The following is a 141,406-nucleotide window of genomic DNA, read 5'->3' on the forward strand; positions in this document are numbered from 1 at the left end:
GCTCCTGCCCCCCTTGCCCTCCCTGGGCTGGTCCGAGAGGGCTGAAGGATGGACACGCCGCCGTGCCCAGCCTGGTGTTGTGTAACTGGACAGGAGACAGGCTTAGGCTGCATTTGGCAGGTGGGTGTCCCTTCCTTATTAAGCCATCCCCTGGGTAATTACTGGGCTAAGGCCTGATGAGATAATGCTCCATTATTTTTGTGCTATTGGGGGATTAGGAGCAATGGGATTTCTCAAAGGTTTTATCTCTGCTGAGGTCTTTGGGCTGCGAGGCACGTTTGCAGGTGGGTAAGAGGACCTGGGCTCTGCCAAGCCCCCCATCACCGCTTGCTGTCCCCTGGGGGTTCATCCCAGAGCCTGGGGGTGCTGGGTGGGGGTGCAGCGGCTCCGGGCGTGGGGGACCCCGGCGTGGGGAGGATGCTCATCCCCGGGGCTCTGCCGGGAGGGATCTCCTTTTGATGCTGTTGCAGCCCCATTCATCACCGCGTTCCCGCGACGGGCTACGCGCCAGCGGGAGGGAGGAGGTGACACTTACAAATAAACAGGGAGGTGGGTGGTACGCGCCGAGGCAGGGAGCGGAGGGTGTCCCCCGGGTCGGGGGGGGCTTCTCCTGTGATTTATGGCCGAGCTGACGTGGAGCTATCAGCATGGCCTTTGGAAGCTGTTTACTAACAGTGTCGTCTCCGGGCTGTTGACGCCGGCGTGGGATGCTCGCAGGGTTTGTAAGGGAAAGCATCCCCTGTGCATCGCTCTGGTGCCACCACCAGCTCCCAGACTGGAGCCCGGCCAGGGACAGCCTCAGGGTGCTGATGGGACCCCTCTGTGAGAGTCCCAGAGATGCTTTTATGAAGGGGTTTGGGTTGTTGGATGCGGGAATAGAGTAAAACGTGCTTAATGGAAGAGGCCTGGCTCGGCGGGGGCTCCCCTCCTCCCTGCCACCCCTGCGCAGCCAGCCCTGGAGCTGGAGGGATGGAGCTGGCACCGGAGCGGGGAAGCAGGCAGGGCTGGACGCGGGCCAGGCTGCGCACTTGATCCAAACACAGCTGGAGCTGATCTGATGAAGTGAGAGGTTAAGAAGAGAGCATCTGTTATCTAAAGGGGACACACAGTGGGAAACTGTAAGCTCTTTATTCCCCCCACCCCACCCCCTCTGTTCAGTGCATCATCCCTGACTTTATTTCTTTGATTTATTAAGGAAGCCTGCGCTTCCGGGGCTGTAATTAAGTGCCACTGTGTGAGCTTTTGATAGTGAGTGAATGATATAATGGCTTGCACATTCGCCGTCTGCTCAAGTGCTTTAGGATCTAGATAACACGAGGAGGGATTTCTCCTGCCCACCGGGGAACCGCAGCGGAGCCGGGGCTGAGTCACGGCGGGGTTTAGCTGAGACGGAGGAAGCGGGGAAGGATGCGGGAGCCACTCAGCACCGCGGTGGAATCATCACAGAATCCCAGAATGGTTTGGGTTGGAAGGGACCTTAAAGATCATCTAGTTCCAACCCCCTGCCCTGGGCAGGGACACCTCCCACCAGACCAGGTTGCTCAAAGCCCCGTCCAACCTGACCTTGATCCCCTCCAGGGATGGGGCAGCCACAGCTTCTCTGGGCAACCTGGGCCAGTGTCTCACCACCCTCACAGCAAAGAATTTCTTCTTAATACTGTGATTCCGAAGGGTACCCATGACCCAGGCTGAGAAGGGAGTTCACATCCTCTTGCAAAAGACTATCACAGCATCTTTACAGGCTGCTGGAGACTAAATCGGGTGTCGACCATCCCAGACGCCCTTCTTCCATCCCAACCCCACGTGGTCTGGAGGTGGAGAGGGGACCATAACCACTCAGCCAAGGCTCCTGGCTGTACCGTGGTGTCATCCCGGCCCCAGGGTGTTTTTAGGGAAGAGAGGGCTCGACCATCTGTAGCCTGGAAGAACAGTGAGTGTCAGCAGCTGGCAGCATCCTGCCTGATGTGCAGGTTTCCCTCGGTGGCCGGAGGTGTTTGCTGGCAGGTTTTGCCCCGCATCTCCAGGCACAAGCAAAGGCTGTCAGGCAGGGGTGGCATTTCTAGGCTGATGTGCAGGGTATTACTGTAATGCCAAGGAAAAGGTCTTCTTTAAATCAGGAGCCTCAGGCAAGTGGTCTGGTTTGCGTTCCCACGGGGCATCTCCATGTGCCACGCTCCGGGGTCTCTGACGCTGCTGACAGCCCTGTCCCTGTGGTGTCCCACGCTGGGACTTGGGGGTCACTGCTGGTGTCTTCGGCTTTCCCCCAGGACGTAATTCTGCCCTTGGTGCCTGGGATGGCTGCTGAGCCTCCCTCTGTGCCCCTGCAGCGCTGCTCTGACACCCCATTCACCCACGCCTTGTTTTTAGGCAGAAATAAATTTCTTCTTACTGTAAGGACCATTTTTGATACATAAACAGGATTATTTTAGTGGCTTGGCGAAAGGCCATAGGAGGAGTGAGCTCAGGGTTTCAGCTGTGTGCACGTTCAACTCTTTTGCTGCCGGCTGGGGGGGTGGCAGGAGGAGGAGGAGGAGGAATGGGTAAAAAAAACCTAACCCTACGTGTAAATAAACTTAAAAATAAAAAGTGACAGAGATTATTTGCCGCTTAATGAACTAAAATGTCCAACCTCCCACTAAGCGCCAACGTTGTTTATAAACTACAGAAAGGGCTTTATTTTAATGGGCAGTAAATCTCATTCATCCCCGGCCCTGGCAGTCAGGAGCGGGCGGGATGAATAGGCTGGTGCTGAACCCCCCTCACTCCTGCGCTCCCTCTGAACAGCTTCTCCGCTGGGTATTTCCCCCCACCACCCCTTGCTCACATTTGCTGTTTTCTTTCCTTCCTCATCTCCTTCCTAATCCCCTCCACCGGGCCGATAACGGGGTTATCTGACCGGGAAGAAAGGAGGAATCTGTCCCTGTGCCTCGGCATGTCACATCCGCTCGGTTTTGTTTATTCACTTGAAAATTCCCTCCCCGCCCCCCCCCCCCCCCCCTTCTGTCTCTGGGTGGCAGCTGGAGAGTGGCCTGAGATAATCACAGCCTTATTTTTTATTTATTCCTCTTAAATAAAGCCTCCTGTAGCCTGCAGGCAGATTTTGTCCGGTGGCCCCCATCCTGCTCCTGTGCTCCTTGCTCTGCAAACAGGGCGTGAGAGTGATGGTGGTGGGAGCAGAACCCCGCTGCCACAGGGGGGGATCCCCAGGATCCCCCTCACAGGGGAGACGGTGGCTCTTGTGCAGGGACGGTCCCTCCAAGCGACCGCAGGTGCAAAATACCTGTATATATTCTGTCTCTGGACATTAAAAATATATGGAAAATAAATACATGGTCTGAGCGTCCATGGAAAGGAGAGCATCCAAGCTGGGGGTCGAGATGCTTGGGAGAGGTTTCGCTGCTTTGGGTTGAAAAGACAGGTGAAAACAGGTTTGGAGGTGGTCAGGCCTTACGTGACACCTGGCTGTTAGTGGCTGAGTGCGTTGCTGAGATTTGAGCTGGGGTCTCTCAAGCCGCCGGGAAGCGTTGGGAGCTGGTACCCACCATGGGAGAGGGACCGTGGTTGGGTCAGGTGGGAATTTCGGATGTGCCTGACTTTCCCCCTGGACAAATCGGGCACCTTGAAAACTTCTGACCATCACTCATTGGGTGACGTGCTCCTAAGACAAGAAAGAAAATAGTAAGTTATCTATTCCTGTTTGAGCTTAATATCCATAATCTGCCATTAATCAAACTAGGACTATAAGATCCTTACTTAGGCCTAATCAGTGCATAATGGATTATCTACAGGAACTAATAAAAGGTAATTATCTATGCTTTGCAAGTTCCAATTACTGTACTTATATGATCAATTAATTCTTGTAACAGTTTCACAGGTGCAATTTGTGTGACAACATTACGCTGACTCCAGGCAGAGGCTCAGCGCCTGCCTGGCAGGGCAGCAGGGATGCTGGTAGGGATGCAGGCAGGGATACTGGTAAGGATGATGGCAGGGATGCTGGTAGGGATGATGGCAGGGATGCCGGCAGGGATACTTACAGGGATACAGGGTGGTGCGGGGGGCAGTGGGGATGCCACCCTGCTAGCACAACCACCCTGGTGCATCCCAGGCTTTTCCAGATGCTGCACTGGCAAAAACCACCTCCATGCAAGGAGCTGCTGGACAGCATGGAGCTGGTGTTTGCAGGTCCTGTCCCCAGCAAAAGCGCTTCTGCCCTGTGCTTTTTCCCTCCCCAAAGAAGCTGGAGTGTGGGTTTGGCAGCCCCTCAGCCCCGTCCGTCACTGTGTGTCCCAGGGGACGTTGCCCCTGTCTCAGCATCACCTCGGGGAGCCCCGCTGCTCCCTTCCCATGCCCCAGCCTGGCCGGCACAGCAAGCAAAGCCCCGTGCAAAGGCAGCTGGTTCCAGTCATCTCCTTCTCCCGCCTGTCCTCGAGTCCCTCTCGCTGGCTTGCGGAGTCATCGGAGGGTCTTAAAGGAGGAGGAAATATTCCAGCAATGTCTGTGCAGTTTTAGGGATGGCTTAAAATTACAATAAATTTGAGACACTTTACATGTCCACTTGGGGCCCAGCATTGTTATGGTAATTTGAAGCAGATTGAGTCAGCGCTTGTGGCAAATGGCAGATCTAAGGGCTGGAGCAGGAACCCAGGGATGGAGGAGGAGAGGTGGCAGGGAGCGAAGGAAAACACCATTTCTCCCATGCCAGTTGGAGCTGCAGAGCCGAACCCTCCCAGGCTGCCCCTGGGCACCTCTCTGCAATGGGGCAGCCCTGACTCACGGCTCAGCCTGTGGTTCTTCCTTCTCTTTTGGGGGATTTTTTTAAATCTTCTGGAGCTCAGTAATCCAGGGTCACCTTCTGGTGTCCCTCTGTCAGAGTGTGTATTGGGGGCAGTTGTTCACTTGGACCTGGGGTCCTAGAGCTAGGTCCTGCCCCTGAGGTGGCCCTACTGGGACATGGGGATGTGTCACCTCTTCCCTGTCCACAGGGTTTGGATGGTGAACCAACCCCTCCTTATGAGGGCAGATCCACAGCCCTTGGGACCCCAGGCCTGAAGGTGTTTGGGGGAAGTATTTGATGGGTCGAATGAAGTTCTCTCAAGCTCTTCTTTGGCACCGTGAGGTTGGGCAGAGGTTTGGTAGCAGGAACCTCGCCTGTGCCCTGCCAAGTGTGAGCCGCCGGCGGGTTGGGTTGGTGGAGGGAGCAGAGCTGTGCTTCCGGAGAGGATGGGACAGTCAGTCACCGTCCTTGCTCTTACCTGGCTTCTTCTCGATGCAAAAAGGGGAAAGCAAAGGATAAGGAGGACTAGGGCTGGGTGGGAGAATGGTTTTCTCCTTGGGGACCCTGGGGCTTGGAAACATCTCTGAGTCGGGAGCATCACACAGACCAGAGACCCAGAAAGGACCACTTGGAACAGTTTGGTTTGATTTCAGCCTTTGCAGAGAGTTTCATGTCACTGCAAAGGGGCAGAAACAAGAATTTGTTTCAATACAAAACTTGTTTTTAAAAAGCTATTGACATGGGATCTTTTGAGGATTCCCATTGTTATTTCCCCCCTTCCCCCCAAACATGAAGTTAATTCATCTCTTCAAGTCCTTTTTCTGGGAACAGTCTTTGTTTTGTTGACATTTTTGGTTAACAAGGGAAAAAGCAAACCCACAAAAATAAAAGCCCCAAAACAACAACCCCCCCAAGCCCTTCGACTTAAAAAAGAAACTCCCCTCCCAGCTCTCCCAGTGATCATGATACAACCAGTGCTTTGTTCCCAGCACGGCTGATGTTGTTCCCAGCTTGCTCCGAGCTGCTCCGCCAGCCCGGGAGCCCGAGGGGAAGGGGCTGTGTCCTCCTCTCTGCTGTGGCCTGAGCTCTGGGACACGGTGGCCACGCAAGAGGGATGTTTGCTGGGGGAGAGCATCTCAGTGTGGTGGCCACAGCTGCCTGGCTTGGTGCGAGCGCTGTGTTTTGGTGGCTTTGGGCATGGCAGCAGCTTTGCTGAGTCAAGGGATGGGGAGATGGACACGGGCAAGGCAATGCTTCACCTCTCCATCACATGCGGGGGAAACTGAGGCACGCAGGCAACTGAAATACCACACGCAAAATGATGCTAAGGACAGGAACCGGCTCACAGTGCAGCCCAGATGCCCCAGCACAGCCCCCTCCTCTCCCCATTGCTGTGTGTCACCCCCCCCCCCCCCCCCCCCAGCAGGACCATCCTCATCCTCCTGCTGTCCTTCTGCGCTGATCCCCAGTGGCCTGCGCTTCCCTGAGCCCAGCAGCCACCGCTCGGCTCCTGGCTTCATCCAAAGCTGCCTTTGGTTTTGTTTTCCAAGTCTTGGCCACCACATCCAGCCCCACCAGCGCACCGCGGGGAGGATGGGCTCTTCGTGCTGCTGAGAGATGCAGCCACACGCAGCCCTGGCAGCGCCTGACCACAGCACCCAGCCACTTCCAGAGCTGCTTCTTTCTTCCTTTTTGCTTTCTTTTGTTTTTGTTTCTCCTTTTTTTTTTTTTTTTTTTTTTTTCCCCCAAGCAAGCCACCACAGGCTCTTCCGAACATTCCCCTGAAGATTATTCTCCCACTTGCCTGCAGCGTGTTTGCAACGCTGGAACTCCCGTTGCCCCATCCCAACCTTTCCGCGCCTGCTTTCTTTGCTTGGCTCAGCTTCTGGATCGTAGGGACCAAGTCTGGGCACGCCAGTTCCAACTCAAGTGCATTTTCATACCTTTGATTCCACCTTTCCCCTGGCAACCCCAGGGGTCTGGGATCCCGGAGGCCGCGCAGACGTGACTCACTGCCCCGCGGAGGTGCGGGCACGGTGCACAGCATCCAGGTTTGCTGGAGAGAGGTGGGATTTGGAGCTTGACACCCACCCTCTGGCTGCTCCCGGCTGATTTACGCCTTTCTGGGACAACTCGTCTTGCACTAAACTCCAAAATCAGCTTGATGGCGAGGTAGCAGGGTCAGGAGGGTGACGCTGGCCAAGGGGCTCGGGCTCCTGACGTGGGCGATGGGGTCACCATGGGGTTCCTGGGTGCTGGAGGGCAGGGATGCCGTGTCCCAGCCTGGCTGGCTGGCTGTGACACCTATGGGTAGACGGTCACAGTGAACAGAGTTGGTGCATTTGTGTCATCAGGTGATGGTCAGCATTAATTAATCTAATACTTCAGATTGCACTAATCATAGGTCTTGTCTGACAAAAAAAAAACCCTAATCAACCCTATTTGATAGGATTTGCAAAGTGGTCTCATGGGGTCGATGGCTGCAGCAGGCGCAGAATAAGACTGATAACGGAGCTCATTCAAAAAATACCACCCTTGGTGACGTAGAATTCCTGCTAAATAGCTGTTTGGCAGCGGGAAAAGGCCAATAACTGTTTGTCCGGATTGTGAAGCGTGCGGTTTGGCAAAGCCCGGCTTAGCAAGGGTCGAGTGCAGATTGACACATGTTACGGACCGTCTTTGCATTTGTTTGCCGGCTTTGTTTTAATTTGAAACTCAAGCCTCTTCCCTGTGGTTAGATCCTCCCAGGCTGAGCAAGTTTTAGCAGAGAGAAGTTGCTCAAGGAAGAGAAAGGATGCTGGACGCGGCATAAAGTGAGAGCAACCGCTGTTACCACAAACACTTCCCGACCTCTCTCGACAAAACCATCGCCGCTCTTTGCTCGCTTCTCTCCATTCGGCCCCTTTTCCTGTGCAGTTATTTCCTAAGCCAACGTTGCAAGTTTTTCATTACCGCTGCTTATTATTCAAATAGTGCCAGAGGTGTACACAGGGCTTTGCAAACACAGGGGAGGAAAAGGTCCTTACTCAGAGGAGTTTTTATTATAATTTAGACGGTTGTAGTAGAAGTAATTAAGGCTGAGAAGGGGCAGGCAGCGCTGCAGACCTTCAGCGAGGCAGAAGGAGTGGCTTTGAGCGAGGTCCTCATGAGATCTTTCGGCTGGGAGCAGGGATGCTGATCTTTGGCGAGGTGGGTGATGAGGAGAAGCATCGGCTCTACCACACCAGGTTAAGCCATTGCTCCCTCGGATACAGCTCTGCTGACAGCGGAGAGGTCGCAGGGCTTCGAAAAAGAAAGGGAAAAACAATCAAGGACTTGTGCCACCCGATAATGCACTGACCCAATTGTGCACTGCTGTGTGAGGGGAGAGAAATTCCTTCCTGACCCTTGTACTCGTCAGCCCATGCCCTGAAGCATGAGATTTGATTTTCTTTATCTGGCTTTCCATAATTGCAGATGTCGTGTTTGGTACTCCCCGTATCCCACCCCTCGGAAACAACATATGCTGCATTTAACTCAATGGACCTTCTCCTCTGGGAGCTCGATCCTGACTCTTTTCTTGGAAGTGCCTGGAACCAGGGACCCGGGGCTTTCTGGGAGATGCAGCCATCGGGTGTCTTCTCTCCTTGGCATCGGTTTCTCTGGGGCTTTGCTGCCCCTGAAGAAGGGCATAGCATGGCGGCACGGGATCTGCTGGCCAGGAGGGCCAGTTGGGCCAGGGAAGTCCCTGTGACTCCCAAGGTGATGGATAGACACGTGGATGGCTTGGTTTGCCGACCCCGTGGGTGCATGTCAGAGGTTGGATGCTCACCGGTGCTGGCAGGCAAACCTTAGATTTGCACCCTGGGCAGGCTGCATGGGGGTGCAGCTCACCTCCAAACCGGTGGTTTTGGGTAAGAGTAATGGGTGGAAAGTCCATTTTTTCCCCCCAACCTCTCTACTGCCAGCAGTGAGCATCACTCAGCCCCACTCAGGACCATCTGCCTTTCTGCTCCAGCCGTTTCGGGTTCAGAGAGAGGAATGAGAGGGTGCTCAAAACCCACCGCAGCCCCGATGGACCCTCATCGAGGTGCTGCCTGCTCCTCAGCCCGGTCCTGCCCGCTCCCCTGCCCAACACCGGGGGTCCTGCCCGTGCCCCGCCGGCAGGGAGCGAGTCGGCAGAGCCCGTCCTGAAAGAGTTAAAAGGCTCTCGCCCCTTCCAGCCTGGGGAAGTGGAATTAGTCACGGCCTTCAGGAGAAGTGCTGGCCAGGTTATAAAAATGACAAACGAGCACAAATCAATAACGAAGTTAGTGTTTTCTGGGAATGCCAGACACGAACGGAAAAGTCCATCAACATGGGTGGTGGGCGCCGTGATGTATAGGATGAGCTGCCCCCACGCACGCATCCCTCCACGGACCCCTGCGAGGTGGCACCGTCCCTCCCCAGACGTTTGACTCCCCTGGCACCGTCGCTGCCGTGGGAAGCCAGGATGGCTCTGGAGACGGGCAATTCCCTGGGATTTTCAGTGCCTTTTGGAGCAGAGCGATGCCGGCTGGATGCTCGTTCGGCTCCGGGATATGGGAGGTCAGGGATTGCAAACGGTGCCCTTGGGGAAATTGAGCGTTTGATTAATCTTCAGGACACAGGGCAGCCTTTCCACGGCACCGAGGTGGTGTTGGAGGCCACGTTTCCTTTTCCAAAGGGAATCGGGCATGTCTGGAAAGGAAACGGCCTTCTAATTAGATGGCTTGAAAATCTTTACCATCGCTCGTTACAAATACATTAATCAGCCCATATTGAAAGAACTGCACTGCAAAAATGACATTATTATTATTATTTATTGTTTAGATATGAATGAGTTTAATCCCTTCCAAGCCTGGGCCATGTTCAGAAAGTGACCCAACATCCCAGTGCTGCTTCTTGTCCCCAGTGTCACCTCGTTCCTGGGACGTCTGGGGGATTTTCAGCAGTGCTTTAAAATGGGCAGCTTTGAAATGTATAAGGGGGGGGGGGGGGGGAAATATGGCCCAGGGATGATAAAAGGAGGAAGTGGGAGTGAGGGGGCTGAGACTTGGCAGAGATGGAGAGATGCTGGGGTGGAGTGGGGCTGAGAGGTGCTGGGTGCCGGCATGCGGAGGGGACAATGGCTTCGGAAGAGCAGTGCTGTGTTTGCACAACGTTTCAGGGTTGATGGCTTTCCCAGGGTATTAGCACATTTCTGTAATTAGTATAAACTTCCTTAATCGGCCTTCCAAATGTCCTGGATTCCGGTTGACCTCTGGGTGCCTGGGCTGGGCGTCCCCCTCTCTCTTTTTGAATGCGGTTTCTCAGGGGCAATGCCTGCTGCCTGGAGCCCTGTCACCAGCCTGGCCCTGTCCCCTCACTGTCCCAACTCCTTCCCAGCCACGGACGCTGTGCAGAGCCTGAAGGCTGGGTGTGAAAATGCAGATACCAATGGGTCGTGGTTCTTCCCCGCCTGTGGTGATGGTTCTTCCCCATCAAGGTGATGCCAGCAGGTCCTGGGAGCGCAGGAGGACCTGTTCACGCTTTGTCTCAGTGGGACCGGGGATGCAGGCACTTTTTTCACTGCCATTAGTGTTTGCGTGGCCAGTGTGCCATCTTTTAATGTACCCAGACTTCAGGTGCCACCCTTGTCTTCAGAAACCTCCTTAGATGTGCCAGCCACTTTCTGTCATGGCAAGTCACCCTTCAGACCTTGAGGAGAGCTTGATTTCAGAGAGCAAGTGCAGGGGGTTAATGGAGGCTGAGGGTGATGGATACCTGGGAAGAGCTCATCAGGGAGAAGCACATTCCTTCAAGGAAATCGATAATCTGGGATGCTTATGCTGCTCGTTTTCAAAGTGTTGTCTTCATCACTTCATCACTGATTTCCAACTGGAAATAATGGTGCTGGTGTGGGCAAGCTTGGTCTTCCTCCCCCCACCTTGGTTGACCTTATGGTGTAGGTAAGGTCTTACCGAGCTTCAGGCCACCTCTGTACAATGCTGCAGGATGGTGAAGCCACAGCACAATCCAAAGAGGACCCAAAGCCGAAGCTCCAACTCCAAACACCCCAAGAACTCAGCAGAGTTAAAAAGCAACCCAGAGCAAACCAACCCCATCCCCTGGGGCGCATCTCGGCGTGGTACCGCGTGTCCGTGGGTGCCGGCAGAGCCGGGCTCTTGCTGTGACCGCGGCTCCATCGCTGCCGCAGCTGCACCGGTGCGACGGTGGAAGGCAACCTTCCTGCCTTGGGTCCTTGCCAGCGCCGAGAGTTCTGCCCCACGTCCCCAAGCATGCGGTGGCACGGGTCCAGCCCCTGCGCTAATGAGATGGCTTCCAATAAGAGTTAATCATTTGCCAGCCAAATGCTGCCGGGGTGTATCCGAATTCCTTGCTCCTATAGACAACGCTGTCGTGTACTCGGTTGCCGTGCTCTCGCCCAAAGCTGCTGCACCAAATGTTTTGCAACAAAAACCCCAAACCACATGAAAGTAGTCAAGTTTCATATTTCATTATAACCCCAAATTCAGGTTTGCCAAGAGTTTCAGTAGTTTTATGAACCTTTCCCATGAACCTTCAGCAGGGGCTGTAGCTTAACCTGGGTTCGATGAAAAACCCTGGTGCGACTCAGTCGCTTTTGAGCCACTTTGGAGGTTTGTGCAAACGTGAAACTCGAAGAAGGGAAGGAAGAAAAGAACCCGACAGCACGTCAGAGCTGATGACGGTGTTTGCAGGGAGCCCTGCGCATATTTGGGACCAAGCTGTAATTCCCTGGGGACCGTGGACCCGGGACACAGGCACCCCTGCTGCCGGGCTGGCGCTGGGTGATGTTCTCGGTGATGCTTTGAACCCGCTTGGCAGCATCACCACCGAACCAGCCCCTACGGCTGGGTAAGTGCTGGTGCTCTGAGCGTTGCGGCTCCCGGGGCCGAGCCATGGTCCTCATGGTGGCACCTCCCAGCATCTGCCACCTCAAGGGCCACTTTGCTTTGGGGCGGCAGTGGGTGAGCCCAGACTTTGCTCTCAGCGTTGCTTTAGGAATGACTGAGAAGGTCGGTGGTGTTCAAAAAAGATCCCGAGCCAAAAAATAGAAGGCGGGTGCCGTGCAGGGTGGGGATGGGGCTCCTTCCGAACCACGCCTGGCGCACACCGAGTCCTGCCTCTGGATTATGTGTGTTATTATATCCACACGCGGATTGCTTTTTCGGCAGCGCCGTCTTTCCTTTCTCCAGCAATTTCCTGAAATAACGTTAGGGAAATGTGAAAATCTTGAACTTTTGAACCTCCCCGGAGGACGGCGTGCAGGGGGGTGGCGGCAGGAGGAGGGGGACGCCCGCCTTCTGCCTGCCGTTTATTTTGGCTACAGGGCCCTGGGATGGGGAGGAGGGGGCTCTCGCCAGCCCCCCGGCCGGCCGAGGAGCTGGATCAGCACTGCCCCTTATTAATTAATGGCTTTCTCGTCAGTGGGTCACGGAGGCGAGGAAGCCAGAGGAAGTTTTCTTTTGCTCGCAGATGCTGGGGAGAGGGGGAGTGCCTGGGCTGGGTGGCGAGGGCAGGGGGTGACACGCGGGGGTGATGGATGGGGCCTCGGGTTTTCGGCCGGGCTCGGGACAGGGGCAGCTTGCGCCAGTGAGGAAGAGAGAGGGGAAGGGGGATATGCTGTGCCTGGAAAGTACTTTTCCCTCTGATGAACTTCAGAGGCGTATAAATCACTGCCAGGCTGCAGCTGCGAAGCATGTGACGCTGGCAAATTAATGGTCCTTCGGAAAACGCCGGCCATCCCGCTCCCCTCCTCGCCTCTTAAAGGCGCAGCCGGTGGCCGGGCCAGCCCCAGGCGTGGGAATCAGGGGGTCAGGGCTGGGCTGGGGGAGCCTTGTGTGCCCACCAGTCCCCAGGTAGCCTGGGGCTGGGTGTGCCTGCGGAGGGGAGCCAGCACGAGGGGCTCCTGCAGCACCCTCCATGGTGCAACACAAGTCATGGTACAAAGCTCTCCATAGTGCAAAGCTCTCCGTGGTTCCAAGCTCTCTGTGGTGCAAAGCTTTCCACTGTGCGTAGCTTTCCATCGTGCAAAGCTCTCTGGTACAAAGCTCTCCATAGTGCAAAGCTCTCCGTGGTTCCAAGCTCTCCGTGGTGCAACACTCTCCGTGGTTGGCTCCTGCTCTGCTCTTCCCTGTACAAACAGGACCAAGATGCTCCTGGGGATGTTATTTTTTCCAGGGTGCCTTGGGTGCAGGGTGGGTGCCTGGTGGGAGCTCCTGGTCTCTGTGTTGTGGTGCGTCTGCTGTGCTCTCATCCACCTGGGCTCTTCGCAAAGCAGTTACCAGGGGAGGATGGAGACACGTGGGTGGGATCCAGAGCACACCAAAACCTTACAGTGACTGGGGTGTTGAATTTGCAGTTGAGATGGACATCGCGCTGGGGGCTGACCACCCACCAGATGCAGCGAGTCGTCAAGCAGAGGACTATGGGGCATCTTTCTCATGGTGGCATCGAGAGGCCACCACGTGCCAGGGCTGGGTGTCCCCACTCGCAAGGCACAGTCATCCCGTGCAAACCCTGCAGGGAAACTGCTGCAGGGCTGGGGGGCAGTTGGAGGCTCCGTGGCTCACCCAGGGCCACCACTTGAGTCCCAGCCCTCTGCTTCCCCACCACACCATCTTGCTCCTCTTCCTTGCTCTTGCTTTTAAAAGCAGTGGTGGAAGAGAAGGGGAATCCATCACTGCACCTTCTGCCCAGCGCTGCTGGTACGCAGGAGGGGGAGGGAGCCGAGCCACCAGCAGAATGGTTAAAAATTACTAAATACTTCCCTAATATAATTAGGTTTCCATGCAAGCAATTGCTTTAATTGCCAGAGGGCGGTGGGGCAGTGGGGAGGGGAGCCAGGCTGGGCTCTCCCTGCGCTGCGGTTCCGGCCGGCGTTCCACAGCCCAGCACAGCGATGCTCCGCTCGGGCTGGACCGAGAACCTGGCGGGGAGATGTCCCCAGTGAAGCCCAAGTAAGGATTTAGCCCAAGATGAGCAAGAAGTAAATAAAAGCGTTTTTATTTACACGGTGGGACTGGAGGCGAGCGCTGGCGGGGGGGCTCGGCAGGACCGATGTCAGCCCCCTCGGATGGGTTTGCTGGGAGGTAAGCTCCGAGGCTACCCGGATACGCTGCAATTTAAATCACTGTTTATTTTCTAACTGCTGTTAGAGCAGGGAAAGTTAGGCAGGCAGAGAGGAAAAAAAAAACCAAAAACCGAACAGAGCCCACTCTGTGATTTACGTAGTAAAGGAGATAAGTGGGGATTTGAAGAGAAGGGAATATATAATTGAGACGAACGTGTAATATGAGCACGGATCCAAACAGAGAGATCGTAATCAGAAGTGTTAGGAGAAGCTGGGGTTTATTAATGAAACGTCTCATCTATTTGTCAGCTGAAGAGGAACAGCCTTTCCCTGGCAGCCGGAGGTGGAGGGGGCGGACGCGGGGATTGCACTCGGCGTTCCTGCTGCCGTGGCGGAGACCGAGGCTGCCATCTTCCTGCCCAGGTGGATGATGCTCAGGCCTGAAGTCAAAGGCTGAGTTAGAGGGGAAAAAGGAAAAATATAGTTAGAATATGGTTTTTAGGAAGCTGGATGTTGTCATTTTCCTCACCGTAATCTAGCGTAGAAGTTGGGATCTGGCAAAGCACTGCATCGGGCTGATAACCGCTTGAGGAAGGGCTGGTTGGAGCCTTCCTCAAAGCCCCTCTTCTCCTCTCTGTTCCTCCACCGAGCTCTCTGTCCTCGGGTGCAGTCGCTTGCGGTCTGCTCTGGCAAGGCACGGCAGATGCTCGGCAACTGGGACTAAATGTGCCTGCGGCCTCGGGGGCAGCCTCAGCTGCTGGGTTCAACTGTGCGTCTGGCCGTGGGTCTGTGCGGGGCTTTTCCACGGCTCCCACCAGCTCTTGGGGGTGAAATGCTCCCATCCAGCTCGTTTCTCACCCTGGTACTCACTACATCTTCCTCCCAGTGCTTGGCTGCCCTGCTGTCCCCCTCCCTGCTCCTCGCCTGACCACAGCCAGGTGGCAATGCCCAGGCACCTCTGGGAACGCTGGTGGCCCTGTGCTGGTGGCCATGTTGGCTCACAGAGCCGTGTTGGCTTGGACAAACCCTACTTGTGTAGAGCGGAGGCTGCAGCCTGGTGTAGACACATCTAAGCCAGCTTTGGCAGAGGTGTTGGTGGCTACGTGGAGAGCATGGAGCATGCAGTGCACCGTGTTAGTCTTGCTGGTTTTTCACTAGCCGCGTGGCTGGGAATTTAGCTGTTCTGCTCTTGCTGTATGGTTTGGTGGGTCTCCTACTTGGGCGATGTGTGGCATGCGTGGCTCACCAAGTGCCTGACACTGAGAGGTGGACACAGAGCATGGTGGACAGCTGCCCTATTTCATCCTCCACTTTTAGCCCTGCTTGTTGCCGTTGGGGCATCTTCATCCGTCGGGGTTCCTCAGGCACGAGGACCATGCTGGTGGTGTCTGAGGGGTTAACCTGGGGCCGTACACAGCTCTGGCAGGGAAAGGCTCTGGCTGTACATGAAGCGAACATTTTTGTGAGGGTCCTTCCCCTTCCCAGGCCCTGGCAGTTATCTGTGGGCTGACAAAACGCCTGGAACGCGGAGACCCGCTGGACATTGACCCGGCCATGCCGAGCTCAATTAGCTGAGGCTATCTGATTGGACTTGGCGCAGCCTAATTAGCTTTGGATTTGAACCAGGAACTCAAACTCAAAGGCAGCTTGCCGACAGACCTTCCTTTGCTGCAGCCTGCCTGGGGAAAGGGGTAGAGGCTCTTCCAAGCTTCTTCTCTGCCCCAGGAAGGGGGAGCAACCCACCGACCCTGCCTGCCCATCCCTCTTGCCCCGCGTGTGTCAAGGGGACTTAGACCTTCCCTCCTGCCCAGCATGTGCTACTGGGCCCAGGGGAGGGTCATGTAAGACCAGAGGCAGCTTCTTTCTCTTGAGAACCAGTGCGTGCCGTCTAGTTTCCAGAGGGAACTTGCTTTTATTGAAGGTGACCTGGCTCTGGCAGCTGCCTTCCCTATCTTGTCAGGCGTCTTCCTGCAGCACGTAGGCATCTAGTTCTCAGGCTCCTTCTCCTGGACCTCCGGCTGCGGTGCACAAAGTGGGTGGTTTGTCCCTGAGGCAACCGGCTCACTCTGGAGTGTGCCCTAGTCATCGGTGGAGATGTGGAGGAAGAGATGAGATGGGAAGGGACGGCTGTTTTGGGACCCCAGGATCCTTTGCCAGTCTGGGTTTCCAGCTCTGTGTGCTGTGTGAGCATTAAAGCACAAAAATGCTGGTGGGAAGGGACCTACAGGGACCTGTTGACCAACCTACTGGTAAGCATGGGCCAGGAAGTGGGCTTTTCTCCAAGGAGACCTGGAAAATGGTGTTTCCATGGGCTGCTCTTGCACAGCTCCCAGTAGCGAAGCCCTTTGGAGGGATGGCTCATCCCACTTGGATGCTCATGAGATGTCTCCTGACCAGATGATGCCTCGTGCCCAAGCCAGGCCTGCTGGGTGTCACCTGGGAGATGGGAAGACCCATGTGGCCTTGCAGTCACTTGCTGTGGTCCAGCATCCTCTAAGGAGAGCTACCGTAAGTGGTTTTCTGGAAAACCAGTTAGCAGTGTTGCCTTCTGCTGGTCATGGTGCAGCTGGTGGCAGCACAGCTTTGGGGTGTTGGGATGCCAGCTGCAGGCTGGTGGCGAGCACCAGCGCCAGCCACGTTGGATCAATTAAAGCCCATTATGCCAAGTGAATGACTGTAATTATCTCAAATCTGGATTAATGCACATGCACAGCACTGTAGTATAATCCGTCTGGCCGGTGGTTTGTAGGCCGTTGTTCCTGGAAGCCAGATGCAGAAGGAGACCTGCAAAACATGGCCGCATCCTGCCCCCCTCACCTCCCGCTGCCGTCTCAGACCCCGAGGATGGAGCTTGTCCCGTCAGATGGATCCTGTACACGCAGCGTGGGATCTTTTAAAGTGATGTGGACTGGTGGTTGCTCTCAACGCTGATGGGAGCAGAAGAACATCTGGGAAGTGTGGAGGTTCCATCACTCCTGCCAGCGCATCAAGTCAATCCCTGTAATTAGCAAAACCAGGGTAGATGGAGCATTTTCCTCGGTGTCCCAGGGCTCTGTTTCTCTAGGACCCATCAGCGAGGGGGGAACAAAGGCTTTAGCCCACAGGGAGACCCACCGGGTCGTTCCTGCTCCTGGATTTGGGTGATGCGGGTTCGCCGGTGGCCTGGCACGTGCCACGTGTGCGGCTCGTTACCGTGAGGTCCTGGGGGAGCTTCGACGTGAGACGAAACTTCTCCTCTTTCTGCTGGAGCGAGCCTAATGCTTTCACACTCCCCTCGCGTCTCGCTGGATCCTGCTTGGTTTTTCATAGCTCAGAGCGCAGCACCCCCTCAAGGGCAATTAGATCGCTTCCAATTTGCCCGTAAGCCCATAAAACTGCAATTGAACGTAATTAAAAGGCCATAATGAGCTTCAGCAACCTGCGGGACCACTGCGCTTTTGCTCTCACCGTGCTGCTTTCGGAGAAGGGGATGGAGTCGGGGAGGCTGCGAAGGTCAGCGTTCGCAGGGAGGATGAGGAGCTCCGAGCAGAGCTCCCCGGTTGCCGGGATGGGATGGGCAGACGTGGGGAAGCACCCAGGTGCCACCACCTCCATGTGACCATCGAGGGAGGCTGAAGGGACCCCCCGGGTGTCACCTTCCGTCTCTGCTGAACAGAGGGAGCATCTTCCCTTTTGTTGGCATCTTTTGCTGCTGTTCTGGCTTCACCGATGCCCTTTGGAGGCTGGAAGGGTGCCAGCAGGTACAGGTCCCTTCTCGGCATGGCCTGGTTTGCTCCTGGCTGTGTTTGGGGAAGGTTAATGGCAGGGGACAATCGCAGTGATGAGGGCTCAGCCCTTGTGCTTTGGCGGTGAGGTCTGGGTCCCCCAAACCTCCCTTTTCGGGGGTGCACGGGGACACCCCAGAAGACGGAGAGGTGCAACCCCAAGCAAGCTTTGCCCACCCTGCAGTGCTTGAGGCAGAGAGCTTGGCTGGGGGCAGCAGCCCCCATCCCACTGTCCTGCTCCCCGAAAAAAACCCGGGGCTTGGAGGGGGCCAGCGAGTCCCCGCTTCGGGCTACTTCTTCCTGCAGATCAGAAGATCCGCGGGGTTGAGTCCCTGGGCAGACGTCTCCCCGTCCCCGCTGCCAGCCCTGGCAGTGTCACTACACTGCACCTATTATTGCCGGTCCCTGCCGCGGGTTCCCAGCCAGTAAATTAGGGGCACTCGCTGAGCCGCTGACAGCAGAACAGAGCGCATTGTGAGAGCCAGGACAGCGCCGGCCCTTGAGGGATGAAATAGGAGCCTGTAATTTCTCAGGGCTGTTGTGACATCTTTGCACAAGCGTGTGATTGAGTCACATTTGCTTTATCAGCAGAATCCTTGTTTGCCTGGGTGCACCCTCCCCCTCCACCCACCCCTGCCTGGCTGGGGGAGAGCCGAGCTCTGCTGCCCGTCCCCCCCCTTCCCTTCCCTCCCCAGCCTTGCCTTCCCCTTCTCTCCAAGGGGCTCCTCACACTTTCCATGTGTCCCCCTCTCACCCTTCCTGCTTTTGCCTTCTCCACCCGCCACCCCAGCTCCTGCCGAGGGGGGGCTCAGAGGCTGCCCCATCTGTTTGGGAGATGCAGACGGAAAAAAACATGGGTGGGGGGTCCTCGGTGGGTGGGGGGAGATGGTTGGCGATGGGGTCTGTGTGGGGCAGGAAGCCGGCGGTGCTGGCGTGCCACCGGCGCGGCGCGGCGGCCGGAGGAAGAGGCGTTCGCAAGCGTTTCCTCCGGTGACACGGCGGCTGGCGGGGAGAGCGGCTTCTGGAAAATTCCTCTTTTTGAGTCCTTCCCCCTCGGAGACGGGAATAACCCCTGCAGGCTTCCGGCTCTGCCAGTGGCGCCGGGAGCAGGCTGTGCTTTTACAGGGCTCTTGGAAGGGCGGGATGGGGTTTTTAAGGCAAAAAAAAAAATGACAAAATGAGCCCCCATGCTGGAGCTAAGCATGGTTGGTGAGCCCCGGTGTGGGGTCTGTGCCTCTCTGGCACATACACGTCCACAGTGGGGCTGCCCCCCCACTGTCCATGCTAGTTCTGAAGCATCAGGCAGAAGCATCCCATCTTCTTGTGTGGGTCCTGTGGCAGGGGGGGGTTCACCAGATCTCTGGGCATCCAGGCTGTAGCAGGCGATGGGGTGGGTAGGGGCTGAGTGCTTCCCAAAGGGGACCCTGTGGTGCTTTAAGCCAGGCTGCCAAAAAATGGGAGCATTGGTGAGTCCGTGGTCACCCACTCAGGTTGCCTGGGGAGAGACCCCCAAATGCCACCCAGCATTTGCCAGCCTGTGTCCGTGGCTGCGACCACACGGTCATCCTTGGTGCTGGGGAGGTCTGATGTTACCTGAAAAGTTACATCCATAGGAGAAAATGAAATAGGATGGAGAGGGAGAAGGGGTGTTGGAGCTGCAGGGTGTCCCAGCTCTGCCCCATGGGGTAGGGATGCTGCCCGCTCCATGGAGCGCTGCTGCAAGGTTTGGGGTGGGTACCACTTTGGAGAGCCTGCATCCGTGCTGTCCCGTGGCCTGGTGGTGGGATGCTTTTGTACTTCATCTTCTGGGAGGAGAGCGGAGGTTTCCCTCGGTGAAACCTAGCGGTGGCAGTGGGTGTAAGGAGAGGTTGGCGTGCAGAGCGCAGTGGAAGAGCTGCTCGTGGGCACCGTCATCTCATGCCACGGCCCATCAACCCTGTAAGGTGACATGATGGCAGGAGGCACCAGCTAATGCCCGGTGATTGCCTGCAAGGCGCCGGGCCACAGCACGCAGAGGGATGCTGCTGAATTTCCTCCAGCTGAGGAGACCCTCGGGAAGGGGACCCCGACACTGGGCTTGAAGACCCAAAACGTGGTTCTTCCCCTCGCTGGGTTTGCCGGTGGCTGTGCCGAGCGGTGCTGCCGGTGGGTTTTGGCTGGCTCGGCAGGAGTGGGGAGCTGGCGGTGAGAAGTTGTGCGGCTTTGAGGTTTTAGTTTGGTCAAAATGAAACCCAGCGAGAGGAGGAACCCACCCGGAGCAGAGAGCAGCCAAAACCGAGTTTCTCACCCTCCCCGAGCGGCTCGAGCCGCCACGGCGTCGCCCGGCACTTCTCGGGGGAAAGTGTCGAGCGCGGCTGAAAAAAACTCTCCCAAATTTGGAGTAGGTTCCCAAAAAGAAACTGCACGTGGTGATTTTTAAACGCCCTCAAAAAGACACATATCTGTGTGCTGTCCCCTGCACAGTCTTTGCCGGGGGGGGTGTGTGTCTGAGAGGGATGTTCTTGGGTTTGTCTTTTTACTCAAGTCCAGAAGAAGAAGAAGAAAAAAAAACAATTCAAGTTATTTTTTGGTGAAATCAGCTACTTGGCACTAATGGGTTTGATTGCTGGTCCGTGATCGTTAGTCCAGTGCTCCTACACCCCTTTGCCTGCATCTTCTGATATCTCAGGGTGTCTGTTCCCAGGGATGCCTCTGCCATGAGCCTGGCGCCCGAGTGGTTTAAGGGCCTTGATTGCTTCTCCTCGCTGGGCAAAGTGCTATAAATGCTGCTTAATGCCCTTGGGCCACGAGGTGATGCTTGTTTCTTGGACCCATGGGTGGTTTTCTGAGGTAAGAGCCGTGCAGGTCGGTTCCCTGCGTTTGCCCACGTTGGACACTGTCGGGTCCACGGCAGCAGCCAGCGCTGGAAAGGGAAGAGGCCGTTCTTGCTCCGTCCTCCCTTCAGTTCTCAGCTGCGCTGCTGTAAATGGAGAGCAAACTGACTCGAGATTGTAGGGCAGGGGCTATTTAAATTCATCCGCTGTAAATACGCTCGCTGTTCACTGGAGTTTTTGATCAGGGACAAAAGTGAGGACCTGACCTCTTGTGGTCACGGTATTCCCACGGCAGTTTTCACGTGAAAACGACGGGTCAAAGCCTGGTGTCCTGCCCGGATTTGGTGCCTTGCGCCTTCCTCTCAGTGTCCTGCTCCGGTGGTGGGCGCAGGCTGGTTGCCCCCCGGCGCCTCCATGGGCTGCGCTGGGGAGGGCGAGAGGAGGGGAGGTGGGATACCTCCATCATTGGAGGTTCCTTGGATAGGAAGCACTCGAGGAGATTTCTGTACTACTTTTGAGGAATGAAAGCAAACGGACAGCGATTTTCACTACCGAGTTTATTTAGGGAAGCTCACCACCCGCAGAGGCACCGAAAGAAGGAAGAGTGCTCTCCTCCGCCCTCGCTGCGCTGCGTTTACATGCAGATTCACGTGCATTCGGGTGTCACGAGTTTTGAACCTGGTCGACACCAAAGCGCCACTTGGGAGCAGGGCAGGAGAGGATGTTTCCAAGAGCCTGATCTCGGGAGCAGAGCAGGAGAGGATGTTTCCAAGAGCTGGTCCCCATCCCCTCCCAACGTGGCCCCACGGCGCTGCAGAGCCCTAACGCGCAGGGCTGGCTTACGGAAGGGAGCGGCAACCCAAATTTAGAATTTCCTGCCGTTTAATACCCAGAATTGATTCTGTGTTCTGATTAAGGAGGAAGAGGTGCTGAGGAAAAAAAAAAAAAAAAAACAAACCAAAAAAAAAAAAAGGCAAAAAAAAAAAAAAAAAGCGGAAGCGGGGGCGTGCGGGCGGGTTTCCAAATCTCGGCTGGCGTCAGGGCTGGGCGCGTGGGGTGCTGGCACCCTGACGGCTCCCCGCAGCCATGGGGTGCCCGCAGACACCCCCCCCACCCCCCCGCCCCGGTCCCGCTCGGACGGGCTGTTCGGTGTCACCCTGGGGTGCAACCCTCCTCGGCTGCAGAAAAGCACGGCTCCGGGAGTCCGTTTGTGCCTTGAGATATGTGTGTGTGTGTGTGTGTGTGTGTGTGTGTGTGTGTGTGTGTTGTTTTTTTTTTTTTAACTTCCCCTCTCTCGGAAGCCGACTGCCGAGCCACCGAGCTGCTGAGTAAACTCCCTGGATACGCGAGAAAAGGTTTTCCAGCAGAGCTGGGTCACTGTAGTTTTACTGGCAAAGCCTCTTAAGCATAAATGAAGATTATACTGGCGAAAGCTTATGCTGGTACAGTTTATTCTGGTACAAATGAGCTATCCTGGGGAAAAAAAAAAAAAAAAAAAAAGCACTCCTGCGCTGTTGTAATTGTTTCTGCTCTGGGACGTTTTGTGGTCTAGAAATGTTAAAATCACAGCCCTTCCTGATATTGCTGCGTCGGCAGAAGCCGTTATTAGCTGTCAGGCTGCTGCAGACGTACCCTGGCCGAGCAGCAGCACTGGAGGAGTCCCGTGCGCTGGGTGATAAAAAAGCAACAGGAAAATATCGCAGGGGCTGGTGGCGTGGTCGGATGCTTTCGGCAACCGCAGCTCCCAGGGGCTCTGACCTGCCCGCCCGGGCCCCATCCAATGGATTTTTGCTGGTCCAGACTGAAAGTTTCGGCTGTTGGCCCCAGGAATGCCAAGGGGATGGAAAATAGCAGTGAAGCTGCCCAGGGACTTTTGGTACCTGTCCACGCCGGTCGGAGTGTCTAATGCAGCCGTATGAGAACGAGGACTAATGCTTTATAAAGATGTTTTCTCTCCTTATTGAAAATTAATAATAGTAAAAAAAGCACTGTCTGTCGTGGAGCTGGGAGGGGCAAAAAAAAAAGAACGTGGAGAAGGTTGATTCAGCAGTGGAGATGCTGGCCTGGGTCTTGCAGTAGCCAGGATCTATTCCCAGCTTTGGCTCCAATTTCCCGTGTGACCTTGGCGAAGGTCACACAAGCCCGTGCCCGTGTCTGCTGCCTCCTCGGGGGCATCGCTCTCCCCGCACCTCCCTTTCCCCACCCGGGAAGCGGGGACGGTGGCATCCGAAAGAGACCTTGCAAAGACAGGGCTCTGCCGAGAGACAGGGCAGCGATGAGCACCCTGCCAGAAAAACAAGGCTCGGGCTCCTTATCTCCAGGCCGGATCAAAACCCGCCGGCTCTCAGGCTCCGTGTGATGGTTTGAGCTGAAGCCTGGTCCTCTGCTACGGCGGAGAGCTGGAAGGAGGCACACGGCTCCACGCAGCCATCGCTGGAGGTGGATCATGCGGCCCTGCCTGCCCTAAATGTCATATTCTTTGGGAAAAATTCCCATCCAAATTCCATGGCTCGCGGGTTTGGAGTTTGGGGGAAAAAAAAAAAAAGGAAGAAGAGCTTCTTTGCAAATTCTTTGGCTGCTGAAGAGCCTCTCGTTTCCGATCTCCCGACTGCCATGGGGCATCTCGTAAGATATATAGAGGTCGTTGTGTTTAGACAAAGGACACACAGAGAAAATAGCTGCAGTTTATGGGTGCGGCAAGAGGGGAAATGCTTTGAGAACTTTTTTATTTTTTTTTTTTTATTTTATTTAGAAACAGGCACAGAGTTTATTTTGGTCCAAAAGATAGTCACACACAACAGCTTTAAATGGCAAAACTACGCAAGAAAAATGAATAGTCTCACACGGCTTGAGCTGAAAATGCGTTTGGGAGAATACCTCCCCCGTTTGCTGCAGTCCAAGCGGTATCCACCAGTCTGGGGATTTATTTGCTTTTATTAAGGATGTTTCCTCAATCTAGGCTTTTTTCCTTTTTAATTTTATTTTTTTTCTAGCGCTCCTTTAGCGTTCAGGGTCCTATGGGATGCTTGTGATGAGCGAGGAAGGTGGACTTCTCATGTCCAGCTCCGGATCCCCGTCTCTCCTCCTGGAGTTGTTATTTTCCCCAAATGCATCTTCCCTCTGGGAAAATTCCCCCTGGAGCCGGGGGCTGGCAGCATCTGTGCTGAGTTGCCTCGGGTGGACCCTTGATTTTGCTTAGGAGAAAAAAAAAAAAAGCAAACCCTTTTCCATATTTGCGGGTCGGATGGAGATAAACATTCCCCATTGCTGCCGCTCTTACAGCGGGGTTTTGGGCTGTGGAGGGGGAAGCGTTTGGATGAGGAGTGGAAACATCCCGGTGTCCAAGGGATTGCTTTGAGTCATGATGCTCTGAAGGAGTTCAGGTCTGGTTCAGATTTCAGCGTGTTTGGCCAAGGATTTTGGGTGAAAACACACCCAAATGTGTCCGTGCCTGCACATGCTTCTTCCCGACGGGCCTGTTCAACGCAAGGTCAGTCCCCTCTTCTCGCCTCCTTTCCTTTTTGTTGTCGTTGCCTGAATTATTTTCTCCGGACCAGCCCTACCACACACGCCCAGTTCCTCACTGGGTGCCGGGGATCGCGTCTGCGGGGAAGGCAAAGCCTGTAAACAGGATGGGTGAGGGGAGCCGGCTCGGAGGCGCGGGATACCCAGGGACGGGGAGCTCCCGTGGTACCCAGGGGATGGGTATTTTGGGAGAGGTGCCAGCCCCCCACGTGCTTTGCTTTCTGATGTGCTCGAGTAGTCACCAGCCGGTCACCGGTAGTGAATTCTCCTGCCTTAAATATTCAGGATCTTTTAAAAGGAAGGGCTGTGCTTTGCTGCCTTCCCTTTGCTGCAGGTCAAGTGCTTGTTTCCCCTGGCCAGAGGATCCAGCGCATCCTTGGAAAGTCTCCATCCCTCGCCTTGGCTAACGGGTGTTTCTGGGGCTCCTTCAGAGTAGGGCTGGCTGGGACACACAGGAATGAGCTCCTGCCTTTCCCCTGGGACCCGGGATGATGGCGGGGGCACAGCCCGCATCCCGGCTCCCTGGAGCACATCTCAGCCCCGCTCCTCCTCGGAGCCATTTAAAGACACCAAAAAGCAGAGAAGCACAATCCTGCTGTGCTAAATCCCAGGAGCAGACCCTGAAGCCTCGAGGAGTTTCCCAGGGGTTCCTGTTGTGCCCCCTGCACATCACTCAGCCACGGGTGACGTGGTGCCTTGTGGTTGTTTCATATCAACATCCTGCGAGAGCTGATACGAGGCCAGTCTCCCCCCGGCCAGGGACAGGGATGCTCACCCCTGCCATGGCCACAGAGACGCCTGCCAGGGCCAGTGGTGCCAGCACACGGGCTCATTTTGATGTGGATGGTGGCACCTGGCTGGTGCACAGGGTCTGGGCACGTGTCCCCTCTGCCTGTCCCAGATGGGACAGGACACCCTTGCAGAGGGAGCTGGCAGCATCCCAGCCCTGAAGACTAATCCCCATTTTTGCATCCAAGCCCCCTCCCCTCCTCTGTGCGCCCCCCCTGCCCCAGGGGTCCCGCTTCTGGCTCTTGTCTGGGAGTTTAAGGAATTATCCTTGCAGGGAGCGAGCCTCTCCCGTGGCGTGTGTAATCCTGTTAATCCTACAGTGGGGAAGGGACATCGGGGGTGTGATGGGGATGGCTGGGCTGCCAGGGGGGGGACATGCCATGGGGGGCTCTGGGTTACAGGACAGCACGGCGGCCTGTGGGTATGGCTCAGTGCAGGGATGCCCTTGGGGGTCTCTGTGCCCCCCCAGCACCCTCAAGAGGCAGGGATGGGGCTGAATGCATCAAGGCTGGAAGGAAGGTGCCAGGGCAGGAGGTGTGACCATGTGGGGTGCAGCGGTGGGATGCTGGGTGCAGTGATGGGATGTTGGGTGCTGTGATGAGACTCTGGGTGCAGGTGACTGAAGACAATATTTCCCAGAATTCGGTTAACTTTGGGGCCTGCAGCCGAAAGCAGCGACTCCCAGATTTCCCGGTGAACAGCCCCTGGCCAAGCATCCATACTGGTGGCCGTGTTTGCTGGTGTGAACTGAGGGTGTGCCAGGGGGTGTTGGGGTGATGCTGGGGGGCTCCTGCCCGTGCTCCCCGCCTGCCCCTGCTGCCTTCCTGCAGCTCCTTCTTGCAGCCTGTCCCGGGGGCCACGAGCCAGCCCCTTCCTCGCACGGGATTGTTTTGCAAGCAGCGTGACAGGATGAGGAGGAAATGTGCCAGGAATGGCTCCATGGCCCCTCTCGGGAGAATCGGAGTCTATTTTTAACCCCCCCCTTCCCGCCCCCCCCCCCCCCCAACTCCTCCTCCCACTCCCCCGGGACGGCGGAGCTGCTGGGGCGCAGGCAGACGCAGCCTACAGAAAGCTGCCCCCCACTACCCGGGGCACGTCCCACCTCGTTGACACATGCAGACTTCCCTGTCACACGCTGGTGCCCTGGACGGACACACAGACCACACGTGCGATGCACAAACACGCTCACACTGGCCCCAAAGCCCTCCCTGCTGCCCTCCGTGCTCCCCACACATGGCCTGGCCCTGCGATGCTGTGATAAATCTGAATTATCCTGGGGCACGGAGGGCATCTGTCCGTTCCCGTGGTGGGGTTGCTTCTGGGCATCAGTTGGAGCAGCGATGCCACCTCTGCATGAGCCGGGGTACAAGGGGTGAGAGGGATGGAGGAGGACGGTGACAACCGGCTCTCGAGGTGATAACGCTCTCAGCACCTGTCCTAACGCCTGTGGGGGCACTCCAGCAGAAGGTGGTTTGGAAAGACGGAGGATGCATTGGGAATTTCGGGGGCAGGTTGAAAAGCAGCCCCCTTGGCAGGGCGAGGAGCAGGGGGGCTGTTGCTGTGGCCATGTGTCCATGCATCAGAGCCCGTCCTAGACTGGAGACTCAGCCCCGTTTCTCTCTTTCCTCTCTTACAGATTTCTCCAACCAAGTCAATTCCACGTCCCTGAACTCTCCCACGAGCCGGGGGCCCATGGCCACCCCGTCCCTCCACCCGTCCATCGGGCCGGGCATCGGCTCCTCGCTGGGCTCCCCGGGCCAGCTCCACTCGCCCATCAGCACCCTGAGCTCGCCCATCAATGGCATGGGACCTCCGTTCTCCGTCATCAGCTCCCCCATGGGCCCACACTCGATGTCCGTCCCCTCCACCCCCAGCCTGGGATTCGGCACCAGCAGCCCGCAGGTAAGGGGAAGGTGGTGGGGACATTACTGCTGCCTCTTCAGCCAAGGAGATGCCACCTCCGAGGGTTCCCAACCCAGACCCGGCTCTGCAACGCAGACGGGCACCCAAGGGTGGCAAAAAGCAGAAGCCCAAGGGGGAAACTAAGCTGAAGGCATCATGCTCCTCTGGCCAGAGATGGGTGGCTGCAGCCGCCTTTGGGGCTGCCCTGGGTGGGCTACGAGGGACCATCACAGCTGGACTACAGCCATCCATCACCTCCCTTCCAGTCCTGCCCTGGACTGGGGGTGAGAGGGGAGCAGTGACAACCCTTTGGTCACCTGCGGGCTGGTGTAGCTCTGGCAAGGGCTGGGGCCACCCTGGGACTGTCTGCACCCCATGCTTCTCACCCAAACGGTCCCATCCCTTCCCTGGGACGCGGCACGTCCCCTCCAGGGCCAGCCCCATGGCACGCACCGAGGGGTCCCCTGCCCGCTGCCCCTTTCTCCTCGCAGGGGAAAGGCTGGCCTTCGCTGGCTGAAGATTATGTAAAAAAGCTTCAACTACAGGGAGATAAGCTCTTTTTAAAAATAGCAGGATCGGGGCACGCTGGCCAGCCTCTGCCACCTGTTGCTGGCTGCTCGCACGGTATATGTTTAGTCAAAGGGCAGATTAAGGAATTGGCCACCACCTGCCACTCGCTGCGGGTTTATTTATTCCAGGCCCTCTTGGGGAGTCAAGCACCTGCCAGCACCTTTATTTTTAAATATTGGCCTGATTTATTTCCAGAGATAACGGGTCTTTCTACCCGGGGCTGGGGAGGGCTGGGCTCTGCTGAATCCCATCCCCAGGGACCCCCAGGCAGTTTCCCCAGGACCCAGCATCCCTGTGCTGGCCAGAGAGGTGACAGCTTTATTTTCCTTTTGATGGGCTTCTCCCATGAAGGATCTGTCCTGTGACCCCCATAGATGTGTGGGGGCTTGCACCCCACGGCCCGGTCCGGCTGGGTCCCGCTCCCGCCGGGAGATGAGTGGGGTGGACATGCCACCTCCCGTCCCGTGGCCGAGGGAAGGGGAACTGAAAGAACCCCTTGGAAACGGCTGGCCAGAGCAAAATTAGCAGCGAGAGCGCCGAGATGGTGGGGAAGGAGGGATGTGAAGCAACGTGGGGGTGAGCCGCAAGCCGGGGGAGGAAACGGGGAGGGGGCGACGCACCCCCAGTGTCGATGATAAGGCGCGGTTTGCTTTAGGGACCGACGAGCCAGAGGAACTGAAATAAAATGCAGCCACGGGGCAGAAAGGGGAATTGAGAGTGTGGTCAGATGGTGCCGGGGAGCGAGCTGGCAGCTCCAGCCCTCTCGGCGCGGTACAAGCGCCCGTCCTTTGCTCGGGGACTTGTCTTAAGTGGTTTTCCCAGAGGTGACAGTTAGGAGGTCTTCAGCCTAATGGCTCCTGCCATCTGTTCCCTGTCTGGGCACATTAGGTCCCTGTCTCCGTCCCCCGTTCCTGCAGTGGGCAGAGGCGCCTACCTGGGCCCGTGGAGGAGCACGGGAGCAGGAGGAGGAGGAGGGTGCGGGCAGGCAGCGGGGCCGATGCTCGGAGGGGAGCGCAGCCCCCCGTGCCGCTGCACCGGTCGGTGAAGCGCCGGGGGTAATGAGGCGTGTGGCCCCCGTCGCCGGGCGGGGATGGCACTGATGGAAGGTGGTTTGAATCAGATGGCAGATGCCACTTGCCATCAGGCCATGCCTCGTCGCCTCTGGAAAGCCAGCAGAGCAGAAGGGCATGGGATGCGGGGGGTGCGGTGGGTCCTGCAGGGTGGGTCCTCTCCATCCCAGCTCCTGCTGGCACCGGGGTGGGAAGGAGCCCTTTTGGGAAGGCTCCCAAAATCTGGGGTGTTTTCCCTTTGCTGTCAGGTCTGGCGGAGGCGAGGAGCCAGCAGCCCTTGGTGCCAGCGCCAAAGGATGCTCAAAGCGCTCTTGATGCCCTCCCTCCAGCACTGTGCACTTTCTGGGACCTTGCACGGCCCCAAAACCAGGCAGGGGTGTCCCAGCACCCAGGGAGCCCCCGAGCCCCCTCAGGGAGGGGATGCTGGCACCAAGCTGGGCAGGGAGTGAGGTGCATGGGGCAGGAGCCGGCTGAAAGCAGGGGTAGTTCATGGCGGTGAGCAAAGTCTCAGCCGGACCAGGAGGCTGGACCCAGCGGCTCTGCTGCATACTGGGATTTAACACAGATTTAAACCCTCTTACCTAAAGATTCTGGGAAAACAGGGGGAAAAAAAAAAAAAGCAGGATTTTCAGTAAGAGCAGAAAGGGAGGGACTTTCCCCACGGTTCGCAGGGCTCTGCGCGCCAGCAGCCGCCCCAGGCATCGCTGGCAGCAGCTCGGGGCGCCCGGGGGCGAGCGGGGAGAGATCAGACGCAGGATTAGGCTTTTCCAGAGCTGCTCTCTGCCTTTGCACGATGCTCTTTGTAAGGGTGCCTGGGGGACCGGAGAAGGGGATTGTTTTTTTCGGATGGGAGGAGGAATAGAAGCTCTGCTTGACAGCAGGGACAGGATTCGCTCCCCGGTGCAATGAACTGAAGAGGGAAGGGAGAGGAGCCGAGGAGTCCCGGCGTCACTGGGGAAGCAGAGCATCGGTTCCTCCCTCGTCCCCACTCGCTGGGCTGGGGTTCTCCTGCCCGGAGCAGAAGTGCTGTGCCAAGGCTGGGGGGGGGCTGCTGCCTCCCCCTCTGCCTCCTCCCTGCCTGCACGTGCTGCCAGTTTCGTTCGGTGGCCGCCAGCGGGAGGGGGGATGGCGCGGGGCAGGCTCCGGGGCGGTGTGGGAACCCCGGGGGTGCACGTGGTGCCTGCGCTGAGGTTTTGGGCTGGTGCTGCGAGAGGAACCCGTGACTTCCCCCCTGCCCAGCCCGGGGCTGACTCAGCTCCCACCGGGGCATCCTGCTGATGCACGGGGGCTACGGAGGGTGGGGGGATCCCACCACCCTCCTGGGCTCCACAGGGGCAGGGTAAAGCACTTGTCCTGTCTTGCTCTGCCCGCTGTCCCCCCCTAGATCCTCTTGGGGGGCTGCTTGGGTGGACTCTGTGGGCTGCTGGGGCTGGGGGAAGTGGTGGCGAAAGACTTATCTTCAGCAGGCAGCCGATGGCCTCTGCCTTCGCTCCCATGTGGCAGTGGCCGGTGACACAGCGTGACATGAGCCATGGCCACCAGCTGCATCTGGGAAATGGCTCCACTTCCCAGAAAATGCACTGGGAGGAATTTTGGGAGCCGGTGACCCTGAAGCCACAGGGGGACATGCCACTGCAGTGCTGGCAGCCCCTACTCGCAGGGTAGCACAGAGGGAGAGAGTCTGTGCCTGGGGACCCACAGATCCCAAAGAGAGTTGCTCCTGCCTGGGGGCCCACTCGTCCCTCGCCTCTCTGCCCTGTCACAGCGTAACGGAGCAGCAGCTAAAGCCCAGGAGTGTGTTCCTTGGCAGCACCGGATCCCGGCTGCCTTTGATTCATCAGCTGGCACGGGCAGGGCAGGAGAGGGAGGCAGATCCATCGCATTTCTTCAGGGTGGGTTTACCTTGCTCTGTTCCATGGTTATTAATCATCTGCCTGCCAAATATTCCCCACCAGCCTGGAGACTTTAAAGCCAGAGGAACGGCTGCGCTGCTTTAATTGACAGATCACAGGCCCTGGGACTTCCCTGAATTAATTTGTGACAAGTGCAATTGCTGATTATCTCTGTTAGGGTAGAGAAACACAGGAAACCAAAGCACAAATCCTGCGTATCCAGCCTGGATTTAGAAGTTGGCAGGGATGGAGGCTCTGCGACAGTCCCTGGCAGGCTGGTCCCCAGGAGGACAGCCACTGTGGTCCCAGCCAGCGCTGCATCCCAAGCTGACCGAGCCCAGCTCCCCATCCAGCCCCAGACCTCCCTGAACCTGCCCTGGGCTGGGCAGGGTTGCTGTGAGCTTGTCTCCCTTATCAGGATGAGTTGGTCTGACATCTCTGTGCCTCAGTTTCTCTGTACACGGGTGGATAACAGCCCTGCCCCGCTGCACAGGGCAACGTGGGAGTCAGCAGGAATCCTTCCCTCAAAACCAGCCCCACAGGGCTACGGCAGCACCCAGCTTCCACCCAATTCTTCACTTTCTTCACCCACTGTCAGGGACCCAAGCTCACCGGGGAGGGAAGGAGAGGGTGTGTGGAGAGGCTGCTGCCAGGATGGAAGTTGCAGAGAAGCGTCCCACCCGAGCCAGCTCTGGAAAGCCAGGCCCTGTTGCATCTGGGATCTATTTATTTGCTGTGCAGCTTTCCTTTGGAGAGATAATGCTAAAAGGATATCTATAAATTGCAGAGCTAAAGCGTGAGTGTCCTGGCCTTCATCATCCCTGCAAGTGCTCGCTCCCAGCCAGCAGCTCTCCCACAAACCGTGGCTGCAAATCATCAGCAAAAAGTCCTGGTGGCTTTGCGAGTGGTGGCTTTGGGAGTGCCTGGCCGTGGGGGCCGTGCCATGGCTGTGCCGTGGGCGAGGGTCTGCTAACGCAGGAGGAACTCACCTTCTCCTTAAATCATGCAGGAACACCCTTTGTGGGGCGGATGGGGTCAGCCCTGTGTGGCTCCTGGTGGTGCATGGGGGACCGGCCACATCCCTGCTCATGTCCCCACTCCTTCCACCCCAGGGCCAGCACTGAGACCCAGTGACATCCTGCTGCCAGCTCAGAGCCTTACCAGCTTTTATGCCAGGGCAGCAGATGAGCCCTTGTGCTTTTATTCTCTGGAAACATGTGCCCAAATCCTCCTGCTTTGTGGGTGGGTGTTTTAAGTGGTGCGTGTCCCCATTGGAAGCTTGTCCCCTGCTAGAAATGCCACCCTGCCTGGCCCTCCTGCCCCATGTCCAAGCACAGGGGAAAGCCCTGCTGGGAAGCTGGCTCAGCACCACACACCCCGTCTCCCCACTGAGCACTCTGCTTCTCTCTCGACAGCTCAACTCACCCATGAACCCCGTCAGCAGCTCAGAGGACATTAAGCCACCCCTGGGGCTCAATGGAGTCCTCAAAGTGCCAGCACATCCCTCAGGAACGATGGCCTCCTTCACCAAGCACATATGTGCCATCTGTGGGGACAGATCTTCAGGTAAGGCTGGTCCCTGCCCTGGATGGGTGCTCACAGCGATGCGGGGTGCCCTGGGAGAGCGTGGTGAGGGTTTCCATGGCTCCTTGGCTCCACTGGAGGCAGGGGCTCTCCATCAGGAGAGGAGCCACCCATGCCCTCAGAGGAGGGGACAAAAAGTCCCTTATTGACCAGCCTCCCCCAGCCCCTCTGGTCTGGGGCAGGCTCTGACCCGAGCCAGGAGACCCCAGGTCTCTGCGTGGCGGTGGTGTGACATCCTCAGCCCTGAGCAGCACAGCCCAGCTGAAGACAAGGCATTAGTGAGTGTCCCTCTCTCTCCCCGTCCTTTGATCTGTAGTGGTCTTGTCACATAGCACCAGATAAAAAGATGTGCTTCATATAGAGTCTCTCTCCACTCATGGGAGATAAAGATGTGCTATTTCCCTTTATTCTTACGCTGTTTTAAAAGCTTTCTGCTCCCTCAGTGTTCCAGTCAACTAGTTTGTGAGGTCCTTAGGGATGTCTCCTGTGCCTGTCAGGCTCCAGGGTTGGAAGAGGAGGGTGGGCATGCGATGCGGGGCTGGGATGTGTGTCTGGTGTGGGGAGTCATGGGGGGACACAGGGAGGCACCCCCTGTTTCACTGCTGCGCTGCCTCTCCCCTGTTGTATGGCTAAGAAATGGCAAGGGCTTTTCCAGGATATAAGGCATGTTATAGCCTATGAAGAGCATCCTGATTTTATGGAAGTCAAGGCGAAGCCGCTGCTCTTTAGCTCCTGCTCACAGCTCCGAGAAACCTCTGCTTTCCACAGACGTGGCGCTGGGGAGAGGGAGGGCAAAGAGGGGAGCTGGGGGCACCTGGGTCACTGGTGGGTCCCTTTAACCCAAGTCTCATCCCTCCTGCAGGTAAACATTACGGGGTTTACAGCTGCGAGGGCTGCAAAGGCTTCTTCAAGCGCACGGTGCGGAAGGACCTCACCTACACCTGCCGCGACAACAAGGACTGCTTGATCGACAAGCGCCAGCGCAACCGCTGCCAGTACTGCCGCTATCAGAAGTGTCTCGCCATGGGGATGAAGCGAGAAGGTAAGGCAGGGAGACCCTGGCCCCAGCACCCTTGGGTGCTGCAGGTACACGTCCTTCGTTAGGAGGCTCCGGCAGGCTCCTGTTGGCAACCGAAGCCAGCATGAGTCTTGCCAAGGGGCACCAAAAATGCACCACGTACTGCTTTTGCGCCACAGACATGGCCTCCAAGACAGCGGTAAGTCCCAGAGTGGTACCCACATGGGTGATGGACGGTTGCATGAGCAGGGGGCGATGAAAACTGGCAGGTCATTTGCCATCCGGGAACTTGCACTCCCCTTTTTGCAGCAGCTGCCATGTGTTGGGAGCAGCGATGGCGAAGACACCGAGCTCTTCCCTCGCCCTCCAGAGCCCCCTCAAACAGAGGTGCGAGAGCTCTCGGGGCTGAGTGTGCTTTGGGTGACAAATGCTGCCACCTGGCTTGGCCATTCTTTCTCTCTGGAGAACCGACGCTGATAAGGGGACATTGGCAAGATAGAGATGATGTTTAATCTGCTGGTTACTAATCACCGTGCTGCTGGGGAGGTGAGGGGCTCCTGCGCCTGTCTGCATGCTGTTTGTGCACACCTTGCTCAGGACGGGCAGGGAAACTCAGTGAATTAATGTCCTTCTCATCAGAGTCCGCTCGGGCATCAGCACCGAGCACCAGCTGCTCTAACTCAGTAGCATTCCCGAGCAGTAGCAATAATGGATTTTTTTTTTTCTCATTGGGAGGAAGAAAGAAATTCAGTCTCGTAAAAAGATATCCCTCCCCTCGCTGGAATTTATATTTAGGATCTAAAACTCCCTGGCAGTGCCTCTTCTAAATGCTCTTTTTAAATGCTGACGCCGTCTGTTTTGAACTGCTGGCAGAACAGGCTTTTACCAGACATGATGTGAAAATGACCCGGTGGTGCTGCTCAGTTCTCTGCTGCCTTCTCCCCTTACATCTTCAGAGCCACACTTGCCTCCCTGACTGGCCAGTAAACCCGTCCCTCTGGGTGCTGGGAGCAGCGCTCCAGCCCGGCTCTCTTTGAAGAGCACTTAGTCTTGTCTGGAGCAGTGATTAAATAGGGCAGCACCGGAGCCGCCCCGAGTGTTGAGCAGACCCTGCCACGCTTGATTTATGGGGTTACCTAAGGACCCACGACACCAACGTCAAAGCCGAGGTGTGGGGGGATTGCAGCGGGCTTGGAGGCACCCAAGGGACCTCCCCAGCCCTTCAGAGCTTAACCCTTTGGTGCTTGGAAACGAAGCCTTCTGGCCCAAGTGAGGATGGGTGGCACAGGAGGCAATGGCTCTGCCAGGGGTGGCTGTGAGCAGAAACTTGGTTGGAGAGAGCACGTGGTTGGAGGGGGTGGAAGAGCTGGTATCGCGTTCCTTTTGATAGAAACACAATGCACAACTGGAACCTCCAAGGAACACCACTGGGCAGAGCTTGGGATGCTCATGGTCCCCTCCCCACACTCACCCAAAGCAATACATGTTTGATAGAGGGTTTCTCTGGGACTAAGAAAAGCTGCTTCTTGGAGCCATCACCAAGTAGTGGTTGCAAGGTCTCCCAACTCCTCGCTCTCTGCCCTTTCCTCACTCCTGTCGTTCTTGTCCTGTTTGCGTCACTTCCAGCTTGGTAGGAAAGAGAAAACCTCTGGTCTTAAATGGAGAGATTAAGATATTCAGAACATGCCTCTAAAGATGAGTGGTGCAGAATTGTGGCTGCTTTGCAGATGGGCAGAGCCATGGGGCCTGCTGGATCCCACGGGAGATGCGTGGCAGGAGGAAGAAATAGAGGGAGGAAGGTCTAATCTCCAGCCCCGGGATACTCAGGTGACTAAAAAGAAGTCAAGAATTCTCCTGTGTGTTCAGCAGCAGCACTTGCTTCTCAGGGGAGAAATGCTGGTGTGGATAGATGTGGAGCATCCCCTTACCCTGGCGTTGTCTTTGGAGCCTTGCACCAGCAGCTGGAGACCCACTTTCCTTTTAGATCCCTAGAACATCTCAGCCAACGTCTGTAGGGAAGGGAGCATCAGCAGTAGTGCTTTTAACACTGACATCCTGTGATCGGGTACCTGCTTCATGCCTACCGTTAACAGTGATTGCATGGGCAGCACCACTAAAATTATAGGCCCATTAATTAATTTCTGAATGGTGGTGGAATTCCCCAGGGAGCGCGTACAGTATGAGGACTCTATTAATTCATCTTGATTAACATTATCACAATGAATACCAAATGAATTCATAAACGATCAGTCAATTATTTAAAAGTGTGACAGATGGGAGCTTTGTAACTCTGGGAGTGCGCTCAGGCAGTGCTGGCTGATCTTCTGATGCTGGTGTTGCATGAGGAGAGCTTCAGAGAAGAGCAGAAGCTGGTCCATCGGCAGTCAGTAGATGTTTGGGGTATAATCCCCATGTAGGGAAAGATGGAATAACCCCCCGATCCCCAAATAAAGCTCTCTCTTGTTATAAACCTAAAAATTCCCAATGTCTCATGGCAGGTTTGGAGATGTCCTAGACCTGAAAGTGAGAAGCTGGGTCTTGCGAAGCTTTTCCTTTGAGCAGCTCTTGAGTTTCACTTGTGATATCCACCTGATTTGTTAAAAAAAAAGGTCTCCTTCCCGTTGCATCCATCCCAAGCTCACTGCTGCTGCCCATCCTCCTCACCGCATCTGTTTTGGGGGAGCAGTTTGGGGCCAAGTCCTACATTGCTACATCCTTTTGCCTAAATACTCACTTCAAACATAGCTGGCTTTTTATCCTCTGGTGTAAACTGTTGCACCTTTTAGGTGACAGAGCCAGGGTAATGGGCCTCATTTCCCTAAAAAATATCTTGCTCTGGAGACCTAATTTATAGCTACGTAAAGGCATAGCAGATTCCTGCTTGGGAAGTCTCTCTTGTAACCCAAAGGTATTTGTATGTCATGGAAGTACAGTAAAACCCCCTAAACTAAGCACTGTGGCTCTGGTGAGAGAATAAGGCATCCTGCATGGTGGTGAGAAGTGCCATGGCCTGCAGAGTGGTGCTGGGAAGAGGGGTGAGGGTCACGTTTGTACCCAAAAACCTGTGCCATAAGGGTAAAAGGAAGGGATCTCTTACATAGCTAAGAAGTTGGCTTAAAGGACTAAAATCAATAGGACCTCTTGGACAGCTGATGGAGCTCTGGAGGGGTTTGATCCCGACACCTGGAGGGTCTCCAGGTGAACAGGCCAAAAGCAGAGTTGGAGGGATGGACCTTGAGCACATGCTTCAGGAGATGAGGTGGTGTATCCACAGAGGAGGGAAGCAGAGGTGGCCGCGGGGTACTGTTGGAAGGAGGGGACGTTGCTTCAGGCTTTGCTTTTGCAGTCAGGTCTCGGAGATCTTGGCTTAAAGAGTTGAAAGGCAGCAGAAGTCAAAGATTCCTTCTGGTGTCCAAGGCCAGGTTAGACAGGGCTTTGAACAACCTGGTCCAATGGGAGTTGTCCCTGCCCAGGACAGGGGGGTGGAACTGGATGATCTTTAAGGTCCCTTCCAACCCAAACCATTCTATGATTCTATGGTACGTGCATCTCTTCTTGCTGCTCCCTGTTAAGAACACGTAAGATAGATAGTGACGCCGTGTTCACACTGAATGAGCCTCATGGACTCTGAGGTATTGCAGCTATAATAAATAAGCAACTGGGAGTGTTTTTCCCCTATGAATTACTGCCAGCTGTGTGAGGCTTTGGTTTTTGTACTCCGTCTCCCACTAAATACCGGATAGTCAACAAAATTAAGATTACCATCAGGGATCTTGACTAATGCAGGGATTATTATTGTGGGGGTGGCTGTTTGCGTCCAGAAGCAGAACTCTCTCTGCTCGATCTGTTGCTCATTAGGGTCTTAAGGTGTCTGTGTATCGGCAGCCTTATATTTTAAAAGGGAAAAAAAAAGTGGAAACTGCCTCTGAGTTAGGGAGGCAGAGGTCTTGTGAAGAGGTGGGAGTGAACACAGAGGGTCTTGGGATAAAGGTGTCTTGCGTGCACCCCATTAGCCGGGGTTAACTTCTGGGGTGAAGGGGGTCGTCGCAGACTACAAACCCCGCGGCCTCGCGTTGCAGCACATCGCTATCTCATGTGAGGAGGTCCCGGCCCCACCATTGCTGGCAAGGCCGGCGGATCGCACAGCGAGCAGGAAATACCAGCGAGGAGCCCTTTCTCATGCTCCCGCCGGCCGCCCTTGGACGGCTCACAGGGAGCAGCCGTTGGGAACCGGCGCAGCCCAGCCCCGCTCCGTCTCCCGCCTCTCCTTCCCCCAGCGCTGCCTCCGGACATGAGCCTGAGCCAGAATGTCTCCGTTGGACCTGCTGGGCTGCCCAGTTTGTTAACTGGGGGCTACCACTTGTGGAGCTGCAGCCTGCAGTGGAGCGCTGACGGCGGCGTTTGATGCTGACCAGGTACAATGGATGTTGATGGATCTCCACCGGGAAGCTCGTAGCCCATCTGGGGACCAGAAGGTTGTCCTCTCCCAGCGGCTGCAGCTCAGGCTGCATAACCAACCCCCAAGATTGTTCCTAAATCCAGGTGCAGATACCGTAACGGTGGTGGCCTGGGTATGGTGCGGCTGCAGCTTGCCTCCATCAGCTGCCGTGACATGATCCAGAGTCATGCTCTGAGGATCCAGGACATCTTCTGTTCGGCTGCATGCCTGATCCCTGGCTCCAAGACTTCATTAAATGTCACAGCCTGAGATAATTATTCTTCTTCCCCTGTGTTTGTGGGTTGGTTTTCCCCCTCTTACTCACGCTGCCGTGAGCTGGGGGATTTAACCTCAGAGGGCTTGGACTTGCAGCGTTGCAGGGAGCTCAGAGACTTCCACATGTCTCTGGGGAGCTGCTCAGATAAATCAATTAGTGCAGAGGGACCGAAGTTTCCCTGTGTTTTGCTGTGTCTGATCCCCCTGCTGCCCCCCTGCACCCCTCAGGGCCATCCCAGCTCCTGGAGCATCTCTCGGGACCAAGAGGAGCAAGAGGAGTCTGGGGAGAAAGAGCAGGAATTCGGGTCTCCAACTCGCTATCCAAGTGAATGTAAAAGCAGGCAAGTGGCCATACCCCAGTGAAGGGGCAGAGTTCAAGAGCATGGTTATTCTTAGTAATAATTTTGGAATGGAAAATGTCTTTCAGCTTAATGAGCTTGTTTCTTATATCCTTTTAAAGTGCTGCTCTTTAAACCAGCTGGTTAAATGATGCTGGGTTTGTTTTCTGTTTTTAAGGATACTCTTAGGTTGAGAAAAAGGGTTTGGTTTTTGGTTTTCTCTCATTGCTTTAGCAATGCTGCTGTTTGCTTATACCTTGCAGTGTCTGGCTTTTGAGTGTGAAGTGAGCTGGTGATTTTTGCTGTTGTTTTCCAAAGCCATTCCCCCTGTGGATTGACTGCAAGCAAAGGTTTCAATCCACTTTTTAACACTCCATTTCACTGAAGTTACGTTTTTTTATCATCACGGCGGTATTTTGCCTATCTTGAAAAAAAATAATGCAGCATTCAACTGAAAATGTTGGAGAAAACACCACCATTTATTTATTGTCTCTCAGCTTTTGAGGTTGTTTGCGGTAGTAGAAAGCTGCGTCTTTGAAAGAAAAGGAGGCACGTGGAAGCAAAGCAGAAGAAACACCGTCTGAATTAGTTTCCTCAGCTATGGGGACATTTTCAGTATAAACGTACTTCAGGCGTAAGCGCTTCAAGATGCCAATGATACACAGCTAAGATGCAGCATCATAAAAAGGCAGCAGAGCCTAATAAATTCCACCGCTAGTGGAACGGAAATCCCCAATAACCCTCCACCCGGCACTTCATAAATAAAGCAGCCACCCATTCCTAGGCCAAGAGGCGACTGAGCAGGTTTGGGTCTTGGAGGCCACCAGAGCCTTTGGGCTCTCCAGGAGGAGGATGGTGTGCCCTCTCGATGCAGGGGCACATCCCCAAAAAATGTCCAGGTTGGAGCGGTCTGGAAAGCATCATCATCATCCCCGTTTGCCCTCTGGATCCCTGCCTCTGTCTGGGAATGGCAAGGAGCAAAGGGAGTGAAGGTGGGAGAGGATCAGAGGATGCTAAGAAGAACAGGAGAGCCAAGACCAAAAAATGCATCTTCTGTTGGCCCATGGCTTTCACGCTGCCCGAGAAGCAGGTTGAGCATCGGTGCCTGTCCCCCACAGAGCTGGGCTCCCCGTGCCCAGGGACTCTGTCCCCCAGAGAAAACCCCATTCAGTCCATTTTTGATGGGAGTGAATTATCCTTCCCCCTCCTCCCCCGTGAAAAGAAACAAACCCCAGCCAGTCATCCACGCTATTGTTCCTGGAAGGATGGATTTTCCTCTTGGAAACAAGCGCTCATCTGTATTAGCGCTGGGTAAGTGGTAATTAGGAGCCGCTGTCGCCTCCAGCTCTCTCCGAGCAAACAAACAAGCCTGCGATGCTCCAGCCCACCGGGGTCTCAGAAGAGCCTCTGCCTCGGTGGAATATCCTGTCCCTTTTGTGCCTCTTCCTCCCCTCGTTAACATTCCTCTGGTGCCCACCGACTGTGGCAGTGGCCCTGGCTGGTGGCCGTGCCACAGCATGGGGGACCCGGCTGTGGGCATCCTCCTGGCATCAAGGACCAGGCTTTAAAAACAGAGCATGCACTTGACGTCTTTCTTTCTTTTTTTTTTTTTTTTTTAAATCTAATTAGTCTGCAAATCACAGCATCAGGTTTCTCTCCACAAGACCAAGGCTTAAAAAGGAAAGAAAACTTGAGCCAGCGGATTGGGATTCAGGGATATTCACATGGCTCAAAGAACAGGGACTTCGCAACGTTCATCACAAGGCGTCGGGGACGCTACAGTGTGTTCTCAGTGGTGTCCTCCAAGTCCTCCCGAGAGCCTCAGCGAGCAGCTTGTTCTTCTTCTGCAGCTGCAAAGTTCATTAGTCAACCACAGCCACCAACCCGGGTTGTTTGGGCACCTGAGCTGGTTTGGTTGCTCATGTTGCAGTGGACTCCAACCCATTTATGTGCACCATGAGCAAAGGCAAGGTGACCAGTGTGGATGTGCACACCAGCAGAAGATGGATCTGGCATTTTTGCACATCAGCCCTCAGACCTGGGCAAGTGAAGCTCATCTGCGATCCACGGGATGAGACATTTTGGTTCCTAAGCAAAGCGAGGTCACCAAGAAGTGGTCTTGACACATGGGGCTCCGTATCTTGCTTTACCACGGCCTGGGGATGTGCAGATGGGCTGGAGAAGCTTGAGATGAAAAATGACAGCAACTGGCCTTAGGCGAGCACAGGCCAAATCAAGCAGAATGACACGAGAGCCTCTTCGTCAGGTGCCACGGAAACACAGGCTTCTCTCCTTGGCTGGGCTGAGACATAGCTGGAGGAGGTGGGGCTGCTTCTCAGAGCTCTTCTACTGCAACATCTTTTTTTCTCCTCAAGTGGATTGCAAGGTTTAAATGCTTCCCTTATGCTGAGAAAATCAGACTAGAAAACCTCTCAACCATATGAGTCTCCTTGAAGGAAAACAAAAGCACTGGCAGGGCCATCAACTCAGAGGAGAGCGTGCAGAAGCTCATCTCTGGAAACACGGCGGGGCAGGTAGGGCTGGTGTAACCACAGCTTGGGACTGCTTTGCTGGGCTGCAGCAAGCAATATAGCTGGCTCACCTCCTGCATTTAAGATGAATAGACCCTCACCATTGATCAAATGCTGCGCCACCCCCATGATGAGAAAAATCAGCGTCGTTGGGAACAGCATGGTCCTATGAGTGGATCTTGTCTAACAGCCGAGCGGTGAGGGGGAAGGACAAGGACACGGGATCCTCTCAATGGCTTCCCTGCATCCATCCCAGACAAGCCCCGTAGTTTGTCCAGACGAGCCCATCTGCTGAGGCAGTAATTGAGCGCGATGGGAGACGGGAGGGTCACGCTGGTCGTGCAGAGCCCTTGCCAGCCCTTCCCTCCTCCTGGTGAGCGGCAGCTCAGCCCCAGCAGTGGGGATGTGTTCTCCAGCCCTTCACCTCATTATCACCATCTTACTGCAGTAAGAACAAGAGAGCCCAGCTGAGGTTTGGAAAGGTCCTTGTAGGTCACGCTGTCAAGTGCCTTGTTATCACAGGCACTCTGTAGTTTAATCCTCTTCCCAGGGTATTCTGGAACAGAAGCTGGATGTCTCCTGACCCACCCAGCCAAGCAGGAGGGCACAGAGCGGAGGGGCATCAATGATGAGCAAGAGAAGGGAGCCAGCAGCAGGACCAGCTCCCCTGAATTGCCATGCTGTGTCCCTGCTAATCTTGCAAAGCATCACATGTGAGACAGGAGGGAGAAGCATCTTGTGGCCTCTCCAGAGTTCAAAATACTTATTGACTTATTTTTTCTTAAATATACATTGATAGTATTTGGGTTGGAGGAGACAGTTGCAGAACTCCTCAGTATTTTTGTCTTTAGCCTGTGACTTTACAACTTACATGAAAGCAAGAGAAAAATCCAACAAAAGCAACAAGAACCAAATTATATAATGATCTTTGTTTCTAAATTTTACTGTGTTACAGGGATGGAGCACCATCCATCCCGGCCCACAAGACTTCTGGGAAGCCGAGAAGAACAAGGTATTCCCATTTCAATATTACCAGTCAAGCTGCCACGCAGCTACCATGTTTGTATTTCTCTTTTTTTAAAAAGATAAATAAAAAACAAAGCCACAAAGAAACCCAGCTCCCAAACCAAATCCATTTGAAAACTCTATTTTTGTCATCTTTACCATGGTTCATTTGACTAATCCCCAGTGGGAGTGGGGAGTGGACTCCAGAGATAAGGTCCTAGGTCTTTATGGTGAGGGGTCTCCTCACTGCTGAAGATTTTCCTTCACACAAACATCCCACACTGTATGATTTTTAAAAAAAAAACAACCTGATTTTCTTGGATACTTGCTCCTTCTTTCCTTCCCCCTACCCCACCTGCTATTTTTTCCTACATCTCAAGAAACACAGTCCCCATTCTTTTCTGAAACGGTGATGTGTCCCTCAGCATCTCTACTAAGAAGGAGCACCAGCTTGTGAGGTCCTCAGCAGGTCTGGGGAAATACTGATTGCAGTAAATTGCAGACCTCTACCGCTGGGTTCATGCCAGTGGAGATCAGAGACATGGAGGTCTCTGCTGAGAAGCTCTGTGACTGGGAGCTCGTAGACACTTTTGCCTGCTCCTTGCGCTTTGGATGTCCTCTCAGTTCTGCGGGGCTTCTGAAGCACAGGCTGCAAGGATGGCTGCATCTGCAGGGAAGCCCAAGCCTTGGAAGCCACAGAGTACAAGAATCTTGGGTGCACCTGCAAATCCCTGCGCTCTTCAGGAGAACGTGCTGGGCTTGCCACCCGTGGAGCTGAACGATGCTTCAGAGTGAATCTGAAACTGGGAAAGTGGAAACACTAGGTTTGAAAGGAATTCAACCTCTGGATCCTGAAGAGGGACTTCGGGAGTGCCACACCTGGAAGAACGAGGTGACAGCAAGATGCCGATAGGAGAGGAGTCCATGTGTGCACTGGGAAGTGTACCCCAGGGCCAGGCACAGAGCTGCTGCAGCAGCAAAACTGTTGCTCACATGAAGGATGAAGCTGTTCCCACGTCATTCCTCGGGCTGCCCGTAAGGAGAGAAAATAACATCTACAGCTGAGTCTAGCATCTAGAGGAGTTGCTGCCTCGCAGGCATCCCCAAAAGCTACATCCAACAACCCAGGCTGGGCAGATGCCCTGCTTTGTTTGCAAGTGAGGAGCAGGCCAGGTTCATAAACACCTGGTAACGTGGGTCCTGTGATCAAGCAGCAACTGAACTTCAGGTAGTAGTCACCTCATCCTGCAGATGCACACCTCGGTGAAGACCTGTGCATGAAGCTGCTGCTTAGAGGGGAGGGGGGATAACGGCATCTCTGAGCTCACCGTGGGGAAACAGGCACTGCTTTCCCACAGCCCAGAGCTCCAGGGACAGGAGGTGGATGGAGTGTGGGCGGGAGGGGATTGCAGAGTGATGCCAGGCTTGTCCTGGCTTTGGAGAAGGGCTGTCTGGTCGTGGAAACACGGGGATGACAGAGCAGGTAACGCTGCTTGGTTTATCTTTGGAGCTGACATCCTCGGTGCGCATACGCCATCTGCTCTGCCCGGCGTGTCACTCCAGCTGGGCAGGGGTGAGGGTCGGGACTTTGTGTGGGGCTGAGCGGGCTGGGATGAGCCAGCTTCCCCCTGGCCAGCTCAGCAGCCAGCAGCAGATCCATAGAAATAACTTCTCCATCTGTCCCGATCGTTGATATCAGCGAGATTCAGCCAAATCACTAGCAAACGCTGTCGCAATGACCTGTGGGATCCACTCTCTTACAACCCTCCAGGTGTATCTGATTCTTCAACTCTAAGAATGTGGCTCTTGTTTTTGATGGGGTTGAAATTTGGAAACTCAAGGCTTTAAGTAGCCACTGTCTCCCCAGACCTCGGCAATGCTTTTCCCAGCATCCAGCCAATTCACTGGTGGCTGAGCAAGAGGATGTGTTTTTTGGACTAACACCCCGTCCCGGTGGTGGAGGTGGTTGATCTCAGAGCAACTATTCTTTGCACCTTTATCCTTGAGACCTGCTGCAACTGTGCGTCAGGTCTTTGGCATTTAAGTCATTTTATAAAATCCCATTTGTTGAGGGTTTACCTTTCTCTTAGGCTTTTCTGTTATTTAGTAGGTGTTTTATCTCTTCTAATGTGCCCAAAGGAGTTCTGGTGCATCTGTGCTGTTGAGGAATGGTTGGCATTAAGCAAAAACTTCTAGCCTTTTGATGATTGAGAAACCAGGAGGCGGGGGGGGGGGGGGGAGGGGGGAGAAATTTAAGCAGGATTTTATGTTAGCCTGAAAAAGCGAAGAGAAGAATCCGTGCCAGACAAGAGCCAGATGGACAAAAGCCACGAGACAAATCTGAGCTCCGGCAGCAGCCGCTCACCTGGCTCCGGCAGAGCAAGCGGAGAGCGCTGCGTGGGCCTGGGGAGCCTCTGCAGCCCATAAAACTTAAAGAGCAGCTTGCATAAAAATAACCTCTTCGCTTTTTGCATAACAGCTTTCACATGGCAGGAGCCTGACGGGCAGCACACGGCACCGGCGGCGGCCGCGGAGAAGGGGGGGCAGCAGTGGAAACCAGCCCCAGGCCTTCGCGTGCTGGGGTGGAGCCGGGTTAATGGGATCACCGTCCCTACAGGACTCTTTTAGCATGTGTCTTAATTTCCTGTTTTTTAAGAAATAAGTTTTATACCCTAGGTTTTATTTTTGTGCTTGGCGTGGAGGCTGGTCCCACTGATTGCCTGGAAAGCCTTGCTGTGTTACAGGCAGCTCTGATTTCCTTAGAATGATACCTGTGCCCCTGCTGCTTTCTCTTAACATCACGTAACCGGCTTCAAATTCAGCAGAGAGGTAAAGTGTTAGGATAAATGTCAATAAATAGCCAGCCTTTTGCATTACTGAGTGCCTCAGTCAGTCCTCAACGAAGAGCTGGATAGGTTCAGGGAGTTGTCTCTCATGACCAGTGATGGAAACTCCAGTTGCCTGAGCTGTTCTCGGCTAGACTGGGCTAAATCGTACTGTGGGAAACAACAGTGCGTGGAAAAGTGGGTGATTTTGGGGTATGTAACGTGATGATTGAGGAGGAGATAGCTACCGGTGTAACTGTCTGCATAAAGCTACTTTCCAGGATTAGGGAAAGCATGTGCGCTGGTTTCAAAGGGAGATCATTAATAGTAATATTGTTATTAGCATCTAATAAGTGTTTTTGATCTCTGCGCTGTTCAGACATTAACCGTCAGCATGTGACATGCTTCTGGCTAGATCACTCCTACCACACAGGATTTGGGACAGGTCTCTCCTGTCTGTTTAGAAGTTGCCCAGAGACAAAGATGGGATGGTGGTTTGCATAGAGCCCCTGGGGCAGATCCCTGCTCCCAGCTCCTGTCCCACGGTCACACCATCCTGCCACGGAGCCTCACGGCAACCCTCAGCATCACTGTTGGACCAGGGAACTAGATGCATGACATGACCTCCAGGGGAATTCAGCACTAACAGGCTCAGAAGATGGTTGAACTCTGGACTTAAGCTTTAAACTGACCAATTTCTCTTTTCTTTAGGATTCCCTTAAGCTATCGCTTCAGCCATCCGTTTCCCTCTCCCGTCGTGACTTGCTGTGTTGCTTCCTTTGCGTTTCATCATTTGTCTTTAACCTTTTTGCTTCCAGGACTGCTCACTCTGCAGAAGGGGGAGTTTCCAAGCAGAGGCCAGGTCGGAGTGGGAGCCTCCCTCCCCGTGCTCCCACGGGAGCAGCTCTCCCAGGCCAGGGCTGGTTGACGGCTTCCCCCAAAACCTCCCACCTCCTTGGACTAACCAAGCCTGAGACCCACTGACCACAGTGGTGGGAGAACCCACATCAGATGTCTGTGTGATCCTACAGGTCTGAGGATGCTTTAAGTTTTCATGGCCAAGTAAAGCTCTGTAGAGCTTCAGGGTCCCACCTCAGCCCATGACACCGTGACCAGGAGCTCTAGAGTGACACTGTCCCTTCTCTGTCCACTTCCAGCCGTCCAGGAGGAGAGGCAGCGGGGGAAGGATCGCAATGAGAATGAGGTGGAGTCGACAAGTAGCGCCAACGAGGACATGCCCGTGGAAAAGATCTTGGAAGCTGAACTCGCAGTGGAGCCAAAGACAGAGACGTACATTGAAGCCAATATGGGCTTGACGCCGAGCTCGGTAAGGGACCCCTTCCCTTGGCCCCATCCCGGACACTCGGGACAGATGGGATGGCTTGTGGAGCCTCAGGGTTGACCTGGCATGAATACGGCAGCGAGCCTAGGTGAGAGAGGGGTTACCTTATGGGAAAAGAAATAAGTAGAGCTCAGAAATGCAGCTTCTTAGCTCTGCTGTAGATGTGTGAGCTTAGATGAAAGCATGAGGAAAGCAAACCCCCTCTGTCCCTCCACAACCACCAGCACTGATAGTCATCTATCTCACAGCCATAGCGAAGGAAAAGATACTGTGAGATGTAATTAGAAGGGCTCACAGAGAAGATTTTGTTTTAGTTAACAGCCCTTCGTGCTAAAAGACAGGAAGACACTCCACACTCTGAAGAGCTCAGAGTCCAATCAAACCAATAAACAGAGCTGTGTGGCTGAAGTGCAAAGAGATAAGAGCTGTAAAATTGGGGTGTGACTTTTCAGATGCAGAATTATACAGCTGCTTGGCCTTAAGCAGAGGAAACCTGGAGAAGTTTGCTTTCAAATTCCTTTCCCATTCAGAAGCTTGCATTATAACTGGGGCTGCTCAAAGCACCTGGGCTCTAACAGCACCTTGTGTAAACAAGGGAGAGCAGACGGGGAAAAAAGTGAGAAGCTGTGATGAGGGAAATTGTCTCGGTGCCTTTCCTAAGAGATTCCCTTATCAGCAGGTTATAGCTTTGCTTAGAGAAAGCCTCCAAATGGGAGAACCAACCTATCATCTGAAATTCTGTTTTTAGGACAGGCCCTACACCAAGCCCTCTTGAAGAGCCCTACTGCAGAGAAAGTTCTTGCAGCATTTAGGATGTGGTCCCCGTTCCTCAATAGCCCCTCTTCCTGTGAAAATAATGGGAATAGGGAACACAACTGCAGTCGAGGCGACTAATATAGCAGTAGGGTCAGGAGTGGGGCTAATTACCCCCACCCCAGGTACGCTGGGGAAGCCCTGGGATAGTGTGGGACTGGGAAGTCTCAAAGCAAAGAGAGGGAGAGGCAAAAAAATAAATTGCCGTGCACCATCGTGTGTGTGGTTTTGGGGCCGGGGTGAGCTGCACATGTTTAATTTCCCATTTGCCTTTCGGCGATGCCTTCTGTGTTTGCGGGAGCGGGCACCACTACTGCCAGGTGTCACCCGGGGGTGTCAGAGGGTATAAATGATCCCAAGAACCTGCTAGCTGTTGCCGGGATTGCTGCTGGAGCGGGGAGCATCTCCTGGCTGCCCAGCAGTCCTTCGGGGGGGCACAGGGGTCAAGCCGGGGCTCTGTGAGCTGCAGGCGGGCTAAGCCAGGAGAGCAGGAACACACACTGAAATATCCCTCTGCGTTTCCTCTTGCTCTCTGCTAGGTGTCTATGAGGCTGAGATGATGAAATGCAGCTATTTCTGGGAAGTGGAAGGTCTCTGCAGTATTTATTTTCTGCTACAATAATACTTTATCTCTTTCTTCATATATGAGGCCGGAGGATTGAGCAGGGAATACCGTATCTGGCAGGGCTTGACAAGAGATCTCGGAGTCAGGCTGCTCCTTGTAGGAGACTTAAGTCTTGACTGCCTCTATGGGATGCTCTTTTTGGCCTTTACCTACAAGGACACTTTATGGCTGGCTTGCTAAGTGAGGCTTTTTGGTGCAGCAGGCTTCCTGCTAAGAACGGAGACGATTCCTAAGGGAAATTCTCCAGAAACAGATCCAGGGCTGTGGTTTGAGAGCCCAGTTGCACCCTGTGGGCAGCGATGCCATCCAGCCGAGGGTCCCATCGCTACGGAGATTCAAGGGGCTTTTTTGGAGGAGGCAGCCCAGCCGTGGTTAGTGTGGGGTTTGGAGAGGCTCTGACGGCTATCAGGATTAAAAATACTTCAGGGGAGTTGTAGCCAGCGTTGTGCTGACTTGAAAACAAACCCCAGAGAGTGAGCTGAAATAAATGGCTTCGTCTGGCACTGCGTCTCCTCAGCCTCTTGTAGCAAATTGAAAGCTGGTTCCTGCATAATTCAACACGCATTACTGTGAACAAGGATGTGTGTTGCATCTAAATAGAAGCAGGAGGCTTGTTGAAATGCCCTATTATTGTCAAGCGGCTTCTGTCGATGAGGTGACATTTGTAGCAGGTTTAGCAGATGTATGAGATCAGCAGCTCACGGTGAGGAGGCCACCGGATGAGGCGAGGGAAGACGGAGGAGCTGCCCTCCTCCTCCTCCCAGCCCTCCCCAGAGAGCCCATGGGATGGAAAGGCAGAGAAATTCAGTCCCTAACAGACACAGGGTAAAACGCAAGCTGTTTCCTATTAGCCTGGTGTGTTGGGTCCTTTTATTTGCACCCCTGCACCTTAGTCCATCTGCGCTGAACACTGCTGGTGAGGACGTTTCCACCAGGCTGGAAGTGTTGGGATGCTGTAGGAGTTCACACCCTCCTCTCCCAGATGCTCTCATGTCTGTGACTGTCGTCTTGTGCCGCGGTCCCCTGGCTGCTCCGAGAGCAGAGATCCCAACCCTGGTTGAGGGAGATCCCTCTGCTTTGCCAGGCTGGCAGTGGCACTGATTTCTTCCACCTAGGACAGTGTGGGACCCAATGGTGGGGCTTCAGCTCAGTCCTCGGAGCTGGTAAAAGGGGAGGGCAGGGGGGCTGCAGCCTGTGGGCTGTTCCGGCCACCCTGGTATCTCACCATGTTGTTGGTGGTGAAGTGTGCTGCTCTGAGCGCATGACCAGGGAAGGGACCCATGGCTCTGTCCTGACACCTGGATTGACACCAGAGAGGATGGGGTGTGTTCATGGTGTCAAGCCCATGATGGGGAAAAGGGAGAACAGTGGAGTGTGATCTTTGTGGGTGGCACGGACAGGACAGGGAAGGACGCTGAGCCAGGCAGAAAGCAGCTGAGCCAGAGGGATGCGCCCCTGCAAATCTGCTCTCCTGCCTTGGGTGGTAGGAGAGTGCCAAGACTAGTGTTTCGATGACCATCACGAAAACACTTACTTGAAGTAATGGCACCGGTGAGCCCCTGATAACTGCTCTTCAGCCACTGCAAATTGCTGCTAATTGCGACAATTGTGTGGCTTCTCACTGTGGCAGAGGGGATACACTCTTCGGGAGGTTCCCACAAGCTGTGAATGAGCATGGCTGTGGGATTCTTCCACACTAGGTGTCCCAGGAAGCCCCCAGACCCCGTGTGGTCCCTGTCCCTTGGGAGCTGGGTTCTGGCCGTACGCCCTCAGCAGGTAACCTATCCCCGGGCAGTACGATGGGACATGAAGATGGGTTTGTCTCTGCCCCTTGTCCCCGGCAGCCGTGAAGCTGGGCTGCTGCAGCGTAAGCACCACCTCGGATGGGCTCCTGGCCACTGAAAGGCAAAGCCTGTAACTGAGAGGTGTCATCCCCATTAGCTCTTAATTGGCCTTTGAGCGGCTGGTTTCAAGTCACCATTTTCTGGAAGATGCCTCCAAGCTCTGGTTTTCCAGAAGGATCAGGTGCCCGCGTGTCCTTTCATTCTGTCACACTCCGGCACTGTGCCCTTGCTATTTACTGCAGGAGGGGATTTGCTTACCACAGGGAGGGTTTCTAACACAGCTTTGCAGATTCCCTCCTGGAGACAAGCAGGACCCTTTTGGCCCTGCAGGGATGATACTTTTAGCCGCCTTTCAAGAAAAGATGATTAAGTTCTGCCAGGAAGCACCGTGGTGGTTCCAGGAACTGCCATCTGAGGTGTAATTAAAGGCTGGGCCCCTCGCTGAGGCTTTTTATGACGCACCGAAGGCTGGGTACAGCTTGTGCTGCCTGCAGAGCAGCGGTGATACAGCCTGGGCTGGGAGACCTGGAGCCCGGCTTGCTGCATCAGGGCGAGTCCTAGAGATGGTGACAGCCTGCCCAGAAGCAACCCCTGGTAAAAGCTTTGGTAAAACCTTCTAATTTTCCTGAAGTCTCCCTTTCATATGGCTGAGCAGGCACTTCTTGCTTCATGGGTCAGGTTCTGCTGGAGGATGGGGTCTCCAGTAAGACGTGTCCCACTCCGAGGTACATGGGGCTCCATCTGCATCCTGCCCCATGGGACCCAGGATGCCTGGGTTCTCCACCTGGCTAATCCAGCTTGCTGGCCGCACTCAGATGACTTGAAGTGGGTGATGTTCTTATAGCCTGGGCCAAAGATGTCCCTTTTCACCCTTCCTGCAAATTCATCTGCCTCTGAATGCTGATGTTCCTTGTGTTTCCAGTGAAACACTTAACCCTGCAAAGCTCCTCCTCACACCCAGTTTAGGGTTTTCCTGTTGTCCAGAGAAAATCCCATCTTTTCTCCCTCTTCCAGGGAAAAGCCCAGTCCCTGCTCATGTCTCCTTCCCCAGGGAAAAGCCTCAGCTCCCCTGGAGCGAGATTCCCCTGCCCTTGCACCCCTCCGGGAGCTGCTGGAGATGGGCAGAGCAAGGAGGGGAAAATGCCCGTAACGATGCTCCCGGCTCCTCAGCTGTGCTGCTGAACGCGAGCCCATTCCCATCCATCTCTGCACGCAACAGGTGAAAATACTTCAAAGGCGGGTGCCCTTGAGCTTGCCAGATGCTGGTTATTTTAAGCCGGGAGAACGGGAGACATTGGCCACCGAGGCACAGAGATTTGCATTTGCTGCCAGGGGACAGCAGGGAGGGGACAGGATTCAGAGCACGGCTCCGGGGGGCAGGAGTGAGACTCAGCAGTGTGGTCCTCATCTGCCCAGCCTGGAAGAGGGGTTTGGCATCGTGCAACCAGCTTGTGGTGAGGAATGGCCTTGTCCTACTGAAACTGAGACTTGCCGGAGGGAGAGGTGGTGCTGGTGGTCGTGTCTGCTCTGCCTCGGCCGCGTTGAGTTCCCACCCCTTCCCCCTGCCATCCGGAGGTGGAGTAAACACTCCTCCTCCGATTTGGAAACTGCTCTTTTAAGGACATGGAAGAAAAATAATCGTACAATCAAAGCTGCTAGATATCAGGAGGGATTACAGCGGGAGATGTGGAGGGGCTCATACATCCCTGTCCAGAGAGGTAAACCCTACATACACACTTGCACTGGTGAGGTGTCTTCGCTGGGGTTAGACAGTCTCTTCCAGTTCCTAATCACAAACCCACTTGAGCTGTTAGCAGTTCCTTTAAACAGGGATTTGGTGTGTTTAGGCTGACTGTCCTCCTTGAGAGCAGATGGTTTTTGTTACTGGATAATATTTCAAAGGAAAGGGTTTTTCTCTTTTTTTTTTTTTTTTCTTTTTTTCTCCCTGTAATGCCCCCTCTGGTGCTGGTTTATCGAGCTGGGAGATGCTGGCACGGGGAACGTGCGTGCTGCACGGGTGTAGGAGCCTCCTAGGCTGGAGCTCATTTAGTTCATCAGTCAGTGTGATGGATACTGGGTCTCAACACTCCTGGTTCCTGTTTTAGGAGCTTGCTAAAAACTACTTAAAACCATGTGGTGGAGAAGCCAGGTCACCTCCTTTCCCTGTGACTGATAACCTTCACTTCTGGGGTGCTCCCAATGTTGAGGTCCTTCCCTGCAGCGGGGAGGCAGCAAACCCCTTCAGCTGCTCCTCCTTTTCTTGCTCTGCCTTCTCCAAACCGTTCAATCTCCTTTTCTTGGCAGCCCAATGACCCGGTGACGAACATATGCCAGGCAGCAGACAAACAGCTCTTCACCCTGGTGGAGTGGGCCAAGAGGATCCCCCACTTCTCCGAGCTGCCCCTGGACGACCAGGTCATCTTGCTCAGAGCAGGTGAGTGGGAACTGTCCCTGCTGGGCTCCAGCACGGGGCCGTGGGAGTGAGTGCCACACTCAACGGTGTGGACTCAACGGTGACAAATACTACACTTAGATTTAGGTCCCGGCGACTTGAAAAGCCGTTAACTGATTCTGAGTAATAGCCTCTGATAATTCAATTGCTAAATAGGATTTAAAAAGCCCCAAGGGATGTGTCGCTGAATGTGATCCAAAATGTTGCACCAGCTGCCAATCAGCTGAAAAATGGCCCCGGCTTCATCTCTTGACGAGCTCGGAGATGTGCGCTGGGCGATTTAAACCAAGGGAGCTGCACGCTGCCTTCCTCCCAAGCTGAGACTTGAAAGAGCAAGTGGGCTTGGGACTCCATGAAATTTCATCAAACTGAAATGTTTGATCATAATTAAAACCAGAAAGGGGAGAAAAATATCTCGCCCTCCCTCTCCCACCCACCAAGATGAAAATAAAATTCTCTGGGCTTATTTTAAATTTCCTTGTGCGGCAGGGGGTCTGGAGGAACGGAGACTTTAGGAGGTGAAAAGCAGTTAGCTGTGAAAAGGATCTTCTTCCATTGAGTAAATTCAAGCCCCTACTGCTGGCAGGTTATGCACAAAGACCAGGGAGGGCAAGAAATCAAGAGCAGAGCTTGACGAGGGTGCATTTTAGGCATGAAGCTCTTTGCATAGCTCCAGTCATCAGATAAGTGATTAAAAAGGCTTTGGCTTGACGCAGCAGAGGGTTTTGCTCCCTTAAACAAAGAGGAAGGCAAGTTGTCAGTGGGACAGATGAAGTGGCTTCCAGCAAATGACAAACTTCAGGGTGAGACCTTGCTGGCTGGCGGTGGCACCCAACTCTCCGCTTGGCAATGAGAGACACAGACCTTGGGTGCTCGAAGTAGTCAAGGGAATTCAGAAGGGAATGATGGAGGAGGCTGGTGCAGAGCAGAGGTGCAGCCTTAGAGCTAGTGAGCTACGAGGAGCAACCAGCCCAGACACCAAACCCAAGCAAGCCAAGGACTCTGAAGTCCCTGGTAGTTTTAAAGTTCCCCTTCTTTCCCCAAAATGCACTTTTGTAGGGAATTCAAGAGGGGAAAACCCTGCAGGGATTTGTGCTCTTCCCTCTGCACTCTTCTGGCCTCTGTAGACAAGACACTGCTGATCCACCTTGATGCCAGCGTTCCTGGCTTCTTACTGTAGAGAGTGTGGGCCCCAAAATAAATGCCCATGAAATTGGGCAGGAAAGCGCTTTAATAACCAAGTGCAAAGTATTCACTTCGACACAAAATGTAGGAACTGCCAGAACTCCTCCGGTCCAAGGTCTGTTCAGGTTGCTTTAGGAGAAGGTGTAAGGGCTCCAGAGTAGGAAGCTGATGGGATTGGTATTTCCCACTTCCCACCACACAAACACTAGCTGTCATTCTGTTTAATAAGGCTGACTGTAGCCCAAATGTATGAATCTTAATACTTTCTGCAATTTTTTATTGACTATCAACCAGTGTAACTTCGTAACTTGGCCCAACATACAAATACCCAGTCCCTCTTGCAACCTCTCTGAAATCTTTGACCTCAGTGGTTTCTGGGTGATTAAGTCACACCATTTACTGGTGTAGGTTTTCTCCTCTTCTTATATTACTGAAAGGAGATTTTTATAGTCACATTTCATCTAGAGGTTACAGCAGTAGCCTGGGAGTGGAGAATTTGGGGGTTTTATTCCTGCTGCAGACTTGGCCAAGTCCCATGCCCTTCCTGGTCGGCTCCTGCTGGCCCTTTGGTGAAGGTGCTCCTCTGATTTTTCCGTGGGTTTGAATATCACCAGCGCTGGCTCACGGCCCTCTCTGGAAAATAGAAAAAGTGTATTTTTGAGGCAGGTCTCTAGAGCCTCTTGTGAGAGTGGATGAGCAGGGGAAGCATCTCTATAGAAATCTTTGAGGGCTTTCTGCAAATATCACAGGGAAGAACTGGATTCAGACAAAACGCTGCCTTTTTCTTTTGTGAAATGGAAACAAAACCCACAACAACAGTTCAAGGTTTTCCTTGCTCTTTAGAAGAAGGCTAATGAAAGCTGAACCAAAGACTTTCTGACCTAATGTTCTCTCCTTTGTGCTGGTGCTTCTTCTGACCAGCTCTGAGCTGGCATCCTGGAGGGGCCACTCCATGGGGCAGGAGGAGAGGGGGCTGCAGACCCCATCGCATCCCAGATTTCGTGGTGGCTCTAACCCCCACGGCCGTGAGGTGGGCTGAGCACCTGGAGCGGCTCTGATGGGTTGCCTGCTCCAGGCGTCTCTGTCGGGGCCTCGGATAACCTCCCCCAAGTCTTTTAAGCAGTGGCTCTATCTATTATTGAGCGGGGAGAGTGGTCTGCTGAGAACAGCTGCCCATGAAATATTTAAGTATTAAAATTTAGCTGAGAGCGTCAGTCAGGTTCAGTCATGCGTCCTCGGAGGCAAAACTAAGTGGAGCACGCATCTTTGGAGGAGCGGTGCTGGATGGGCCGGCAGTAGCTTTCCTCTAATCCTGAATCTTTTAAAAATCTTCCCTCTCCGAGCTTTCTGGAGGAGAAGGAAACTCCGCTTTTTAAGCCTGCTTTCCCTGGGTTTTCTTGTTTCCAAGCTTGCTATGGCTGAGATGGGAATAACCTGATGTTTTCTCTGCGTCGAGGCAGGGCTGGCAGAGGGTGCTGAGCACTACATCTCTGCAGCTGCAGTTCCTTTCATCGGGCTGGTGGGGAAACTTGGTAGTGAGATGGATTAACAGGATGGTCACTGCTCTGCCAGGTGCCTTCCCTACCCCAGAGGAGCCAAAGCATCCCCGGAGCCACCTTGTTTGATGAGAGAGGAGTTGTGAGAGTCAAAGACATCTGCTCTACCTCTCCAGAGCTTGGGCTGAAATGCAGAACTCTTTGGGTAGACTTGTTTGATTTCTAACTCAGATTTGCTGCCTGTGTTTATACCTGAATTTTCCTGCTTCCCTCTTGGTCTTGTCAGTTCTTTGGGGATGTCAGTTCTTTGAAAGCACTGAGTAGAAATAGGTGCCCCATTTCAGCCGAAAGGTCCCAGCTCTAAATGGGAATAATTCAGCTGAAGGATGCTGCCTTCAGCTGAAATTCAGCTGAAGGATTCAGCTGAAGGATCCAGCGCTTCTTAGCTGGACTAAGCCCAGCACAGATGTTGGTGGCACCCCACAGCCTCACCACTTCCATGTATTCTTGGCAAGCCGGAGGCTGGATCGGGCACTGCTGAGGCCGTGTGGAGCCGTGGCTGAGGGGTGTTGGGTGATGGCTGAGAGTCGGGACAGAGCTGTGAAAGCTGGTGCCATGGAGGGACGTTGAGAACCGGCTCTGGTTTCTGTTGGTTGGAGCTGCTTGGAGGGGCTGCGTGTAGAGATGCTGTGGGTCTCCGTGTGATGGCTGGTGGGAGGCACCCACAGCACCTTTCTGTGGGTCTGGCTCTGGGAGGTCCTCTTCAGCCATGGAGCAGGGTTCCTGCAGGCTCCTGGTGCAGTCCCACATCTTCTCCTCCGTCCTCCTTGGGTTTCACAGTGTTGCAATCCCTCTGCGAGTGCCAGACCTCACCCAGTAAATAGCCAAATAAATGTTCCCGTGATTGGGGTGGAAACATCCTGTGGCCACTTAGGAAAGAGTGAACTTTATTCCTTGTCAACATTTCTAATGGCACAGCCCACCTCTGCAACAGTGGGTAAATACAGCTCACGTGGATCTTGTATTTATTCCAATTGGTGAGAAAAGACGTGTTTCTGTGGCAGGAGAGGAGGTGAAGGATATTGTTGTGTTGCTTTTCCAGCCCGGGAGAGAAAAATTAAATCAAATATCCTGACGTTTCTGGACCCTGCCAAGCAGGCCTGTGTTCTGGACACCAGAACGTTTTCAGGCTGGGTAAATCACTCAGATGAGCGTGAGACTCCCCAGGGCTGTAGAAGACCCGTCTTGTCTTATTGAAGACGCCTCTCCTGGCTCAAAATCATCAAAATTTCCACCCTTTAAACTTCACAGCATTTCTTCTTGTTCTGGGTTTGTTTCAGGCATTCTTGAATTCGGGTGGTGGCAGATTTAAGAATTTGCGGACACGTTAAATTAGAGAGGGGAGCTGGAAGGTGGGGAAGGAGGTGGCATCTCCCTTCCCTTCCCCATCTGTAATTAGCTCACGCTGCTCCCGCCGTGTGGGGGCTCAGAGGATGTGTTTTCCTGTCTCCTGAAGGAGCATGTCCAGTAACTAATGAGACAAAAGCTGATTTCCATGCAGCTACAGAAAGCTGTTACTGGAGCAGTCACGGATGGGACATCCCTGAGGAGAGGCCATCCCTTCCAGTATTTATACAGCAGAAGCAACAAACCTGCAAGGGAGAGTTTTCCTGGGCCCGATTTACAGCTGGAAAAGGGTGAATGAACTTTTGTGCCCCATTACGGCCTGAAAATGAGCCCAATTAGCTGATGTAAAGCGTTAATAGGTCTTTAACTGCTCAGAGGCACGGAGTATAAGGTCAGAGAGGGAACGCAGGGCTTCACACCCTCTCGCAGGTTCATGGGGAGAGGAGCAGGGAGAGCTGTTTGCTCTGGTGCCTGCAAGGTTTATAGAGGAAACTGCTTCCCTTATTAACGTTATATTTTTAGTACATTTGTTCCTTAACGATTTTTTTCCTTCCCTGACATCCAAGAAAGGGCTGGCTCCCCCCTCCCTTCCCACGTCCAGCCGTGTTACTCCAGCAAAGGCGGTTCTTGAGCAGTTTCCTCCTCTCTCTTTAGCCCCGGGGAGGTGATGTTGCTGATTCCCGGACCCACTGAGGGCCCCGTGGCTCTAACCTGCAGCTTTGGTTGTTTTCTCCTCCCCAGGCTGGAATGAGCTCCTAATCGCCTCCTTCTCCCACCGCTCCATAGCCGTGAAAGACGGGATCCTCTTAGCCACCGGGCTCCATGTGCACCGGAACAGCGCGCACAGTGCTGGCGTCGGGGCCATCTTTGACAGGTGGGAAGAGGGAGGGAGGGAGGGAGGGATAGATGGATGGATGGATGGTGGTGAGCACATCTCAGGCCACCTTGGCTAGACATCCCCTTCTCTGTCTCTGTTCCCGGCAGTGCAACCTGCTTGAGGGGTCGGATGGAGATGCGTTGGCACCTGGGCTCATGGTCAGAGGAGCCCAGGCTGCGGCGTGTCCATCCCGTGGCGTGTGTGGAGACATCGTGGTCCTTGCTGCAGGCAACAACATTAAATCCCTCCTCTTAAACCTGCACAAACCAACAGCCCCAAGTATTTGGAGGGAGAAGGCTGCCCAGTGCGAATCAAAGCCCCCTTCATGGGGTCCAGATGCCTTCTAATGTTACGAGGAGGCCACTCCTTTATTTCTTTTCATCTTTAATTGGACCAAGACGTGATTTTATTTTCACAACGAAAAAGCACCAGAAATACCCAGCAGGTTCCACATGCGTATCCCGAGGGCTCTTTAATCCCGTTCTTTGGGAAAGTGTTTTAAAGCCAGACTTCCAGGATGTCTGACCCACAGTGTGACTCCAGACGCCGCTTAAGTGGTGGCTGATTTCTCTGCCTGAGACTCATCTTGAGGCGACTTAGTTGAAGCCAAATCACCTTTGCTTCTTTGCTTTGCGAGAAAATTGTGCTTCGGACCTGGGTGACATCATTTGTTTCCTGTGAGGTCATAAGTGCAAGATCATGACTTCAGTGCAGGATCTAACAGGAAAAACTGGGCAATCAGTGGAAAATATTTCAAGACCGGCACCTGCAGCAAGAGCAAAGGGAGTAATAAAAATTACCGGCAGAGGAAATTGCTTTTAGATACCTGTTGGGGTTTTTTTTATATTATTATTTTTTATTTTTAGGCAGCTTTCTCAGGTGCCAAAGCCAGTTTTTGTGGTCTCTGTTGTACCTCACAGGAACTATTGATGTTCCTAATGAGCTATTTTTGATACAGGAAGAAAATGAGGGCATATCCTCAGCTGGTATAAGCGAGCACTGTCCCATGACTTCATTAACCGTGCTCCGGAGGACCTCACTCTGGCTCTGACACCTGCGTGGTTTTTTTCATTTCTTTTTAACGCTGATGCCTGTGATTTCTATGTCCTTTGCAGAGTACTGACAGAACTCGTGTCAAAAATGCGAGACATGCAGATGGACAAGACAGAGCTAGGCTGCCTGCGAGCCATTGTCCTCTTCAACCCCGGTACATGCTGTTACCTTCTCTCCTGTCCTCTCTTGGCTGATGCTGCGTCCTTTTGGCTCCTTTTCTTACCTACAAAGCTCCATTGCAAATAACCGAGGGCACCCAACTCCCGAGGACAGGGCAAGAAGGAAGAGACAAGAATGAAAGTCAAATTAAGTGCTGCCCGTGCATCTGCCACCTTAGAAACATGTCCATCCTTAGAAGGATGGATCTGGGTCCAAGCCCAGGGTGTTTTCCCCTTTGCAGGGGTGTTTTCCCCTTTGCAGGGGTTTTTTCCCCTTTGCAGAAGGCAACACGGTTTCATGGTCCAAAATATCCTCCAGGCAGGACCCAGCCTTGGCTGGGACTCGGCTGTGATCATCCGAGGAGGTGGCGAATGCTGCTTTTGGATGGGCTGAGTTCTCTGCTGAGCTTGAGGGGCTTTGTCTTGATCAGCGTTATGCAGTCCTCCTATTTTCAGTTCTACAGCAACTCTAAAAAGAAAGTTCTGCTGCTTGAGGGAGTTGTCCCCGAATAGGAGCAAAAATGAATCTCGATATCCTTTGAGACAAAAGTATGGGTTAGAGCAAAGTTAGAGCATGGACATTATTGCCCTCTCTTTCCTGATCTCAACATTCAAGGGCGTTTATTAACTGCATTTCTGGAAAATCCCGCTGCAGAGCCTGCAGAGGGTGAAAGGCATGAAACATGCTCATAAAATACACAAGAGCTTTATTTTTCGTCCATAGCTTGCTTAGTTTTACAGACTCTAGGAGGCTGCTCGCTTTTCCCCCTTGGCCCAAGCTGCCCAAGGGAAGAAGAAGGTTGAGGGACAGGGGTTGTCTCTGGTGTTTCAGGGAGCAAAGTCCCTGCTGCCGCAGGACATGGGCTGCCCCCCTTGCAGATACAGCTCTACTGGGGGGGTTCCCTGAATTTTAGAGCAGGTCAATCCAGAGCAAAAGCAGATAGCATCTTGAGGACCAACCTCCACATCTGCGGCCACCCCTTCCCCTCCCTGCCCTCCCAGGAGCATGGTTTGTGCCCAGCCACGGCTCTTTTGCTGGCCTTTCCCACCGAGCCCAGGCCAGGGCATTTCAGCAGGGTTTATTGCTGTTTCTTGGGTTTGTTTTTCTGCTTGACTTTTTTTTTCTTTTTGTCTTTATTTTTTTTTTCCCCTTGTAATCACCAGTAATTTATTGTCTGTAATTTGGGATTAGCCGTATATGGTAAAAGAAGGGGAATCTGGAGAGGTTCCCGTGGTGCTTGTGCTTGGGGATATCGATTGCTTGACTGTCCCTTTCACCCTACTAAAAACAGATCCTCGCTGCGTCGTGGGGGGACCTGCCAGAGCGGGGGCTTTTTGTTTAGCCCTGCCACAGTGCTTTGCGCGGGAGGGAGAAATCCCAGAAACCCAGGACTTGAGGGGGACTTAAACCCTCTCCATGAGGGTCTGTGACCACTGGAATGAGCCAAAACGGTTGGCGTTGGGGTATGAGGTGGAGTAAAACAGATTTGTAGTTACAGGGCAAACCTTTCAGGGTTTGAACACTCCCCAGGAGGTGTTAGGTGCCCCAAATTCCTGGGGTTCAGACCCCGCATCCACACTGGGCCCTGGTCTGGTGGTGCCAGGAGGGATGGAGAAGGCTGGGGGGTGACCAGGGGTCTCCTTGCCTCCTTGGAAAGCCTGGAGGTTTTTGGCTGATGGTCCTTCCGTTGCCTTTCAGACTCGAAAGGTCTCTCCAACCCAGCTGAAGTGGAGGCGTTACGGGAGAAGGTGTACGCGTCGCTAGAGGCATACTGCAAACACAAATACCCCGACCAGCCGGGGAGGTGAGTTGCTGGCCGTGTCCTGTCCCCCCCTGCAGCCTTGTACCCCTATAAAGCCCCCTGCAATGGGTGCTGCAACCGGTGCAAAGGGTCCTGCAGCTCTCGGCAGGGTCCGAGTGCCATCCTTGGGGTCACTGCAGCTTGTGGGTGGCTGGGTCCCTTCCATTTCGGGCTCTCTCTTCCCGTGTCTTCTGGCAGCGAGCAGTTGTCTGCAAAGAAAACCACTCATTTCTACCTACTTCAGCTGTGAGCATCCTTAGAAAAGCGCCCCCCGTGAAGTGCAGAGTGGTCTTTATTCCCAAACACCAGTAAATGCAGCGCAGCCGGGACAAGGTCAGGCAGTCCCAGCGCTGCCGAGACCTGAGGAGCCCCGGCTCCAGCGGCCGCGGGATGAGCACATGGGGGAAGGGGTATCGTTTCCCTTTTGGCAACCACGGAGAGCAAACCACAGCGAAAATAAGACGCACACGGAGTTAATTTTCGGTGGCAGATGAGCATCATTGCTGGGAAGTGAAAGCCTCAATTGATGCTCTTTTCTTCCCTCCCCACCTCCCCCAGTCCAGCTGGGAATGGGAGGGGGAATTAGGAATGCTTTCCTGGACCGCTCTGGAGCTGAGTGGGCGCATTTTCCCAGTTACAGCCTGAAGTTGGCAACTGCCAGTTAAGTTACTGACAGTCATTTGAGAAACCAAGCAAAGCACTGGAAACTGCTGGTGGTGCGTATTGCTGCTGAACCGTGAATATTGGGAAAAACAGCCCAGGCAACTGGGATTTGCATCTCACCTGCATTCCCGGTCTTGCGTGTCTGGATGGTTGAAGAAAAAAAAAAAAAGGGATGCTCTTAGAGCAATGAATGCAGTGGGCAGATCACGCCCTCGGAAGTAATACTGGACTTTTTTCCCCCGTTTGGGTGCCAATGTGCTGGCAAATGAAAAAAGACACGTTGTAAAGGGGCTTCTTGATGTTCATGGTTGGCTTGTGGCGGGGAGTTAGGATGAAGGTACCGTTGGGTGCGTGTGACACTGTGGTGAGGAAGGAATGAGGGATGCGCAGAGCAGGGGTGGCTACCTGTCCTCCGTGGGGTGGTTTGTTTGGACCCCAGGCTCCAAGAAGCGTTAATAAACTGCAGTTCCAAAGCAAAGCCAGACCCAGACCCTGGATTGAGGCTGGTCTGGTGTTTCCGAAGAGCTCTGCCTCCTTTGAGGCTCACAGGGAGCAGCCAGCCGTACCTGGCACAAGGATTGCTGCCTTGGGAATGCTGCCCAGTGGGTCTCCTGGGTTATTCCCCTGGTGGGATGAACTCTTTGCTTCCCACAGGCGTCCAGTGTCCGTAGCTGAGTCATGCTGCCCTCGCACGCCGCTGCTGCAGGCTGGGACGGGGCTGGACAGGGGGCTGGCATGGGGACAGCCCCGCTCTTCATCGACCACAACGCTGCTGTGCATGACTGAGCAAAGTCACTGAGCCACCAGCCAAAATCAGTTCCCCAGGGCTCTACCTCAATCATCAGCCATGTGTAAAGGAGCGTTTTAGGTCCCGGAGCTGCACCAGGAGCTCTGGAGTTTGATCTCTCACTGGCTTTGAATGACATTGAGCTGGAGACCTCCTCGTGTGATCCTCACACCCTTCTTGGGTGACCTTAAAGGTTTTTGCACGATTAGGGCTGTTCTGAGAGACATCTCTGGGCATTGCTGGCCGTGGGGCCTCTCTCGTATGGTGCAGGGCGATGGTGGAATAAACCCAGGTGGCTCGGGAGGGTTAACTCGTGGGCCAGGAGTCCAGAGTTGCACAAGAGCTAAATGAAGCTCTCAAGAGCTCTCTCCATCTTCCTGGTCTCATGGCACAATGTGATCACCATCTGGGGCTGGAAACAAGTTCTTCCTGTGGTTGTTGAGCAAACGCCCGGTCAAGCCGGCGGCGGGCGCCCTCCCCTGCTTCAGGCTGCGGCGAGCCCTTGGCTTCCCCACCGCTTCGGATGCCCTTGGGTGCCGTGACTTCAGCCTGGTCCCCCGCCATCGAGAGCTCGCGAGCGCCGTGTAAACACCAAAAGGGAACTTCTCTGCGACAGTAGGTCGGAGGGAGGCATTCCTAGGAAAAACCTAGCCGTTCTCCCCCCACGCCAGCCCCGGCTCCTCAGCAGGGAGGGCACAGTGTGTACGTGACACTGAGCACCCGCGGGGAATTGGGGCTATTTTCTGCCACCCCCACTCCCCCACCGCCAGCCACAGCGCTGGCATGTTGTGCTGCGGGCTGGTTATCTCACAGTTAAACGTATCCGAGGGCTGGAGCCATCATCTGGTTTGGTTTAAAGTGAAACTTCCTGAATGGGATGGTAGGACTGATTTGTTTTTCCTGGCTCTGCTCCCACCTTTCTCGCCAGCTCAGCAAAAAAAAAAAAAAAAAAAAAAAAAAAAAGAAATAGAAGTGTGCATGCATGTATAATATCTGTATGTTTGTGCACGTCTCTCTCTATGTGTGGGTTTTCTGGAGAGTCCCCTTCTCCCCGGGCTGGTTCCGGCCTTTGCTTATGTTGAAGCCCTGATTGTGTAGCAGTAAAAACAAATAAACGCGCTCCCGGCTGTTAAAGGGGAGGTGACATCCCACGGCGCCTGGGGTTGCTGCCTGCACCCCCGAGACACGGGCAGGCAGGTTGGGAACACCCTGGGTGGCACCGTGGGATGCTCCGGAGCACCCTTGGAGGAGCCGGTGGCTCTCTCCCGCCTCCACAGCCTCCTACCGCCCTCGGAGCCCAACAGACAGCAGCCTTTCCCCAGCATCGCCAGCCCTTGGGCTCGTCTCCTTCATCCCAGCCGGCTCCTGCAGCGCTGTTGGCTCTCCCCAGCCCCCCTGGTTCTCCCCTGCCCGGCTGCGCACCCCTCCTGCTTGTCGGTTCTTGCCGGCATCGAGGGTGTGACCTGACAAGCGTCGGAGAAAGGGCTTTTGTTCGGCTGGGGCTCGTGGGAGCCCCGTGCTGGAGCAGGGAGAAGGGGAGCACCCTGTGTCCCGGCTGATTTGCAGCGCTCCTTCCAGCTTTTGCATCAAAGCCCTTGTCTCCTTCCATTGGCTTCACCCCTGAGGTACCTCCAGCCCGGCTGTCAGCCGCGTTTCTGCTGCTCCAGCAGCCCCCGGGGCTCGGCAGAGGAGTGATGGCTGGCGGAGCTGCCTGCGAGGTGCCCGGAACCTTGAGGGAAGGGGCATGGCCGAGCCAAGTGCCAGCTAACCCCACTCAGCATCTCCTCCATCCCCTCCCCGGCTGCTTGCTCTTTTCCCTGACCAAAGATGGAGCTTCTGAAGCTCCTTGCACCGCTGCCTGGGACACGGCTGGCCCCACGGTGCCTTATCCCCATGGCTGCGGTGTGGGGACCCCACCAGCATCTTGGGGTGCTCACTGTACGGTAACGCACAGAGGTGACACAGGTGCATGGAGCCAGTGGTGCACCCCGGTCCGGGGATGGCCTTTCATTTCTTATCTTACTCTTCCAGCTCAGCTATCAGCAGATGTTTGTTGTGAATTGCCACCGTGGCTGCCTGATCTTCAAGGCTGGGGATGTAATTAATGACTTCTCTGCACAGCTCTGGGTGTAGTCCCATGCCTTTGGTAGCAAAAGATGTTGTGTTCGACTCCTGAGCGGGAGCGGCCCCCGAAGCTTTGGGGGTCGGGGCAGAAACGGGGGGCTACGGTGGGATGTCTGACCATGTCACATCTCCTGTCCCCCAGGTTCGCAAAGCTCCTGCTCCGTCTCCCAGCCCTCCGGTCCATCGGCCTGAAATGCCTGGAGCACCTCTTCTTCTTCAAGCTAATAGGCGACACGCCGATTGACACCTTCTTGATGGAAATGCTGGAAGCGCCCCATCAAATGACTTAGAGAACTGCTGCTGGGTCAGTCCCTCGCCCGGCCGGGGTCTCGCGGGGCCCCTTCCTCCGCTTTCCTCCCCAGCCCGTCCCTCCCTCCTCTCCCCAGCGCTGGAGGCACCGTCTGACCCGGGGCGAGCCCCTGCCGTCCTCGCCTCCTTGTTGCCTTCACCCTTGTCCGTTTTTGCTGTCACTGCTGCATCTCAAGACCTGCTCGCTGGTTCCCTGCACTAGATGTAGAGAAGTGGGAGCGGAGAGAGCTTGCCACCCGCCGCCCCGGCTCTCATCCCCCACCCCAGCCCCCACCGTGCCATGAGTTTCGGGGTGAGCCGCCGGACGGGCTTGGCATCACCCCACGTGCGTGCCGCAGCCGGCGGTGATTCCCACGGGGCAGGAGCGGGGACGGGGATGGTCCCAGCCCTAGGGGCAGTGGGGTTTGGACAAGCCGAGGGGAGTGGTTGAACTCACCGGATTGCAGCTGGCTATTTTCAGAGGATGGAGTTTTTGAAAAAGAGAAGAGAAAAAAAAAAAAGAAAGAAAAAAAAAAAAAAAGGAATTCTATTTTTGGTTTCTAACTATTATTAGTAGTCTCAGTAGTTACTTCACGGAGGGAGAGGCGGGCTGGAGAGGCGGCCCAGCCCATGCCCTGCAAATGAGTCACCCGTGGCTGCGCAGAGCCTTCTCCTTTCAATTAAAAGCAGAGGATTTGGGATTGAGCTTTATCCCCCTTCCTCCCCCCCCTCAAATAACGAGGCAACTGGTGGCGTGGGGAGCCGGGGTACCCTCTACTTCCTCTGTGCAGAGGGTCCCGTGGGTGGCAGCACCTGAAAAAAATCCCTTCTTGCCGTCCTGGAGAGCAGCCGGGCATCACTGCTCTTCCCAAAGACGCCTCTGCTCTCGGTGTGGAGCTGCCTGTGCGGACATGAGCCGGCTGGAGCACCTGCTTTAAGGCTGCCAGGGCCTTGACATCACCCTTCCCCAGCTCGCGGGGTCTTGCCAGACCCCTGCCCTCAGCCCTGTGCCCAGCATCCCAGGATTGCCCCACTGGTGAGACTGGGTCCAGCCTGTCCTGCCAGACCCAGGCTTTATTTCAAGGGCTGTCGCCTTGGAGTGGCAGGAGATGTCGTGCTGGCAATGGCTCCTTCTCAGTGTTTTTGGTCCTGACCTGCTTCAGTGAGGTTGGAGGGGCATTTCCAGCTGATGGGGTGGGCTTGGCAAAACACCCCCTCCGTGCCCCAGCAGCCCCGGGTACCGCAGGCGTGTCCCCATGGCCACCAAGCCCTCGTCTCGCACGGGGGTTTCGGCTCGCCCAAGAAGCTGCTCCTGTTGATTCAGCAGCTGCCGTGCAAAACACGGCAAGACAACAATTAGTGGGAGTGCTTGGCCAGGCTGGTAATTGCGGCTGTTAATTAGTGGTGAAGCAAGAACAGGGCTCCCCCTCCCCTGAATCTCCCCCGTCGGGCAGGGACGCGGGGGTGAGAGGTGGGGGACGTGGGCAGAGCGCCCATCCCCGGCCCCTCCGGGATGCTGAGAGCACCAAAAGCACCTTGGTTTTTGCATGGTCCTTTCCTTGAGCCTTGGTGTGACAGGAGGGGAGATGGATGGGATTTTGGGGATTAGGGACACGGTCCCAGGAACATGCCCACACCCCACAGGACAGGATCTCCCGGCCAGGGAGCGCTTCCACTTCATCTCCCCATTTCACCTTCATCAGGTGTCTCCAGAGCCCCACAGAAAAAATGAGTTAGAGGAAAAAAAACAAACAAACAAACAAAAAACAGAGCAAGCATGAGGGATGTTGGGGAGCGTCTTGTCCCCAGTTGGCAGGACGGGCTGTCCCGAGGGCACCATGGGGCGGGTGTTTAGAGCCAAGAATGAGGTGCTTGTGCTTGGCCAGGGGCCAAGGGCTTCCCCACCGCTTTCATGTCTTCTGTGCTTTAAAATGGCAAAGTACTAGGTCCCAAAGGTATTTATTTCTCCCCCTGGATTGTAGCTGGCTCTTCAAACATCTCCTTTATGCCTGGAGGGGGGATGGAGCAGTGCCCACCAGCTCCCACCTCTGTTTTTGAGGGGACATGGCTGTCACCCGCCTGTCGTCATCCTGCCTGGCAGCTCGAGTCCCCAGCTCCATCCCCTGCAGTTAACCAGGCCATCTCATTGCTAAATAAATACTCAGGATTTCAGGTCACAACTTTCCCTTAGGCTGGCCTGAAGTGGCAAATCCACAGAGGCAGGGAAAGTGTTTTGGCTGTGTTTCTCCAGCAGCCTGCATGCCGCCGAAAATATTATTAAACAGCTTCACCCTGCAAGAATTTGCCAAGAAAACTAGGCAAGAGAAATGAAATATGTAAAGGGTGCCAGTAAACACGAGCAGGCTGTTCCTTGCCAGTGTAAGGCTGCCACAGCCCCACGGGGGGCTTGCAGGGAGGTGTTAGCCCCCAGCCAGCCGGCGCGGAGCTCAGCCTGCAGCCAAACCAGCCCCCGGCAGCCCCCAGCCCCAAACCAGCCCCCAGCCCGGCTCTTGCTGGTGGAAAGGAGCCTGGAGCTCGCTTCCCGGAGAGGATGAGGGTGCTTTGTGAAAGAGTCGGTGGATATTGCACTAGGATAAACCCGCCGTCTTTCTCCGTTGGGTGGAACCACTTTTTTTTTTCCTGATGGTTGGCTTGGAAGGGGCTGTTTGGTGCTGGTGCTGAGCTGTTGGTGGCTTGTGAGGCTGTGCTCTGGCCAGCTGCAGCCCTGGGCACTGCTGGGCTGCAGAGCAGGAGCTCCCATGCCATGCCATGCCATCCCATCCCATCCGATCCAATGCTTTGCCATCCCATCCTTTCCCATGCCGTACCATCCCATGCCATCCTATGCCATCCCATCCCATCCCACCCCATGCCATTCCATCCCATCCTTTCCCATGCCATCCCATCCCATGCTTTGCCATCCCATCTTTTCCCATGCCATGCCATGGCATTCCATCCCATCCCATCCCATCCCATCCCATCCCATCCCATCCCATCCCAGTTAGCATTTGACCCAATGAAAATACACCACGAGCGAGGGGGTGTCCTCAGGAAGTAGCATGGTGCAAAGGGGAAGGCTCTGCAGGCCAGGGGCTCTTGGTCAGGACATGCATCTCCGTGCCTCAGTTTCCTTCCTGGAGCAGCTCACGGCCTCGATTCATGCCCCCAGCTGAGGAGGGTTTTGGGGAAAGGCTGAGCATTGTCCTGGGCTTTTTGTTTTCAGCCAGTGTCAATGGACCCCCCCCTCCCCCCATTGCTGTAACTCACCGTGACTCTCTTGCTTTCAGTAGAGCTCTGATTGCCCCCGGCAGCCACACCGGGCATTTCAGGTTGCCAGCGGGTCCTGAACGCATGTGACCAACCCCCAGAGCTGGGACCCCAGCCCACCCCGTGTCCCCCCCTCCAGCATCACCAGCCCAGCCCTCCCCATCAGAAAGAAAAGCTTTTGTGCATCCAGTAACATCTGCCACAGCAGCCTTAAAGCAACGTGCTTTTGCATGAGTTTGAGTCTTTCATTTGTATTCTTTTTCACTTTTGGCTTTTTTTTTTTTTTTTGTCCTTGTAATAATTATAAATATACTACATGCTTGTTTGAAGAGGTGATACATGGGTAAAAGAAAAAAAAAAAGGCACATTATTCACTAGAGAGGTAGGACTTTCATTTAACCAGATCTTAGTACTCTTGCAAAAATCTGGTTTGATTAGGGTGATCTATTTTTTAATTATTTTTTTCTTAAATTCCTTTTTGTTGGTGGGACAATCTTTAATTTTCTAAAGATAGCACAAACATCAGCTTTTCAGCCACCCGCCTGCCGCCCTGGATGTTCCTCGCTGCATTCTCGCGTGTGCGCATTTCGACCGAGCCCTAACCCAAACCGAGCCCAATCCAGGATGCCCACGGGCCACCCCCTGAGGATGCTGAACCTCCCTGAGATCCATCAGCACCCAAGGGCTGAGCCCGGCTGCTGGATGGGACCCGAGGAGTGGACTTACAGGCAAAGGACCATCATCTCCCCACCACCCGTGGGTGGAAGAAGCCCACCCCGACCCCCTCACACACACCCTGAGCTCACCAGCAGCTTCTCTGCACTTTGGACCCAACGTTCCCCCCCCTCCAAATCCTGGCTGCCCACCCTGCCCCGCAGCCCCCCCGGGGTGGGGGAGCCGTGGTGTTTTTTGGCTGGGCTCAGCCCCTGGTCATACAAAGGGGTGGAGATGGTGGGACCGTGGCTCAAGAGCTGATGCTGTCCCCATCAGTGACGACGTGCATGATCTGGTTTAAGTTGATACATATGTGCGTGTGTATACATGTATGTACTGTAGATATATACACTGTATAAATATCCTCACTCACATATACATATATTATAACCGTAGCAATTACAGACTTTTTGTGGGTTTTTTTGTTTGTTTGTTTTAAGTCGATTCTTTTTTCCTATTTTTTCCTTGCTTTTTTTTTTTTTTTTTTTTTTTTTTTTTGCTTCATGTAAGCGAGTACATTGTATCTGAAGCCCTTTCCGAATTGGCAGATGCCAAATCTGGATCTTTATTCCTCGAGACAAAGGAAATGCATCTATTTTAAGATGCCTTTTTGGTTTTGTTTTTTCTTTTTTTTTTTGTTTCGTTTTGTTTTTCTTTTGAGCAGCAGGTGGTTTTGAGTAAAAATAGCTTTAGCAGTTCCCAATACTTAGTGATGGATGCCTTGGCTATGGGACGCATAGCTAAAAAATAAAATACGTTAAAATTTAGAATGACAAAAAAAAAAAAAAGATAAAAGATAAGGAAAAGTATCTAAAGCATCAATAAAGTTAAAAATCTATTTTTGTACAAATGTAATTTTATCCCTTACATATTCTTGGATATTTTCTTTCTGGATTGTTTTGTTTCCTCTGCAGAGATTGTTATAAACTCTCTCTATTTTTCTCTCTTTCTCTCTCTCTCTTTCTCTCTGTAAATGTTCAACCATAGGGACAGGGATCTGGAGAAGAGGGAGAAACTTTTGACCGTGTTTTAAAGGCTTTATATGAAATCTCTTTCGAAATAATTTTTTTGAATGAACTTTTTATTTTTTTCCCCCACTTCCAAAATCTTTTTCGGGGGGGTGGGAGGGAGCGGGCTGGTCTGGGGGTGTCTTTTGTCACGTATATCCGGCGTTCCCGCAGGTCTGTTTTACTGTGAAATCACTACCGTATATTATTATTCACTTAAAAAAAAAGGAAAAAATTAAAAAAAAAAAAGAATTGCTGCTGGAAACGCCAGTATTTTGATGAACAATTGTATTAGAATTGTGAAAAAAAAAAAAAAGAGAAAAAAAGAAAAAGAAAAAAGGATAAAAAAAATAAGAAAATATATGAGCATTTTAAAATATAACCCAGTCCAAGTCCTCTTTTGTTCTTCACTGGTATGTCTCAAGTTATTCCTTCAGGTCCCCTCATAGAGGGGCTGTTCCCATTGTGGGGGTCCCCATCGCCCCAGAGGGTCCCTGTACTGAGGGACCATCCCTCCTGCTCGCGGCGGGGCTGAGTGTGGGAGTAAATCCAGCCTGGCTGTAGGTGAGGAGCAAGGGCAGAACTTGGTGGGGGACGGAAGAGAGAGACTTTTTCTCTTCCCCTCAGGAATTTCCCATGAATGAATGTTCAGATCTCTGTGATGTCTCCAGCTCAACGTCACCCCCCCGCTGTGTTCCCCTCCTCCTTGACTTCATCCAAACACGGGACAAGTTGCCATTGTGGCCACCGTGGCTGCCAGGATGCCAGACCCTGGGGGGGGGGACATGCCAGGCGTGTGCCTGCAGGTCACCCTGGCCTTTTCCTGGGTGGGTGACAGTGGAAGTGACCAAAGCCACCTTGGGACCATCACAGGGCTACGGGCAGGAATGTCCCTGTGCCATCACGGCACCGGGCAAAGCCCTCCCAGCCGTGCCTGGGGGCTCAGCTTCAGGCGGTTCCCCTGACCCAGGGTATGGTCCTGCGAGCACAGAGCCACGGAGGCTGAGCACCACCTTGGTGACGAGGGGTGACAACAGGCTGTTTTCCAGCCGCCTTCCCTCCTGGAGTCACATCGGTGCCTGCGGAGCGGGAGCGTCGCACAAGGGAGGTGCTGGAGCCCCGGTGAACGGGAGCCGTTAGCGCTGGCCTTAGCTTAACCTGGATTTGTTGCCAGGTACAAACAAGATTGAACTTGCTCTTGGGTTTACAGCGGAGATAAATCCTCCCCCGAAGGCTGCAGAGCCGGTCAGATTGGGAAGGAAAATAAGAGTTTCAATTTGGTTAGTGACGATCCGTGTGTTTCTAACTTGGCTGCAATATTTTTTCATTTGGGAAGCGCTGGGAGGTGGATTGGGGAGGGCAGGGGAAGGGGAACGGGGGATGATCTGCCCTGGCAGCAACCTGCTGGTCCCTGTCCCCACCCCCGGGACACCCCAGGAACTGGGTAGCACCCGTCCAGCCACGCTCACCCATCCGATGGCTCCCGTTGCAGAGGGTGCTTACATGTCTTGTTAATCTCCAGGCAGCAGTTTGTGTTTAGAGAGTAAATACTTACCTCCTTTCCTAAGGGTTTTTTTCTTTTCCCCCCATCTCCCGGGGGGCGGGATCCGAGGGACAGCGCTCCCCGGGATGCTTGCCCTCACGCCACAGGCTGCCCGCTGGCTTGAAAATCACACTTTGCTTTGAAAATCGAGTTTGCTTCTATATTAAAAGATGATAATAACAGAAAGAAAAGCAAAGCCAAGCTTGCCACTGATTTTTTTTTATTTTATTTTTTTTATTTCCTGTGAGTGATTGCTGCTGTGTTTGCTACTACCCCAACAGGAAGATGGGGGGCTTTCCCAGCCCCCCAAACCCAGTTTTGGGGAAGGGCTCTGTTCCCCCTCTTCTGCTGCTGGGGAGGGAGGAGGAGGTTTGCATCTTGGCCAACTAGTTGCTGTTCCTCCAGCTTCTGCGGGGATCAAAGTGCCTGTTTTGACTCCCCTCCTGATTCCTTGATAACAGAAAATCGTTGTAATGCAATTAAATATCTCTCACATGCAATGGCTCGGGGCCCTTGTTGTGTCTCGGGGCTGGGTGTGTGCAGGATTCACCCTTGACTTGTGAGCAGCGTGGAGACATGGAGCTCAGGGATGGCACACACAAAGGGGTCCAGAGCTTTCTGGTTTATCAGGAGCCTCCTAATACCAGATTTCCTTAAACCCTGAGCTCTTGGGGGTGTGGGATTGGGAGGGGCCATTTCTGGTCCTCCGGGTGCTTGAGGGGATGCAGAGTGGAAGATGCTGTGTTGAGGGGTGCAGAGCATGCTCGGGGTGCTCACTCTTGTAAATGCATCTTGCCTGGTGGCACCAGGCTGGCCACTTAATTTCTGTGCATCCTCAGTGCTGACAGAGATGGAGTGAGGTGTCAGCAGACTGTTTTGAAATCCTTAAGAGAAGGGCTGTGATCCCAGTCCTCTCTGTGCCTTCGTTTTGCAGCGAGGAGGGGCTCTACAAATAAATACAGACAGATGAGCTCTTTCACTGGTAATTTGTCACTTCATAATTGCCAAAGAAAAGCAGGTTAGTTTTCTCCTCCTGACCTCTCTCAAGTAGCCTTTTCACCCCAGCTGGCCCCGGGGGCAGGGTTGGGGTCCTGCCATGCCCCTGTGGGGCAGCCGTCCCCCTGCGCCAGGGCCGCAAAAGGCACCTTGGCCTTCTACATCATGTTTTTCGAGTGACGTTTCCACGGGTCTCCCCATGGCATCACGCCCCAGGGTTCCTGCACCCCTTTGCCCATATGTGGGTGAGAATGGGACCAGATGGGAGCACAGGGAGACAACCGCACAGCCAGCTGGAAGGACATGATATAGGGTCAGTCCCTGGTACTAACAAAATTTGGGGCTCCGAGCAGTGGCGACACACCTGAGGACCCAGCTGACCACCCTCCCTTGCTCCAGCGCTCCCCTCTCCATCCCTGGTTCCCCAGGGTGGTGTGGGATCCAAGCTCCAGGCGTTTCCCTGGTGGGTCTTCGGGCTGGAGACCCCGGGGTGGTTCATCTTCTGGGAGTGAGCGTGGGTAACCGTGGGTGACCGTACGTGCAGGGCAGGAGGCTGAAGCACAGAGGCTGAATTTAGCGAAGGCTGCGGGCCAGCAGCTCGCAGGAAGGGGGCTAAGCGCCCCCCCACCCCACCCCTCCCGCGGTGGGGGCAGTGCCTCGGGCAGCCCCTGGGGTCCGGCGTGGCCCGTCCGGGCAAAGAGCAAAGTGCTGCTGCCACCTCCCGACCGCAGCGAGCCCTGCCCGGGCGGGAGGAGCGGAGCCGTGCCTGGGTCCCTCTCCCCCTTCCCGGCTCCATCTTCCCCTGCCCGGCTCCCTCTCCCCCTTGCCCGGCTCCATCTCCTCCTGTCCGTCTCCCTCTCCCCTTGCCTGGCTCCCTCTCCCCCTGCCCATCTCCCTCTCCCCCTGCCCGGATCCTGCTCCCCCTTCCCGTGTCCCGATCCCCCTGCCCGAGGCTCCCTCTCCCCCTGCCCAGGGCAGCCCCGGGGCCAGAGCGGAACAACCCACAGAAAAATCCTGGTGTTTTGATTTGTCACACGCTTTTGACACCATCCTGGAAGGCCTCGAAGTTCATGAAGCAAAGCTCTGCCTCCCCTGCGTGCTCCCTGGTGCCATCCATGGACCTGCTTTCTGTCCATGAAAGATACTTCACTGATGGTCACCTCCATTTCCTTCCCTCCTCCTTGCCCTGACTCTGAAATTTCTGTCCTGAATCTGAAATTTCTTGCTGTGCATATCAACAGCCCACCACCTAAACCACTGTATTTTAAATATTTTAACTCATTTTTCCCTTCAAAGAATACAAGCGCCTGCTTTTGCCTGGCAGTGTGACAAAGGGTTAACAGCATGCTTCGAGAAAAGCATTGCCTAAAATGAGGATCTTTCGTTTCCAAAGAGCCTGAGATCCCAAGGCACGGGCGAGAAATACTAGCCACAAAAATTTTGCATCTCTCTCCCTTACAACACTGGCAGTGAAACCTTGTTTGGCTTTATATGCAAGATTTTCCATACCGTGCTCCAACGCGACTCGATTCCACTAAGCCCACATCTTGTTTTTCTACTGACAAAGTGAGGTATGATTCTTGGCTCAGTGAGTTTTCTGCTGTGGAAGACTAAATGAAAAGATGCTTTTAAAGCTCATTCACTCAACACTCAACCCAAAACCCAGGGGGAGGGTCAAATGGAAATTCGCTAAAGTTATCAGACGGGCTTTCTGCTGTATTTCTTTTATGGTGGGTATTAGGCTGAAGAAAATTAAATGAAGACACAAGTGTTTGCTAGGATACTGCTAAAGGTACAACAGCCCGATGAGTAAAGCAGCCGAGTCATTTAATTTATTTTCTTATAAAAAGCTTGTGTTGGAGTCATTGTGACTCCTGAGGACACAGCTCTTGGCGTTCATTTTCTCTGGACCTTTTAATTTATAACACAAAAGCACCCTACCTTGTAATAAATACAGTCACATTCTTCGCTGTGGTAGGGGCTACCTTGTATGAGTTCACGGGCGAGCTGGGGAGGGAGATGAGGGGAGGGAGGGGAAATTGCCCGACTCAAGGTCTACCAGCAGCGGGGAGGGTGCTCCCATCCAGCCCTGTCCACCCGCCGCAGCCTCCCACCACCCTCCTGCTTTGCTGCTTGTGAGCTTTGCAGGCTGGAGAATGTTCCTGGGGCTTCCTCCCCACCTTTTTTGCCCACTCAAGGGATTGCTTTCTGCTTGTCCTGGCTGCGGTGGGAAAGGAGCAGGGATATGGCACTGCCACCGTCATAGGAGGGTGGTGGGGCCCTAAGGACACTGTGCCACCAGGAGGGGCTGGAGGAGCCAGAGACCTTCATCTCGTTGGCAGGGAAGCCGGTCACCAGTGTCCTGGTAGAACCCGGGAGGAGGTTTTGCCATGTGCAACAGACAGAGGAAATCTTTGCCCCTGCAGCATCCCACCAGCCCAGCATGAGGGAAAACCCCTTCCTCACCCCTGGACTGGCAATCAAATGCATTCTGACCATGATATGCCATGGGACGAGCAGAGGGGGATGGCACTACCCTGCTGCTGGGGGAAGATGACCATCAGCCCTGCCCCATCCAGCCCTGCCCCATCCCTGCTCTATCCCCACTCTATCCCTGCCCCATCCCTGCTCTATCCCCACTCTATCCCTGCCCCATCCCTGCTCTATCCCCACTCTATCCCTGCCCCATCCTTGCTCTATCCCTGCCCCATCCCTGCCCCATCCCTGTCCCATCCCTGTCCCATCCCTTTCCCATCCCTGCCCACACACTGCAGGCAAGTGAGGAGGCTGAGCGAGGCCAGGTTGGGAGGGCTGCTCCTGTGTGTCCATGGCCATCAACATCTGCCTCCCCTCCCAGCTCGCTGCCTGAGCAGACACATCAGGACGTGGGTTCCTGGGCGATCCGAAGACATTACCTAATCCTCTGAAACCGGATCCTCCCGTCAGACTCCGGTTGGATGAGAAAAGCTTGCTCTGGCCTGTCTGTTCCTGCTCCAAAAATGTTTCCCTCCTTATGGCAAAGAACGTGCTGTGCACAATTTCCTGCTATCTGGAGGGTGGAGGTGGGTCCCCAAAGACCCCATGGATTAACCCCTGCCTGGAAGGATCTGGTCTTCATGTGCTGATAAATCTTCTTGGTTCTTTTTAGGGGACCACTGTCTCTCCCATCTTTCTCTGCTGAAAATTCCTACCTCTTCTGCCCCAAGCTCTCTGCCTTGCCCCATGGAAGAGGCTCATTGACAGGAGATTCCTTCAAGCACATCAAAAGTGCTCACCAGGAGCTCAGCCAGTTCTTAGCTCTGACCTTACACAGCACCATGTCCCCAAGCACAAACCACCCTGTTCTGGTGACAGCAGAGGGGGTGGCGTGGATCTCGTTTGTGGTGGTGAGCAAGGGGTGAGCCACATGAAACTTTCTTCATGTGTAGAGCTATTTGCACCATCCAGCTGTGGATTCACTGGTGTCTAATATGGGATGCTCCTACCTAAGACAGATTTGTAGTGGCGTAAGGGAGAGGCTGAAATAGGTCCAACTGTCCAGTGCTTCCCCTGGTGTGTGTCCCTCCTGTGTCGTTTGGTCCCTGCAGGGACTGTGGCAGGAGAAGGGCTGGGTGGGATTTAGGAAAGCCCCCTGGATGGCTTGGTAGGGTGCACGCAGCCCAATTCAGCATCCTTGCTGGGTGCTGGGGTCTTTCCGAGCATCTCAGCCTGCTGACGAGCAGGAGGAAGGCCAGCAGGAGAGACAATTTGTGGCTAGCTATTTGCTGTTGTCACTCCAACCATTTTACCTTAAGAGGCAATAAAGATGAAAGCCAATAATAAGCAGCCAGCCATCATTTGGGGGGGAAAGGCTATAATTTACTCCGCCAGGGCTGCAGGGAGTCCATCTGAGGCTGGTGTTATTGACAGGAAGTCTATATGGTTTGTTTCTTACAGTACTTACGTGCGCTCTGAGCAGTTGAGGGTGACATTTTTAAAATCTAAAAATATACAGCTGGTAGCAAACTTCCAGTGGCATGGAAGGGAGGAGAAGGATTTATGCCCAGAGCGTTTTGAACTTTAAGGAAGGTACATTTGTAGAAAAGGCCTTAAAGGGCTCACAGGAGGGTCCCTGGGCTGCTGTTGGCTGGGGGTGTCACTGGGGCTGTTGGGTTTTGACTGCTGGGGCTTTGCTGAGGGACCTTGTCCCAGGTAAGACTGCCACATCTTCATGGGGTTGTAAATCAGGAACAACGCTGTTAAGTCAGGGAAGTTACAGACACATCAAACGAGGGAACCAGGTGCTTTTGTGCAGCCCCGGGTTGTAACCACTAAACCAGGCTGTACCTCTACAGAGAGCCCTGGGTGGGGTTTCTGTGCTGTTGAGGAGGATCATCCCCCAGGCAGATGCCATCCCTGTGTGTGAGCAGAGCGCACAGCTAATCCTGCTCCACAGCTCTCGTCTGCTGCCATTCCGTAGCATTTGCTGGACTGGGTAACCCTGTGGCCGAGGGTGAACCCAGATCTGGTGGGAGCAAACACATCCTCTTTGATCTGGCCCAGAGGACAGGGCTACCTTACGTGTGTCATCCCAGTAAAAATAGTAGAATTGAGGTTTTTAACTTCAAAGGAAGATGGTTTGGAGTCTCATTTTCTTGTGCTCAACATGAGCAGTAACCTTGCTGATGACAACAATTTCCCCAGGAGTATGAGGGCTTGATCCTACGGATCCGGGGAACTCAATGATTAAGACCTGTCATAGCCTTTTTCACAAGGAGCTTCAAATCCAAGCCATCATTTTGTGGGGGAGGGAGGAGGTGGTTTCAGGAAACACAACGAGTGACTAATCTCTCTCCTGCCTCTGCCAAAGGAGAACAACCAGCCACACGAGCATCCCCGCTGCTTGCGAGAGCTCTGGGATGTCAGCAGGGTTATGATTTATGGCAATCAATCCATCATCCTTATTTATAGCAGCAGTTCTATGTGAGATTTCACACATAAAGATTGGCTTGTTCTGTGGCCTCGTTCCTGCCAAAATCATCTCTGGGCCTCCCAACCTTCTTGGGGGGCTTTGCCATGCCTCTGCTGTGTCCGTGTGGGGAGGTGCCATTCCCACCCCACTCCTACCCACATTCATCTCTTTTTCTCTCCTTATTGCCTCTGTCTTTAGAGCACTTTCTCACAGCCAGAGTTTTTCAGGCCAGTGGAAAGAGGATGAGGACTGCTGAGATGGGAGGGGAGACAGTGGCTTCTGCCCTGCAACACTGGGCAGAAACAGGGGACTCTCCTTCCTAGCAAGAGTGTGAACTGCATGTTTCTTTATTAAAAATGTGGTCTTTGCCTCTGTGAAATGTCCATCTTGACTATTGAAAATACTTTCCCGCTTGCCAACAGTTGTTGTTTGGGCCCTTTTCCATCCTGCTGGTGTTTTACTTGTTGTCCTGCTGGTCCTGGATGTCTCTGTGTCCACTGGTCCGTGCGGGCTGTTGCCCATTTCCACAACTCTGGGATCTCCCAGTCACCGGAGAAACTCTGTTTTCCTCTGGAAGGCAATAGGGCCTTCTAATCCACTTGAAAACTATGACTCAGATGCGGTCCTGAATGTTCAGAAAACATATGGCAAATAAAAAGAATGAGTGTATGGGAATGAGCCTGTAAACCTCCTGATCCCGTGACAGCAGAAGGGAGTGGGAGTCTTGCAGTCACCTGGGGATTGCAATTACGTTTTCTCTCTGATTACCTGGGAATGGGCACCCTGGAAACCCTTTCTCCTGTTGTAATACACGGTGACAGTGAGAGAAAGTGTTGCAGCTTCTGTTTAAACCTGAACCTGCTCCCAGCGGTTCGGTCAGCCCCGTTTCCCTGCCGTGATGAATGGAGCCCTGGGACGTGATGCCTGTAACAGCCGAATCACTTACCTTGAAAATGCAAACCTTATGGAAAGCAAATCAATAATTTCTGGAGCCTGGGTTTCGCTGACACACGGCCCGAGCCTGCAGGAAATAAACCCTTTGTTAATCTTTCTCGAGAGGCACGCAGTCTCCTATAAAAAGCCTCTGAAGTAAGTAACTAATTACAGCCTGCACGAGGCTCCAGTCTGTCACCCCCGACAGCTCTGTGGGAGAAGGGGCTGCCGTGCTGCTGGCCAGGATGATGGACGAGTGTGCACGAGCTCTTGGCTTCGCTGTGAAAAAGGAAGAATTAATGGGCAAATAAATTACAAATCAATTATTAAACCTTAGCAGCGTGCAGGGCCCTGTTCAGCCTGGGTATCAAATATACATTTCTAATTAACTCAACAACTCTTGTCTAATGTGCTCTGGATGCTACCTACTGCTAGAAATATGAATTTTTGTCACGCACTCTAAATAGAGTCTTTTATTTCTCTCTTCTTGCCCACCGAGACAGTTCAGGCTGCAGGTCTGTAAGGAGCACTTTTTATGCACAAGCAGCACCGAGAGGCCCCAACTTCATGCTGAGACTCAGGACAGCCCTGGGCAAGCTGTGTGAGCTGCAACGCAGTGGGGAACAAATCCGACACGTACAAAGTGCTCAAAGTGCCGTGGGGTCGTGTTTGCTTTCCCTGAGCCCCAAATCCCTGATTAAGAGGGAAACCACGGGGCTTTCCTCCCCTCCCTGCTTGCTTGGGACTGTCTGTCGGCACCTGGAGCTATTGCCACGAGAATAACCGCTGCCTGATACCTGCCTGCGATGTCTAGACAAATCCCAGGCCAGAAGTTCTTCCTGGAGTACTAAGAAAATAAAAGAGCTTGGCAGATGGATGGCTTCACTTAGGCACCCACCTCTGCTATCCTTGGATGTATCATGTTCTCAGCATGCTTCCAGGTTCAGCGCCACTGCTCCTGGGTCAGAGGGGTGAGAAGCCCCTCAGGGAATTGGCTGCCACCGGGGAGGGTGATTTTACAGGATTCAGGATGGAAAAAAGGCCAGAATCAGGCCCCTTGAAGGAACTAAAACCTTCAAGGTATTCATGCACCGTACCATGGCAATATTTCTGCCGCTCACTAATCAATTATAATTCTTAGACAAGCTCCCATATGGTGCCTTTATAAATCACTCTCTCCAGTTATCAAGCCTGTCTTATTTGCCTGACATGAGCTATAAGGAGGGTGGTTTTTAGGCTAATGTTGACTCAAGTGCACAGAATGTGATTTATTTATAGAGTTTTATAAAAGTGCTTTAAAAGTCAAAATCCGGGTCCTAAGGAGCTAAACAAAGGGATGAAGTCTCATTCTGCAGCATCTGACTGAGCATCACCATAATAAGCCCTGGTTTAGAGAGCTGGCCTGTGAATATTTGTCCTGTCACAGCACAGGGACGTCTGTGGGGCTCAGGGGCAGACCTTGCTCAAGGAATTTTGGTGGTGGCACCTGCTACGTCTGCCCCACTGGAGCAGATCTCCATCACATCACTTGGCCTGCAAGGCAGAGAGACCCTGGGGACAGGCAGGCACTTGGGCAGTGACCTGAAGGTTGAAGACTTGGCAGAGGAGCTGGGCAGAAGGAGTAGAAAAGAGCACAAGGTCTTTGGAGCACTGGGTTGCTCTGAGCCTGAGCACAGAGGAGAAAACCAGGGGTTTGTCAAAGCCATGTCCCCTTCTCACGGGCAAACGACAGTCCAGAGTGGATTTGGATGCAGGGGTTTATCTGTCAGTGAGACCTGAGCTTTTCCCCGACTCGGCTCCCTCACACTGACTCACTTGCTCCCCCCAGTGCTCCTGAGCGTCCCCCACGTTTGCATCCACGCACGGCACTGGATCGCCAGGATTTTACCAGTCCCAGGATGTTTCCTCCAGCCAAGAGGGAATTCCTTTCTTTTCAGGCCCCCTACTTCTCTCCAAAAGCCCGCTTAGTCAGTTCGGGAACCCTTCTTTCTGGCCTCATCTTCTTTCCAGAGACGTAAGTAAGTACCACATTTTTCCTGATCTAAACAGTCTATGTGGAGGAGCACAATGTGTGATCAGACTCCTAATGAGTGACTCTCTCTCTTGTCTCTTTATTAGTTGGAGAATTCAGGATATGCCACTTTCTTTTATCAAAATTTACAACCAGACTGCAGCGGTTGTAGATTGTGCAGAGCAGGCTCCTGGTTGAGAGCTCAAAAGTTCAGTTTTACCATTCATTTCCCCGTAGATATACATCCAGTTATCTCCCACCTGTAAGATTTCACAATTTAAGCTTTGGGTTTTTCCTACAACAGCTTTGAAACTGCACCAATGCTTTCTATTCTGCTGAGAGGCCAAACGTTTCTGTGTCTGGTGCTGCAGAGTTTAGCCCCTCTCCCACAGAGCTTTGGTTCCGGCACCTGTAATGCTGGGGACAGGGGGCTGTTTTCACTCCTGACAGTGCTGAATAAACAGCATTTTTCTTTTTCCCATGGGAAAAGTTCAACCTGAATGGAAAATCTAGCACATCGACTTGGTGTCATAAGGGAAGGGAACCTCCCTGGGCCTGTTGTGTTGTCATGATTTGCATGATCTGAAGAAGATAAGAGTATGGAAACCAGTGTTAGGAACCAGAATAAGAAGCCAGCGCTACGGACAGGTTTCTCAGGAAGTCTCGGGAAGCTGTCCTTGACCAGCTTTGTTTCCTAGTGTGAACAAGTTAGAGCTGGCACCCATTGCAAAGCAGTTTGGGGGAGGACTGGAGAAAGCCTGCACCTTGCTAATGAGAAGGCAAGTTTATGTGAGGAAGCAGAGCTTTTTTTAAAAAAAAATCAAGATCAGAGAAGACAAAAGAACTCCCTTAACTCGTGCTCCAGCATTGCACGGTGCAAACCAGCCACAACAGAGCTTTGGTTTGTCAACCAGCGGGGCTCGGGGTTGCCGGGGAGGCCTCAGCGTGCGCCCCTGGGTGAGCCCCAGGGTTTCGGCCTTGTTCCCGGGGCCGGGGCCGGAGCCGGGGATCGGGGCCGGGGCCGGGGTCGGGTCCGTCCCGCAGGCGGGATGGGACAGTGCCGGTGCCTGTCCCCGTGGCGCCCACCAGGTGGCGGCCTAGCACCGCGCATCCACCGCCTCCGCGCCCGCCCATTGGCTGCGCCGGATCGTCGCCATGGCAACGCGCTGGCAACTGGTCCTCCGCCCCCCCTTCCCTCCTCCATCCCTCCACCCTTCCCATGGCTCCCCAAAACTCTCCTTTTTTTCCCCCATTCTCTGTCCTCTCCGGTCCCTGCCCCGCGGGATCAGCAGCGGCGGGGAGGCACCCCCGCGTGTCTGTGTGAGAGCGTGTCCCGACCGGGAGGACGGTGGGGGAACCGGGGTGAAATCGCTGCCAAAACCAAGTCACACTGTAATATAGGGAGGGTTGTGCAAGGCTGAACGCTTTGCTAATGCTGCCTCTGTGGCTCTGCCGCTCCCAGACTTGAATACCAGACATGTTCTCTCTTTCCTTCCTTCCCTCTCTACTCCCTTTTTCTTTCCTTTCCCACTGTCTGCACTCCCGAGGCGCTGTGCTGGTGGGTGTTCCATGGTGTGTGGAATGAGATGTCCATTTCGAGGATCAGTCGTGCCAAATTCTCCCTGGAAGAACACAGTGGCTCTAGTGAATGGGGACAGTGACGCAGACAGGCAGGCCTTGGTGTGAAGCTGGGCAGTGGCCTGCAGTAGTAACATCTGGTTGGCCTAGGCTGAGAAGCAGAAGTACAGACTATCTAGAAACTCAAGACAATCTTTTAAAAGCCAAATTTCCTTTTCTTACCCTGGTTTCTCCAGCCAGGTCTCATTCTTGCCCTGGGTGGAGCTAGATTACTGTTCCACTGGGAATAGATGCTGAGGGTAGAGAAGGCCCTTCAAACACTGTCTGTGGGAAGAAGCATAAACCCTCCCAGGCCTTGGCTCTGTACAAATGAGATGTGTTCCCATGCAGATTACATTTAACCCTTTTTGTGCCTGCCCTGGGGTGAATCTTATGCAACTAAACAACCCTTCACCCTGCTACCTGTTCTTAGCAGGGAGATGGGATGCATTGCACTCACCGTTGTTTCTAAAACAATCAGCAAGAGACGCAGGGGGCTGCAGCTATCGTTTCTCCCTCCTCTCCAGCAAGGGCAGAAGATCTGGAATGGGTTCAGATGAGCTGTATTTGCACTCCCAAGAGGAGGCTGGAAAACACCCCCTCAGTATTAGGAGTCTGATGCTGGATATGACTTAATTTTGAGGTCTTTAGGTTGATTCAGAGATGAATTTGACCCAGACTCTCAACAATTCTTGGCTGGCTGCATCCCTTCCCACCCCCTCATGCTACTAGTTCGGAGGGCTCTCTAGTCCCTAGGAAGTGCTTGATTCATTTCTGGTGAACTGTACTTGTCTCGTTCCCTAACTACCACATCTGGCCCACTGGTCAAGCGGTGTCATTCTGGTGGTCTCCTGGGGCTGCAGCACCCAGTTTCCTGTGGGGGAATGATGCTGAGACCACTGCTGCATCCTGTGTTCTGTCAGCTCAAAGGGAAAGTCATTCCTGCAGCGTGAGGCCACCCTCGCTTTCTTACAGCCACTACAAAACCACAGGAAAGCATTGCAGATGAGATTTCTGTTACCTTTGGGGAGGGAGGGAAGGCTGCTCTGGCTACCACAGCCTACGTTCCCTGCCCTCCCCTCCTTGGCTCTGAGCTCACCCCTTGTCACCTCCTCCTGTGGGCACTGTGGCTTCTCCTCCCACGGCAGGGCAGGGAGAAGCACGAGGTGGGGCTAGCACAGCCTGCCCCACTGATGGGGTTTATTCCTGGTCCCCTGGGACCACAGCTTTTCTGGTTCCAGATCAGCTGGGGTTGTGCAGGAAGAAAGAGGCATTTTCAGCAGGGTGTGACTCCTTCTTCCCTTTCCCCAAGGAAAGGGATCTTGCTGGAGAGAAGGCAGGGTTTCAGGCACCTCCTTTGGAGTTTGTGTTACCCTTCTCCAAGCCAGCTCAGTAAATTACAGCCCTAATTGAAACCATGCCTAGGCTGTGCTTGCCTAATCATGGGGTGAGCATTTCTGCTTGCAGTGAGGCTGTTCGCAGGGACAGAGGTGCTCCTCCAGCGTCAGCGTGCAGAGCTCTGTCTCTAACAGGCCATTTGGCACCCCAGCACAGTCATAAATCTTTACCCTCCATCATAGGTGAGAGTCAGCGGGGCTTGGATGCCTACAGCACTTGGGAGTCTTTAAAAACTGATGCAAATGCTTTATGTGAGCCTGTCTAGATGCGAACTCACCTCCCAAGCTCAGGGTCTACAGGTGGGTGGAAGTACCTCCACAATGGCACTAGCAACCCATGGAAAGGGTGTTTTATCAAAGTCCTGAAAGCACTCAGAGCTCAGGACGGGGCTGGAGAAAGCTCTGTTGGGAGTCACCACTTTGATACGGGGTGATGGGCAGGTGAGGAGCCTGGTCTGAGTTGTAGAGCTGCAAGAAGACCTACATGGCTCTGGGATTTCCCCAAATGTGAAGGCTGACTCTGTCCAGGACATACGCTGATGGTCACCACCCCTTGCTGAGCTCAGGACCTTTATGGGGTTCCCAGCCTGGACTGTGGAGTGATGGAGAGGTTGTGCCAGCTCCAAGCAGGATTGGGATGGGAAGGGATGGGATGGAAGAGGGGGGTCCAATGTCAGGCCCACAGGCAGCAAGGTCGCTGTGCCCCAGCAGCCGGGGAGCCACTGGGCTGGTCTGGCCGAAGGCTGCGGCTTTCACTGCTCCCCTCCTTTGGCCGGGAAGCTCTCGCTGCCACGTGGCCTTTTCCACTACAGCACCCTCCTCTCTGCCTTGCTTTGCTTCTTGCTCTTTTTCTTTTTTCCTCAGGAAACATCTGGAAGCCTAGTGAGAAACATTAAAAGAAAAAAAAAAAAAAAGAAAAGAAAAGGAAAAAAGCAAGGGGGAGGGGATCTTGGGAACACCATATGATTTCACTTTCCTAAGACAACTGCAATTATGCCTTTGAGGCTTTACCAGTCACTGTAGATTCAAACCATGTTGGATGATGTAAGTGGGAAAATATGAAGGGCCTACTGGCTGCTTGAAAAAAAAAAAAAAAAAAAAAAAGAGAGATCAGTTTCTGGCTTTTTATTTAACATTATGAATCAGAAGAGGGGCGCCGTCCAGATGGGCTTTTTCTTTATTGCTTTCCTAGCCTTAGTTGTGCCTTGTTGATCCCTTGGGAGAGGGGGAAATGCCTCCTGTGTCTATCCAAATGAACCTCTTCTATCCTGCAAGTCTGCCCTGAGCCCTGGAATCCCCATGGACTGAGCTGGGGCTGGGTTGCTCCCAGCTGAGACATGTCCCGGGCTGGGCTCTTCTTGCACTGAAAAGTGACTATTTACTTTTTGGAAGCCCAGCTGGTGAATGGGGTAAGAAGGAGCTGTTGGTCCCAGTTTAGCAATAATGAGGACTCCTGTTTTCAGGCAACTTCCAGCTAATCCTTGCCTGTTTGATGCTGGCTCCTGGGCCAGTCTGGGGAGATTTGGATGTGGTGTCTCTATGCGGAGCTTGGAGCCCAGCACTGGGACAGAGCCACTTGAAAGGATAAAGATGTTGCTGTCAGATTTAATGGACTTTCCATTGGAAAAAGCAGGAGGCTGCAGGGCAGCTGGGCTTTCAGCTGACAAGGGTTAAACTGTCATAAAATAGGCTTGGGAATAATGGAAAAATTTCCCCCACTTGTAGTTCCCATGGGAAGAGATCAGGTGTGCAAACAGGGAGGGGAAATCCCAGCCAAAAGAAGTTGCCCTCAGCCACCATTGCTGATGCTGGAGGAGTCAGTGACTGAGCAAAGTTATTAGAAAAATGTGCGAGTCTCTCCTTGGCTGCAGATAAAGAAGCAATTCAGGTTACTCGTGTTTTCCTTTTTTTTTTTTTTAATGAACAGCTCCGGATCACAGCATGTCTGATTAAGCAGCTGATGTGAGGACATGTCAGCTACTCACTTTCATTAACGAAAGCTTGAGTGATTAGGGGTTTCCTGGGGCAGTAGCTTTGGAGAGAGACAACACCGGGCATCGCTTTCAGGGCAGGATCAGGGTGGTCGCCCCGGTGCAAGGTGCCTGTCAGCCTTTGGGGTGGTGCTGGGGTCCCTTCTCCCTGCAGAGCAGGGGCTGGTGATGGGGAAGGGTCATGGCTCAAGTGGACGTCTCTGCATTCAACACCGAGGAGGAAAAAGGTGCTGCTGAAGCTTCCACTAATAAGTCTCTTTATAAAAGAGGGGTGTGTGTGTGTGTTTGCTCATCAGACATGAGGGCAGAGGAGATCCTCTGGGAGTTTTGGCTGAAAAAAGGGTTATTTCCTAATCTTTTGGCTGCTGAAACTCAGAAAACATTAGTGCTCAGCTGGCATTTCTCAGCTCACCATCACTGAAGACACAGACTGATTATTTCAGTACAAACCCAGGATTGTTTCAAGGAAAATACCCAATGCAAACACTTGCGTTTCCTCGGTTTGCCAGGAGAAGTGAAAAACTCGTAGAATCAAATACAGGGAAAGCCCTACCCTGCCTGGGTGGAAACATCGAAGTGAGGGATCTCCTGGTTGCATGAGTGGGACAGAGCGTGGAATCGCAGGCACAGAACAAGGCAGTGGGTGGCTGTGGTGGCCTCAGAGATAGTCCCCAGCATCCCTGTGTCCCAGTCAGGCCTGGACCAGGCCACTGGTCTGTGTGGCTAGGGTTTAGAAAGGAGACCTGAGCAGGGCAGGAGTGATGGGGGATGCCCTACACCCTCTCTTTCCCACAGATCTCCCATGCTGAAGGCTGTGTGGTGCATGGTGGCAAAATGCCCTGCCTGAGCTACCTTCCCTTCTCCTTCCCATTGTTAAACAGATGGAAAAATTCATCCAACTTAAGTAAAACCTTCCCACAGCTATGAGTTGCCTGAAACCTGCCTGCTACCTGCCTGTCCTGCCCAGGGACCCCCACCCTGTAGTGCCTGGGGGCTCCTTGCCAGCCTGGCACTCTGGACTGGAGTCAGAAACAGCCCATCAGCTCGAGTACAGGAAGGTTTTACCATGGATTAGCCCTCCTGGGGCTTTCCTGGCATCTCTCCATCAACTTGTAACCTTTTTTGCTTTAGAGTTTAAAACAACAGAGAGATCCTGGCAGAGCTTTGGCTGTGAGGAGGGTACTGGTGATAAATCCAGGGAGTTCATAAAAGCCAGGGATTGGAGGGAGCCCCGGGGGCCACAGCCCAGCCAGCGACTGGCAGCCCTCCTCCCCAGCTCCATCCCCAAAATCCCTGGTCATCCAACCCAGAGGCTAGTTCTTTCCTGCCTTGACGTAGCCCTGGGCACATGGTGGGCATGGCACCCCCCAAGGGACTGCGTGCTCCTTCCTGCGGGTCCTGGGCATCCCCAAGGTGGGTCTTGACCTCTGGTTCCTGGCATCTGTGCTTGCAGGGGGGTTGGTGTCACTGTGGTTCGTCCTTCAGCCTCGGCTGCCTGCGTTCAGCACCCACGCCGGGCTGCGAGAGCTTCCTCCCGGCTTGTGGGGGTGGCTCCGTGCCTGGGAAAGCTCCCGGCTTGATTAAGAGCTTCCTGAGCTCTTGGGTTCCTCTCTGAGAGTCATTTCCTAGTAAAACCTGGAGCAGCCAAAGATGGGGGAGATCAAAGCAAAGTGAACCCAACTGCGCTGCTCTCTGCAAGGATCAGCTTTAGCCTGATTTCCCCAGAGCTTAAAGATGCTGCTTCCCCAGATTCTCAAAGCATCGTCCTCCGAGGATTTGTCCTACAGACTTTATACAGCTCCCTGTTTACCAGAGAAAGATCTATTTGCAGATTAAAGCTTCTCTGCATCTGTGTGAACAAGCAGTACAAGTGTACAAGAAGGGGGGGAATGTAGGGAGGGACATCACTCTGGGTGATGCTGGGAGACCTTCCTGCTTTTCTTCCAGCAATGGGGACTTCATTTCACAGTCACAAAGTGGGGGACCACTGCCTGGAGGTGGAGGGAGGAGGAAAGCTCATCCCGTTCTCAACCTCCATGTAAGGGGAGGGAACCAGTGTACCCACAGCATCAGCTGAGGTACCCCAGTACCTCTGTGTGCACTGGTGGCTGGCAGGAAAGGAGGTTGTGGTGATCTCCAGCTGGAATAGCTGGAGAGCTGGACCACTGGAGTAAAAGGCTGTTTTCCAGCCTTGGATGTCCCTTTTGCTTGGCAAATGGCTGGGCACCAAAACGTGTCCCCACACTCCCAGCACAAGCTGTGTTTGGAGAACTGGGATTTTGCTTCAGCCCCTTATGGAGACCAGATCCAGCTGCAAACCTTGGACTTGGTTCCCAGCTCCGGGCTCTCCTGCGGCTCTCGGGCAGCCAGGGAGTGGGCTTGGCTGTGGGAAAGGATGTGCGAGGGGACCCGGCAGTGCCCACCCCGACCCCCACATCCCTCCGTGCTCGGCTGCTGTGAAACACATCCCGGTCACACAACCTGTCTGCAGGCAACCAGAGAGCAGCCTTTAATCTGCAGGCATTTAAAATATGCAGCATTTCTTCTCATTTGAACCTGAACAAAGCCTGGAAAGGCTGAATGCTCCCTTCCCAGGTCCCAGTCAATCCTTCTGAGCTAAGCACGGGCCCGTGGACATGCAGTCATCGGTCCAGGCATGGGCTGAATTCTTGCTTTGAGTTCTCCTCCCATTGAGGTGCAACTTGAAAGGCCAAGGAGAACCCACTGGAGCGAAGCTTCAGCCAGGTTCCTGCGGAAATCTCCACACCGCATCTTCATCTCACACCCAGCTAAATCTTAATAAGAATGGTGACTGCAGGGATGAATATTATTTGCTTAGTTTTCTGCTATTACACTAAGACAAGGTCAAAGTCCCTTTGGGATAAACACTGAGTTTCCAGAACCGCTGACCTCAAAGTTCTTGAAGTGAAGAGAGGCAACAAGTAAAGAAGAGGGACAGGAAGGAATAACTTTTCCAGGGATGCCAAAGCCCTTATTTTCCTCTTTTTTTGTGTCCTGACTCTGCAATTTCTTGCAGATCTAATAATTTATCTAGGGAGTTCTGCAGAGTGCCTGCCTCCTTCTCCAACGCAATCCCTTGAAATGGAGCGTGAACTTCTACAGAGCCCAGCTCTTCCCTGCCGCCAGCCGCTCCGTGTGGTGGCAAAGAGCAGAGCCAGGCAGCCCAAGCCCAGCCAGCCTGGCCAGAGCTGCTGTCCCTAAGCCCTGACGTGTGCCATGATCACAGATGACAGCCAGGTCTTCATTAAAACCTCCCTCGAGCCAATGCAAATCTTCCTCTCGCTCCGGCAGCTTTGGTGAGGCTTGTTCTGAGGGAATGGGATTTTTGCTGCTTTTACGGGTTACCAAAGCCAAAAGCTAATTTCCACGCACTCTGGAAACAACAAAACACAAGTGTTCCTGGAGAGCAAATACATAAAGACTGCAAATACGGCTGTGTTAACAGTTGTAGTTGGATTTAAGCAAAGGCCCACGCAGAAGCCTCTCAGAAGGAGGGATGCGAGGGGTGTCCTTGGGACGGTGGACCAAGCCCTGTGCAGGCTCTGGGTCCCTCCTGCTCCAGGAGCAGTAACATCTACAGAGGGACAGGATGAGCACAGCGGCTGGGACAGGTTGAGTTTAAACCCACCAAGACTCATTCTGCAGAGCAGAAGGACAAGAAATCAGGTCTGTGGCTCCTGGGACATGACCTCTCCTTGCAGCACAACGTTGTTCTTGTCTTTGCTTCGAGCGTTCAAGGTGGCCACACTGGGTGAAAGCCCTGTTTATACATGCAGCCCGTGCAGCTGCCCTGTGTACATATATATGTTTTTACTAGTCTGACCTTTTCAAGCTGTTAATGCTGTCCATGGGATGACGTCTCGAACCCTTTACAAGATTTTTTGGCGGGGGCTGTAAATAGCATCTCCACATGTTTGTGGAGATGCAGGTTAGGCCTTTTGATAATACGCCACAAGCACCCTGCACGCAATGCGCTCAGCATCCTGAATGGGTTTGCTGGCTTTTTGCAAATCCTAAGGGGGAAGCAGGAGAGCAAATAAGAATTCAAGTGTTTACAGCTGATGGGGCCTCACCGCCAGCCTCCTCCAACCCCTTTTTGCAAGGGATTCTCCCGTCCAAACATTCTTTGTGTCACACAGACACATACATACAGCCCTGAAAAGGTATTTAGGGATGTGAGTCACACCAGTTTCTACCAGTTGGGTATTGAACAGGAGGTGCCCAGCCCCCCCAAACCCTCTCCTAACACCCGCCTTTGTTTTCCTGATTGCCATATGAAGAAAATATTATTCCTTTACTGCTATTCTTTACACAGGCTATTACCCTCTGCTATTTCAGCTCATGTTACTGCTCTAGCCTCACTGCTTGAAGCCAAGACTAATTCTAAATCATGAATGGATATTAGGCAGGTGGGGTGAAGGCGAGGGCACCGCACAACATGTCTGTCTGTACTCCCCAAGTACGTGGAAGAGCCCTGGCAGGGCTGGGACCCGGAGCTGCTGGTCCCCTTCATCCACATCCCCTCTGCTACCTCTGTGCTGCTACTGCCTCTTCCTCCTCCTCATCATCCTCCTTCTCCACCCGCTCCCACCAGCGTCTCCTCTCGGACGGTCCCTCGGGGCTGCAGTCCCAATAGAGCATCTGCAGGTTCCTTGTGCCTTTAGGGCATTTGGCTCTAGAAGTGCTTTAAAGCACTGAATTCCCCCCTTTTTTAACCCAATTAAAACGCTCATTCAAGGACTTCAGGGCTCAACTTACAGCAATTAATTCATTCCCGCATCCCCAGGCACAGCTCGCTCGCTTGCTCAGGCGAAATCAGGAGCAGTATTTCAGTTTCTATCTAACCCCACGACTTCGGCTGTCCCTTTGGTGGCTGGGAACCGAGCCTAGACGTGAAATAATGAACTAAAATCCTTCGATGCACTGACCAAAGAAAACAAGCTGTCAAATAGAAATATTCCCTCGCTTCTTTTTGAGGCGTACCGAATCTCCTTCCCATCTGTAGGTATCGTTATGTCGGGAAGGCAGCATAAGTAACTCAGCATGAAATTGTCAGCGACAGCATGTGATACTGTTTGTAGAGCATAAATCAGCCTGGGAAATGAGAAGCGCTATCTTCTTTTTTTCCAGGTTTGCTCAGCATTTTATACCTCTGCGGGGGTGTTATGAAGGAGATTTTTTTTGGCAGATTAAACCTAAGTCCAACATTTGTCGTTAGGGCTTTAATCATGTTCAGTCTTCTTTGTGCCGTTTGGGTTAGGCCATAATATCCCCCTCTCCTGAGCTCCAGCGAACCCCAACAGAGTCGGTGACTCCACTTAAGCATGAAAATGCTGGTGGGGAGGCTGAAGCTCCCCAGGTTTGCCAGCTTTCAGCTCTTGGCTCAGCCTGGAGAATGAAAGAAGCCAGGGCAATTTCATTGCCTCTTTTGCATGGGTTTCCCACCGCAGCTGTGCTGAAGCTCCTGCCTCCTCAGCGCCGGTCAATGTGATGGAGGATAATATAACAAATTGGGCAGAGATTTCTGGGTGTTGAAGACTGAAGACTGGTTTTGAAAGGGCAGCTTTATGCGGGGGCCTCCCTGCAAATGCAGGGGGGGTTGCTGGCCTCAGCATCTGAAATCTTCAGGAGCAGCCCGAGCTCAGTCACATCCGTGCTGCAGTGCTCACAGCCCGATGCAGTCGATATTGTCTCTGAAGCAGAGAGAAACTTCACAATTAGCCTTTAATCCTGTTTAAAGATGACCTGAACTACCAAGCCCTCTGCTGAACACTCCTCCCAGCTAAATGAGAAGAGGCTGTCTCCATTCTCCGTCCGGGCTAATGCAGGAGAGGAAATGTTTGAAGTTGCCTGATGTCTGCCAGCAAATATGTGTTTCCAAGTCTCATTGGAATAAATCAGGTCCAATCTTACCACCAAGTGGCATCTGGGTACGGTGGTAATGGCACTACCAGGCTGGTGTGCACGGTGTTCTCCATCCCTGGGTCTCTAGAGGCTCTCTCTGCCTCTTTGTGCCTTGGCGTTGCTAGATTTAGGGTTCAGATCTTCACCCAGCTTTACCCCCAGCCTTCCTGCCTCTCTTCCTTTCCAAAAAGCAAACCAGAGCTGATGACCGTGTTTCTCGGAGCTTGCACAGCACTCATACTTTAGTAGTTCTTCAGACTGCACAGCCGAGGCTGTGAATTCTCCAGCAAACCAACAATTAGTACAAATTTTCCTCGACGGCTGCTCCCATCTGCTCTGCAGATTATTTGTATTTGTTTAGTGTGGATAGCAGATTTTTTGCTGAACTCACATGGTTTCTTGCAGTTGAGTTTGACAATGAGATGGGCCATTTAATTTAAGCCAGTTCCTCCTCCTTTTTTTTTCTCAAAGAGCCTAGCCGAGAGTTTTAATTTTGACTGCGTGATAATGCTGCATAGACAGAAATCTCTGAGGAGACACAAGCGTTAGAAATGTCTCGGCTGCTTGGCTGATGAGCTGTAGAAATGGAATGAGCTTTTCACATGGCTTTGCGTTCAGCGCAATCATTGCATTTTCGTGTGGTTTTGCTAAAAGGTACAGGTTTCCCTCAGCCGCACAGGGAACAGACTCCCCCTTTCTTCCCCGCTCTCTCCTGCTCAGGTGCATATTTAGCTGCGTATTCTGAGCTGTGACCGGAGCTGCAGTGTTGTTTTTGGGATGGTTTGGGTTTGAAGGGAAGAGGTGCCTTCAGGAGGGTGGTGTCTGTGGGAGCCCTCGCCTCAGCCTTGCAGATGCAGGTCAGGGTTTAGCTGTGCATCGCTAGGGCTAAAGGAGCACTTGCTGGGAGCAGCTAACACAGCCGAGGCAGGACTCGTTCATGGGCATGGTTAGGGCCACTCAAACAGTCTGGAAAAGAGACCTGCTCTTTGTAAACATTGGGCAAGGAAATCTCTGCTTCACAGGAAGAGTATTTCATGCGCTCTCCAAAGAGCATCATTTGCTGCAGGGGACCAAAGGCACAGGAAAGTCAGGGGACTTGTTAGAGTCTTCAAGAAATCTGCCGTGGGGCAAAGATACAGACCCATCTTCTTCACCGCGGTCTTGCTGACCTTCCTCATTGAGAGAATGAAATGCCTTTGGGGAACTTCAATGCAAAGTGTTCCCCTCCTTCAGGAGAAAAGGCTCCTCACAGGTCATGCCTCATCTCTTGCCGCTTCCCGGTGCCCCTCTCTTCCCTGGAAGCACTGCTCCCTTGTGGGGTGCTATAACGCCCCGTTGTGGCAGGGTGAGGGGGATGTGACAGATGCCATTTAGGGGAGGAAAGCTGGGCACTGGGAGGGTAAACCTCCAAGAGCTGCTGCACCAAATGCACTAGAAAGCAAGAAGGAAGGTGGTCATTGATCTATTATTTTTATTAATAAAGAAAGTGATTATCTGACCAGGTAGCCGAAGTTTCTCAGTGTATCCTTGACAAATCGGGTTTGCTAGGGCTGACTTTTACGTGGCATTAATATTAATGCTCTTTCACGTATTTCTTCATTCATTGCTGTTCCAACAAGATCAGCTCATTTATTGCCTAACACCTTGCTGCTATGACGCTTGCCTCGTGGATTTGAAACGCGCTTTCCCTGCTGAAGTATGGATTACTCCTTCCAGCTGAGCAGCCAAGAGGGATGGAGAGCCACTGTGTGGGGCCAGCATGGCCATAGTGGGGAGGACTGGGCAGGACGGCAGCTTCGCCAGGGGCTGCACACACTTTTATACCCCTCCTCCCCAGTAACACTGGGGAGAAAGCAAGAGTACGGGGCCTGACCCATTCTTGCTAACAGGACTGCTTTAGTGTGAGTGGAACCTCGCAACAGGGCATAAAACATAATTATGGGCCTCAAAAACGTGCATGCAAAGAAATGGGGCAACATGGGCACTGTTCAACACAGAAATAAGGTGGTTATGGGCAAATGGGCACCTTATGCAGCCTTACCAGGGCACAGGAGTCCAAGGGAGAAGGTCTTCTTTGGGTTTAGGGGCTGAGTCTTTGGGGGTCTCCTAGACCATGCTAGTTTGGACTCTCAGAGATGGCTCAGCTGCTGTCTCAGTGACATTGCCAAGCCGAGTCCTGCTTAGCTACAGCCCGGTCCTGGCTTGTTGTCAGCTCTGAGTTCATTTCCACCGGCTGGCAGGTGGGGAAAGAAATCCGTGCCCTGGCCTGGCAGAGCATCAGGAAGCCCTGGAGAGCCCTACAGGCACAGGTACTGCCTTCACTGGTATTTTCTCTTCAGCTTGACACCTCCTGAATTTACAGCCTTGTCCATGATGGGGGCTTCTTGTCATTCCTATAATCCATGTGATATAATTAAGACTGTTTAACCCTTTGAGAAGTGCCATTGCCCCTTCCCGAGGAGCAGAATTAACCAAAAAATTGGTAGAGACATCTCCAGCAGGCCCCACGATCAGAAAGCATCTGGTCCCCAAATAGATGTGTAGCTCAAATTCAAACTTTTCTGGCCAACAAAGAGTTATTACGAGGTGTTGCTCTGGCAGCCCTGCAAAGCTGGACCCTGCTGCACGCCACTCCGCTGTCATCTGGAAGGCATTTGGGATAGCGTGTGGCTCAGCTTTGCGTTTTGAGCCCAGCTGGGCTCTCAGTTAATCGCACAGAAAGGCTGTGCTACACCGTGATGCTCTGCAGCCCGGAGGCGTTGATGCAATGGGTGGGAAGAGCCAGGCAAAGTATTACATCAAACCTCCCGGCCCCAGGAGGAGATATTTATGGGGGGAATGGAAAGTTGAAGAGTGAACTGGAGATAATAGGCGAATAAACTCATGATTTTACATAACACTGATGCTCTTTGGGCTGGTTACACCAGGTCCTGAGCGCAGGTAAAGGAGGAGAGGGGAGACAACAGCAGCACTCACTGAACTGAGCCCACCAGGCTGCTGCCCCAGGCATTGCCTCTAGGACAGGGGTGTCCTCCTGCCTCCATCTGTGTCATGTCCCACAGCCCACCTTAGAGCCTTCCTGCCTCTTTTCCTATTGGCATTTCAGGAGGGGAACACCTCTCAAGAGGCTGCTTTCCATTTGGTTTTGATTTCTGTCTCCTGCCACACTGCTATTCCTCCTTTACAACCTGCCATCTGTTTCTCAAGGGACAGCACGGTGACAAGGGCATTGCCTTTTCAGTGAAGGAACAAGGCAGTCCTGGCCGTCGTACCTCAGATGAGGCACTCAAAACCCTTGGCCTTGTGGACTTGGCATGAAACACCCCTTCTCCATCTTAAAAGCCATGAGTATGGCTGCATCCCCTCTGCCCGTGTGCTGTAGATGTTCAGCCTCCCTGTCCCCCCAAGATCTTGGCCTTGCTGTCCCAAAGCCCTTTGGCCCTGGGACACACAAACAGTCCCTGTCCTTGCCCATGCCCATGCCTTTTTCATCTGAGCTCTCCTCCCTGTATCGTGGACATTGGCCAGAGAGTTGAGTACTGGTGCCCGTTCACTTTGTAGAGCATTTGGCGCCATACAAGCAGCTGCCATGTCATTTCTGTCCCCAAGCAGCCAGCTGGCCGCTGGCACCGAGCGCAGGGTGCAAGACCCGAGCCTGCGGAGGGTTGGATGGCTCCGGTCCCAGGCGGCAGTGGGGACCCTGCGGGCATCCTACGGACAAAACTTCATTCTAGGATGGAAAGCAGGGGCAAAGCATCACATCCAAAAAGACCTGGGAGAGCATCATCCATGAGCCTCCAAAACTGTCCTCTCTGCATGCCCCAGGACTGGCCAACACCACGGTGTCTGGGTGAGCGGTGGCCACGTGGGGAATGGAGGGGGCTTCTCGAAGGGGGTTGAGCTGCCAGGGCGGGGGAATGAATAGCGTTTCTGTTCGGTGCAAAGGGCTTGGGTTTCAGCTCAGGGAGGGAGTCTGTGCTGGAGCAGCGGGAGAGGCCCTGGTTTACAAAACAAATAAACCACTGTGGTTTATAGGCACAAATAATCTGTTATTCTAAAGGGTCCAGGGATAATTTACCACCTGATGTCCAACTCCTCTACATTTTGAAAGGGAAGTTAACAAATGGAAGCTGAGACAGAGAGGGGGAAAAGCTGTTTTCCCAAAGCTGCTTTGTTTTTTAACTCCCTTAACCCAGGCTGGTTAAACCCAGCGTGGGGCGAAGGTGGCCACAGCTTGTGCCTGAGACCAGACAGCACGTCTGCGGAAGGGCTGGGGGTGCCGTTGTCCTGGCACTGCCCACACTGTCCCATGGGCTGGGGATGCTGCGTGCCGCTCATCCTGATGCCTCCGGGTCACCTTTCTCCCAGCCCCGGCCGCAGTGCCGGCAGGAACCCCTGGTGCGTCCCAGGATGTCCTCCTGCATCTGATTTGGGGTCAAACCCTGAAATCCTCAAAGGGCAAAAATAACTTAATTTTCTTTGGCAGCTCCATCTGATTCCTGACAATAATTGTGGCCACCCCTTCCCTGTTTACATGACATCATTCCAGCACAGTCTGTGGTGGTTAGAGTGGGCCTTTTTGTTTGGACTAATTTAATCTTTCCATTTTCGAAATTGCTGATTTTTATAAACAATTTTAAGCCAGAAGCTGAGCAGGATGCTCTGTTTCCTCGGAGTATGGCCCTTGCCTAGCACTGCTATGTGAAAACCCTATCCAGACAACAGCAATTCGTCTCTGAGATTCCTGGGAACAAAGCATAAGGAAAAAGGCAAGTATCTGACACACACAGTGACAAGTTCATAAGCCATCAGAGTGACTTAGGAGCTGGGATTTATCCTCTGGCAGCAGGGGAAAACACACTGTGACTGTGCCAGAGCCGTTCCTGCTGTGTGTGTGGTAGAAACATCAGGTCAACCTGTAACTGGGAGCAGCAGCAAGCTCTGGTTTTCTAACCTCTGAAGCCCAGGCCCACTAAGCTCCAATTTTTACCATTTTCCAGCTCATCCCATCAGCACTTTGCATTAGCATGATGTCTCCGTACGTGCTCAGTGGAACTAGAGCCACCCGGGATGGGTGACAGCCTTGTCTGTAGCGGGAGATCTCTCTCTGAGATGTCCTCATCACATATGCATCACATTGGGGTTCTTATCTCGCTGCTGGCTTTTAGGGACACACACAGACAGCAGACAGAAATGGAGGGTTGTGAGGTGCCAGGGGGTAACCAGCAGTGAGGGTCAAGCTCTCGTTGCTGATAAAGATAAGCCGTGCTGTGGGAAAAAAATTAGTTTTGGAAAGAGAGAGAAAAAAAAACCAGCAAAAACTCCTTGCAGGCTTGAAACACCCTTAATGACCCTGCTGACCCCGCTGTCTGCTCGCTCTGCTGCCTGTGAACCAGAGCAGGAGCCCAGGAAGGAGGAGTGTGTCGCTGGGGGTCCTGCTGTCAGAGCTGTCAGGTGGCCTCAAGAAGCTCCAGATGCTGGGCTGAGGTCAGCCGGGGACTCGGTGCTGCCCAGAGAGGGGCTGGCCAGTGGCACAGGGCCTCACGTGTATTTTGCAAACACCAGGACAAAGCCGGGCTTACCTCCAGGCTTGCCCCCAGACCAGTTTACAAGCCCAGTTGTAAAGCGCTGCAGGCTGCTGAGTGAAACGGGGCGCTGCCGGAGCTGGCAGGGTGTCTGCTCCATCCGGACGCGGGTGTGAGATGTTCCCGGGCTGAGATCCAGAGGCTGCAACCGTGCAATCCAGAGGCACGTAACAAGCGCCCAGTCCTGGTTAAAGAGCGACTGGGAGGAGGTGGAGACAGAAATCATCCCAGGCAGCTCCTGCACACCTGGGACAGGCACAGAACATCCCTGGTAGCAACCAGGAGGGGACCACGACCCACGATGGTGTTATAGGGTCTATCCCAGGGTGTTGCATCCACCTGTGGTGATGGGAGCCTGGCAGCACCTCCTGCCCCATGGCTCTCAGGGGTCCCATTGGAGGTGTAGCCGTGGCTCCTCTTGCCTTGCAGCAGAACCAAACCATGGGCTGCACTTCCCTGCCTTCCCTGCAGGCTCTGGCCAGGAGGAAAACACTAGATGGCAGGTTGAGGCCATCGCTGAGCTCCTAGCTGCCAGTCCAGCCGCAGAACAGGGTGGTGTGGCATCGCTGATGGCTTGTAAGGTTGTGCTGGCCCTGTCAGCTGGGTCTCCGAGATGGGGCGGGTGCAGGATCCTTTCGGCTTTTTTTGGCTGCATGGTTTGATGAAACTTCTTCAAAACTCTTCCCCTTAGGCCACTGGGCCTCCGCCAAATTGGGCAGAAGTTGGCAAGGAGGTTTGGGAGGAGGACTGACAGCTATGCAGGCAAGGTGATGGCCTGAACACTGTATTTGCAGAAAGCTAGGCTGAAAACTAGAAAGGCAGATTATTTCAATCCTGCTCTGGAACCCTTGTGCCCCTTCCTGCAGGTGCTGCCTCTGCTCACCATTGCCACCCCAGTCACTTCTGAGCTGCCCAACATAAACTGGAAGTAGCCACACATGTGGGATGGGAGCAGGACCCCATATCCCCAGAGCGGAGGGCAATGCACCCCAAAATACAGCCCCCGCCAGCCCCCAGCCAGCCCTCCCCACGAGACCTGTTTTCTCTGCAGCGCCCGGGTGCGGAGCACAGCACCCTCTGCAAGGTCCCACACAAACTGGGACAAAATGGGGTTCCTGTCCCAGAAACCGTTGTTATTTAAGGAGTGACTTTTGAGGAATATTTTTTCCTTTCTGCTTTTATTAAATCTGTGCAAGCTGCAATCCCAGATTTATTGCTATCCAGGGATCCAGCTGGCACATGAGGGGCTGATTAGAGACATGCCAGGACTTTTTAAGGACAGGGACAAGAGGTAAGGCCATCCTCTAGCACGACACTCGCAGTGACCAGGCTTCTGTGTGTCTGTAATGTAGTTTGTAGCCACTTGGTGTCTCTGAGTGCTGCCAGGAGCTGGGGAAAATCGGGGAGCAAGGCAGGGAAGCGGGATGCAGAGGTCTGAGCTTTAGGTCAGTGTTGGCCAGTAAATACGCAGAGCTGCTGGTGAGCTGTGCTTCCCTGCAGCCCTTTGATTTCTGGAGCAAAACGCTGTTAAAACAAAGGCGATGGGAGCTGTGGGATGCTGGTTCTCGGCTGCGAGCTGAGTTCAGTGTAAAGCCCTGTCCGGAGAGGGGCTGGTCGGCTCCGAGTTTGTTATCCGCTCCTGGGATTTTGACTTTAAAGAGAAGCCAATGGCTGGGACACGGCTTTCTGCAGGCCAATTTTGAAGATTGGAGGCCTTCCACATCAGCCGTGGCTGAACTCCTGAACTCCTACACACTTCCCAGAGCTGCAGCCCAGCCCTGGGTTGGCCCTGGCTCCAGGGAAAGCTTTCTCCCCTGGAACCCCTTGGGACATCGTGGGACATGGCTCCCCAGGGGTGGCTTTTTCACCCATGGAGCCTCCATCATTCTTGGCATTTACTAATTCAAAGCAGGCGCTCGGACCATGCCATTTCAGGTACCAAGAGCCAGCGGAAGAGACATCCAAATAATCAACAAAAGTGACAAAAGCGCGTGTCTGGGCTGTGCAGGCAAAGAGCAGATGATTCAAGGGGGAGCATGGTATGACTGGAGAGCAATATTCAGTGAGAAATCCCACACGGGCTTGCTCTGAAAAGGGAAATCTGCCGACACTGCAACCGTTTTTTGAGCATTCCTCAGAGAGGGGGCTGTGGTGAGAGCTTGGAGCCAGGGGGTTTGGGTGAGGAGTGGGGTTGCCCCCATGATGCAGGGTCCTGCCCCCCCGTACCATCGCATCCCCCCGGCATCCCTTGGCACAGCACACAGGAGCAGGATCAGTCCTTCCAGGGGTCTTCACCCACAGATCTGAAGTCATCGGGATGCTTGGGTCCCAAACGGGGCAACCCGGGACTCACTCCTGCCCAGGGGGCCGGTGGGGGCTGTTGGGGAGCCGCGGTGGCCGGGGCCGTGCCTCAGCAGAAGGGAATGTTCTTCTTGAGAAATTTTAAAGGCAGCCTGAAACGCTCGCTCCAAATCTCATGAGTCACCTACCGCCGCACATGTGGGCTCCGCCGCAGCCAACATCCCTCTGCGCCAACAGCAACACGGCGTAGCCTAGCAATCGGGAGCAACCCTACAATAATAAACCAGAGGGAGAAGCTCCCATCACCCTATACAGCAAACCCATATAAGATAATTATGTTTCATGAGGATTTTCCAGCAGGCAGTGGCAGGGTCTGCAGTGGTAAGAAGGGAAAGTAGAGGCAAAGTATTTGATGAACCCTCAAGGTCAAGGGCTCTGTCTGTCTGCTGCTCTCACACCTCCACCATCTTTTTTCCTTCCTCATCCTCCCCCCATCCATCTCTCTCTAGTAAAGCTTTTTTTTCCAAATCCCTCTCATGGGATGGCCTTGCATGTCCAGCAGCTTTTGCAGACTGCCACGTGGAGCCCCTCAGAGCCCTTCCCAGCCGCGCAATGTCCCCAGAGCCCAGCTGATGTCAGTCAGAGCTGCTGGCCCTGGCTGGACCGCATCGGCAGCCAGGTCCACATGCTGCCGAACGGCAGCGTGAGCCTCTCCAGGGACTGCAGCAGGCTCTGAATCAGGCCTTGACTGCGCGGTGCATCTTGTCTGGACAGTGCTTTGGCATGTTGTTGGCTTTAACTAAGCCCCTCCTTGAAATAGAAGCATACAGTTGAACATCGCCTTCTGCACAGGATGCTTCCCTCCACCACGGCCGAGGAAAGGGGCAATTACTCTGACCTGGGGAAAATATTTCATCCTGAAACTTGTTTGTCCTTGCTGTTGGAAAAGACTGATTCTTGGAAAGAGATACAGGGCAGCTCTCCGAAACATCCCCGTAAAGAGGAATAGTTTGTTGCCTCCCGCTCATTCAGTCCCACAGCCGGGCTGGCTCCAGGCGTGGGAAGAGGTGCAATGTGGGAAAACACCAGCTATTAGTGTCTCCGAGTGCCTGGTTCAGTGATGAAAAGAAGCACCATTAAATGTTCTAAAATAAGGTATAAATTAACTGGCCTGGCTATGGTCATTTATGATGTCTTTCAGGTTAAAAAATGGTCCTCATTTCTAAGGATTTAGAGTCCCCACCTGCCTTTAATGGGACTATTCTCCTTACAGCTATCGCCGTAGGTAAAGACTTAAAGTCAAACAATAATTACTCCCAGGAAAGAAACACTGTTTTCTTGTCATGTTCCATTAAATAGTTCACAGCATGAGCCAAAGAATTAATGGCCTTATTATCTGGCCTTCAAAATATATCATATTAAAGAGGAGAAGGCAGCTCTGAAGAACAGAGAAGACACTGGGGATGCCACTGCCCTGGACGATACAGCTGCTGTTGGGATGTTTAATATCTTTTAGCTCAGCACTGGCTTGGTCACCAAGGGATGGAGGGTGGTGGTGGGAAAGGACCCTGGACCAGGAGAGGTGGCCGGGCAGATCAGAGGTGTGCCCTCCCCACTGGGATTTGCTTTCTGCAGAGATGAGGTTTATTTCTCATCCTCGGTGTGTGCCATCGGCTCCGTCCCGGCTTCGCCCAGGGGGGGTGAGTTGCGGTAGGTATTTGTGCTGCTACATGAGGGCTGGCATCCACACGTCTTTGCACGACGGCAGATGTCGGCTCGGGAAGCGAATGTGCCGCAGCCACGTGCTGGCAACAGGAACCTGAAATTCGTTTGATTAATGCGCGTTGTTGTTGTTTCCCCTTGAGCTGGAGAACCTGGCAGCCTCCGAATGGTTTGGAAGTACATCAAATCCCCCAAGGAAGCGAGACAGAGTTTCCAGCCCTCCCCCACCACTTCAGGGCTCTTGGTGGAGAGGATTCGGAGCCGTTCGTCTCCCAGACACCTGCAGACACACTCAGGCGTGTGCACATAGGTGCAGCGCTGGCAGCTGAATTCCTCATGGCCAAAGGGCTGCATATTCCACCTTTCTGCCTCTCTGAGCCTGGGGATTAAGAGATTTGCTCAGCGTTGATGAAGTGTGAGCAGTTCTAGGATGGCTCTGATTATGCCCAAGGGCTCACAGTTCAGCTTGGCCATTCGTGACAACAGGGGAAGATGTGGCAGGGGAATGCCCTGACCAGATCCCTGTTTCCCATTACAGAAGCCCCTGTAGAGAGATCTCAAAGTTCAGCTGATGGCACAGACCTTGGTTCCAGGGTCTCATGTGGATGCACGAATGGATGGATGCCATCCCCCCGGCTGAGCTGGGGCTCACTGCACTGCCAGAAATACATGGCATGACTGTGGCTGGCTCAATCCTATAAACCTCTTCTGCTGTTTTTGTTTCGTAGTTAGCCTCCAAATAAGGGTTGATACAGAGTTTTTTTGGCTTTTCATGAATATTAAATTGCAGAGTGGAAATGCAGGGAAAATCACTCATGGCTGTCACGGGCCTGTGTCCGTGCTGCCTCATTCATCGATCTTTAATTAGTGTAAGGACAGGTTTGCCAACATTTTCATCCCTTCATTTTATGGGGTCAGTGGTGAGAACGAGAGCCTTCTGCGTTTTTTATTTTTTCCCTTGCTCAGGTGGGGACCTCTGCTGCTGAACGCTGGCAGAGCTTTGGCATGGAGCTGGATGGGTTTATGCCATCTCCTCCGTTTCTAGCTCGATGGCTTGTTTCCCCTCAAGGGTGTCACTGAGAGGCGCTCCCTGATGAAGATGGATGCAGGACCCTTGCACCATCCCAGGATGCTACATGTTTGCTGCCGAGGCCGGAGAGGAGAAGTAAAGGGAAGGAAACCACCGTCCAGCTCATAACCATGATGCTCGAGCCAAGTGGTGCCTTGGCCACCCCAGAAACACACACGGCAGCATCCTAGACAAGACCTCATGCAGCCCATGCAAAGTCTGGAAAGGCAAGAGATAAAGGGCCGGTTGTTTTTTGTTTTCCTTCCTCTCCTCTCTTCTCCGTCTGTCTCATGAGCTGGCAGAGACCAGTGCCGTTTTAATCAAATTTGGCACATGGTGAGAGGAAAAGAAGGAAGGCAGGGAATCGTAGGAGGCTAGGAGACCTCTGGAAAGGCAGGTAGAGGGAAGGGAGACAGGGAATTAGAAAGCCTATTCTGGATCCAAGCAGGGAGAAGATATCTGGAGCAAACCCTTCTTGAGACCCACATCAGCGGTGAGCAGCCCCATGGAACTGGCTGAGGATGTGCCGCTCCCCTTGTTATTCCTTTTCTTCCATTCCTTGTCCACTGCTGTGTTCTTTCATCACTCATTCCCGTATATTTGCTGGCTGTTCTCACCTCCAGGATGGTGCCTCCTACCCAGAGTGGATGCATTTTGCCCCAAACCATGGTTTCAGCTAAAGGTGCATTTTTTGAACTCAAGAAGGCTGTTTGGGGAGCGGTTTTTAAGCAACTCCATTGTGTTGGAGCAAAGTCTGAGCTGACTCCATCTGCATTTACCTGGCCTTCTGTCCCAGAAAGCTTCCCTCTGGCCCATGTGTCTCTCTGGACTCTCTTCCAAATGTGTCAGGCAGCCCAGGAGAACACAAAACAGAAAGGAAATAAATCTTTATAATATTACTTCAAGGTTTTACTTTTTTTTAAGGTTCTGCTGCACCAGTCCTAGCAGAGCAAATGTTATCTTTCCCTTCTGGGTGGACATAGCAGCTGTAATATTTTTAATAGCACCTTCCGAACACCAGTCTAGAAGGCTCATTTTTATATGCTTTGGTCTATATTGATTTCTTTACCTATTTCTGTTTCAGTACCGATATTGCTGAAAAACTTAAACAACTTTGAAGACAAAGGGGCACTCTGCTGCTGATTCGTTTTCCGCTTCAGCCCGATGACATTCATCAGGTTTGCATGATCTTTTCATTAAGGGGGCTAGGCTTAATGACACTTTACGGTTGAAAAATATCTCTGCAGGCTTGCAGGGTACTTACAGCACACGGCCCTAATCCAGCAAACGTAATTATACTCGAGGCAGTGAACCCAGCTAAGGACAGTGGGACGCCTTGGAGTGACACCAGACACGCATGAGCACAGATGCTGTCGGGGTAGGAAATATCTCCTTTGAAATCAAACCCAGAAGGAAGCTCTGGGTGCCAGCAGGCAGCGCTGAACCTATTTACGTTACCTAAAAAATTGTTGACACATGAGGTGTAATCAGTACGGTGTTTTGCAACATTTTCAAAAATTTTGCTTTTAATTCTTTTTCGATTTCTTCAGGCCCTGGCGATGTTGTGGCTTGGGTTTGTTTTGTTTATTCTGCTTCTTTTTTAATTTTCAAAATGTTCTTTTTTTTTTTTTTTCCCTGCTTAGAGGGATCCTCTCCGCCTTCCTCCTACTCCATGGAGGCGACTAAAAAGTCAAATTGCAAGAATGAAAAGAAAATCAGGCTCTTCTTACAGCTTTAGGATTCACCAACTAATATTCCCACAGTTCGACTGGGGCATAGGAAAATGGAACATTATCCAGAAACTCTCTTGGATTTCTCTGGGTAGGGAAAAATATAAAGCTAATGCCCTCTTGTGGCTCCTTACAGCAAAGTGTTAGTGGAGTTGTCTCACCTTTTGGTTGTTATGGGGTAGGAAAGGTAATAGGGTTGTGTGTCCCCCCCTCTTCTCTTAAACGTGATTTTAAGGGCTGTAGACGGACGGTGGTGCTTGGCTCACACCTACGAGGGAAGCCCAGGGCATCTCCTGAGCCTTGGGCAGGGCAGCGACAGGGGATGCCTCGTTGGCTGGGCTGGGATGAAGGCAGCAGACCTCATCTCTAAGGCAGCAGACCTCATCTCTAAGGCAGCATCCCAGCTCCTGGCCTTGGCAGGCTGGTTTTTTTGCCAGAAATCAGTAGTTTTAGAAATATTGAAGTCAGTTTTGCAGATTTGGAGGCAGTCCAAAAAGCATGGTGTTTTTATCCCAAGGAAAAACAGCCTGAGGGCACCAGGGATGGAGAAACCCACTGCTGGTCACCCAGCGGTCCATCCACAATGTCCATCCAATCCAGCAGACAATTCAGGAACATTTATCCTAAATAAATGAAATGATTGGGGGGGTTTCATCAAAGCCCACTTCTCACTTGGTTTTGAACTGCTCTGAAATGTATAATTGTTGCCTCTCCTTGGTGCAAGGCACCCAGTGACACCTCCAAGTACATCTGAAATATTTTTTAAAACATGGACATTAACATATAATAACAATAATAAAAATTCTCTGTATTTCAGAGCCCATATGCCTGCTCCCACACCAGCCTTCCAGGAAAGACCTCCATCCGCATCTGTTTCTGATTAAACATCATTGGGTTCCAGCCCAAAATAACTTCAAAGATTTATTGACTTCCATGATTTCTAAATAGCTCCCAAAGAGCAGCGGAGAGCCCGGCATCGGCTCTGCTAACCCGGTGGGATGAGACAGCACTCTGCGCTCCTTATCCTGCAGATTACCAGAATATGAAGCCAATCGTTCCCTGATTGAATGTTAACCTAAAAATACTATGACCATGAAATTTTAGGAATTTAGGACTAGTACAATTGCTGAGCAGATCAGAGATCAAACCAATGGTCTACATTACCCAATCTCCTACCCCAGCAGTGACCTCCCATTGCCTGTGAGAAGTTCCCATCCATTAGAGGTTAGTGTCCTAAAACAGGAGGACTATATTTCCTCCTTGCATTTGTTTCAGTCCTTCTTCTTGTAAGTGGACAGTCTCTCTCTCTCCAAATAAATGCTGAGCATCTGACTAAGCCCCCCGAGTATCCGGTGGCTGAGGGTGCTACAGGCTCTGGGATCGGCATCACTGCTGAGATAGTTCTTCAATTATTTTTTTTTCCTCCATGAAAAATTTCAGCAACACCAAGTTTTCTGTCAAAATGCTACTTTAGAATTTTTGTAGGTGTATTTTCAATCTGTAGTTTTCCTCTATGAAACCTCCGAGCACCAGAAATTGTGAAGATTTTAACTTTAAAAGATAAGGTTTTTCACTTCTGGCTTTTTGGCAAAGACTCAAACTTATTTTCTTAGGAAAAGTGTGAGCTGAGAGAGGGCAAAGTTCCTTTTGTGATCACGCCACACACCATCAGGACGATGCTTACAAAAACAACAGTGGAAGAGCTCAGGCATCTTAGCCAAACTGCAGACGTCCGATGGGCTGGTCCCCGCTGCGGGCAGGGGCACGCTGCTGGGCTGGAAGCCAGGAGCATCCACCATCCAGCTCTTTGCTCTACAAACATCCCCTGGGGAGAGCGTCTGCTTGAGTCCTCCCTGCTGGGATGAGCCTTGCCTGCCCCTTACCATCTGCCCAAGAAAACCCTTCCCTCCCAGGCATCCTTCTGTGGTCTTGGCTGCTCAATGGCCAGGATAGAAATGGGTCCTGTATGGACATGAGCAGCTGTGATGAGGCTGGGCTGTGATATTCTGCTCTGAACTGCACACCAGCTCCCAAATCTGGGAGGAATTGCCCCATAAAGCAGCAGGGAAATTGCCAACTGAGTCCTCATTTGGTGAAGAGCAGCCCCAGCACCATTTCTCCTTGGCTTGATTGGTGAGATCTTTCAAGACACCATATAATGGCTCAGGATTACCAAGCGTGGGACTGTTTAAGCAGAGCCCTGGGGTCTTTGACTCCCTCATAGGGAAAAAGTAGAAAGTTCTGACAAGATAACACCTGGAGGAGCCCCTGGACGTGTCCACCAAGAAGGGGATGTTGGGGGAAGAAGCAAACAGGGAGTTTGGCAGGGAGGCATCACACATCTGGCCCTCCGAGACTGTACATGCAGTCCCAGTACTCTCTGCTTATTTCTCACTTTTTCCTTTCTTAAATGTCCACTTAAGGCAGAAAAATGGCTGAGAAAAGAAGAATGATAGAATTCTTTGGCCACGGGCCTGAAGAGTATCTGTCTGACTGATGGTGATGCTGGGAGGGATGTGCCCAGCAGCAGCGGGGGCTGCAGAGGAGCTTTTCCAGGGTTTCTTTTATCGTGGCTCATGTTTGAAAGGAGATGCTGTGGGAGTGGGAGGCAAGCAGATGGACAGCTGCGTTTGATGGCTGGTGGTGGGACTGACGGCAGAGATGCCATGATAAGGGGAATGGTGGGGGGTCCAGAAGGGAATTTGCAGCCTCTCGGGATGTTTCTGGTAGGATTTCCCTCTTTTCTTCCAGGCTCTGCTCAAATCAGGGTGCTGTTTTCTGCCTTGAAAGCGGAGGCTCCTTAGAGGGGCTTTTCTTTCTCTCAACCAAATATAGATCTACTAAAAAGCATAGCTCTGGTCTCTGCCAAGAGCTCCATTTCCGTAAGGATTTCAGGGACTATTTAGTGTCTCCATTTCCTGGGAAACTCTCTCCAAGAGCTTTATGCTGGTCCTCCCTCTCTTCGCGGTGGGTCTGTGGGGAGGAGGTGTGTGGGGTGAGCACCGAGACTCCTGGACCGAGGATGGTGGATGCTCTCATCCAGCTGCACTGGTGCTGGGCACCACGTCCAAGCTGCGACTCCCACACTACGAAACACTGGGCTTCCTCCAGGCCCTGCCATGTTTCTTTTTTTTCAAACTAAAGAAAGACTGAGAGCGTTTTTCACTGAGTTTTGCTCCCACCGACTGTGCTGGAATTGGGGGGTGCACATTTGATTTCCATGGGGATAAAATCACGGAGCGGGTGAGCGGCTAGACACCGGGTAATGCCCCATCCCTGGAGGGGTTCAAGACCAGGCTGGATGGGGCTTGGAGCAACCTGGTCTAGTGGGAGGTGTCTCTGCCCAGGGCAGGGGGAGGGACTGGATGATCTTTAAGGTCTCTTCCAACCCAAACCATTCTGTGATTCTGTAATGTCAGCCTGATCTAACACGCAGTCACTCTGATGGGTTTGCAGCAGAGAGAAGGTCTGGGGGAACGACTGTGCTTTGCACAAGCGAGAGCTCTGCTGGGTCTCCCTGCTACCGAGCAAACCTCTGCGAGTGGGGCAGGAGGGTGCTGCTGCCCCCCCCATGCCTGCCGAGAGGGGACGGGACTGTTTCCCAGTTGCTGCTGCTCTCAGACAAAAAAAAGAGATGGAAAAGCCTCCGTCCTCATGCCTCTTTTGTGGCCTGGACAATGTGAGTCATGCTGAGTGCTGGGGGCATCCAATGCTGCTGCCTGCTGTCCCCCCCCTTCCCCTAGCACCGTGGCTGCTTCTTTGCCTCACCGATGTGGCGAGGCAATGCTTCTGCCTCGGGTTCAAGGTGGGGAATCCAGAGGGACACACGGGAGAGGACAGAAGGACAGCCTCCAGCAGGCAATGGGAAGGAGAACAAGCCCCCAAAGAGCTCAGAGCAGAGTGAAAGGAGCTGGAGCATAGCAGAGGGCTCCAGCAGGAGCATTCCCAAGCCTCCGGAGCAGCAGTGGGACAGAGGAGTAAATTCGACACATATTTTCCATCCTCAGCTATCCACATTGCCCCTAACCTGATCCCAATTAGATATACAGAGGCAGCTGCCAAGGAACTTTTATGACTCATTTGAAAGGGAGCCTGCAGAAGAACCGCGCATTCGGATCCAGCTGTCTCCTCTCTGCTGTTGTTTGGGGAGGACATTTGTGCTTGCTTAGCTCACCTAGGAAAGAGCCAGTGGGCCCCTGGACACAGGGGAAACTGGTTGGCAGCCCAGCCTGGGAACATGCTGTGTATGTTCCCCTTAAAAAAGAAGGGAGAGAGGGAGCTGAGCTGGCAGGAAGCACGACTTGGGCTCTGGAGGTGTGGGCAGCAGCTCCATGGGACCCTCCTCAAGGCATTGCCTTTCATCTTCCCAGCCTTGGCTGCAAACAGAGCTATTCCCCATTGACCACTGGGGACCCCAAACCACTCCAGGGAGTGGAAATCACTGGGGCTGGGCAGCTTCCCTCTCGTTCATGGGGCTGAAACCCTCACCTCTTGCAGAGGCACCAGCAGAGGTGAGATGCAGAGCATTGAGTGCAACCTAAGAGCGGGCTGATGCTCAGCAGGTGGGTCTAAGCGACACGGTCCAACCTTGCTCTGGGAAATCCCAGGTTGAAGGAGACCTGAAGCCCACGTCCATCTCTTACAGCAGCCAGACAACACTGCCGTGGAGGCAGGTGGAGGACTGTCACAGCAGAGGGTGTGCCTACTCATATTAACTCTCGTCCTGGTCTTTAATAATTACACCAGATCAACTTAAACCCTGAAGAGCGAGATTGAAAATCCTTTCCCAAATGCTTGCTGTTATTGTAACTGCAGTGATCCGTGCTATTGCCGTGCTCCGCAAATTGCCTGCCTGTCCCCTGCTGTGCTTTAGGTATCAGCTGTTCTGGGACTAGGTGCTCAGGATGTTTTTAGTTGGAATTGGGCAAAGAGCTAGAATACGATGAATATTTTGTGCCAGGAGTTCAGAGGCTGTCAGGCTAAGCTTTGTTGGCAAAATTCATCATTTCTGATTCCAGTCTGGTACCAGAAAACAAGAGGTTTATTTTGAAAGCTGTGATTTTGAAACAAAACAAACCAACAGCCCCCACCTCGCGTGAGAGAGCAGAGCAGGCTTGTGGTGGCACTTCATTGCTCAAAATGCAGTTTTACAAAACTGGTCTGGAGATGCCCCAGTCCCCGAGCTGCCTGACCTGGCAGGGTTGACTTTCTGAGCAAGTCCCCTGACTTTTAAACATTTTACTTTCATTATGCAACTGGTCACATTTTCCCTCGATACCTTGAAAATTTTCACTAATTGGAATTGCCCTTTTACCACCCACCTCTAAAATTCAGTATCTGTGATACGTCTTTCACTCAGCTTTTCAAGTTTCTGAAGCCCTGCCATTCTCTTAGCTTATATTTTCCTAGCGTTTCAAATAAGTGCTATTAAACGAAAGCTGAGACTCTTATGAAATCACATGATTCTGGGAAATGGATCTTTAAGAAAAGTACCTGCTAACCTGAGACCCTTCCTAGCAAGTGCCGTCATGTCCCACGAGCCCAGGTGGGATCCTGCTGACATCTGCATCTTCTGCACTATCAGGGCAGGGATTTACACATTCAGAAGCCGGAGCGGCTCCAGCAGAGCTAATTACCCCTGGAATCACTGTGATGTGCTCCTGGGCAGGGCTGTGCCGGCAGCTGATGTGGAAGAATGGGCATTGGCTACGATGGATGGATAGATGGATGGATGGACAAATGGATGGATGGATGGATGGATGGATGGATGAGCTTCATGAGCAGGGTCTGGAGGGTTTGCACCACCCCGGATCTTCCCCTGGGATGGGATTACAGAGTCACAGAATCACAGCATGATACGGGGTTGGAAGGGACCTCTGGAGATTGTCTAGTCCAACCCCCCTGCCAAAGCAAGTCCACCTAGAGCAGGTTGTACAGGAACATGTCCAGGCGGGTTTTAAATGTCTCCAGAGAAGGAGACCCCACCACCTCCCTGGGCAGCCTGTTCCAGGGCTCTGCCACCCTCAAAGTGAAGAAGTTCCTCCTCATATTTAGTTGGAACTTCTTATGTACAAGTCTGTGCCTATTTCCTCTTGTCCTGTCACTGGGCACCACTGAGAAAAGACTGGCCCCATCCTCTTGACACCCACCCTTGAAGTATTTACAGGCGTTGATCAGATCCCCCCTCAGCCTTCTCTTCTCCGGACTAAAAAGACCCAAGTCCCTCAACCTTGCCTTGTAAGGGAGATGCTCCAGGCCCCTCATCATCTTTGTAGCCCTCTGCTGTACCGTATCCAACAGTTCCCTGTCCTTTTTGAACTGGGGAGCCCAGAACTGGACACAGTACTCCAGATGGGGCCTCACCAGGGCAGAGTAGAGGGGCAGGATAACCTCCCAATTTCCCAGTTTCTAGCACGCCCCTCTCCCCCTCCTCGGGGCAGGGCTGCCGCGCACGACACCGAGCCCAGCACACCAGCGCCCAGCCGGGGATACCGCGGGGTTTTTGGGGCCGGTTGGCTCAGGGCCTGCCCGGGCAGCCCTCCGCCGAGAGGACGGCAGCCGGCATCACTAGATGGTGCTAACGCTTGCGTTTTCCCGAGCTCCAGAAGCAGCGGAGCAGCGCCCGGGCAGCGGGCACCCGGCGGGCCGGCGCCGCGGGGATGCTGCGGGGGAGTCCGGGGGGGGGGGTCCTCGGGCATCGCTCCTCCGGTCTTGCCGTTAATAGTAGCGGTGGTGAGGAAGATGCTCCGCTCGTCTCCAGGCTCTCAAGGGGAAGGGCCTGGGCTCAGCACGTTGCAGGATGCGTCCCCGAGGTGTTAATGGGAACCTGCCCGTTCTGCTCCTGCTGCCTTCGAGGCTGTAGGTGCTGAGCCTGCAATGGGGCGCTGGGATCCCCGTTCCCTCTCTGCATCAGTTTGCGCTGACTCAAACCCTGCCCAGACATGGGTTTGTCGAAGCCAAAGGAGCAAATCTGCAGCATGGGTCGGGCCAACTGGCTGTAATTCCCAGTTGGTGCTCCCTGTGCTGGTGATGAGCTGGGAACACACACACATGCACGCACGCACACACGCCTCCCCAGAACCCCTACTGCTGGAGCACAACCTTTTCAGGTCCTGTCCTTCCATCACTGGTGGAGTCAGGCATTCAAATGAGAGCTTGTGGGATGGGGACTTTCGCTCTTGTGAAAGGATCACTGGCTTTTGGGAGGTCCTCTCCAAATGCCTGGCTGATCAGGCACAGCCTGAGCTACAGCTGGCTGACCTTACTCCTCCTCGCTGGGTGAATGGCCCTGGGGAGGTGCTGGGGCACAGGGAGGAGGGAGCAGGGCTCACCCACACAGCTGACTCAGTGCTGATAAGCTGCCACAGCCAGACACTTAACAAATGTGTCTGGGAATGTCGTGTTTCTGCTCTCCAGGAACACCTCACATCTTGCAGGGCTGAGCTCAAGGCACAGAGCTGCCCCTTGTCCCTTGGAGGAAATTGGTGCTTCAAAAATGGGGCTGATGCACCCAGAGGGTGCTGAGAGGCTCATCGTAATGGCATGAATTCCCAGCAGGCAAGGAAGTCATGGTCAGTAGTCCCATCCTGCAACATCAGCTGAGGCTGTGGTCACTCTCACACAGGGTGGCCAGTCCCAGCCCCGGGATGTGGCCCAGGGTGCAGAAAGCAGCAGGGATGTTCAGTCAAGAGCAGGAAATCTTCCATGGGGAGAGAGCATGGGCGCACTTTGTACCCTGCCCATCATCCAAAGAGGTTCCAACTTCTGCAGGGATGGAGAGATTGTTGCAGGAAAAGGTATCTAATTGTAATTTTTCTTGTGGAGTCAGACAAGATATGGATATTTCAAGTCTCCCGAGAGCCCTGTTGGGAAGGGCAGGGATGACAGAGCACCTGCAACAGAACCAAAGCAAGGCCTCTGCTGAATTCTCAGCTTTTTCCTCCTACTTGCTCCCACCCTCCTCTGCAAGTAAACCCTGCAGAGTATCATCTGCTCAGCCATGGAAGTGATGTATTTGAGGCCAACACATAGGTCCCTGTAAGAGCTCACAAGGGAACCCAGAACTCTGCCCCATTTGTGAAAAACCCCAGCTTTGCAGGTCATGGTCTCAGGCAATCTTCACACCACTTGCAGTGCAAATGCCAGTGCCGCCATCCGAGTTGTTCTTGCTCTTTGAAGCCAACTGGAGCCAGAAACACAGAAAAGTGAAGGAAACCACATAGGGAGACCTAGAGAAACCTGGGCTCAGATGCCAGCTCTCACACCAACCTCACCCACCTCATGGTGACACCAATAGGTCTCTTTCAGGATGGAAAAACCCTTCAACGGCATTTACAGTGCAGGGAAAGAGGGACATCATTTACCTTCAGCAGCTGACACCACTTTGCTGCAGAAGGTTACCTCTGGCTAGGTGAGTGGTTTTGGCTGTTTGATCAGACACATGGGAGTAATTAGCAACCTGATTTTAGGGTCTAATCATATCAGGCTAAGCAAATAGGCACCTGACATCAAATCAAAAGCTTTTCTCCTCACACTGTGTTCAAAGGCAGAGAGGATGCAGGGAGGAGGAGGAGGGCTGAGTGGCTGCTTTTTCCATGCTGAGGACTCCACACGCTGTCATATCTGGTGCCACATGCCAGCTCTGTTTCATGGGCTCCTCTCCCCGGGCTCCTCCACCTCCCATAGGGCTCACGTAGCCGTGAGTCATTGCAGCCATCCCTGCACCACATCCTCCGAGACAAACCCGCACAGGAGAAGAACCGAGAGAAGCCCAGGGCATTCTCTGAAGAGGTTGCTTTCTCATGACTAAACATCAATGTACAGAAAAAAAGAACCAGGACCACAAATTTACTTAAAAACCATCAATGACTCCTCAGCCTGGAGGAAAATCTGGTGTCAATGTTGTGGTGCAAAGCAGATTCAGGGAGAGCAGTCGCTTGTGTTGGTGAGATCTAAACACATCTCCTTTCAAAGAGCTTCCTTTAGTGGCAAATAATGACCTGGGCAGCAGGGACGTCTGCTGGGGTGGCCTCTGAAAGGACAGCTTCTTGGCTTTATTATTATAAATAATGATTTATTTATTAGCAGCTCCTTTTAGCATCCAGGAGAGGAGCAGCTGGGATTGTGCTGACATGCAAACTGGTGGGGAAGCTTCAAATCAGGTCCCCTTCTCCGGGCTGGTTGGGGCACAGGCAGCCCAGGAGTCACTGCCAGGTGAGTGCCCTGCGATGGGGTCACCAGCACCTTTCTACAACTAATTAAAAATCCTCTCCAGCCTGTTAGCAGGGATGCTCATCTTTTGCTTTATCATCCCCCTTCTCCTTGGGTTTGAGGGTGGTTAGAGAAGTGTAAGGAACAGGCAAGATAGAGAGTTATTGGAGGCATGGCTGGATGCCAACAGCCCTTGTAATTTTGTTAATAGACTAATAGAGGAGCAAACGAAGCCATTGTAGGTAATATTAACGCTGCACAGTCCCGTCATGGTCAGAAACGTTTCAGGCGACATCATCACTAAATTTTCTTCTGCAGGATCTTATTTGCCCTTGGTTATGTCAGGACTGGGCTGGTGTTGGCAGTGTTTTCAGTTCTTTAGTGAAGTTTGATTTTTCTTTTAAATGAGCAGGCATTAATGGACTGTTTAAGTTCAGTTTTTAATGATCTGATGTAATGTAAAGGAGCAAGCTCAGAGTCTGGTTGGGGATTTGTCTCAGGTGTTCAAGTTGTGGCACTGAAGGCGAAGGTGTTAACCCCCTGGTTTTAGCTGTCTCGGAGAGGCAGACAGCCCCGGGGCTCCCCCGGAAACCTGCCCTGCACGAGCACTGGGGTGTCCCGGCACTAAGAGGGTGGAAAATCCATATGACAAGCCAGAAATGCAAATAGCGTGCTGAGAAATGTTGAGAAATGGCTTTAGCAGAGGAGTTATCCCATGATGTAAGCCCTGGAAGTGCAAATAGCCAGGTTGCACCGGAGAAAGCCATCAGCGTTACTTCGCTTCTTACATTTCCCCATGGCTCGTGCTGCCTGGGATTGCTTTTGCCATCTTGTTGGTCTTTAAGGTCTCTTCCAACGCTAACCATTCTATGATTCTATGATCTTTCCCCGTTTCTCAGGCAGCATTGGGCAGCCGATGGCAGGACAGGGATGGGAAGGGTCACACTCTAAGGGTGGGAGAAATTGCCCTGTGCACAGCCTGGGATGTCACCCACATGCTACTTTCAGGATGCAAAAGTTGTTTGGAGGATGAAGTTGCAGCCTTGAGACGGAAGTGCTCGGTGGCTGCGACACCTCTTGCAAAAATCATTTCCCTTTTCCTGCTCCTGTGTGGCATTTGGGAGGGAAGTGCTGGAAATCAGGATGTCTGCCCCGGGGAGGAGGCAGACGGTGGTGGCTAATTTTAGTCACCTTTTCTAGAAAGACTCTTCCCAGTGAATGACACGGCGCTAACTCACCTACTGCCAACAGCAGGTACCCTCCTCGCTTTGTGCCCCCAGGCTGTAAAATGAAAGATGTGCCAGTGCTAGTTGTAAATGAAAACCCTCTGTTTCAACTTTCCAGCTGTGAAATGGGAGGGGGAGATGCAAAAACTTTTCTGAACTTCCCTCTCCTTCAGTTATTTTACAACACGCTTTAATGTTGGGTATTTAAAGAAACAAACAGTTCTCTATGACCATCTAGCCCCTTCTTTTTTCTCTTCCTACTCTTGATAATGAGGACTAGAATGACGGACCATGATAGATACAGCCATTTCCCCACTGATGCAAACTGGGGAGGAAGAGGCCGTCTGATTCCTGGAGAAATGGCAGTAAAAAAGAGAAAAATAGAGAGAAAAAAAAAAAAGTAAAGCAGACCCTGCACTCCAGAGCAGAAAATAAAGGAGTGGGAAGGGCAGAGAGCGGAGAGTGATGACCATGGGGGTCTCACTGGCTCGGGGGTAAGGAGAAATTTGAGGTGAAGCATAAGGAGGCAGAAGGAATTACTCCAGGATGAGCTAAATACTTGGGCTTTCACGCTTCTGCGTGGCACCAGGGCAGAGGTGATCTGGCCACGTTGCAGGAGGATTTTGGATGGTCTGGGGGAGCCTCATGTCCTGGGGAGCACATGCCCCGTGGCCGGGCCCCATGCTGCATGGGCGCTGGGAGCTGCCTGACCTCATGCTCGGTGCTGGAGAAAGTGGGGAACGAGCAAAAAGGAGCCCGAGCAACATGAGCGAAGGCAAATGTGTTTCCACTTAGCTGGTCCTCCGAGGCCAAATGATGTAACTCCCGCGAAGCCCTGCAATATGTTGGCAGGAGGAGCCTAGTGACAACTCCAACTGTAAGTTCCTGAGCTAATGAACAGAAAAGTTGAATAAAAAAAAATAAAAAGAAAAGGCTTTTTCTTTGGCTTAACATAGCGATCCTCCCAGGGACTGTTTTCTGAGCAGAGAAACAGCGCGCTGAAGGAAAAGATCCAGCCCCAAAAGACCCTGGCTCTTCTCCTCTGGGTCTAATGGGGCAAAGCCAAGGGGTCAGCACCCGTCAGGACAAGCGCTGGGGTTTTGTCCAGCCTCCCGAGATGCCGAAGCAGATCCCAGCTCCAGAGGTGGCTCACTTCCATCCCGTTCTCCAGCCGTTACAGAGTTAACCACAATTATTATTACTAAGGGTGGGTTTTTCTGTCTATGTGTGTGTTACCAGCAAAGAATGTTTTACTACAGCTCTCCACACAGCCACCAGCCTCCAAATGGACCATGTTACAGTAGAACTAAATATTGTGTCAGGGACCATGTGTTTCTTGTAAGATGGGCTCGAGCCACGACTGTGTAGGAAATTGTTTATCTCTCCCCTCCCTCTCCCTCTCCCTGCCTTTATCCTCCCATGGGCCGCGTGGACGGCCAGGCTGATGGTGATGGGAACTTTCCCGGGGATGCTGGTGGATTTTTTTTCCCAGCCCATGCCTGGAGCGAGGAACGAGCTCTGGCTGGGACAGCGGGACCGTGGGTCGTGGTGTCACCCTGTCTGCTGGGTGATGTGCCGTCCTGTCCTGCCGTCCCAAGGGGCAGGGGTGGCTCTCTCACTGGGATTCGGTGCCATGAGGCAGTGCCCCAGCACAGGGCTCAGCACCACAGGTGCCTGGGGAACCCTCTGCTGGAGGGTTCGGAGGGAGGCTGCCACAAAAGCGTGATGCTGATGTTGGTGCATGTGTGTTTCAGAGGGAAATTTTGTCAGAGAGGTATTGCCAACCGCAGCGTCGTATTGGAGATGAACAACCTTCTTTGATTTGCTGGAAATCCTAATGTCTGTAGGATGGGCTATAGAGGCAGGTGATTAAAGGAGAAGTAGAACAACCTCTCTGAAAACTGTTTTGTTGCTGCTGCAGCCCATGCAGAGCAGAGCAGCCCCTCTGGGTTGCTCTGAGCCAAGCAGGGTCTGTCACCCGTGCCATCGGCGAGACACTGCTGTCACTGTGGGCAGGGTAAAGGCTTGGCTTCACCCTCCGATGCCACACATCCATCCACGGCTCGGTGCTCAGCGGGGGCACCTCAAGCAGGGCAAATCCCCCTGTCCTCAGGGAGCAGGAGTTGGCAGATCTGGGACCTGTTTCTTCCCTGGGCTGCTCTGCAAGAGGGATGTCAGGGAAACCTGAATCCCTCGTGCCGTCCTCTCCTTATCCATCCATCTCGACGCCATCCTAAAATGCAAAAAGCCACTTTTCTTTTTACTGTCTCTGCTCTGTGCCAGCCACCGATCTGCACAATAGCATAATTGTATATAAACATCTGATTTCTTTTACTTTGCCTCAGTAATAGCTTGTAGCAACCCTTTCCAACATCTATTAATACTGTGTTATGTATTAGATCCAGACTTCGGATCCCCAAATGTGACTATCTTCAGAATAAAGTGGGGAAATGCTGAACACAGATCAAACGTTTGCCCTCTGGTCAATTTTAAATATAGTATAAACTGCGCCTCCATATACATTTAGCAAGGGCTCTTGCTTCTGAACACCTTGGACTTTTCTCTCTGTGAGATATTATAGATGAGGCCTGCCTGGATCAGAGGAATGATCTCTAAACATCAGCATCCTGTGTTGCAGCAAAGGCCAGCTGAACCTGGCAGAGCTCTACCCCTCCCACCGCCTTTTATGTAGAGCAGAGCCGTAGGAGATCAAAATCTCCACTTTATAGGGGGAAAACATGAGCACAAATAGATGAATTGGCTCATACAAAATCACTCCAGCAGCCAGGCGGGAGGTAGAGACCACTGCTGGTCGCTCCCTCCAGCTCTCGCAGGTCCTGGGGCAGGTTTCTGATGGGAATGATGCTGAGATGCCATTTCCTTGCTTCACATTTGCTCCTTGTAACCCATAGGGAGATTTCCAGAGGTGCAGTTGCTTCCTCAGTCGTAAAGACTTGAATTTGTCTTACTCTTTGGAACAGGAGGGTTTTTACCCTTTTAGAAATGTAGATTTTCCAGAGTGACTTTTCTTTCTGAATTCTTTTGACTTTAGAGAGATCTGGGGCGGGGGGGGGGGGGGCTTTTCATTGACTGCGGCTTGTCCTATCTCTTACCTGCCCACCTGCAGAGGCAAAAGCAAAAAGCAGCAAAAATATAGCTAAAAATAAAAGCCATATCTAATTCCTTTTCCTTCCCAACGTAAGATCGGGTAACTTTTGAGCAATTCTATAAAGCCCAGCTCGTGCTCTGGCAGAGCTGCAAGGCCCGGCTGCGCTGGCAGGCAGAGCGCCCATCAAGAAGAGCACCACACTTGACCAAAGTCAGAGCTAGGGAAAAGGGCAGCACTTTCCACTGGGAAATTATCTGCCCCAAAAGAAAAATCCACACAGTTTATAATAGCAAAAAAGGCATGTTAGCCCTGATTGTATCTCCGGGAATGAGAAAAACAGCCAGGGTTAAATCTTCCAGCTGGTTGTAATTCCTGGGAAGTGCCCCCTGCCTTTCCTTGTTATGGCACCGTCAGGGTACAGTTCCAAATTTTGAAAAGATCGTGTTTTTGCAAAAACAAACTGTAAACCTGTGTCCTCAGCTGTATTTTTCTTCCATTGCTCCACGGCGTGCACACACCACTGTTAGCAGCTGTCTGTGCTAGGGCCGCGGTGAGACAGTAGTGACTGCTTTGTCCACCACATCACTCCTGCAGAGTGATCCAGCAGAAGATACTTACTGAGAAAAGGACACTGAAGAGATTGGCTTGGAGATAAAAACTATGTGTGGAGATCTGCTGGGGCTTTCTGGTAGGTTTTCAGGCTTACTAGGGCTGCTAAAAGAGATCAGATTCTTCCTCCTCTTCACCAGAAATAGCAATTTAGGGATTCCCCTGGTTCTGCTTTGCTTCTTGCTCCTGGACTCTGGTCTAAATTGGGCTGGGTGAAGGAGAGGGGCTGTACATTTTTCTGCTCCTGATGGCTGGGATCATTAAAAAGCCTGAACTGTACCACGGGCTAGACCAGCCCTTCAGATGATAACCTGCTTTACAACCAGCCTGTACCCCAAATTTATTGGTCTGCAGCTGGGAATCTTTCTCTTTGATCCATCTCTGCTATTAAACAGCTTCAGATAAAGCTGCGAAGCTCATTTCTAGGAAAGGGAGCCGAACAACCTAAATCTTGGAGCTGAGCAGCGGCGGGGAGCCGATCTTCAAACTGTGTCTCCTCACCAGCTTCAAAAGCAAAGCAGCTCATTTTAACACACTACACGGCACTTCAGCAATGATTAAAGTGCCTTAAACATGCACCTTCTTCATCACAGACCCGTCTGCTGATGGGGTGCCAAGTACAACAAACCCAATCAAAAGCATCACCCCTACCATGGATCTAATCGTCATTGTCATTGTCTTGTTTCCTGAACAAGAAGGGCTGTGAGAAAAATAGCGCCTGGAGAAAGGTGCGCATCCTCATGCAGAAATAACCCCCTAAAAGCCAACTGAAAAGCCATAGAGGAACCAGCCTACAAGCTACAGACACAAAGCACCGAGCCAAGGAGATAACTGGCTGGTGAACGCTGGGAAATAATACCCTAAAATCCTTCTGAGCCCATTCATAACCGCGGCTTCAGTGATCATCTCAGCAATAAATTCCCTTATCATCCTATTGGAATTTGACATTAATGACCTGCCTGTTATTTCAGAGGGAGATGGACTGTAACCGGCGGGTAATTGGTAGGAAAAATTGCTGGGTATAGCAAAGATCTGATACCATCGGAGTAGTTACACCACGAGAGAGGGAGATTAGGGAGCTCTGTTTACCACAAGGGGCTTATTCATCCTGAATAAATGCGTTAGCTGCCCAGAGCCTTCCTCTTACACTCTCATTCCCCTTCAGTGGCACATTAACATCAGCGCTAATGCAGCTTTTTCCCTGTGACTCTGCTATGAAGAACAGCAAAGACACCGCACAGCAGAGGCTGTTGTCAGCACGCAGGTGATTGTAAAAATGATTTAAAAGTTCTCCCCAAACTCCCGTTAGTTTATGGATTCATTTCTGAGTTATCTCAGGAAAGACAACTGTAATTTCTTAATCATTCGCATTACTGAGAATGCTTCCGCAAACACCTCTGGTCTGCAAAATTTTTCATAAGTAACTTCCTAAACTGTGGCTGGTTTAGGTTTTGTTTCTGTTTCTCTCGCTGGAGTGACAGAATAGGTTTATTAACATTTTTCCTTGCACCTGCAGGTCAACTTCCAGCATGTTCTGCCTAAATTATAGAGCCCATGTTTGCGGGGGAGCCTGCAGCCTTTAACCAAAAATAGGACAACTCTCTAGAGTGTGTTGAGGGAGAGCTAGAAGCAAGTCCAGAGGTAAAATCCTGGCTCTGCTGCAGTGAATGATAGCTTTGCCCTGACTTGATGGTTCTATGCCTTTCTCAAAGGTTTCCTGGTCCTACCTTCTAGTTCCCAGCTAACAGGACCAGCAACGGATCCTGAATGTCATTTTTTTTTTGGTGAGCACACCTGGTTTGTAAATTAGCTCCCTGGAGTATTCACAGAAACAAAGCTGCGAGGCATGGCCACAGGAGGACTGAATTTGCTACAGAAATACCGGCACGTATTCATAATAAAACATCTGCACTATTTGCCCAGCTCTGACTGTAACTTCACGTCATGTCCTGCACCTTTCTGGGAAGAAAGAACTGGTGATGGCGGTGGGAAAATTGCTTTGCTGGAGCCAAAGGGGGTTTTGCAATCACTTTCACTGGAGCCAGGGCTGCTATTAACCCTATGTGTTCCCCATCTCTCTCAACCACCCTGTGGGCTGCCCGTGGCTGTAAGCAGTGATGGAGGAGGAGAAATGCTCTTTTTCCATGCAGATACTCGCTGGAGGACCTGCAGGTGGTGGGGATGTCCCCAAGGCCTCCCTCAGACGGAGACTGGCTTTTTCTGAAGGAAGCCTGACAAAATTCACCTTCCAGGCTCTACTCCTGAGCTCTCGCATGTCCTGGTCTGGGTGTGAGTGTGGAAGGGTGAGCCCTGTGTCCTCTGGGCATGGCAGGGAAATGGTCTGCTTTCTGTCCTCGCCATCACCACAGGATGCTGTGGCTTGGGGACGAGGTACATGGCAGCAAGATCCTTCCAAACCAGCAAAACTACCCAGAGACAAAGACTAGCTGAAGCTCTTCTCAACCGCTCTTTAAAGCAGTGGTTTGAAGCCAGGTTCGGAGCAGAGATGGAGCATCGGACCCCTAAAGAGGGAGCAGAGCTTGGAGGGATGGATGGAAATTTTGAGCTTTGCATTGGTAGCATCCAAGACAGGAGGCTGCAACAGCCCTGGAGCCGCAGCGTGCTGCCCCAGCGCTGAACCGTCCCCTCCGATGGCTTTAACAGCAGTAGGGAGTTGATTCCCACATCTCTGGAGCCAGTCAGAGGGGAAGGTGCAGGTAACGAGCTGTGGCCGTGCCTCTCCTGGAGACGACCGAACTAGAAACCCGGAGGCTGGATTTTTTCCCTACAGCAGTGTAAAAAGCTGTTAACTGCCACGGCAGGAATCGAGGCTGTGAATCCCAGCTCGCTGCACTCCTTTTCATGGGAGGCTCTCTGCACAAAAAAGCATCAGCAGAATGAATTAAATGCCGTAGTGGCCACATTCCCACGTGCTCCTTATGCTCTTCCACTTGACTCACCAATAAGGAAGCCAAGATATTTTGTAGAGGCTGTTTTGAAAACACTCTAATCGATTTAATTCATAGCCAGAGCTCTTCCAGCCCACTTGCTGGATTTCCCCAGGAACATGTTTAATCCCTGGTTGCCCTGAGTGGATGGAGATGGTGTCCTCCAGCCCATTGCCTCTTGGCTGCGTCACCGCGCCTGCGGAATGGGTGTTCGTTGCTGGTCTTCAAGGCCATGCACAAGAATGAAAACGTTGGCCACAGCCTGAAACAAACTTCAATTTCTTCTTGCCTTGTTGAAAGGCATGTTGTTTACCGCAGACGAATTGGAGATGAACATACCATGAGAGCCCAGTGAGTTCATAAATTAAAACCCTAAATTATCGCAATATGGTATTTCTTCAAGAAAGGTTTTCTTATCTTTATATTTTTTTCCCCTTTCTTTCTCTCTCTTACCCACCCCCCCATCTTGGACTAATCACTACCAGACCAGGAACCTTCAAACAGATTTGTTTGGAGACTTAGCGTGAGCTCATGGTAGCTGGAAGCCTTCTTGCTTTCCCTACAAAAACCAGAGCCCGTTCTGGGGGGGAAGGAGAGCTCCAGCACTAAAGTCAGACCTAAACAGCGTATGTTTCAAACAAGATGGGAAGTAGAAAGCTGCCTAAAACATCTCTGGCCTCTTCCCTGCACATCTACAGCAGAACTGCTCTCCCTTCGGCTTGTGGTGGCTGAGTTGCGAATGCTGCAAGGATGAACCCAGCAGCCTCCTGTGGATTGTTCTTTACGTGTTTGTGAGGTGGCTTCCAAAATCAGTTTGAAGGCTGTCAATCTTGTCTCAAATAGCCACCAGCAATGACGTACCAGTCTGCAGGAAAGCCTGGGGGTTCATCTGCGGAGGGGAGAGGGATGGAAATTGAGGATTTAATGTCTTCCTCAGCTGGAAACTTCAGCTAATAGCAAAAACAATGGAAAGCTCCCCAAAAGCAGAGAAGTCCCATCCCTAGGGGCTGTCCCCCTAAGCAGAGGCAGGCAGGATGCCTGGGCAGGAAATATGTCAGCCATATGAGTTTGTGAGTCATCCTGCTTGTGAAGAACACACTAGTTGAGAGTTGGCTAATGTAACCATATACATATATATGTTCTTCTTCTGAATCTTTCTCTTTACCTTTCTGTCCTAGAAAACATCTAAGCTGCAAACACTCTGAGGAGGATGATGCAGCAAAAATAAATGTTTTAGCAAGAAACAGAGAAATGAGATTTGCATATGTTTTTCTGGGAAAAACATCAAGTTTTCCCCACTAGAAAATGAATGTGTTAGAAACCAGCTTGTAAAATTCGAAGCCTGACTCAAGCACTGATTTGCCATGTGACTGTCACCGAGGCTCGTTGTTAATGAGGACTCCTCAACCCTCTGTCCAAAAGAAAAGATTGCTGTTGATATTTTATTGATGGATTTGTGGAAGAGCAAATCCTGGTCAGGGAAGTGACTGGAGAAGCTTTCCCTGGATTGAGCAGCGGGTGAGGAAAGTTTGTGGAATACAGAATTATCCTCTGCTCGCTGCTGAGCTGTTCCCAAGGAGATTGGGAGCACAGTGATAAATGAATTTCAGCAAGCCTGGGGGTTCAGCTTGGCTAAGGCAAAAAACGCTGGTGTCTATCCGAACGCTGCAAACCTGATTTTCCGCTTACATGCCTGATTATAAATCAGCAGTAAATGTACTTATGTTGACACGCCAAGTTTTCCCTTGGATGTCATTCTATAGGCACACGCTCCTTTGACCACAGGTGATTAGACGTGATGAAGAAACTACGGAGCGAGGTGCTTTGGCAGGTACCAGCGGGAGATCCCGTTCGCTTAGCTCAGAGCTGCCTTTTGCCCCTGACTGCTCTGCTGAGGCAGGAGAGAGATGCCAGCAGAGAATGCGACCCAGCAGAGACCCAGCCAGTGGGACTCCTCTGTCTGCAAAGCTCCTCGAGTCTGTAAAACCGGGTTGGAAATCTCTTAAGAGGTTTTTGATTAATGTAAATTCCATTTTTTGCAGCAAAGTGAAGCTTTGGTTTATATTCACGTCCCCTTGAGGCTTATTCAGTCTGAGGTTTCCTCGCTAAGAAGTATGCACAGCTCTTCTTTTTGCTTTCATTTAGGCAGGACAGAAAGCATCCCAGTGCCTGTATTTCGGGAGAAGCCAAGACCTGAGCCTGCAAGCCAGAGCCACCAAAACACAACCTAAGCCACGAGAAGGACGCGGCCAGCACTCCGGGCTGGCTTCTGCAAACGGCAGGAAAGGAGTCACTTGGAAACTAGGGCAAAAGTTGAAACAGGATTTAGTTTTATCTGAATTGATTCATCTGTCCCTAATTAGTAATAGCTTCCCAGCGCATGACGTAAGAATATGCAGAGGTTTTTTTAATGAATAACTCTCGGCTAAGATAAAATATAGCCATTCTCAGATAGTTCTTTTTACACGCCAATAGAGATTTGCGCAGTCAAAGATGAAAAATAGATGAGATCCCACAGTCACACACGTTGAAGACTAAAATCTTTTAGAGTATGGATCCTGTCTTCTTACCGATTTATTGTGGAAAACCAAATAAATTTTGCATATCCCCTGATTTATTCTCTACATTTACTTTTACTGAGAGAGGACCCTTAAGCTCTCAAAACTACACGATGCATGATGCTATACAGAGGGATAATGAATAAAAACTGTCTATGATTGTTCTGAAAGTCCCCAAACCAGCTGGCAAAAACTGGTCATGTTTAATGGCACTTCAACAAAATAAATGAAGCAATTAGTTAAAGTAAAAATCCATATTTTCTAGTTTTTCATGGCAACAATGTGAAACTGGGGCACGGGCTGATCTCGCTCACCTCGTAATGCACAGGCCTTCCCTCTTCCATATCATTCCTTTGCTCCTAGTCATACGTCCTTGTACCATCCCACATATTTCATCTCAGTCCTTTGTGCTCACACCCTTGAAACCCTTCCAGGCTGCTATCATGTCCACTTCTCTAACTCACCTCTCCGAGCCAAGCTATACATCCAGGCTCTAATTCTTCCCCATAAACCAATCCCTCCGGGGCCCTGACCATTTTCTGATATTTCCATGAGCTGTGCAACAACTTGTGGGTTCACTTCTCCTCTTCTAACATCAATAAAAGTCCAGAAACTTACACCAGAGTGAGAGGAGAATCAGGTTTCTGAGTTCATTTTATGAGCGGAGTGAAAGACGAGGCTGGGGGATGCTGTACACGGTCCTCACCGAGCAGTGAAGAACCAGGGCAGGACACGTTGAGCAGATGGTGATTCTGGACTGCAGATGAGGACTGAATTACTGTGTTCAAATCACATCTTTGATACACTTCCAGCTTTTATCAGATGGTTCCACTCAATGTTTGGCACAGCTGATGCGAAGGGAAGGCCAGGAGAGCAATCAAACAGCGTGAGCAGCTGAAACAGCCCAGCGCAGGAGAAGGGCCCTGTCCCCGGGGTGCTCTGGCTGTCACGGTCCCTCCCCACCTCCTGGGCAGCAACACCCTGAAGTGGGGACTTCCCTGACTGCTCCTACTTTTCCAGCACCTGCAGAGCTTTAATATTTAGCCCCACATCTGAAAAAATCCCAGCACTCTGCGGGCTACCCAGTCTTTGCTCCCTCCTGCCACATCCACGTTGCAAGCAGCTCACCCAGGCAATTGTAAGCGAAAATACCTGGGAGGATTGATAGCATGTGAGCAGTTTCTCAGAGTTAAAAGACTCTCTTTCTTGGGTTTTGGCTTTGGATGACCCGTGCTCCTAATGCACTCTTCACTTAATTCACCCCTGCCAGTGCAAATGCTCTTATTTATGAGGTCAGTAATCACTTTCTATCAACACGCTCTGAAAATCTGCTCCTTCTGCAAAACATTCCTTCAAGTAAATCCTTCCCAATGAATATTCTCAGTCCAGGGCCTGCTCAGGGCATAGGAGAGGACTTTCAAAGGACTCCCACTGAGTTCAATTGGCCCAGACCCCAAGCGAACACACATCCACACCCACAAAGCTCTGTTATAAATGGCCTCATAGAAGCTCACAAGAAGGAAACCAAACCTTTCCCAAAGTCCTTAGGAGGGTCCGTGGTTATTTCACCATCCTTTTACTGCACACGGACCACAGGGTTTTACCTCTCAGGAGGAATTTCAGGCAGAGCACACAGCTGAAGGGCTGTGCTAATTTAAAATCCTTCCAGAATACGGAGTTTGGTGTCTTTTTCCTTCCTTAACTTAAAAGCCAGAAAAATATCTAGAAATGTCTGTGCAGGAGAATCAATCACATACAAAGGAACCTTCTGGGTCCCATGAAAGAGCCCGTGTTTTCAGCCTTGGCAGTTTATTCTTCCTCCTTTTGGGAGGCAGCACAGATATGTTTTCCATTTGAAATATCCCAGGGGTTTTGCAGCTCATGCTGAGCCCTCAGAAGTAAATGAGCCACTTTTCCCAGCAGCAATCCCAGCTACAATTAAGGAATGTTTTTTTGGTTTTTTTTTTTGTCTTTTCAGCCTACCCAGACTGGCACTTGGTTCAGGCCATAGGAAAGCAGAGGCACGGAGTCCACGCCAGGGCAGTACCAACAGATATAGAACATACGAACTTCTTTAGCTCAGAGTTTTCTGCTCCATATCTCTCAGCTGTTTCACAAGCCAACTAGAGCTCTTTATCGGTGTCATTTACTCAGCTGTCAAGTGGGTTTTTTATCCTAAAGCTCCGCAGTGGGGAAATAGAAACCTGCAATGAACTTGCCTCAAATTGAAACAGATATTTAACTAGAATAAACCAGTGGCTGGACTGAATAAACACAGCAGGCACTTTAGAAAGAATGTTAAGTTGACATAAGATCCGTTGGGTGAGTTCAAGAAATGGGAGACTCTATGCTGAAGTCATAAATCTTCTGGGTTAAAAAGGGGATACTGCTGAGCTCTGCACCTTGGTGCCTCGCTGGGAGAGACCAATGCAGGAGGTTTGTTGTCCCAGAGTTGTTGGTATGGGCAGGTAGACTTCTTTCCCATCACAGCTGCTGAGGAGTGAGGACTTCTTCTCCATTGCTCTCTTCTGCAGCCGCTGCAGCTCACCAAAGCCTCTGGCAGAGGGTCCTGTCCACTGGTGGTGTGAACCTGGGCGTTCCATGGGGAGCCAACCAAGTCTTTGCTGCTAAACCCTGACACATAAATGTCTTGAAGGACTCTGAAGCCCAGCATCTCTGGGCCAACACTGTTTGTTCCAGCTGGGACAGACCCAAATGCTGTCGAGGGCCAAGGCGACAATGAAACCCAGTGGCTTTTCTGGTGGAGCTGTCGCAGGGCAGCGAAGCTGCTACAGCTCTCACTGCGCTTGGAAACCACATTGCCCTCGTATGACCCTGACACGCTCTCGCCTGTCTCTGCTCTCCTTTTCCCCTGAAAATGCAAGGCTGGATGAAAGGGTGGATCTGGGTCTTGGCTCTTGATCTCTTCTGAGCAGCCTTGTTGATCCGAGGGACAAGTTGGAGCACGGTTCCTCTGGGCTGGCAGATGCCGGCAGCGTTGGGAGGTGTGAATTGCCTGCGGGCTGTACTCTGCATGGGGCACCCAACCAATTCCCCACACCTCTCAGAGCAGAGTGGAAATGCTGATAGCCCCAGGTAACATTCAGCCCCATCTGAGCAGAGCAAAACCTCCCACAGTACTGAAATCCCATTTAATGTCATTGGGCAGTGGGCTTGTCTGAACAGCCTGCTGTAACATGGGTTGTGGTCACTGCACAGCACCGGCCGGCCACAAAAAATGTGCAGGTTGGGAAGGTTTTGGTTGGGATTTTTTTGAAGAAAACTGTTTATTAAAGAAAGGCTTTCAAACACTAGATATCACAAGAGACCCTACCACTAATCTAGCTGTGATGGATCACCTGGGCTGGCAAGACCTGTGGCCTTTGCTCGGCCAGACCTGGCCGCCGAATGCCTTGGGAAGGTTTGGAGGTGACTACAGATCTGCTTCCATCTGCAAGGCCCGTGTCTTGAGACAGTAGGTCATGTTTCCCGGGGAATGGGCTGATCTCAGCAAAACGCATGCCACGACCCTCTGTGGTACCCACAGAGTGGATGAAGCAGTGGCCCAGGGGGTGAGAGCTCACCCCGGTACGTCAGCCTGTGCTAAAGAATCGCAGATGTTTAATATTTCTGGTCCCTGCTCCAAGGAGAGGGAGAGAAGAGCTGCAGAGAGTACAGCAATATTTTTTCAATACATTCCATATGTTTCCTCCATAAGTCAAGATTAAACAGTGGTGCTGGTCGGAATAGAAATCAGCCTCCCGGCTGTTCCACTGCCTTTGGAGGAAAAATGAGCCTTAGCACAGGCTCTGACCTGACTCGAGAACACATTTCCATGGGGACAAGCGGACTTGTCATTCATGCTGTCACTGCTCTTGCTGATGCTATTGCCTTTGCAAGAAGAACTGGTCAGCTCTGGCCCCACCTGCCCAGCGGAAAAACCTGAATTTTGGCACAGCAGCGTGGAGACCTCAAGTTGTCCTGGTCCTGCAGCATGGTGTGGCATTTCCAAGCAATGTCCTTTGGATCCCCCAGCCCTGGGCCACCGCATCCCAGTGTGCAAACACAAAGGTGGCACAGGGCTCCCAGCTCGGTTCTCAGCACCTGCATCCAGCTGCCTCCAGCCCTCGGTTATCACTCCTCCCACAAGCTGCAAATTATTTTTTTTTAATATTTTTTTTCTTGGTCTTCTCACTCCAGCAGCAACTTTTCAGTTTTGTTACTGTCACCACACCGGTTGCTCGGCTCCGGACACTGCAAAAGCCATCGCTGAAGATGGCAGGTCCGCAGGAAGGAAGAAGACCCAGCAACCACCAAGGGAAGGAATTTGCTCTCTCCTGAAGGGCACACTCGGTGTAATTATGCCAGCCAAATGTGCACAGAAGTCCTCAGTAACTGCTATGGTAATCGTTTCACATGTGTGGGATTTTTTAGGCTAAAGTATAATTACAGCTAATTGTTGTTTGATTTTGTTCCTGTTTATATACCCATTAAAGGAATTGTTGAAATGTCTTCGCTAAAAGGCTTTCTTCTTTCTTTCTTTTTTTCTTCCTCTCTTTTTCTTAAATCATCCTGGAAAAAAAAAAAAAAAGGGATCATGTTGCAACACTCGGAATTCATGAATGGCCATCAGCTTTCCAATGATCGTACAACAAAGAGCCATGTTAAGCCTGCAAGAGCCTGAAGCTTTCCCAGTGTTGGGAACTGACAGTCCTTGAATTTGCAGAACTGAGAACTTGCAAAGATCTTGGCTGTTTGTTAATGAAACCCTTCTGGGCAAGAGGCTGAGTTGGAATTTACGTGGGGAGGTGGTAGGATCTGAGCTGGATGCTGCAAGCAGAAGAAAAGGTGCTCTCAACCAGCTGTTTTGCAGAGAGCAGTAAATTACATTTCCCCATGGGAAACTGGCCCAGGTGAACAGGGTATGAAGAAATACCTCTGACGGCCTTTGTTTTCAGAAGGGGCCAGTAACTGGAGTGTCTCCTTTTTTTTCTCTCCCTAACCTACATTGATTTTACATTTTGTCCATCTGTCAGAGCCAGCAGAGAGAGAACTGAAGCTGGCGGGGCTCGGTGGAGGTCCAGGGATTCACCAGGAGCTTCTCTTGGCATGGCTGGTACCGGTGTCGTCACTGATTATTTTTTCTCAGGCCTGATTTTTAACACAGCTCTCCCAGGGCACAACTTGTAGAGAATTAAACACCAGGTGTGCTCAAAATTCAGGGAGTTATCATGTTCTAATGGCCTGCACTGAGGCCAGATAGTTCCTTTATCAATTCATCAAAATATATATTTTTTATATATATATATGTCTTTCAGCCATCTTTCAGGATGGTTTTTGCAGGTTTTATTTTTCTGTTGGAAAAATGGCTTTATGTTAAGGTGCTGAGTAGGTTTTGAGAAAAGGAACAGAAAGAGTCAGTTTTCCTGTCCTGTGAGAATCCCCCATCCCCATTTGGAATGAAAAACTGGAACTGGGAATGATGCTAGAAGGTGAAAGTATTTTTGACTATGTCCACTGAAATATTTTTGGTTCATTCAACACTTGTCAAATAAAAATCCACACGAAACACATGTACAAATGAAACTCTTTCTTACTGGGCTCTACTATTTCAGCAGTCATTTTTCCAGTAGTTTCTCGCTTACTGAGTGCTTCTCCAGGGGTTTGGCAGAAGCTTGTGGACATGAGGTGGGCAATGCTCGGTAGAAAATCTGCCGAAGGAAGGGCTGGAGAGGGACTTTTACAACTCCCTTAAACACATCCTGGAAGAGGTGCCAGGGGAGCATCTTACCAGGGCTCCTACCTCACCGAAATGCAATGTTCCTCTGGAGGCAGGAGAGGCTGTGGCTCACGAAGGCTGTAATATTCCCATTCCTGAGCATTGTATCCTTCAGAGGGGACCGGGACCACATGAAAACAGTCTTGACTGTGGTGAGCCACAGGCAATCGCTCCAGTCCCTCACCAGCCGCACACAAGATGCAGAGCAGGGAGCGATCACAGCAAATGCAGGATTGTGTTGCTAAGGGACTGGGTGGAAAGAGCAGGCTGGTGCCATCACAGCCCTTCGCCTTGGAAAATGCAGAGATTGTTTGCTCTATTTTTTTTTTCCTTTTATTTTTTTCCCCCTTTCTATTTGGCTTCTGCCTCTACTCCGAGAAGCCAAATTAGCTCATGGTCTGAAGCTCCAGAACTGAACATAAGCAGAAGCAAGCTGACATTGGCTTGAAATAGAAGCAGAAATAGAGCTGTTTACCATCCTGGTTCGCTTTGACACTTCGAGGGAGCAGGAAAGAATTTCAGGGCATGGGCACTCACACAACAGCCACCAAAAGCACATCTGTAATCATGACTGTTTCCCATGTGGAAGATGCTTTATGGCTGCTGCTTGTAGCCGCTCTGGAATGCTATGGGTGAGGACATCACCTGCTTCAGCTCAGATGTCCCACCACATCCAGGTTAACAAGACGGTTTCCAAGGGGCGAGATTGCTTTCCTTGACCATGGGAGCCCAAATCTCAGCCAGGAATCTCTCACCGATGCAAAATTTGTTCAGGGAGTACAAAACAGAGACCAAAAAACACAGTGTCCCAGCTGATTGCTTATCCCTAATTAAGATCCCTTTGGGCTGGTGACTGCATCTGAAAGCTGCTGCCCCACTGTATGGATATGTGGTATATTTTTAACCAGGCTCTTCTGAGGAGGATAATGATATGGTGGTGGCTCCTCCCTGCAATTTTCTAAAGTCTCTGTGTTTGGAAGATGATTTCAGCCATGGTGCTTACATGCTAAATAGCAGGCAGAAGAAGAATGAGCTCTTGATTAAAACACGTCTAGACAGCCTTCTGTATTTTTAGGTCCTAATTTAGAGGACCCAGGTACGGAGGGATTTACATCATTGCCAAAATTTATCTGTTTCTTCTGATGGTGGTAGGACAGTTCTCATGGTCAACCCTCAATTTTATCAGCACTCTTGGGACATTTGGGGTTTTCCTGGTGGCCCCAACAGCTGTGGAAGAATAGCTGCTTCCTTTTCTGTAAAAATAGGAAATTCTTGTCCTTAATGAGCAAAATGAGACCCGTAATGGTTAAATTTTGGGGGGGAGGGGGAGAAGTGGAACAAGACTGTTATTAAATGGGATATTTTGAGCCACCTCATGACTTTTGAAGGCTTGGGGTTCCTATGCCTTTGGAGGAGACCCCTATGGCTTTCAGACCCCTGGTGTAGCTTAAAATTTCCAGTCCTGAGTCCAGGACTGCCAACAGCCTGCAGAGTTTCTTTACCCAGCGTCCACCAAACCCTCTGAAGGGAAACGCTGTCACGCAGGAATGACTGCCCCAGGGGACTCGATGTGGCAACTGAGTCTTTCCTTTTGAAGATCAGCTTGTTCCAATTTGAACCATGTTGGCAGCATCCTAAGGTTACAGCAAGTTTGCTGCCTGGCCATGAGCTTCTGCCCACAAGACGTGCGTTCAAACGATGCAAAAAGACTCAAACTAAGTGCAATTTACTCTGCCTGTAGAAAACCATCGGCACCCCAATCAGCCATGCTCCAGGTAGCTGTGACAGCACAAAACCCACCCTGATTACTGGAAGCATCAGGTCCACATATACTCCACTGCAATTACTTCTGGCACTCAGCTTGATTTGGAAATCAAGTTACCTAATAGCCCTATTATTTAAACTTGTTGAGCAGAGCAAAAGTTGAGTCTGCAGTTTCCATCCACCGACAATCAGCCTGAGTGTTTTTAGCATTTGCGCCACTCAGCCGTGTGTTTGGTTACAAAGGCTCGAGGCAGTAGGAACGCACCGTCAGATGCAACTTGATTGAGGAACTCTACAATTATCGGCCTCTCAAACGCAGACACAGTCGGTAGCCAGGGTTAATTTTGCTGGAAAAGAGAAGCTGAAACTCTTTGGACTCCACTAAGACAAAAAGCAACATTGGGGTGTATTTTGCAGAGGTCTAGAGAAAACAGGCTCCGGAATGTTTGGGTACAAAATTACTCCTGCCAAAATCTATTTCTCCTGAAGAAGTACCTGATTCTATGAGGCATGGAGCTGGTGGGGGCAGGACAGCTTGCTCAACCCTGCAGAAAGCTGGTTTCCAAATGACCACTTTCTGATCTGGTGAACTAAACAAAGGAAAAGGAAGGGAGACACTAACCAAGATGTAATTAATTTTAAACTAATTCCTAAAAGGTCTCAAAGGAGAAAATCGGAGAAGCTTTGTGATCCTGGTAGAGGAGCCAATTTTCAATTGCTCCCACGACCAGTAGCATTAAAAAAATGACAGGAGAAGAAAAATGAGAACTTCTCCGCCTTTTAAGACCCTCTGTTCTGTTGGGCTTAATGGCTCTTTCTTTTCAAGAAATGCTTCATCCTACGGATGTGTAACCAACATCAAGTAGAGGATGGCATTGCACATCTGGAATAATGCTTCATGACAGCTCTGTGGAGGTGGTGGGACTTGAAAAAGTTAATGAGAAACACAAGCCTGCAAAAAGTGGGTGGGAAAAAGGGTAAGAGATACAGCAAAGTGGTTTGCATCCAGAGCACAAGAACATTTAATGACTCAGTCTGTGCTGATTTTTGAGCTAGAGATGTTGTCAACTCCTTAATGATTTCTCCATCCATGAGTCCATTAAGATGGGTTCAATGTACTTAAGATGTGAGTCACTATTTCAGCCCTTACAAGGCAGAGAAACCCAGGGGAAAAGATGAAATGGGTCCTTATTATGCCTGTGGATGACTAACCCCAGGAACTCTCTAACTGTGTCATCCCAAGGGTATCATTGAAAACCAGCACGGGAACCCTCCCAGTGCCACACCATGATGGTGGTTGGGAGCCTGCACCACAAGGAGAGGTTTATTTTTGGATCTGGGTCTGGCTTTCGAGGGCCACGATGCCAACTCCCATCGCCTGTCAGCATCTGAGGCTTCTTCCAGCCCGGGACCATCCTGGTTCCTTGGATGAGAGTTCATTTCAAAGGCAGACAAGGCTTCCCACAGCTATTGTCCTGTGGCTGTCTGCATATTTCAGCCCTTCACTATCCCTGCTCCCAGCAAGGGTCTCATCAGAAGCTCTGAACTTCTTCTGAAAGCACACAAATTAAACTTTAAACTAAATAAAAAGACTCCCCCTCCAACCTTTACTGAAATACTCTTTAAAAAACAAATCCTTATATATTCTAAACTCAAAAACATCTGGGTTTCCAAGCCTCAGGAAATTACAACTCCCATTCTGGAAATAAAATACATGCTTGTCCATATATCACACTAATTAAACCCCATAATATGGAAAGAGGCTGGTAAAATGCTTTCCTGATGGCTGGCAGATTTGCATAGCAATTTATCATATTACCCATTGAAATTATTATTATTGTTATTATCATTATTATCATATTTTCCTTCATGTCAGCTGTGTGTAGAAAGATAGTGTGTTCTTTGCTGTTCATGAGAGAAAACTATCTGGTCTCATAGTGATCTCATTATTATTTATATGCCCTGTCTCGCACTGGGGAATCCCAAAGCCTTGTAGACGTGCTGACTTTTTGATTGTAGTGTGTGATTTTAGCAAGGAAGAGATTTCAAATTGAATGATGACACTGGGAATTTATAGAAACAAACTATGAGAGACTGAAGAAGACTGCAGATGTGTCCTCCAGTCTGCTACTGGAAGGGCTGTGGTTAAATCCCCCCACTTCTGTCTCAAGGACCACTTCCCATCTGCTTCTGTTAAGCAGTGGATGGGGAAAACCCTCAGAGATGGAGTCTACTCAGTGCCACCATTCCTGCTCCTGAGCTGTGTTCCTGCAGCTCCTGGCCCGTCAGCAGGATGGTAGGAAATGCCACATCAGAAACATTCCAGCTACTGGGGAAAACGACTTGGGGGCTGGGAAAACTGCAGACTTCAGTTGTTCTTCGTGGGTTTTGCATTTTTTCCTAGTGAGGTACAGCACACGGAAAACCATCGTACACTATGTGGTCAGCATTTTTACCATAAACAGAGCAGTTGCACATTGTTAAATTATTATTAGCTTAGCTACCACTGGGAAGGTTGTCTCAGCCTCCTCCAGCAGGACTGAAACAACCATCCATTGCTTGCACAAGCTCTTGACCAGTCGTGTGTTAACATGAATGCACGGCACTCCCATAATGTGCCCCGTCTCACATCTGCCCTCCCAGACACTGACCCTTCTTCCCCCACAGCCAGAAGAAAGAAGTCCGAGCAGGGATGCCTCATCAGAGGAAATTATTTGCAAAGAGGTGGGTTGAACTTGTGGATTCTGAGCAGAGTCCAGATTGTCTCAGACTTCAATACGTGCCTTCATTCCCCAGTTGTGTCAGCCCATCCTGAGTTGAAGAAGTCACTGCCAAAGGAAATCTGGACCCAAATTTTGAATTCCAAACTCTGAAGCTGGCAATATTTGTATCAAGAAATATGACAAAATTAGGGAAGTTTTTCATGGCCACTTTTTTCTGCCTGGATACAGCTCATGCCTTTCTGTGATGCCAACATCAATAATAATTTTTTAAAAAATTATTATGGCACTTTGCTGTGTCTATGCCACAGGAAAAAGGGATTACTTTATCAGGAATCGTCTGTAGACAGAGCACATCGCAAATCCAACTTCTCATCCTCCTCCAAGGAGCATCCATCAAAACAAAGTTTGGAGTGGGAGCAGCTGTGAGTCTCAGCCTGAACCTGAAGTGACCATCCCGGTTTGGGATCCCTCCTCCTCCCGGGGATGAGGATTTCAGCTCCGAGGTCCTGCTGAAGGGAGACTGCCAAGAAACGTGGCAGTCCGGGGCGGTAATCTCCCTGCCATGAACTTCTGCTGCAGCGACAGCTGGTAGCAGTGTGCTTGGTCACTGGGAATTGCCACGGGACGGGAACGTGTCCCACATCCCAGTTCACTGACCCCCCCAGACCTCCTCAGCCTGTGCAGGGATTGCAGGGCTTCAACTCCCCCTGTCAGGCTTCATTCTCTGCAATTAACAGCTCTGTTCTTGTCAGCCAAGTAACTGTATACTCCATACGCAAAATGCAGGAGATCCTTTGACAGCTACCTCGTTTCACAAAGCAGGGGATGTTGAGGGAGACAAAACATCCCATTCCCTCTCCTCCCTTGTTAAAATAAATGTCATATACTCTGATCAGCCTCTGTGTACATGCACGCAGCCAGCAGGAGAAAATCAAACATCAAAAAGACAAAAAAAAAAAAAAAACCCCTAACAGGATATTGACATCAATAGGAGTTCTGTGAATAGAGATGAAATGTAAAATTGAGTCGCAATCCAGCTGATAGAAGTTATAGACGCTGTTAACCCTTGAGCAGATCTGCTGCTGACATGAAAGGGAGAAGAGCTGGTAAGGCTCAGGGCTACTTGCTCTTACACAGGCATCTGGGCTGTGATTTTCTCAGGAATCTGAAGGGAATTTGGCTCTCAAATTTCTTGGAAAGTTAGACACATAATACCATAGGTTCCTTGGAAATTGCCACTTCTCTTTAATCACTGCTACAGATCCAACATGTCAACGGGGAGAAAACCAGTTTCCTTCATTTTTCTCTCGCCTTAATTTTTCCATTGCTTCTTTCCTAGTGGGAAGAACTCCCTGTTCCAGTGATGAGGTAAAAAAAAGGATGACAAAGGAGAAAGAGAGCAAAGATGCAGGACAAAGTTTTCTGCCAGGATTTTTAGTTTGGGATGAGAAATAAAAAAAGAACTAAAATAAGTTCCTGATGGAGAATTTCTAGCAGCTTTAATGTCCCAAACTCTGACCTCTGGTCAGCCACTTCAGCCAAAAAGCTCCTGCAGACACCCCCACGTGTTCCCAGCACCGTGGTCTGGGCACTGCGTCTGGATTAATCCACCTTTGCAGAAACAAAGCTCAATTTGGGAAATCAAACCCCAAATCCAGTTGCAGGGAGTCAGCACTGGCTCAGACACCCAACTACAACCCCTATCCAAAGACTGTGCCCTAGCAGGACATGACCCCTAATTGCAACCTGAAACACATGTTGTCCATATCTATCTTCAGAAAACTCAATTTATTTTCTTTATGTATTTTTTGTTTATTTTAAGAAATAATCAGGCAAAGAGTTTGGATTAAGGACTGGCTTCTCGTGCACATTTTTATCTGACAGAACAAAGGGATTTATTTCTGCAGTGAAGAAACAGCAAAATAACTTGTAAAGGCACACTGTAATTCCATCTATTTGAAGTTGTTTCTAGCTCTGCAGCAGCCCCAGATAACTTAAGAAGTTGCAAGTTCAGAAGGGATTTTTGTCTCGCTGCCTGGAAAAGCATCGCCTTGACTTTATTGGTGGAATCTCAACAGCAGGCTGTTGTTTAAAGAACAAGAAGCGAGAGCGGTCGCACTGGGTCCCAGTTTGCCCCAGGATTTGGGATGAAATCTTGGCTCTCTGGTGAGGGATCCTTCTTGCTGGAAGAGATCCATCCCCTGGGCTTTTGTGTCATGGCCGAATTTGGGAGACACTCAGGACACCTGCTGTTTTGCTGGGTCTGGACATCCCCACCGCTTCAGGGGACCTCGGCACAAAGTACAAAGCGACACCTTTATGGAAGAAAGCAGAATAACCCTGTGCTGAGGTTTCCTGGAGCACGGCAGGGTGAGAAGGTCCCATCCCTGACACAGACAGACACGTCCCCACCAGGACTTGGGTTTGACTCTCAATTGCTCTGTCTGCTCGGACAATGCCAGTTGTTAACCAGCACCACTTGCTTGGCCTGAGCTGACCCGGCCACTACCTGGAACCAATGAAACAAAGAGGCCACAAAGGCAAAGGGCTTGTTATTTAACGTATTTCAACCCCTGATCAAGCCCATGGTGTTGTGCATTCAGGAAGGGAAAGGCAATTTGCACCATCACTCTCAGTGCCAGTTCCCGGGGCTCCCGGGGCCATAACCACAGGTGTCTTCAGGGTTTGCTCCTTCCAAACTTCAGGTTTTCAGCTTGCATTTCTTCTCCTATCTTGTTGAAACTTCCAAAATTACCCCCTATTGCAGCAGGATTAGGACAAACTTGATTAACACTGGTTTTCCTGCATATGAGCTCAGGCAGAGAACCATTCCCACCCATGCAGACCTGGGCCAGTTGGGTTTGCAGTTGAACTTTGCTAGAAATAAGACCTTTTGGGACAAAATGTGGCTGTCCCCTGCCAGGAGGGGCAGGCAGGAGGCTGTGGGTGCTCAGCTCCCAGCAGGATGGAGCAATGGGTACGTTACCAATCCGGCTCTGCCTTTCGGACCCGGGACCCCGGCCACGCGGTATATCACAGAGGCGATGACACAGGACATATGGAGCTGTGTGTTTCAACATACATTTTCAAAAGGCTATTTAATACATTCCTTCGCACCGAGTAATGCGTTGGAAAGGATCCAGGCTTGGGGATGTTTCTATAAACACATCATCTCTTGCCGCTCTTCTCCCTCTTTTGCTGTGAGCTGAAGGATACGGTGTTTCCCTCTCTTGCTGTGGAAGCCTTGGATGTCGCTTAAGATCTTGCTGGTCTATTAAAGCACAATCTTTCATTCTTACTCAACTTTCAAGTCAGAGTAGTCCACATCAGAAAACCTCGCAGTCTGCGGTGTTTCATATAGTCTGTGCCTTGAGGAGATAATTTCCTAGAAGCAGCCTTTTATTTCTCCAGCTATGAAAACATTCCCAGTACATCCTGTATGTGGAGATGATTATATGCAGCACACACACACACATTAGATTGTTTTTTCTAGCTTTTTATTTGTTTGAATTGTTACTAGAGATAGGTGACATTTTCTCAGAGAGCTTTTTCAACCGGAAAATGCAGGTTCAAAGACACTAGAGTGCTTTGAAAATGTGTATTGAACCTACCTATCTCATCATTTAGGAAAAGATAAACGTTCAAAGTTATTTTGAAATAGAAAGTTGTTAGAAACAAGCTATAATCTATATTTCTATGGAATCAGCATGCAGAAATTTATGATATGTTGAAAATATCAAATCTGTTAGGTTGGGATTTTTACTTAAAAAGAACAAATATTTAAAGCTTGGACTCAAACCTGGATGCTTTGTTCAAACCCAGGCAGATGTATTCCAGGCAGTTGGGGAGGAGGAGTTATTCAAAACAAAGTTTGATTGTTTTCCCACAATTTCTAAATTGCCAAAAAGCCAAATCAGCATTGGTTTTTACTTCCTGAAATCCACCCTTAATTGAGCCTGAAACTACCAGAGTTGCTTATTTCCCACAGAAATAAAACTTGGTGTTAAAGTCTTACAGGGGGACATGGTATGAAAAAGCCTTCTGTGACCGTGACTCTGATGGGCAGGAACCAGCCTCTGTTCCCAGCAGCTCGGGGACACACAGAGCATCCTGAAGATTGTGCTGAAATTAGAGATACAGCCGTAAAACCAATTGAAAATTATTAGCTTTACAAAATAGCTTGCATCTGTAAAATGCAGATCTTTTCAAGACAATATGTCTTTTTTGGGGGAAAAAATTCTGCCGAGGGGGTGGTTCCTGGGCGCAGGACAGGATAGCCGGTGGAAATGGGAACCACCCCAAAGCACATACTGGGAGCATGGGTGAGAACCCCAGTATGTGCCTGAGACAGGTCTAACGCCCCTCGGGGAGGTCTCACAGGGTCCATCTGCCTCATTTTCTCCTCTTGGACGTACTCAGCTCAGTCCACAAAGAGACAAATCGGGTAGAGCAAAGACGCTGGAGCTGAGGACAGTCTGAGATGAGTCACCCATTCACTCTTGTGCTCTCTCCCAAAAATGCGATGCTGGGTCCCCTTCTCCCTGCGAGGCGGATCGAGAGCAAATGTCACGGTTGTGACTTTGCTGCTGTTGCATTTCTTGCTCTCCCTCCAGCCCAGTTCAGCAGTTTCCTCAAGGCAGAGAAATCTTTCTCACAGCCTTTAACTTACATTTTTGGTCAAGTTTTCAGAGCTTGTCCTTAATGATTTGGCCTGTATTTTCCTACCAGTTGCTGGCTGTGATCCAGCCCATCATATCTGGAAAGAGCCTTTACTCAGCAAGTCTCCGCTTTTTCCTTTTTTTTGGGGGTGGGTGTGTGTTGAGGTTCTCAGTCTCCAGGACAAACACTTTCAAAGCAAAGCAAGATATAAGAGCTAATCGGAAGCTCCAATGCAGAGTGCCCTCCACGCACACGCAAATGACCATCGCTGCTCTGAACTCCTGGACAAATTACCCGGAGCGAGCGGCTCGTGCTGATGCTGCACCTTTGCCTTCCTGCTCAAAGCGATGGGCTTTGATCACTTCTGCAACCCTGGCAAACTTTCATCTCCTAGCGATCACAGAGATTCTCCCACCAGCTAGTGCAAAGTGAGCATAAAGGGAGGGGGTGACCCCACTGACCCTAACTAAGAATTTATAATTAACACAAAGATCTTCAGAATTAATTTTTCTGCAGTATTGATCTGGCTCTGCTGCACCAGTATTACATGAAGCATCCCTGAGGCTCGAGATCTACGAGCTAGATGCTTCCTAAAGGAGAGGATAGATGAAGGCATGAACAGAAGGGATTATGGCTTCTTGGAAGATGACATGTAACAATTAATTCCCAAAGTATAGATCATAGCCTGACTCTGCCTGGCCCTTTGCTTGTCCAGGCCAGCTCCCCAGCCCCTGTGCCGTAAGGATGTGGGAGAAGCCATATTTCCTTGTCCTGCTCCATCTGTAGGTATCTCAGGAGGGCACGGTGGCTATTTCTCCCCACAACTGGCCATCACTAGGCACCAGAGCAGAGTCCAGTAGTTTTCTAGGTGTCCAACAAGCAAAGAACTACACAAGTCATGGTCATTGCCCATTAGGATCTGTTTAATTAGAGTCAGAAGAAATGGACAATAAGTTAGAGTCATGTTTCTATTTTATTTTAAAATTTCATTAACGTCTTTACATCCCAGCAGAGATAAGCAGATTCTGCTGTGTTTTAGTCTCCTGTTGCATGAAACAATGTTTTTAATAGGTTTTCATTTTTTTTCCCCCAGAAATACAGACTGAACATGCAGAGCAGAAGTCACATGTCTGCATTTGGAGAGACATACCAATAAGTGCAGTCTGCATTCGGAGCAGTCTGCAGTTAAATCTAGGGGCTGGATCAAGCTATCTCCAATTTTATTCTAAATGCTAATTGGAGTCTGAGAGTTCCTTGATTGAAGTAACAAGGAAAAAACAGTGTGCAACATTTCCTCCAATTTCCAGAAAGCGCTGGGCATGAGAACTGGACTCCCAGTTTAATTTACATTGTGAGAATCCCTCGCTGCATAATGCCTCTGTTTCCAGATATTATTAACAGAGCTGGAGTGTCCTTCCATGTGTTCTGGTGGAAAGTAACTGTAAATCAAGCATGCTTCTGGGCTGGTTGCAAAACCTCCACGAAATTTGACTCACAGTCTAAAAATGTGCTTGTGGAATGGCTGGGGTTGCATCATGGAGGTGCTGCACAGGAAACGCAAACGGGGGAACCTCCTCTCCCCATCGATGCTCTTTCCTGCAGCAAATTCCCACACATTTCCTCCCCGAGGGGTTGCAGCACACTGGAAATGTGTCTCCAGGACCAGGCGATGCTGCTCTCCATCTCTGCTTCCACTCTTGCATTTCTTAGCAGCAAAAGAATCGCTAGAGCTGGGATCAAAGAGGTTTGTTCCAGCTCCTGAGCTCTGTTGCTCTGGTGGAGGAGAATAAAAGAGCAGGGAAGGGAGAGGAGAAGCACATCTGGAGGCTGGTGCATGGCAGCTTGGCCTTCACTTCCAGCGAGCAGCATTCCCGGAGGAAATTGCCTTGTGGATAGCTGATACGGGTGTTTGCTCAGGAGGGAGCGGTGGGCCTGGGCAGGGAAGGGAAATTCCTGAGTGCCAAGTCAAATACAGGGGAAAAAATGTGGATTCTGCCAGAAAAGCTATCCACTGGAGAGGGGCAGCCAACTGCTGGCTGGGCGCTGGGGATGGGCGCCCGGGAGGTGATCTGAGGTCCTGGCATGGAGCGTGTCCTGGTGTCCTGGCATCCTGAGCTTGGGAAGGTAGGCATGGCTAGTTTGGGGGACCAGCTGCAGTCTCTCATGGTTTGTCCATTTTTGGAGCCATCCTGCACCATCTTCCAGCTTCTTTATGATGTGGAACCAGTAGTGAGGGAAAAAGAAAGGAAAAAAAGAGAAAAAAAAAAAAAAGCTCAAAACAAAACAACACTATTTTCTGTGACCTTCCTCTGGCTTCTGCTTACAAAAAATCCTGGCATCCATAACGATCAGGTCTTTGATTGAATGACATTTTAATTTGGAATATATTAAAACAGCATGTTTTCCACAAACAACCTCATCACAGAAAGGGAAGAGGAGGCTCACAAGAACCTCTTCAGCTTCAGAGTCACAACATGTGCCCCAGATGCCATCACGACATCTTTGATAGGCAGGCCAGTTGATTTAAAAGAGGGCAGGGGGGTTTGGCTAATTGAAACCATTGTGTTATGATAACCAAATGTCCTACATCTTTTGCATCTCCCATAGATGGCAACGCATACTGAAAAAAAAAAAAAAAGAAATAATATTTCTACGTCCGTTTTCAGGGAGAGATCAAAGGATCTCCTGGAAAGAGGAACCCAGTTGTCCCTTGGATGCATCTGGGCTGCAGACAGCCTCTGGAAAAGCCTGTTCCATTCATTCACGAGGCAGAGGAATGCTGTCTGGATGCTTTGAAAAGTGCATGGGCTGGTTGAGGGAGGAAAAGGCCCTGTGTAAAGGGAGCTGTGGGATCTCAACATGGTTTTGGTGGCCAGCCATGCCCAGGTCACCTAACCATGTCTTGCCCTCCTATTGCCATGGGATCCTCTGTGTTCTGCACTTCAGCAAGAGATACAGCTGGCGCTGTGGTACCCGTAACACTGACTGGCGTCTGTAACGAGAGATATCTGGCAACCGGGGAGTAGGAAATGCAGTGTAGCAAACCCAAAAATAAATAAATTCAGTGGTATTGGAAGACCAAAGCTCTCTGTAATTCCTGGGCTGCTCCAGGGTGAACACCATTCACCAGACTAATCGCTCTCTTCGGAGAATTAAGCCCCAGGAGCTAATGTACTCCTTGAAAGCATCTTGGCAGAAATGTATTTCTTTATCCAGACCCTGGCCTCTGAGGTAGCTCTGCCCCCACACGCTTTCAGCTTGAATTTGGACTGGAGTCGGTGGATGCAGTGAGGCTTTCTCCGCAGCAAAGGAGATGCTGTCCGGATGAATCAGAATCATCCCAGCTCTGGAAAAAAAAAAAAAAAAAAAGAAAAAAGAAAAAAAATAAAGGCATGTCCCTCTTGGGATCGCCCCGACACATTCCTCTGCAGAACATCTGCTCCTGCACACCCAGCTGCTCCCGCCAGGGCGGCCGCTCACCTTCCCCGCTCCCGGCGCTCCCGCCTGACCCCAATGTCTCAGGACCGCCAGGAACCACTTATGCAAGGGCTTTTGGCTCTTTTACCATGAGATATCTCCTTCATTTATAAGTTATCACTGTTTTTGCAGTCATGGGAATGGCAGTGCCTGAGCATCAGACGGGCTGAAGGATTTTGCTGAGCCCCTAAATGGATGGACACTTTTTCTCCCCCCGAAAAGGCAAAGAGCCGCCAGCGTAACTGCAAACAGCAATGCTTAGACAACCTGAGTCCTCTTTCCCTGCTGGAACCGTGGGACCAGCCCTTTTCCTCATCACAGGATAAATCCCGTCACAGGATAAATTAAAAATAACATGTACAGAATTAGCGCAAATTAGAAACAGATTATGGAGAGGAAAGGAGAGATTCGTTCCTCTGGTGCGATTTGGCCCTGCTCTGGATGCCTGCAGGGACGCCTCTGTCCCTTGCTCATGAAGATATTTCTGAGGAAAAAGGGGTGGGTTTTGCTGATTTTGGAAGGAATCTGATTGCACCAGATGGTAAATATATATTTTTTTCATTCTTCTGGGAGGATGCCCTGTGAATCACCTAACAGGGCTTTATTGCTTTCTTCTGCATCCCCTGGCAAATTTCTGAGCACAAAACCTCTGTTTTGTTTGCATTTATAATGAGACATTTGGAAACATCTGCCAACACCAACCAGACAGAAAGCCCACTTTCATTTATGGGTATTTTAAATAGCAATTAAAATTACAGACCATCTTCTCCTCATACTTCCACAAGCAGAAGTATGGGGTTTGGCCTCTAGAAGTCCAGAATAACTCGAAGCAGAGCTTGCTCCTATGCTTTGTCAAGCGTTATTCTGAATACAGAACATAACAACAACACCACCACACACACACACACCCCCTTTATTAAATGCATAACACTGAGTGGATAGTTTTGCTAAACATTTATGAGATATTGGAAAATTCAACTCCTGCCCTCGTGTTTCATCAGCTGCAGCTAAATGCTTCGGTACAGATGGACAGAGCCCAGATGGCAACCTCGGCTGTGGAATTTGTCTCTGCTCTGGACCATATGCTACTCAGAAGTAAAAAGGACGCAGAGCTCGCTTTGAAGCTTGGTCTGTGGTGCTCTGCGGGCGGACGGGTGCCACATGGAGACTCAGACCTTCTCATCTGCATGCGACCGACCTGCCAACTCAATCCTGGTGACATGGCAGGGACGTGGTGCTGGCAGCCACATCACTGTGTATTTGTGGATACCCATCCTACTGGGAAACAAGGAGTGTCCTGTCCATTCACATTGGGACTTTGTGATGCTATTACTGGGGCAGTGAATAAGACAGCTGGGGGTGTCATCAGGGCAGGAGGGGGTTTTAAGATGGAGTTAGCAGAATGAGAAAGCTTTGGTGGTCTGGGTTGCTAAGAACAGGGAGTTTTTCTTTCTGGAG

The 141,406-nt window shown here is 52.0% G+C and overlaps 1 protein-coding gene across 1 annotated transcript; it reads left to right on the plus strand.

Annotated features, from left to right (window-relative positions):
- Positions 1-26,403: 26,403 nt before the first annotated feature.
- RXRA (retinoid X receptor alpha) lies at positions 26,404-63,636 on the plus strand. Its single transcript, XM_074161404.1, has 9 exons — positions 26,404-26,664; positions 31,612-31,762; positions 32,643-32,822; positions 45,369-45,538; positions 51,140-51,269; positions 56,117-56,249; positions 57,368-57,459; positions 59,163-59,268; positions 62,982-63,636. Exons 1-9 carry the CDS (start codon positions 26,455-26,457, stop codon positions 63,127-63,129), a joined length of 1,320 nt encoding a protein of 439 aa, XP_074017505.1. The 5' UTR covers positions 26,404-26,454; the 3' UTR covers positions 63,130-63,636.
- The last annotated feature ends 77,770 nt before the right edge of the window (positions 63,637-141,406 follow it).

The sequence above is a fragment of the Numenius arquata genome, chromosome 19 (assembly GCF_964106895.1).
Source record: "Numenius arquata chromosome 19, bNumArq3.hap1.1, whole genome shotgun sequence".
NCBI lineage: Eukaryota > Metazoa > Chordata > Aves > Charadriiformes > Scolopacidae > Numenius > Numenius arquata.

Excerpts from the sequence above, each read along its gene's own strand:
- RXRA (XM_074161404.1), top strand. The coding sequence starts at position 26,455 with ATGGCCACCCCGTCCCTCCACCCGTCCATCGGGCCGGGCATCGGCTCC. Across the intron at positions 26,665-31,611 it reads TCGGCACCAGCAGCCCGCAG|CTCAACTCACCCATGAACCC; the intron begins GTAAGGGGAAGG and ends CTCTCTCGACAG. Across the intron at positions 51,270-56,116 it reads GGTCATCTTGCTCAGAGCAG|GCTGGAATGAGCTCCTAATC; the intron begins GTGAGTGGGAAC and ends TCTCCTCCCCAG.